The sequence below is a fragment of the Pinus tabuliformis genome, chromosome 9 (genome assembly GCF_031772625.1).
Source record: "Pinus tabuliformis cultivar Carrire ecotype Pingquan chromosome 9, CPIR1, whole genome shotgun sequence".
Lineage (NCBI taxonomy): Eukaryota > Viridiplantae > Streptophyta > Pinopsida > Pinales > Pinaceae > Pinus > Pinus tabuliformis.
This window is the reverse complement of record NC_142307.1, coordinates 1,563,855,064-1,563,999,242: the sequence shown is the minus strand read 5'-3', so window position 1 is coordinate 1,563,999,242 and position 144,179 is coordinate 1,563,855,064. Positions and strand designations below refer to the sequence as shown.

Here is a 144,179-nt window from a genome sequence, read left to right as displayed (position 1 = left end):
TTCCTGCTACTTTAAAAGGAGCAGCCTTGAGATGGTTCATGGGGTTAGGATCTGCTTCTATTCGAACATGGAGTGATATGAAGGAGACATTATTATCAAAGTACCAAGACTATTGCAGAACCAGGGACTTAAGGGAGGAAGTATTCAGGATGACACAGGAGGATGAGAGCCTAGAAGAGTATGTAGAGTGGTTCCACTATAATTTGCAGAGGTCTAAACATAGTGATTTAGATCATGATATCTTGAAGACCATATTTATAAGAGGAATGAGGGATGACTGCCTTGATACCCTGAACCTACTAAGAAAAGGGGACATAACTCAAGAACCATTCGCTGAAATTGTAAAGATCTATCTAAGATTATCTAGAGGATCATCTAAAGGGAGAAGGTCAATTCGAGATGCCTCTGCCTGAATACAAAAATCTGCAAGCAGAGGAGTAACTAGAGCAGATATCAGGAATTTATTCGAAAATTTCAAGACCAATATCCTCAGTACTCTATCTACCCAAATAATGACAACACAGATTAAGAAAACATAAGCAGAAGTTGATACACCTCTAGTTGTGTTCTGCCTGAATTGCCGGAAGAAACATCCCTTGAGGGAGTGTGAAATGAACAGCATCAGCTTGTGCAATATTTGTGAGCTGGAACATTTGACAAGTCAATGTTCAAAGCTTCCTAGACTGAAAGCAGTACTTAGAGAATCGAGCGAAGAAGTGCAGTCCTCTTATTTCATCGCACCTAAGAGACCATGGCAGCCACGACCTCCAGGTATGTCCCAAGATTTTTATTCTTTCAATTCATGGAACAATGCATATAATACTCAACAATATCCATGGCAATATTATGCTCCTTCTTTAGCACAGTTTCCTTCACCCTGGAACCAGTGGTCCCCCTCTCCCTCCATCCAATATCCTCCATCTCAACCATACTCTTGGAACCAGAACTGGAGGGGGAATGCCCAGAATACAGCTCCACCTGGATTACCAATGCAGCAACAGCTACAATTGCCTCCTTTCCAAACTCCTGCTCCTACACCGCTTGTGCGACCCCAACTACCTGTGCAACCTAACCCTAACCCGAACAATAAAGCAGCCCGGGCATAGAGGCTCTGACTACCTTCCAGACCTACCTTATTACCCCCATGGGACTTAATGAAATTCAATTGCAATCGGGTAAGGTAATTAAACCAAATCACTCCCCAATCATTTCCGAGGAGGAATGTGAACATTGCAAAGGAGGTACCATAGATCCTGAGGCAATTTTTACACCTATAAAAACCGATATAGAGAAAATTGTTATGTCTGTAACAGCCAACCCACGAAGGACTGTTACTCCTGTAACAACCAACTCGGGTAAGGTTGATACACATATAACAGCTGACTCGACTGTTATAACTCAAAATCCTCTATATCCTCAGAGGTCAACTGAGTCTAGAATGTCCTCACAGCGCAAATCTGATTTTCTTAGGGAGTTCCAAAATTTGCATGTACGAATTCCTCTGCTGCAAGATCTTAAAGAAGTACCTATTTATGCTAAAACAGTATGATATTTGTGCATTAAGAAACCTGGGAGGAAGCCTAAAGACCCTGCTACTATACACGTGATGGGGAAATTGTCTAAATTAATGTCTGCTTAGCCTCTTCTAACCAAGTATAATGATCTAGGAAACCCTACGGTTACTGTCTACATTAATGACCAACCCATAACTAACACATTGATCGATCTTGGGGCTTCCATTAATGTGATGACAAAGGACCTCTTTACCACCCTAGGGCTACATGGGCTTAGACATACTCCTACTATACTTGAATTAGCAGACAGGTCCCGTGTCAAACCCGAGGGGGTGTTAGAGGACATAGTAATCACAATAGCCTCCTGGAGGTATCCGGCTGACTTTCTTATCTTATAGCCCAAATCCAACTTGGGGGGACATCCTTTGATCTTAGGGAGACCTTGGCTGGCCACTGCAGATGCATTTATAAGATGCAGATATGGATCTATGGTGATCTTGGATGGCTAGGCTACAAAGAATCTTAATCTTTACCCCCCAAAACCAAATGTGGATTTGTATAACCCCTGGTGGGATGAGTTTGAGCCCGAATCGGATCTTTCCCTATCACTCCTCACTCTGGGGAAAGCCCAGTACTTCAAGGATGAGACAGAAGATGATATCATTAATGGTTTTATTAGTAACTCGCTTTTTGTCGCTTCCATTGAAAATTCAAAGGAGGAAGAGGAGGTAGAAGATATAGATTTTGAACAAATGAGAACAACTTTGAATACTGACATCATTCCAATTGAAATAGAACCAGGAAAGTTTCTTAACATTAACCCAACTTGACTGTTGAGAAAAACCAATTGTTGCTACAGTTGTTACAAATATACAAAAAGGAATTTTCATGGGACTATACGGATATGAAAGGGATTCATCCTAACCTATGCACTCATTGTATTTATTTGAAAGATGATTGCAAACCAATTAGACCACCGCAGCACCACATGAACCCTGCACTAAAGGAGGTAGTGAAGGAAGAATTAAAAAAACTCTTGAGTGCTAACTTTATTTATCCGATATCTGACAATCAATGGGTGTCTCTGCTTGTCATCATTCCTAAGAAGAATGGCAAGTGGAGAGTCTGTGTAGATTACAAAGAACTAAATAAGGCCACTCAAAAGGACCATTTTTCTTTACCATTTATAGATCGGGTCCTTGACACCCTTTCTGGAAAAAAGTTTTTTCATTTCTAGACGGGTTTAGTGGCTACAACCAGATACAGATTATCCCAAAGGATCAAGATAAAATGATCTTTACTTGCCCTTGGGAACTTTCGCATACAGAGTACTCCCTTTTGGACTTTGCAATGTGCCAACAACCTTTCAGAGGGCAATACTGGGAATTTTTTTTGATTTGTTGAATGACTGCCTTGAAATCTTCATGGACGATTTTACACCTTATGGTGATGCTTTTGAAACAGCATTAGCTAATTTAGAAAAAGTGTTGGAACGTTGTGTACAGACTAATGTTGCTTTGAGCACTGAAAAAATGTCACATGATGATGACTGAAGGGATCGTGCTAGGACACTACATTTTTGCTGATGGGATCAAGGTAGACCCTGCTAAAATAGAGGTAATTCTGAAAATTCCAACTCCTAAGACGCAAAAATAGGTACGTAGTTTCTTGGGGCATGCAGGGTATTATAGAAGATTTATAGAAAAATTTTCAAAAATTGCATCGCCATTATTTTCTTTGCTCATGAAGGATGTCGACTTTTTGTGGACAGGAAAGTGTGAGCAGGCCTTTTTGAAGCTGAAATGTTGTGTATCAGCAGCTCTGGTTTTACAAGGACCTAATTGGGAACTGTCGTTTCACATAGCTACAAATGCATATGATATTGTTGTAGGTGTTGTTTTGGGCCAATTGGAGGACAGGAAACCTTATGCTATTTACTACATAAACAAAAATTTGACTCTGGCTGAGCTCAATTACACAGTGAGCGAGAAGGAATTCTTAGCAGTAGTACATACCATCAATAAATTTCGACATTATATCACAGAGTATCAAGTATTTGTACACACTGACCACTTTGCTATTCGTTTTTTAATGAATAAGCCAATTACCAATGGTAGAATTACACGTTGGTTACTGTTGTTACAGGAATTTGATATCACAATTATCGATCAACCTGGAAAAGATAATGTAGTAGTTGATTTCCTTTCTAGGTTAACTATTGATGAAAATTGCAGTCCTACTGAGGACTTTTTCCCTGGTGAATATCTCTTTTATATTTCTACTTACTCACCCTGGTATGCAGATATAGCCAATTATCTTGCTGCAGGGAAGTTTCCACAATATTTGTCCTCCAAGGAGAAGAGAAAGATCATACAGTAGAGTGCTACCTATACTTGGATAGATGGGAATCTCTATCACACTAAACCAATTTCTAGATCAGACGTTGTGTTAGAGAAGATGAGATATTTGATATCCTTAAGGCTTGTCATGAGGAACCTTGTGGAGGGCACTTCGCAGAAAAGCAGACAGGATACAAAGTCCTTTCGACAGGGTATTATTGGCCAACAATATTTCAGGATGCCAAGAAGTTCGTGAAAGGATGTGATAGTTGCTAGAGAATGGGCCAACCACTGAAATCAGATGAGATTCGGTTACAACCTCAAATCGTCTTAGAACCTTTTGAGAAACAGGCCTTGGATTTTGTGGGACCAATTAATCCTTCATCCAAACAGAAACCTTACATCTTGGTTTGCACTAACTATATCACAAAATGGGTTGAGGCAAAAGCACTAACTAGAGCCACAGAGCAGGCTATTTCAAACTTCCTGTTTGAAGACATCTTTGTCTGTTTTGGTATACCCATGGAGATAGTCATAGATGGAGGGCCCCATTTTACATCCCATATGATCTAGAAATTGATTGAAAAATACAAAATCCATCATAGAATCACAACACCTTATCATCCACAAGTGAATGGCCAAGTGGAAAGCACCAACAAAGTCATTGAGGGGATTCTTACCAAGACCGTGGCCAGTCACCGAAGGAATTGGGTCGATAAACTTCCAGAAGCGTTGTGGGAATATAGGACTATCTGGAGGAATACCACGGGATTCTCACCATATGAACTTATGTATGGTAAAAATCATTTATTCCCTATTGAGTTCAAAATCAAGACATTGAGAACAACATTGCAGGTAAATTTGGATCTGACTACAACACAAAAGCAGAGGTTGAACCAACTCAATGAATTGGAGGAGAAACAACTAGCGGCTATCCAGCGAACATAGATTTTCCAGCAACATAAAACTAAGTGGCATGATAGGTTCATCAAGAAAAAGAAGTTCCAGAAAGGAGATTGGGCTCTTTTATATGACTCAATATCTAAGGACTTCAAGGGTAAGCTTTGCACCAGATGACTAGGTCCCTATGAGGTAGATGCAGCCTTTAACAATGGAACTGTAAATTTGGTTACCATTGATAGTGCAAGGACACCATTGCTTGCAAATGGGCACGGTCTTCTCTTATATCATAAACCTGCTTCAAAGGATTCATTTGTCAACATTGTCACGAATTTGAATCTCTGTACTACGGGAACACAGGAAAACCCCCCTATGCTGCCAAAATTCTAATTTTTTAATAATTGTGACAGTTGAAAACCAGTCGTTGTTAGCGACTGTTACACCTTCTGCAATAATAACAATAAAAAATAAAAAAACACATAATAAAACAATTTGGCTATGAAAACCCTTTCCGAGCGCAGACAGACAAATTCTGTAGCAGTTGAAAACCACTCTGTGGCGACTGTCACACACTCTGTAACAGCGTTTGTGTTAAAATTGGCAACTAGCGCCAAACTCCATGTGGGTCATCTTATTTATGGCAGCTGATATTTTTCTTGGATCCCTCTCATTGAGAGGTGTAGGATTGATCTAAAGATCATCTGATTCCAATAAGTATTCATGGAGTTATGAATTTATTTGTGTTATATGACAATTCGCCAAGGTCGACCAGAAACCAAATATACCCCAGATGTGCTCAACGTTTTACTATAAAAGGAGATGACTTGATAGTCATTTCTACACACTTATATCTTGATTTATCTCCACTTGTCTCGGGTTTTAGTGGAAGATAAATATAGGAGTGGAAGCCCTAGACGCCGGAGGATTGAGGTTGCCCTAGCCACAGTCAAGAAGAAGAACGTTGACCTAATCTAGAGGACGCAGTCAAGTGAGAAGCCCTAATGCTACAAGGAGGACAGCGTAGTATCTATGTTATCAAGAAGAATCCCTAGCCTATATGTTGGCCTCTACGTAGCCAAGAAAGAGGTTGTCGTAGACAGCGTGGGAAAGATAGGTTGTTTGGGTGCTCTTGTGGGGAGAAAGACCAAAGTTTGAAGCTTAGGCCTGCAACAAGAAGAGACAATTTAGTGTCGGTGAAATAGGGTTCTTATGAAGCCATTTCAAGAAGACTGAAGGGATGAAAGGAGGCCTAGTACCTTACTAGAAGGCCAAGGAGAAAGGGAGATGTTTGAGGGCTAGTAGAGGGTTGAACATTCCTCTAGAAAGGTTGTCGCAGGCCTGTTCTAAGGGTTGTAGGATGCCACTATAATGAGAGGAGGTAAGAGTCATTATTAAGGGCTAGAAGGCTGCCTAGAATTATATCAAAGGGGACAGCCTTCCCTTGGAGGACAACCACATTAATTAAGGGTAAATTTGGGTAGATTTTAGGGGTTGTTTGGTTGGGTGTATAAGGGTTGCCAGATGCCTTGACTAGTCACCACATAAGCAGCAGTGAAGGTAGCATTGGAACAACAGTGTTGTGGACAGCTAGGCAATGGAGGATGGTGGAACCATGATGCATGGACAGCAAGATAGCAAGGCTACCATATGCCCAGAATAGCAGTGTTTTGGGCATGACTGTTAGGTACGGCAGTGTAGCAGTACAACTAGGATAGCTAGGCAATTGTACATACATATTTGGAGCAGCGTAAGTATGTTATGTTGTTGTAGGGACAACAGCAATGATGGGTTGTTGTAAGTATATTGAGATAACAATCCGTGATGGGACAGCAGCATGATGAGACATAACAATGATGGGACTACCATGTCATTGTGCAGCAGTGGCACAATGGGACAGCAAGCATGGATAGCATGGTGCAGTATAGCAAGCATGGACAGCATGGATAGCTGTGGCAAGCACATGAGACATGTTGTATGACAACATGGGACAGCAGTGTAGCATTAGGTGCAACAGTCATGAGGTCCAGCATTTTGATGATGGTTGCAGCATGGTGAGGTGCAGCATGATGACGAGATGCAGCAAGATGATAGGTGGAGTTACCTTGGAGAATCAGTTGAAGCAGCATGTCTTCAACTGATCTCATGTATCATCTTCTTAGTGATGACCTATGCTCTTATGTAGATAAGTCAAAGTGTTGACTTCTATTGTAAATGTATCTCTCTCTCTCTCTCTCTCTCTCTCTCTCTCTCTCTTTGCTGAACTATTGAAGAACATATAAGAATTGATCAAGGGTTTCCACACATTGGGCTTTGTCCCTGGCTAGCGCCACATCTTATGTCCTCTTGTCTTGGCTTGTCTTCTGCAATTTATGTTTATGTTCTATCTGCAGTTTACTTTAATGTTGATGTGATTGCTAATCTGGAAAAGATATTGAGACAACTATGAAAATTGAAATAAATTGCTCTATGCATAGAACATACCTAAAATTAACAATTTGTTATTTCAAGCATACTCTACAATAATGTTGTTACACAATTTTTTCTTTGTTTTTATCTTTTGTGAAAAATAATAATATATAATAGTCGTCTTGCCTGTTACATCTGTAACAACCGATGACTTCTAGAAATAATCCGAGTAAATTATTTATTGTAACACACATCATGCATAATCGTGGTTCGGAAAGTAGTTGCCTTGACCATCAGAATTAAGTTCGCGTGCTTTGCCACCAATGTCTTCTCCCCACGTCACACTAGGTACGTCATACAAAGGTAATATCGTTATCCGCTTTTATTCAATAATTATGGCAATCTAACACGATATCCCTTTTGACGGCCGAGGTCAACTGTCACATTTAAGCCGGGGGGTGAAGGATATGGCGACATGACCTGTGAGTATTTAAAAACTGCAACCAAATCATGATGATCTAGTAATAATTGTCACATAATGATCGATCATACCAAAAAAAGGAATTGTACCTCCAACTAGACGTCCCATAACCTAGCATTAATAAGGAAACATTACTGCGCAGTACGAATCATGATTGAAAATCTTTATTTGAAATTCTCGCCTGCGTCACCCTACCATTTACCCCCTGTTGGAGCATTGCATCCCCATTCATAGTGCTCAGAGAAGTGGAGAAGAATAGTTGCAGGGTTGAAACAGCTGAGTAGTGTGTTGACTGCTCTGGAACTTCTAAAAGAGGGAAAAAGAGAGGAGAACAGCATTGAATTTGTGTAGCGAAGCGTGGAGCAACAATTCAGCATGAACTAAGGGCAACAAAGCCTTTGGAGAACTTCCCTAAAGCATGTCAAATTTTAAAGACACAGGCTAGTTTGAGTTTTTCCAGAGGCTAGAAGATCAGACGAGGGAATTTCCATGGAGTTCGTGAAGAATTTAGAGAGGAATCATACGGAGGTCAGGGGATTAAAGTTGGAGGTTACAGAAGGGGTAATTTCCCGAGTGACAGCATTACCAATAGAAGGATAAATATGGTTTAACAGGAAAGTGAGTGACCCATCCTTGAAGGTGGATTTTCTCCAAGGGCAGGAACAGCTAGTGAAGAAAGGAAGGGGGATTGACAAGTTGTGTTATGAAACCAGCGCAAGAAAAGATAGAAAAGATGGATCAACACCTTAGAATTCAGCCTCTTGGAGGGGGCAACCTCCTTTACATTACATAAATGAACAATTCTTAGATGATTCAAATGAAAAAACCTCCTTTCTATATATAGGAGTCTAAGGAGTCACAATATAACCCAGCCGACCTAACAATAATAATATAAAGCCACAAAAATAACAATAGAGGGATTCTATGGGGCTGAGTAATAACAATATGGGGACAATAGGGGCACAACAATATTAATAAGGGATACAACTACAATAGTAATGGGGTAGTCACTAATATTATAAGGACCCAACATGCCCTTCTCCTTCAAAAAAGTGTTGTCCTCAACGCTTGAGTAGTTCTGGATGCTTCTGTATAAAATTCTCATCCTCCCATGTGGAATCTTTAGCAGATAAGTTCTTCCACTTGATAAGATACTTCGAAATTGATCGATTTCGTAACTGTCGAGTTCTTGTTTCTGTGACTGCTTCTGGTTCCAATATAATTTTTCCTTCCTCGTCAAGTTCTGGCAATATTGTTTGAACTGGGAGCTTGTCACCTATAACCTTCTTTAAACATGAAACATGGAAAACTGGGTGCAATCGAGAAGTTGCAGGAAGCTCCAAATTGTATGCCATAGTACCAATCTTTTGCAACACCTTGTGTGGACCATAATACTTTGGTGATAATTTATTATCCTTCTTAGCTTGCTTGAGGGACATTTGCTTATATGGTTGTAGCCGTAGGAATACCCAATCACCTACATCAAAACTTCTTTCATTGCGATGTTGATCTACTTGTTGTTTCATTCTATTCTGTGCCAACACGAGGTTATCCTTTAAGAGTTGGAGGACTTGTTGTTGATGTTCGATGTGATGTTCCACTACTTGAACCTTAGAATTTTCTCTTAAATATGATGTGATGGATGGTGGCTGATATCCATAAAGTGCCATAAATGGGGTCATTTTTGTTGCTGTATGGAAGGAAGTGTTATACCACCATTCAGCCAGAGGCAACCATTTGACCCATTGTGTATGTTTATCAAATACAAAGCAACGAAGATATCCTTCCAAACATTTGTTTACTATCTCAGTTTGCCCATCATATTGAGGATGATAAGATGAGCTATGAGCTAACTGAGTACCAAGACAAGAAAATAATTCTGTCCAAAAATTTCCAGTGAAAATGGGATCTCTGTCACTTACAATAATCTTGGGTTTCCATGTAGCTTTTGAATTGTTTCCATAAATGCAGTAGAAACTGTACTGGCTTTAAATGGATGTGATAATGCACAAAAGTGTGCATACTTGGTAAGTCTGTCAACTACCACCATGATGACACTCTTTCCCTCAAACTTGGGTAAACCTGTGATAAAATCCATTGAAACCTCCTCCCAACGTTGGCTTGGAATGGATAAAGGTTGTAATAGACCCGGTGTCTTAATTGTTTCAACTTTATTTTGTTTGCAAACCAAACATTCCACCACAAACTTTTGAATATCTGATTTAAGGCCATCCCAAAAAAATTCCTTCTTAACCCTGTGGTAAGTTTTTAAAAATCCTGAGTGCCCTCCTAAGGGAGAAGTGTGCAATTCCATAAGAATCTTTTGTTTTAGCTGTGAATTCTTACAGAGGTATAAGCGATCTTTGTACCATAACGAATCATTTTGCCAGCTAAATGTATCAGACGTACTGGAATCTTGTTGTAACTTTCGAATAAGTGCCCACACTTCTTCATCGTTCTTCCATTCCTCCCTTGCTTCATTTATCCAATCTGGTTGGATAATAGAAATGGCGCACAACAATGCTTCCACATCCTCATCCTTTCTTGAGAGTGCATCTGCCACCACATTTTGCTTCCCTTTTTTGTAGATGATTTCAAAGTCATAACCCAACATCTTTGTGACCCACTTTTGTTGCTCTTCAGAGGATAATATTTGTTCTAAAAAGTATTTAAGGCTATCATGATCCGTTTTTACCTTGAAGTGTCTTCCCATTAGGTAGGGTCACCATTTCTTAAGTGCATGGAGTATTGCCAACATTTCCTTCTCATAAATAGCTTTGTGTAAAAACTTTCCCTTGATTGGACGACTTTCAAAAGCAATGGGTCTTTCATCTTGCATTAAAACAGCACCAATTCCATTTCCTGAAGCATCACATTCCACAATAAAGGTTTTTGTGAAGTCTGGTGTAGCTAAGACCAGTGCTTGGCACATTGCCTCTTTAAGATGCTCGAAGGCCTTTGTTGCTTCTGGAGTCCATGAAAATGCATCTTTCTTCAATAATGTTGTTAGAGGTGCTGCTATTCTCCCATAATTCTTAACAAACTTGCGATAATACCCTGTCAACCCGAGAAATCCTCGCAGATGCTTTATGGATGTGGGGATTTTCCATTCCTTAATGGCTTTAATTTTGCTAGGGTCTACCTTAACTCCTTCATGAGATACAATATGACCCATATATTCCACCTCTTGTACTCCAAAGAAACATTTGGATCTTTTTGCATATAATTGTTTCTCCTCCAATAGTTGTAGCACCCTGTCAACATGTTCAACATGATCCTTCCAAGACTTGCTGTAGATTAGTATATCATCAAAAAATACTAACACAAATTTTCTAAGGAATGGTTTGAAAATGGAATTCATCAAACCTTGAAATGTTGAAGGTGCATTGGTAAGGCCAAAAGGCATGACCAAAAATTCATAATGACCCTCATGAGTTCTAAATGTTGTTTTCGGAATGTCTTCAGTCTTCATTCTGATTTGATGATATCCTGAACGAAGATCCAACTTGGTGAAGTAAATTGATCCATGCAATTCATTCAGTAATTCATCAATGACAGGAATGGGAAACTTATCTTTAATAGTGAGCTTGTTGAGCTCCCTATAATCCGGACACATGCGCCATGATCCATCCTTCTTGTGCACCAATACTACTGGAGCAGAGAAAGAACTTTGACTTGGTTGAATTATACCAGCCTCTAGCATTTCTGCAACCATACGTTCAATTTCACTCTTTTGGGCATAGGGATATCTATACGGCTTGATGTTTGGAGGAACACTTCCTGGAATCAGATGAATAGCATGATCATGATCACGAATAGGTGGGAGACCTTTGGGAGTCTCAAATACCTTGGAATGATTTTCCAAGACTTTTTGGAGATCTGGAGAAATAGATGATTCCAATGTGGAAACATCTAGCGAACATAATTGTGCAATTACACCTCTTTGTTCTTTTTTTAGAAGCTTTTTCATATCGTTAGAGCTGATTATCTTTCCCAGATTCCCTGCAATACCCCTTAATTCAACTTCCTTTCCTTCCACAAAAAATTTCATGAAAAGTTCTTGAAAATTAAAAGCTATTGTACCCAAGGATTGTAGCCATTGGACTCCTAATACAACATCAGCACCTCCCATTGGAATGGAAAGCATTGGGCTAGTCAATACATAATCTCCCATGGATAGCTTGATATTATGGCACTTTCCAGAGCAATTTATTGTTCCTCCATTTGCAACCATCACTTGACACTCTGGTGTTGGATATAAGAAGCAATTCAATTCTTTTGCTACCTTACAATGAATAAAATTGTGGGTACTTCCTGAATCAATCAACACTATTACCTTTTTCTTCTTGATTTGTCCTTCTATCTTGATGGTTTGAGGAGTGGTAATTCCCACCAATGCATTACAAGATATGGTTGGATTCATTTCTTCTTTATCTAGGCTTTGTTCCTGGAGTATATCCTCTTCTTTTGACCTTTCTTGCTCCTTTTCTTCTTCCTCTTCACAATCTATGTAGAATAATTTCTTCTCAGCACACTTATGACCTTTAGTGTATTTGCTATCACAACTGTAACAAAGCCCTTTTGCTCTTTTTTCTTTCAATTGTTGTGGTGTCAACCTTATAGGTTGTGGAAGACTAGGAGCAACAACACTTCCATCTTTATAGTTGTGAGTGGTATGCTTCCTCATTGCCATAATTTTGCTTTCCATTTTTCTTGCTAACCTGAATGCCTTCTCTAATGAATCAGGTTCCCAAAGGCGAACATCATGTTGGATATTATCCTTTAAAGCCCCTATGAACACATCAATCCTATGCTCCTCTGGAATATTTTTTACCCTTATGTTCAATTTTTGGAACTCCTCAATGTGCTCCATTATTGAACCCTTTTGTTTGAGACTTATCAATTGGCTAAAAAAAGTGTTTCTTTTTGTATCCTCATAATATGGTATCAATTCTTCCGTAAAAATTGCCCAAGTGATAATTTGTTTACGAGAGCAAATCCATTGATACCATACAAACTGATTTGGTTCCAAATATAAAGTTGCAATATGTACCTTTTGTGTGTTTTGCACATTATTGAAATCGAAAAATTGCTCCATCCATGTTGCGAGATCCTTACCATCAAACTTCCTCATATCGATTTTTGGAATATGGTGGGTCTTCGATCCAACATTAGAGTCTATGGAATCATGATTAACATTTCTTTTGTTCTCATCATGAGTTTCCTTTACTACCCTTTCACCATTAGTGACCATTTCTTGTAGCAACTTATTCATATTTATCTTCAATTCTTCCATCTTATCATCCATGCCATCAATTTTAGCGTCCATGCCATTCATCTTAGCTTCCATGCCATCCATCTTAGCTTCTACACCTTTCTTTAAACCATCCATCTTAGCTTCTACATCTTTCCTTAAACCATCCATCTTAGATTCTGTTGCTTTTTGTGCAAGTGACACTTGTTGCACTAGGTCTCGTAATTTTGATATATCATGTTGCATTTCTTCCTCTTCCTCATGATTCATGCTAGAGCTTTCAAGTTGCTTACTAGGTGTTTTCATTTTCTTTCCTTGGAGCATCATTTTTCAAACCAAGCTTATGCAAAAATTAAAAAAAAATTACACACCTTTTTTCACTTTGTAGAAGCTTGATATTGAATCTTATGTATCTCTGTAATTTCAAATCATCCAGTTCTGAAATTACGACTTGTAGTACCCTCTGTGTCCTCTTTCCAATGCCACCAGTTTGATCCAAATTGGATTCTCCAAGGAAGAGTTATACACAATCTCCCAAGATGACCTGATTATAGACTAGTTCAGTAGAGCGAACTTGTACGACGTGCCACGAGTCACTGTTTCAACCTTTGGCTCTGAAAAATATATACAAGAAACTACAGTCCGTCCTCTTTCTGTACCTTCTTACGAAATTTCAATCCGATGCTCAGAGAGAAAGTTATGACGATTTTCCCCAGGTCACCTGTTTGGAATGTAATTCAAGAGTCTGCAAAAAGACCAGCTTCCTCAGGTCATATCTTCACAAATATAGCACAAAAAGCTCTGAAATTCGGATCCGAGATTCATCGCGATTTCTTCTAAAATGGGTTTTTTTTAAGCCTCTAAAACATCGCAGGAAAAAAGTTATAGCGAAAATTCCACGATGACCTGTTTGGAGCAGCGAAACCCTAGAATCCAAAGCTCTAATACCAAATGTTATGAAACCAGCTCAAGAAAAGATAGAAAAGATGGATCAACACCTTAGAATTCAGCCTCTTCGAGGGGGAAACCTCCTTTACATTACATAAATGAACAATTCTTAAATGATTCAAATGATAAAACCTCATTTCTATATATAGAAGTCTAAGGAGTCACAATTTAACCCAGCCGACCTAATAATAATAATGTAAAGCCACAAAAATAACAATAGAGGGATTCTATGGGGCACAGTAATAACAATATGGGGACAATAGGGGCACAACAATATTAATAAGGGATACAACTACAATAGTAATGGGGTAATCACTAATATTATAGCGACCCAACAGGTTGTCACTTCCCTAGCCATGGGATGATGTCGCCCTTTACCTCATCAAGTATATCACCTATGAGGGAAGGGAAAAAATTGTATTCAATTACCATTTTCCGTTGCTAAACCACCTTTTCTTCCCTACTTTTTGCTGGAAAACATCAAGAATATGCTGGCGGCCGTAAAAACAGTTGTGCATCCAGAGACATGCGTCACAAACCATGGACTCATTAAGCTTATTGTGTTGGATGCCCTAAGTCGCCAAGGCAGGAGTTGGGAGGAATTCATGAAGAAGGACAGAACTACCCGCAGGAAACAAACTGGGACGTCTGAGGAAGCTCCGGCGGCAACCAAGGAGCAGCCCCAACCCTCGAAAGTAAGGGTTGGAAAGAGGCCAGTTGACAAGCCAATTGGTGATAGGCGGCCAAAATAGAGAATAAGGGTTAGTGGGCACCCAGAGTCCCCATCCATGTCTAAGAAGAACAAGGAGGCAGCAGAGCAGAAGGATGAAGAGCAGGCTTAGCCGGAGGAACCTTCCTCACCTAGTAAGAACGAAAGTCAAACATTTTTGTTAAAAATTGAAAATTTGGAAAAAGAGAATGAAAATATAAGGAAATAGTTATCAGAGAAGCAGGTAGAGGCAAGGGCCCCGGGGTTAGACACTTTGGCCGAGGCTGTAGACAGGGTCGGGAATGGAAATGTCCCGGGTGATATGTGCACGGTCTGTGCTAAGAAGCTAGTGGCAGCGGGGTAAAGAGTTTGTCCAGTGAACACCATCTCGAGGGAAACATAAACCGAATCCTAGGAAGCTGACACACAAAAACCTGTTGAAGACGTTGTTACACAAGAACCAACAACTGAGACGGCGCAGTCCACAGAAAGTAATTTGGTAGCTGATACACATGAACCCTTGGTTGACAATGTTGTTACATAAGAACCAGCAGTGGAGACAGAAGTCAACCAAGGGAAAGAAGAAGAAGCTGATATCCATGAACTTGTGGTTGACACTACTGTTACACAAGAACCAGCAGTGGAGACAAAAGCTTACCAAGGGAAAAATGATACACAAGAACCTATGGATGACACTATTGTTACACAAGAACCAATAGTGGAAATGGAAGTTGATCAGGGAGAGAAAGAAATTGTTACACAAAAATCCATTGATGAAGTTGTTGTTACACAAGAACTAGCAGCCGAAATGGAGCAGTTTCACCCTCAATAGGTTGGTACACCCTCGATTGTTAGTGCATGTGGGAGAACACTAGGTCCTAACAAAGGATGGTGTTCTGAAAGAATGTTGTTGTTACCAGAGTTACACAAATGGAAGCAACAGACACTCTCTCTACAAGAGGGAATGGTCTCACTCAAGGCACATAAAAGGATAATGGATTCACTCTAGGAGAAATGGTTAAAGAGTGGGAGAGAGAATGGGAAGCGTAGAGACATAAAGAAGCCATGAAGAAAAATGATGAATAGTTGAAGTAGTTACAGCGGCAAGTTCTAGATCTGACAAATGACAAGACAAAGCTTTGTGAGCTTTCCTTGAACCTGATAGAATGCAAGCGACCTTCCCCATCATATCTAGTGTTCCTCTCGAAACGTTATTATTTATTCCAGTTAAAATCTGTTTTTGAGAACAGGCCTTATTTTGGTTCTTCTACCCATACTTTTCTTGAAATTTTTTGTACTTGCAATTTTGATGAACAGAACTTACTTTGTGAGCTATTTTTGCATAACATAATGTGTGAGTATGTCAGCACAAAGAAAGTAGCAAGTGTCTTCTCCCATATGGAATATTTGCAGTTGCAGGCTTTTCTTTCGTTTATGAGAAATCAAATCGAATGGCATCTGGCCATGAAATAAGCCGAAACTAATGAACAAAGGGCAGTATTATGGGTTAGGGCAGAACTAGGAATGGTTTATGAACTAAGGTGTGAGTTTAAGTTGTCCTAAGCACCCCGGGGATCACGAAACAGTCAGCCACTTATAGAAAAAGGATTGTGAGGATTTTCCTCAATTTGCATACATAGATGAAAATTGAGTGCTAGCAGGGTGCCTTAAGCGCACAGAGGCCTGTAGCGCTGAATTGCAAGAAGGATATCCTTTTGAAGACAGAAATTTCGTGGCTGTTGTTACATGGGTGCCCAAATATGCTTAGGTAATGCATACTTTGGGGGCATTCTGGATCGGACTCATATTTAAATTTCCTTTGATTTGGTTACCAGTAGAAGAATATCAGTCGGACTACCACCTATGCGACTATGTAGAAGAATCTTGGCCGCGACAGTTGATGACTACTCGGGGGTACAAGGCTCCGGGTGAAGACACTGTTGGTGCCTATAATTTTGCATAATTGCATCGGGGATATAGCAAGAGAAGTTGAGGTTCTGCATGGGGACATGCAATCGCTTCAGTTGGGGGGAGATGTTGGGTGTGACTTTTATACCTGTTTTCCACACTTTCTTTCCCCATTTTTGATCCTCTTTTCCCTCCTGGCCCATGAAACTTCACATGTTAATCAACCTTTTTCTCATTTATACAGCCTATTCTACTGTCATGTTATTTTTCCATGTTTTACTGAACATTATAATGCTATATTCCTTTTTGTGGCTAATTGGGGTGAGCATTGGAGAAGTATTTTGGAACCTCTTCTATTTTTCAGGTGTTTCTTGCGAGGACAAGGTTATGGAGTGAACAGGCCGCACTGATCGGTTTCAGAGCAGGGTAGAGCAGATTGTTGTTACATCATGTACGTCGTTACAGGTTGTTGTTACACACCGTATGCTGTTACAACATGTTGTTATACCACGCGCTAATACGTATGACCGTTGTTACACCAAGGATGTTGTCACCCAGTGATTTTTGTTACATCCTAAACCGTCATTTGACCGCAAGATGTTGTTGCACTGTAGCTGGCAAAGTCGTGGGTACTATTCCACACAACAGTTGTTGGGGGTTATGAATTGTTTATTTAGAAGCAACAAATCCAAGTGGTTGTAATCTTAACCAATGTATCTAAGAAGTATTTATATTTAGAAATAGGTTATAACTACTTCTATTTTATGATCAGCATGAGAATCGTGAGATTCTCATGACTGATCTATTCCTGATTTCGGGCATGTAATAATTATAAAAGAAATTCGATTTCTCATGTACAACGACGGCATATAGAAAAGCATTGTTACTCTAATCTTGTAAATTTTAATTATTTTTAATATTGAAATCACTACGGTGATGTTGTTACTGCTCCTCATATGATTCTTTAACTAATCTTGTGTTTATTCATGCGCCCCTGCTATAAAGGAAGGGCCCTCTTCTTTAGCAAAGACTGCAGTGGTAGAAATAGTTGTATACTATTGTTTCTTTTATTGTCATATGGTTTTCTTGTTGTTGTTGTATAAATTGTAAAATACATTCACTTTAGTTCCAAATTATATTATGTTGTTACACGGGTTTGATTAAACAGAATAATAGTGACCAGATGTTGTAGTCATTAGTTTATTGTGTGGCGCGCCCTTGTTCTGGTAATTGTGAAGTGTGATTTCATTTCTGTGGAGTGTTTTAGTTTCTACATGAATGATTTAATTTATGCAATTGATTCAGCGACATCCTTTACTGTTTCTTTCTATTTTTCATTCTTGGTCGTAGTGTATCGGCACAGAAAGTGCAAACTCCATTGAAATAGCAAGACCTACCCTGAGTTGACAATTAAATGTTGCAGTCTTGGTCAGTTAGGATTGATTAAGACAAGGCTACAACCATTATAAACAAGATCATAATTTCTTTTCTTTTCATATTGTTTCACATCCATTATTCCAAACTTTTGGAGGATCTCGATCACAAGCTTCCTTTGATAAAGGAAAATTTCATCAATTTTCTGCCAAAACCTCAAGCCCCATGTAGTGGAGTATCACTCCAATATCCTTCATGTCAAAATATGCTTTCAAGTTCTTCTGAAGGAAACATCTTTTCCTCTAACTCAAGAGTTTGTCTAAAGTCAGAAAACAAGTTAATAAGATCATTCTTGATCCACCAATCTCTAGTTATGAGATCTACTTCAATCATGAGGTGCTCTCAAAAATCCATGGGTAACTCATCCAACTGAGACAAGCATCTTATCATGATCCTCTCCTTCTTACTTAGAGAACCTTTTTTCTTTCATGTTGCCATCTAGTATATGTTAAATCTTGAATCTTCTTGGATAAGGGATACTTTAGACAGTCAATGCCTCCTTCATTCCAATCTCTTTTCTATGTTCATCTATTGTCGTCATTAGTTTCCAAGACCCTGCTATTCTCATTATATATTAGTCAATGTCTCTATATATTGAGATCATTGATTCACTCTTACATTTGAATCATCTTCACTGGAGTTTGGAGTAGATGTCTCATCAAAAAAAAAAAATCCTCTAGCAATAGGAATCTTCATAAGTCTAGATTTGGGTTTTTGTCTTGCTGCAAGCTAGATCTTGACTATTCTTCAAAGCAAATAGACCATTGATTTAGAGAAACATTCTTTGTTTTGTTCTTGTATTGTCTTTCAAAACCTTGACCACCTTCATTGTATGCTTGTAGCCCTTACATTAGAGAAATTTTGAGGTCTAAAATGGGCCTCAAAAAAATGTACAACCAAAAACCACTTTATAAGAACCAATAGGATTTAAGATGATGTTGTCAACCATGGGGGATGATTCACCATTTTCTAAGTTAAAATATTAAAAAACAAAAAAAAAACAAACAAACAAACAAACTACTTTTTCAACTCATATTTTTAACTTATCTCCCTACGGTTTTACTCAAATTTTGAGAAGGAGAAATTGTTAGATGCATAATTTAATTCCTCATCCAAGGAGTACCCATGTTGCATATTTTTTATAGACCCTGCTACACAAAACAATGAAAAATGTGATTGTTACCACGATTTTTCAAGTAATTCGGATTTTTCGTGTAGTACGGTCCATTGAATGTATACAACATGGGTATTCATTGGATGAGGAAATAAATTTTTCATTCAAAAAGTGCTCCAGCTCGAAATTTGAGTAAAATCGTAGGAAGTTAAGTTGAAAAAAGTAGATTTTTTTATTTTTTTCCCTCTAAAATTTGATGATGTAATCTAATCTTATTTTATTATTTCCACTATTATTTTATAATATCCTTAAGAGGCCCATTTTAGACCTAAAATTTTCTCTAATGCTTCTTTGTAGACAATATTGTCTTCTTACAAAGGTTTTTATCATGTAATTGCTTTCTTTGATATTTTTGCTAAACCTTCTTATATTCAACAAGGTTACTATAAATTATCAGGAGCTCCTTCTTAAATTTTAATCTCCTTGAATCAATATAGACAAACTTCTATTTTTGAATCCCAAATATACTAGCTTTCATAGCTTATCTTGTCACTATTAGATTCTATTTTGACTATCACCTTCTATTCATGAAAGAATGAAAAAGTAAAACTTCTTACCTCAAACTTGGTGCAAGGATGGATGCAAGTTGTATTAGCTATAATCTTCATTATATTCAATAGTAGAGATCCTTGGGATATTCTTCTTTCAGTTTCTTTGGAGCTTCTTCATCTTCAGTTGTTGATGCTTCATGTTTTTCCTTCCTCTTGTTGTTCTTAGGTTTCTTAGGACAATCTTTCTTGTAGTGCCCATATTCATGACAACCATAACATTGGATTTTGGACATGTCTTTATTTCCTTGAGATATATTATCGGTATCTTTGTTTTTCTTCTTTACAAATTTCTTCTTTGATCTAGCTGCAAAAGCTTGAGAGTCTTCATTGAGAGGTTGAGTGTTGCTTCTTGCCTTTAGTCTTGATTCCTCGAGAGTGCAAGATGCCCATAACTCTTCAAAAGTAGGAGTTTTTTTCTAGCATAAATGCCTCTAGCAAAACCATCCCATTCTACAGGCAAAGCATTGATTACATCAGTAATCATCTTTGAATCAGATATATTTTCACCAACCCCTTGAAGTTTGTCTCTAATCCTTGATATCTTCATAAAATATGAACCTACAGTGTCATCTTTGTCATCCTTGTTCCATAGAATTGATTTCATAAGGATATATTATGGCTCGTTGTGTTTATGGAGTACAAGTTCAGCAAAGTATCATAAACTTCTTTAGATGTAGACAATTCTCAAACAAAGGTGATGAGATGATCTTTGATGGATTCAAATAGAATCCTTCGATCTCTGGCTTCTGCCTTATTATACTTGGCTACTTCTTGAGCATTATTTTTATCTGGTGCTAGAACTTTTCCTTCAACAAATTGCATGACCACATTCTCGCTAAGAACTAAATCAATTCTTTTCTTCCAAGCTTTTTAATTGGATGTGCCTTTAAGCTTGTTTCCCTCTTTTCAGAAAGATGTATTTGGTCAGAAGTGTTAGACACAGAGACTTGGAAGAGTACTTGAAAGTGAGAGACAGAGAGTTGCTACAAGAATATCTTCAAGAATGAGAGAGAGCTTCTACTACAATGGTGTCTTAAAGAGTGCGATATTCAATCCTTTCCTTCTTCACCTTAGCTTTGATACCATGTTGGAGAATCAAGTGCAAAGTAAATCAATGATTTATTATTTTCTTGAAAATTACTTATGAATATTATGCATTTTCTTATTATTGTATATAGCTTCTTGATCAAGCAATTATACAAACGTTCAATCTTTCAAGAAAATATAGAGATCACAAGAAGACAAGAGACACCAAAATTAGGTTACTAGCCAGGGCAGAACTCACCAGAGAAAAACCCAACAATCCTTCTCATATAGAATTAGATCAAATGAAATATCCAAGACCAAGACCAAGACAAAAATGCCACCAAGAGACCAAGTCCAAACCCTCCTCCAACTCACTTCCAAGATTCAAAGTCAACGTTGGTCAATCTGCTCCAATTCTGTTCAAACTTTAGAAATTAGGATCTGCAATAGAGGGCCAAAATTCGACCTGTATTCACCACAAAATTTTCGGCCTTCTTCCACAGAAAAAAGGCTTTTCACACGTGTGACTTGCAGAAGTCAAAGTTGGGTCACTGAGGGAATATTCTTTTTTATTGACTTGTTCTTTCTTTGCTTTGACTCAGATTCTTTTACTCCTTCACTTCCTTCAGATGTTCTTATTGGTCGAATGGATGATCTTCAAGAAGGTCGAACTTACCTCTTATATATAGTTGTCTAGCAAATTGAATAGGTGTCATTTGGAAGACTAGGCCGACTTGGTCAACTTGCAGACTTATGACTCAAAAAAAAATCAATTTCCTTCTTTTAAAAAATGTCCAAATGGGACATGACTCAAGTACATTTTCTTTTGACTTATAATAAATTATTTTTTACTATTTTTGACTCATTGAGCATGAAGAACATGGTTTGAAAAAAATATAATAAATACATTAAATTTTCATTATGAAGACTAAAACTAGTCACATTCTCGAACAGCCTCAGCCCTAAGTGATTGGTTAAAGGATTGATTGTGTATATTAGCATTTTACTAGACTTTGTAAAGGGCCATGATCCCTAGTCCGAGAGCCCTTAAATTTTCTTGTCAATAGACAAATAAGAAATGAGTTCGGGCCATAATATCATGTGTATTGTTATTGATCTCGTTGTTGTTATATTTCGTTGTGCAAAGTTGGTTAAAGTTGGGCATCTCTAGTGTGTTTATATCTTAGATAAGACATAGACTAGACTTAGGGTGCATGGATTTAAACATCCTCTAGTTTTTCCATCTTGTTTCCTTCCATACTTGTAGCATCTCCTATTTATGTTGATGAGAATAAATTACTTAACCCTTGAATAGTCTTGGGAATAGAAAGCAATTTTGGGAGGAGTGCGATAAGTTGTATTCTCAATCATATAAGCATGATCTTGTATCACGGTTAATCCTTTGGCAATCTCATTATGAACTTTACATGATGGAACTCTTCCTACCATACCAAGCTGTTGAGAAATCAGTGCTAGTAGGATTAGGGTTAGATTTCTCTTTCTTGATAATTACTTGTGAATTATGTTGGCTTTTTTTACTTATTTTGTTATATTATCTTTCATCAAGCAATTACCAACTTATGTGTGCATGAAGATCACAAAAACACAAGACACAAGATGTAGGCACTATGCCAAGGCAAAACCCTTATCTAGGGGAAACCCCAGCCAAAATCTCTTCCTTCAATAGTTTTCCTTGAGACTCTTCAACCTAGACAAAGACCTCCTCCACACCAAGCCAACCTCTCCTTCTTCGATCTAACCTTCAACCTAGTAGAAACAGCACTTCACCCCTAGCAACTTCGACATGGCAACTTCCAGCATCAACAACAACTTCAACTTGGCAACTTTCGGCATCAACAGCAGCTTCGACTTTGACAAGGAGACTTTGATCTCCTAAACTAGCCCACACGCAAGAGAGAGAGAGAGAGAGAGATACCAAAACTTTCATTTTGTCCTGCCCTTCCTTCTTGACCAAACTCGCACTCCTTTTAGCCTCCTTCGCCTTCGCACTTTTCCCAACTTCCAACTTCCAGCTTCAAATATCAAACTATGTGACAGAGAGTGAGATGTTGCAAATGAAGTCAAACTGCCTTGTAAATATAGCCTTCCAATGACATCGAATTGCCTTTCTTGAGGCCGACTTGGTGTGGAGGTTACATAATTCATTTTCTACTCAAAAATAATTATTTTTACATCGTTCGAAAGCCCAAGAAGGGTCTCACAAAATATACAATGACTCTAACGACTCTTTATTAATCCTAAGAGTCCACAATGGGGACTTTGACTAATAAAATGATGACCCGAGCATGAAACCCGTGTTTTAATAAGTCAATGTAACAATAATCAAATTTCTTTTGACAAATACATTTTTTAAGACCGAACCTAGTTACATTTTTCAACACTCCCTCTTAACTAGGGAGGTATTCATACGGAAGATCTAAAACTATATGAACTATGAAGAGTTTAGGCACCGCAATGCCATGGACTAGATTCCTGACCATGGAAATCTATCCAAGGTCTCTCAACAGTTTAAGCACTACAATGCCATGGACTAGATTCCTCACCAGTGTAATTTATCCAAGTGGGACTAATATAGACTAAAGGTTTCAGCCTCTCTAGGTACCATTAGGGTTACTTACTAACCATCAACCCCAAGATCTAGGTCTGTACCTAAGGTCAGAACTCTACGACCAACACCACCCTCCCTACTTCGGTCAGATGTCCTCCCAAGCAATGTCTCACACACAGCCTCGACTTCCTGATTGTTCCAATCAGTAACAAATCATCCCCGATCAAAGAGATTGGCACCGAATCTCTCCCAACCAAATTGATCGACAACTCTAGACATGTTGTTGGTGAGAGCTTCTAGAGACCTGTGTGAATTCATTGAAGAGCCCAACATTTCGAGTGAACACTTCACCCATATTCACAGGCAAGAAGCAACAGATACCTATAAAACATGCTATCAGACTTCCGAGATATTTACATGTACAAACACAACTCCAATCAATAACAAACTTTAAAATGTACATAAATAGATACAAACCTCCAGGATCTTCCAGACAACTTGATGTTGCTTCTCAACTATTCATAGTAAGACTTAGAGCTTTCCCAATGAATCTTGACAGAAGATTCCTCAACCATACAGCTTCCTTTCCTACTTCTCATGCAGCGACATATTCCACAAATTGATCTGGTTTTCTTATCCAAGCAGCCCTTCAAAATAAATTCTCCAATTTTCTTCTCTCACTCATGGCCTTCACTAAAACTTGCGGTTGTTAGTCCTGGTCTAGTGCATGACACATGAGGTAGAGAACCATATCCATCAATCCATCTTAACCAGGGAGGATCCAAACATTCCAATACAAGGAATATACCCAAGCTCCCTCTTAACCTAGGGAGATTCCTTTCATTCAAGCTCCCTATTAACTTAGGGGGCTCAACTTCTTTTCTATGACATCGAAGAACCTTTCATGGCTTCCATCCTTTTCATCAAAGTTATCATGACGAACATCTTCACCATCTTGAAGATTGTGTACCTGCACAACTTAGATAGCAAGCACAACCAAATCTATAGAAACATGAAGTTAACCATATCAAAATCACGGAAACAATCAACTTTATATATCAGATGCCTAAACTTAATTACAAACAAAAGACACATACTCTTTAACTTCTTGCTAGTGTTTTTATCATAAACCCTAGACTATTTCATCAAGAATTTGAGCATTTCATAATAACTTTCATTACATCTAGGGTTCCAATGTTCTTTCAGAGGTATGACATACCCTACTACATCATTTTTCGAACCCTAGAAACAATTTAGACAAATATAGATCTACATTGTATCTAACAACTTCATAATTCATATGTTAGACTTTTCACTAGGCTTTAGTGCGAGATCCGAGATTTCATACATGATCTTTTAACAACCAAAACCAATCACAACTCAGTTCAAAGTAACAACATGACTAGCTTCCACTAGGGTTTGTTGCAAACCCTAGATTTTCTTAAACAATCAAACATCAATCATAACTAAAACTCAAATTTCAACAATCTTACACAAATCTCAAATTATCACATAGCCATCATATATCAGAGATTTGTACTTCTACTAAGGCTTGTTTACAAAACCCTAGAATTCACAAATACTATCATCCTTGAGAATCAAACTTCGACTAGGGCTTATTTCCAAACCCTGGGACTCATGACCATCAACAATTAGATCAACTCATATATCTAAGATTCCATCATCATGCACAAGCACATCATAACAAGTGTTAGTCAAACCCAACTACACAAATATCAATAAGAGTTAGACATATAACAAACTTGATCAAACTAGGGTTTTCTCGGACAAACACACACATGCCAAGGATTTCGTTTTAAGACATTATAAGGGTCTTGCTTATACACCCTACCAAACCCTAGTGATCTAGGGTTTTAATACAAAACATAGCAAAACCTAAATTATCAATACTTCAAAAGTTCAGGGTTTCGAACATTACCATTCAACCCTAACAAGTTAGAGTTTCCATAACCATACTAAAACCCCAAACATGACTTCATCAAAACATCAAACATTTTCTTTCAACAATAACCCTAAGTAGGTTAGGTTTTCACACATAATCATCGACATACCCTTAAGTTAGGGTTTTCACAATGAACCTTTCTAGGGTTCCGCAAGAGTAATCAAAGATATGAGGAGAGTAGATTTATCTATTGATGAATCACCCTATCAAAAATCTTTAAGATTCAAGAAAGCTAGACAAAAAGATGTTAGTAATAGTTTATCAAGAATGAATATGGAAAGTGAAAAACTTCTAATTCAAAAAATACCTCTTGTTTCTTAACAAACCTTGTAGTTCCAATGCTTTGTCTTGAGAAACCTTCTTCCATGTTCCTTGAGTATTCAACAAGTCTTTTCTAAAAAATATGACTAGAAATGTGATTAGTATTTAATACAAACAAACATAGATAAGGGAAGCCAAATATAAAAGACAATGCAAGGAGTAAGATACTTATCTTTGGAAGTTGGTAAGGGCTCCTTCCAAGATTGATGGATGCAAGGGATAGAGTCCCTAAGAAGACCTAGAAAACAGGTCTTTAACTTTGGGTCCTTCCATCATGTTCTTCTTTGGTGAAACTTCTTTGGCAAAGTTTGTTTGATCCCTATCCCTTCTTTCTTGACCCTTTAGACTTCTTGATTTCTTTGTAGACTTCTTCACTTTTCCTTTTACTAGATCCAAGACTTTATTCTTTTCAAGGATGAGATCTATCCTCTTCTTCCAAGCATTGTAATTGAATGATTCTTCTACTTTGTTCTCTTCCTTTATTGTGTTAGACATTGTCCTTGAAGATAGTAAGCCTCTTTCTTTATAAGGTCTCCTTAAATGATCCTTTAATCAACTTCTTGAGGTTCCTTAGATTACTTTCAATAGATCCTTAAACTGTCTTTTTCCTCCATCTTAGCTCCATTCTCCAACTTTAATGATGTTGATCCCAGGCCTCTAATAGCTTTTGTTATCTCCCAATTCCACTGTATGAGAAGATGATTCCTTTGATAGAGTGTGAGGTTGTTTACTCTTTCTTGTCATATGCCTAGATGCTTCACCGTCAACAATCCATGTATTATCATTATTAAGTGAACATGCAAGTGCAGCCAAGAACCCTTTCCTTTTGACTTTGTTGAATAAGTAGTTGAAGATCTCTTTGATACAGCTTCCTATAGTATGAATCCCACTCTTATCATAGATGGAGTAATCATTTCCTTCAAGCCAACGAAGTGATATTCAATCTTCTTTGACCTTACCTCTGATATCATGTTGAGAAATCAGTGTTAGTAGGATTAGGGTTAGATATCTCTTTCTTAATAACTAGTGAATTATGTTGACTTTTTTTACTTATTTTGTTATATTATCTTTCATCAAGCGATTACCAAATTATGTGTGCATGAAGATCACAAGACACACTATGTAAACACTATGCTAGGGAAAAACCCCTATCTAGGGGAAAACCCAGTCAAAATCTCTTCCTTCAATAGTTTTCCTTGAGACTCTTCAACCTTGACAAAGACCTCCACACCAAACTAGCCTCTCCTTGCCAACCTCTACTTCGATCCAACCTTCAACCTAGTAGCAACAACACTTCAACCCTAGCAACTTCGACTTGGCATCTTCCGACATCAGCAGCAACTTCAACTTGGTAGCTTCCAGCATCAGCGGCAGCTTCGACTTTGACAAGGAGACTTTGATCTCCTAAACTAACCCACATGAGAGAGAGAAAGAGATACCAAAACTTCGATTTTGTCCTTCCCTTCCTTCTTGACCAAACTCGCACTCCTTTTAGCCTCTTTCACCTTCGCATTTTTCCCAGCTTCCAGCTTCTAGCTTCAAATATCGAACTATGTGGGAGAGTGAGATGTTGCAAATGAACTCGAACTGCCTTATATATAGCCTTCCAATGAGGTCGAATTACCTTCCTTGAGGCCGACTTGGTGTGCAGGTTACATAATTCATTTTTGACCTAAAAATAATTATTTTTACATCGTTTGAAAGCCCATGAAGAGTCTCATAAAATATACAATAACTCTAATGACTCTTTATTAATCCTAGAAGTCCACAACGGGGACTTTGACTAATCAAATGATGACCCAAGCATGAAACCCATGCTTTAATAGGTCATCATAACATAATAAAAATTCTTTTGACAAATACATTTTATGAAGACCGAACATAGTTACGTTTTTCAACACAAGCTTCCATACCATAAGTCTTCACAATATCTCAAATAGCTTTTTCTTAAAAAGCTTCTCCATTATATGCGAGTTGATCACTTAAGTGCATAAAAATCTGAAGTTTGTGAGATGATAGTTCCTCCCATGGCGAACCTCTTAAACAAATCCTCAGTCCATAGCAAATGTAACTAAAGCTTTTAGAGAATGCATACCCAAAAACACGCGTACCCGTCTGGCAGGTATCCTCCTCACCCCTCACAACAGGACAAACCAGCAACGCAATTTTGATGTCATGTCTATGTAAAAGATGTTGATAAACGTGATGACTGAATCAGCTGATTCGTATCAAACACAGCAAAGAGAGGAATAAAAACCAATTGGAATGTTAATTGTGACATGATTTTCTCCATATAAAAACCTTTTTAACATGTGCAATTGCTAGTAGCAAGCAGAGTCAGAAGAACTAGTTTAGCTTGTACAACTTGAATAACCCTGAAGTCAATTATATGAAGTTTATCCTGTAATCAACATTTTTGTTCTATATGCATTCTATTTATAACGCCAAATCATAACCCTATATATTTGACAGGATCACTCAAGAAAGTCAATTTTGTCTAATTCGAGCTACTACTAATTTGAATCCAAACAAGATATTGAATCTATTTCCATATGATTATCTGAAATATACTAATTAGAGATGTTGCGAAAATTATCAGTTTTAGCCTCTGATCACGTTCTAGCACGTTTAAAAGCTATGTCAACCTCAATTGCTTGCCTCATGTCTCCAGTTTGCTAAGATACTGTATACTATTCGTAAAGACGCTTATCTACAATGTTCATTTTGTTTTTATAGTCGTAAGACTATCATGCTACCTCTGACAAATCACAAGGGTTTTATTCAAGTTATATGACAAACAACTTGCCAAAAAGATAGTTCAATTAACAAGTCTTAATTACCCCTTCTCTTCTATATTTGTGGTTTCAATTCAATAGTTCCATTAACAAGTCTCAATTACCCCTTTATCCTCTCCTATATTTGTGCTGTCAATACAGTTGTATCAATTGCCCCCTTCGTCACTAGAAAATATGCTAAAGTGCGATTCAATTTGTTGCATATAAGATTGCCACTTCCATTCAAAATAATGCAAGTTCATTAAAATACAATAAATGAATATCAAGATGTGCTTGAGAAGCACATCCTATAGTTGATATCCCCAAACACGCCTTTCATACAAGAATGAAAATGGCCATATTCTTCACGGTAGTAAACATTTTCCAAGTAATAACATGTTTAAGCATGCCGCCGAGCATTTGAAACTCTTCAAAGTAGCAGAGCTGCTAAAGATAGCTTATTGTCATCTTGGAAGGCTATCCCTGGGAAAATGAATCAAAGGATTTCCTTTGAGCAATTCAGTTTCCCTGCATCACGATAAAGAACATGTTAACCACAATCCATCAATCAAAGTGATAGTTAATCCAAATGTTATATAATAAATACGAACCTCTTTATTGCATGAAGGTCTCCACGCCTCAAGTTCAAAGCATGAACATTTGTAGGTTTTTTATTTTGATGGTCCGCGGGTGAGTTCTCCCTGATCGAAAATAGATAATTTGAGATATTAGGCTTTTCTAAGTTTCATTATAAGTCATGCAGAATAGTCAAAAGAGACAAATTACAATAAAGAAAAACTTAAAAAATAGAAATTTAGTTGAATTACTAAACTAGATAAATAGTATAATAAGTTATCTTTACCGTGGATCTATTAAGCATCAAAAAAGATTGAAAACCCCGTGTAAACCTCTCACCGTTTTAAAGACCTGGGTTGAGACAAATTATGCTAGTTTAAAAAGAAATAATAAGCTCCTTCCTCTCTCCTTTCCCTTTTTTGACATTAGACATCAGACATCAATTATTTCGTTATTCTATTTTACTAGTGTTACATGTGGCATGACACACACAGATCTCCCACGCCCCAGATTGTAAGTGCAACTTGCTTCTCTTGATACGGTGAACTGAAGAAAACTAACACTCAACTTCATTGCCCAAATAGTCTTCTGTGTCAGACAGAACCCTCAATAAATTAACAGTGTTCTATTATGTAAAAGAAATTTTTTGGTGTATTTAGCAGCTTGCTTTTGCAACTACAACCACTTGTTAAATTTGCAGCTGTTAAATCTGTAATTGAGCAGTGTTCCAAGAAATACATTATGATCACAGACACCATTTATTATCTTTGACATACATTGCATTTAGCATGTCGAAACAAGTCTATTCCTATTCCCCTTCTCAGTAACACTTTTCCTCCTGTACAGTTCACACATTGATTGAACAATTGTCGCTGATGTTGCAAGGCTTGTAAGGCTTTTGGCAAGTTTTATCTCGACAAATGCCCCCAAGAGAGGCACGCTAGTCTACATTAATGGCTTTAATGGGGATGCCATCCTCGAATACAGGGAGGCATTGCCTCAAACTCCCCACAAAAGTTTCCTTATAATTACATGAACATTTGATCAATTTTATTTCATTGATTCTTAGGCATGTAATAGTTTTTTGGTTTCTTGCATGTGTTACTTTCTCTTAGACATCTCTCGTATATGAAAACTTACTCGTACAAATGGGTTTTGAAAATAAACAATATCAATATATATAGACTAAGGGATTTCTCAACTGGTAGTCGCCAATGTTGCTGGGCATCTGGCTAGTTCTATGCTAGTAGGTGCTTGGTGCAAATTCCCCTGTGTAAGGTACACTAGTTTACATCAACAGACTAGGGATGTCATCCACAAATGCATAGAAGGATCCTAATCCAGATTGGCTAACTGTATAATTTTTTATCCATTTCAATGCTTTTACACTAGAAAAATTGAAGGGATCGGCTTACAGCAGCAACTTTAAAGGCAGGACCTAATTTGGAGAATTGGGGTCTAACACCTTCTAGGGCCAATGTAAGGCCTTAAATGACGTTTTTTGGGGTAAAACATTCCGCTTAAGCATCAGGCCCCTTGACGCTATTCTACACCTCGAGACCTTTCCAACAGCACAAGAAAGACGTCACTCAGAGAAAAGATGCAAAAGTTATGCCTCCAAAAAGTTGAACTATCATAATTGACCACCACAATTTGAGAGAATGTCACGTCAACACCCATTATTCATGGAGAAGGGGCTAGCAACATAAAGACTATGAAGAAGTATCTAGAAGGGTCAAAGTTATAACTCTAGTTGAGAATTGAAGTAGTCAACATTACCCCTAATTGGTTATGGGGATGTGTTATAATTGTTAATGATGATAGCTCAAACAAGTGCTTCTACATAAGCTAGGTGTCCAGCAGATGTCAAAAATCCTCTTTAGGTACTTTCTCATGTTAAGCAAGTGACCTTTATGATCTCTTTCCCAAGTCTAACTTAGGAAAAACACATTGATTAATTTATTAATTAATGTTGGCTATAGGGTTAAGGTTTCTAATGAAAAGTAAATTATTTTACTTGAGTGAGTTAGATCTAATATTTATCGTTGATCTCAAGTGAGGCTTAGCATCTAATCCTAGTCATTCATCACTTGAGAGATCTAGCTCAATGAGAAATTATAAAACAATCCTAAGGGAGAGGTGAAAGACATCGATTTCTTTAGGAGAGTGAATTTATCAAGAATGAGAGACTCACTAAATAGGAAGAAGGTTGCCCAATAAGGAGATTTGAATGAGAAAAATTTGATGGGATCGAGATCTCGGGGAGAGAAGGTCGAGGCTTATGAGGAGGCTGAGACTTCCAACTAGAGGCTTGTGCAAGGTCATACCTATTGAAAATGTAACTAGGTTAGGTCCTTATAATTATCATTGTACTTGTATCAATATGTATTTCATGTTTAAAAAAAAAAAAAAAAAATCATCATTATTATTTTCTAGTCAAAGCATGTTATTCATGCTTCTAGGGTTTATTCAGTCAATAAGAAAATTTGTCATGAGTCAAAGTCCCATTTGGACTGTTTGTAAGAAAAGAAAATTATTTTTATTTGAGTCAAAAGAGTCAATTTGTCCTCCACAAGACCAAGTCAGCCCTCCTGGACAAGTCTGCCTAGAAAGGCACCTATTCAACCTCCTGCATGTGTATATATAGAGAGTAGTTCAACCTCATTGGAGCACTCACTCACCACTTCGATTTTTGTGCTAGAAAAGAGAAGAATTTCAGCAAAAGTCAAAGGACAGAGAGCAAAGCCAAAGGAGAGAATGTTATGTTTTGTGCCCTAATTTGTCCACACATGTGAGATTTTATGTGGTATTTCGGAGCCGGTACAAGGCCGAAATTGCAAGGGCCTGAAATTTCAGGAAGAGGATGAAAGTTTAGTTAGAGAGCGAAATTTAGGAAGTGACTAGAATTCAGAAGTGTGACTAGCATTGACTTTTGTTGACTTTGACTTATCGAAAAGGCATGAAGAAGAGATGACTTAGGATTTTTGTAGAAGTCTTGGTCTTCGTCATGGGTCTTGGATTTCTTACTTTGATTTGATTCTATGAGAAGAGTTGTTTGGGTTTTCCCCCCTGTGGGGTTTTGCCCTGGCTTGGATCCTACATCTTTGTGTTTTTTGTCTCTTGTGATCTTCATGTTCTATGTTTTGGTAATTGTTTAATTAAGAGAACATAATAAAAGAACTAAGAAGCCAACAAACATTCACAAGCAATTATCAACTAAGAGAAATCAACCCTAATTTGCTAGCCTATCGGTTTCTCAACAATTAGGCCTACGTAAAGGGCGAGTTTCTTCCACTCTGAAGGGGACCATAAAGGGCGAGGAAAAAAAAGACGATTTACAAGTTGGAGAAGCCGAATTTCCAAGGGTCAAAAATTTCCAACAAGCCGCATTTTTCAAGTGGCCAAAATTTCCAATGGGCCAAAAAATCCAAGTTCTATTTTATTGTATTTTCTATGTATTCTCTAAGGATCATTTTCCCTATTAAGGGAGCCCTTACTTTTCTTGAGAAATAAAAGTGAAGGAAAATTTGGAGGCACGAAAAATCTGTTGTGTTTGTGAATAATTTTCTAAGTTTTTCAAAAAAAAAAATACTCTGTCAATATATTTTATGAGCATAAAATAAATTGCTAGGAATTTAAATAAAATATGGCATTGGAAAATTTAACAATAGCAAGGCCACTATGCCGAAGAGGGGATCCATTCATCTTGATTATATCTTGTTCATCAGTAGATAGAACAACTTGGGAGTGGGAGTGGGAGTGAGAGAGCATAACAAAGGGGGTTTGTGTTCTATCGCAACACACGGGCCACAGGTCTCAAATAACTTCATAGATAATGTCTTCTCCTTTGTACTTGCAATATTTCCATTTTAGAAAAACGAGAGAGTAGAGCACCTCACCTTCCAACTAGGTTTTCTCTCGAAAGGGTTTCCCGAAACATATCTTGGTGTTCATTGTGAGTGGTGTGTGTTTGTATTTTATTGTCCTTTATTTTACGTAATTTATCTATTGCATCCATAAACAACAAAATCGTGTTTGTATTTTATTGTCCTTTATTTTACGTAATTTATCTATTGCATCCATAAACAACAAAATCATTAATAATGAATATGGAATCTAAAGCAATTAACCATTCATAGCATACATAAAGTCACACTAAAAAGGTGGGTTCACTTGTTTTCCTAGGTTTAGAAAAGAAGCACTAGGAAACACCTCATTGCTACTTTTTTCAACGCTCCCTCTTACAGAGGAAGGTGTTTCTCACCACTCCCATCTTATCCCTGAAGTAGATATTTTTTCCCCTTGGAAAGGACTTGGTGAGAATGTCTGCAACCTATTCATCAATAGGTATATACTCTAGTTTCATTGCCCGCTCTAAACATAATCCTAGATGAAGTGGTATTTGATCTCAATATGCTTTGACCTATCATGAAATATTGGATTCTCTGTGAGTACAATACAACTCTAATTATCACAGTAAATCATAGTTGGTCTCAGCCCTCTGGAACTGCGTCACCCACTCCCAGCTAATCTGCTCTCAATCTGCCCCACAGAACCTACTCAGTGCAGCCTCTTCAGCCCAGCGTCAGCCTCTACAACCCTATGCATTGTCTGCATCAACCTCTGCGGCTTTCTGCCTCCTTTGCGGCTTTTGCATCCTCTGTGCTGGCCGCCTTAGCCTCTACGTCAACCCTCCTAGGCTCTATGCTGCCTCTCTCGGCACTTCGTTGCCTCTCTATTATGTATTCTTCAGCCTCTTGTTGAACTGCCCCACTGCAATTGATCACTTGCTCGATTTCCTCAGCAGACCTCGCCCCAGAAAATCGAACTGACTAATCTCTCTTGGTGTGTCTCCAACTAACCATCAAGCCTCCAATTATACTTTTCCTATTGACGACTCAACGGACAAGATTAAGTCCCTAATAAATAGCTAAGATTAGATCTGGCTTGATCCTCGTTATTTAGAATTTTCTCACCCATTTATATTAATACACATTAATATTTTAATTCTCCTAAGTTTACACTTAGAGTCTCATTAAAAATATTAATTATTTTAATATCTCTTCATCAGGGTGGAATTTCTCCAAACGATTTCTGGGACTTGGAAATCTCATGTGCCTTAGCCTCTCCACCAATTTTCATGGCTAGAGCACATCTAATGCTACCAAAAATCAACACTCCCTTTTAGCGAGGAATGTGCTCTAGTAATCCTTCACCATAGAAACATCACACTGATCTTCCGCATCGGTACCTGTGCTGATTCTTGGCCTGCTGCCTCAAATCCTCTACACTGTTGCTTCCTGTACTGTTGCCTATGACACTACCACTACCACTGCTACATTCGTACTACAGCTCCCTCTCAACCTGTTGCATCATGCTACCCATAGCACTGCTCACTGTTGTACTGCAACTCAGTTACTGAGAAGTAAGTACCTGACTTCACCCACATACTGACATCTCAGTCAGTTTGGAGACCTCATCATGTTGAAGCTACCTCAGTTGGTATCATGTGCTCCCTCTGTTGCCACTGTGTTGCTGCAAACACCTTTGTGCCTCTCGCACCGCTACAACCTCCACTGCACTGCTACAGACTTTTGCACTCTAGCACTACCTTCTCACTCCATCACACCCTGCTCCACCCAACACCTGTCATCATGGTACTGTCGCTAAGGGCTCCTGTAGCCGGATGTGATCCATGAGTTTGAGTACCTCAAGGATCCTACCCCTGCATGTAGTCTTCCTGACTACAACTCTATGTCTCCCCACCTCTTCTCTAGAGGCGCATGAGCACTCATGGCACAATCGTCATCAGTGTCGACATCCTTTCCGCCTTTGCTGGAGCTGCCTTCGAATCAGAAGCTTCTCCCTTGCCTTTCTTCCTAGGGTACTGACATGCATAATGTCCCAACTCCCAACAGTTGAAGCACTTGACCTTGGAGATGTCCTTCTTCCTCTTCTGAACCCCTTGTCCCGCAGATGCTAGAGTCGCATCCTTGTTAAAATTGGAAACTAGGGCCAAACTCCATGTGGGTCATCTCATTTATGGCAGCTGATATTTTTCTTGGATTCCTCTCATCGAGAGGTGTAGGATTGATCTAACAATCATCCGATTCTGACAAGTATTTATGGAGATATGAATTTATTTGTATTTACTTGACAAATTGTCAAGGTTAGCCAGCAGCTAAACATGTGGCACACATGCTCAACATTTCATATAAATACAAGATAGGTTGAGGCATTATTCACTCATCTCATCTCTCACATTCTTCACTCTCCTTTGTTGATTGGGTTTACACACAAGGAGCAGCTCACACGTGGGAAGGAGGATGTAGAGGGACGCAAAAGCTGTAGATGGTATCTTTGACCAGTGTTGACCAGCGTGGACTTTCTAGGGCTGCAGTTTTGGTGTGGTTGTCTCTCCTAGGCAGGCCGCAAATTTTGGCACGCAAATCGAGGCATTCTGACCTCAGGTTTGACCAGCGTTGACTACCCTAATTGCTGGCAACAGGTTGACTTCAGTTGACTGCATTTGACTGAGTTTTTCGGACTATTTTTGGGCTGCCTCTTCTTGCTGTTGGAGGCCGAGTTGACTGGGATATTGACCAAGCAAATTGGAGGTCAATTCTATCTTGTTTGACCAGCTTTGACTTTGCTGGTTAGGGTTTGCTGCTGCTGTCATAAAATTACAGATTTATGTATTTGTACTATTTCTCTCTTTGTTGAACTATTGAAGATTATAGAAGAATTGATCAAAGGGTTTCCCCACATTGGGGTTTGTCCCTGGCTAGCCGCTACATCTGGTGTCTCTTGTCTTGGCTTGTTTTTGTCAATCTATTAATGTTCTATCAACATTTTACTTTATGTTAATGTGATTGCTAAATAATGGTTAATAAGAAGAATTTGAAGTAAACTGCTCTAAGCATAGAACATACCATAAATTAACATGGTATTAAAGTTGAGGTGAAGACAAAGCCCAAGCAAGAGCAAGAGCAAGAGCAATCACCGAAGACTGTTGGAAAAAGTCTATAGACTCCATGGGTTCCTCATCACACTTCCCCGCCGAAGATAAGCTCTGTGAGAAGTCTGACTATCACAGATGGAAGATGTCTCTCGATCTGACATTGGAAGAGCAGGAAGTGTTGGACCATGTGAGAGGCAGAATCATTGAGCCTCCATCAAATGCATCAGTTGCTGCAAGGAACAAGTGGACCAAGGGAGAAGTCAAAGCAAAGAAGATCATTCAGGACTCTATCGACAAGCGCCTAGTGGCCTACATTTCCGAGTTGAACACCTCCAAGGAAATCTACGATAGACTAGTAAGCCTGTTTAAAGTTAGTGATGCAAATCAAGTTTTGACCCTTGAGAATACGCTGAAGGAAATTAAGAAGGGCAAAGATGAAAATATGCAAGCCTACTTCTTAAGGATCACCGAGATCAAGAATGATCTCCTATCGATTGGGGAAGTCATTCCTGACAAGGAACTGACCATCACAACTCCTGGAGGGCTCCCATCCAAATGGTATGTATTCGGAACCACTCTTCTCAACAATAATGTAATTCCAGGATTTGAGGAACTGATGGCGAGATGCATTCAAGAAGAGACAAGGATGGAAGAGCAGGAAATGCCTGCATTTAGAGGCAATCCCGCTACTTTCTCCTCCCATGCTAAAAGGAGAAACAATTATGGGTCAAAATCTAAGGGAAAAGTCGGACCAAAAGGTGGAAGGAAAGGAAGATGTTTCATTTGCAACAAAATTGGCCACTATGCGAGGGAGTGTCCTGATAGAAAAGACACATCTCATGACGATGATCAAAATCACTACCGAGGCAATTCCAACAACAATCAAAGTAAGGGCAAGTTCAATGGCAAAGGAAAGAGTAATGTCGGAAATCAAGGAAGTGGTCAACCCTCCAAGAAGGCAAAAAACTCCAGGTATGAACCTAACGTTGTTAACAATAAGCAAGATTAATATTATTTGATATCGGCCCTCTCTACTACTCCTCTGGACTCATTGGGCAATTGGCTTATTGATGGTGGTGCCTCAAGGCACTTCACCAGAAGCTCTCTCTAATCTGACAGAAAAGGAGACCAACCTGGAAATAATTATCGAAGACAACTCTAAATATCCCGTGAAAGGCATAGGGAATGTTTCCCTTCAATTGAATCAGAGTAACACAATTCATTTGCAAGAAGTTCTATATGTACCTGATCTCAAGAAGAACCTGGTGTCCATTTCGGCAATGGAAGACAAAGGCTACAAGGTGGCCTTCATGGATGGCAAGGTACGTGTATGGAAAAAGAATTTTAAAGATGTTTTCACTCTTGGGTTTCGAGTTGACTCTTTGTATCAAGTCGGAGGAAGTCTGTTGGGTGTCATGTCTTGTGACACATCTCTTCAGTCCGAACTATGGCACCAGAAGTTTGCTCACCTTCATTATAAAGCTCTACCCGATGTGAGACAAATGCTGACAGGGATCCCCGAGTTTAAAGTAGAGCAAGAAGGTGTATGTTCGAGGTGTGTCGAAGGAAAAGTCAAAAGGGGACCATTCCCCTCAAGCCATAGCAAGAACTTGGGTATATTACAATTGATTCACTCCGACATATCTACTATGACACCTGTGAACTCCTTGGGAGGATATTTATATTACCTCGCTTCTACAAATGATTATTCTCGCAAGACTTGGATATACTTCTTGAAAAAGAAGGATGAAGTGTTCTCCTGGTTCCGTCACTTCAAAGCCTTGATCGAGAATCAAACTGAGAAGAAGATCAAGATCTTAAGGACTGATAATGGGACCGAGTATGAATCCAATCAGTTCCATGACTTTTGTAAGGAAGTTGGCATTAAGAGGGAGACCACAACACCATACACACCTGAGCATAATTGTGTGGCGGAAAGGAAGAATCGTACGATTATGCAAGTTGTTTGTTCCATGCTCCATGATCAAAGGCTTCCGAAGTTTCTATGGGCCGAAGCTGCAAATACCACCGTATATGTTCAAAATCGATGCCCTCATCAAGCATTGGATTCCAAGACTCCCGAAGAGATGTTCACTAGTAAGAAACCTAATGTATCTCATTTTAGAATTTTTGGAAGTCCTGTTTATTTTCATATGTCAAAAGAGAAAAGGAATAAATTGGGTGCATCTGGAAAGAAGGGAATCTTTGTGGGCTATAGTGAAATTACTAAGGGCTATAGAATCTATGTCGCTGGTCAAAGGGAAGTCGAAATTAGCCATGATGTCACCATTGACAAAAATATGGCTCTTAGCAAAGTTGACAATCTTCCTATACTAAAGAAATTTGGAGAAGCTGACACCAGCAAACTGGAGGAAAAGCAAGATGAAACAATGCCCGAAGTGGAAGAACCTATGGACCCTGTTGATCCCCCATCGCAAGAGCCTTCCTCTTCTAGGAAGAGGCCCTCATGGCTTGGGGGTGTTGAAATTTGGTACCGGAGGACAGGTGGTTCCCTAAGGCTTTGATCTTTGGCCTAGGGAAAAGTGTCCAAAAGAATTTAATTTTTCTCCTAAAGTAACTTTATAATTTTTTTATAAAGTTAAATCTAATTTGAAAGTGACTTTAAGTGATAAAGTTACTAAGTCTAATTTTAAAGTGACTTTATAAAGTCAATGAAAAATTAGAAAGGAAAAGTGACTTTGGAAATAAATGACTAAGTGGGTCTTTATTAAAGTGGGGTGAATTAAAAAATAGAAAGTGAGATTTAAATGAGCATTTAATCTCAGCCATTGATCTAAATCTATTTCAGCCATTGGATTTAGGGATCACCCAAAAGTCATTTAGGGTTGGGTTAAGGGAGGAAAAGGAGGAAAAGATCATTCATTCTTTCATGAGCAGATTGGGAGAAGGAGAGCAAGAGAGCAAGGGAGATTTCTGGACAAGGAGGAGAAAGAGGCAGCAGTTTGGCACATACACCAAGGCAGCACTTCAGCAAATCCGAACAGCATAAAGAACAAGCAGAAAAAGGCAGTTTTTGTGAGCAAAATAGTGGAAAAATTTATTTTTCAGCACGAATATCGAGGAGGCGATTTTCTGCACTTTTTCCGAGGGCTGTCCGTACAAGTCTGTACGGTCGTCCGTACAGTCCGTACAGTCCGTACGGTCCGTACATCTGTACGTCCGTACAGTCCGTACATCCGTACGGTCCGTACAGCTCTTACAGCATTTTTCAGATTGTCGTTTGGGCTGAAAACAGATAAGTTTTGCTTGCTGGAAAATTTCTGTTTTGCTGATTTTTTGCTGAAAAATTTTCTCTGTAAAAGGCATTTTCCAGAAATAAAGAAGAGCTCTCAAACTGGTTTTCCCCAAGAGTTGTAGGGGGTTTTTCCAGGGTCAAGTTGACCAAAAATCACTGAGTTTAAATGTGTTTTAATGGCTGTTTTAATTGCTGATTTTTTATTTCTGCAATTTCCAGCACTCTGAAAAATTTCCAGAATTTGTGTTTTCAGCAATATTTATTTTTTTCAGTCTGTTAAATGTATGGCTATGGGAATGGGCATTTAACTATATGGGAGAAATAAGGTGAAACTGAAAACCGGGGTGGGAAACAGAAAATTTTACATGGTATCAGAGCTTGAGTGCTGAAGGGCAGTTTGGGACAGCAAAAGAGAAAAAATACAGCTGCTGATTTTTCACTCAGAAAATTCCAGCAAGCTGATTTTTCATAAACAGCAGGTTTATCTTTACCACAGCAGTGCTATTTTTCAGTTTTAGGACAGCAAGATGTCATTGGGATTGAGGGTGGAGGATAGGTTGGATGGGCATACAAATTACAGCGTTTGGAAGGAGAGAATGCAGAGTATCTTTGAGGAGGCAGAAGTCTGGGATATCATGGTGCATACAGCACAGCACCCTGTTGTTGTGCCTACTGATGCTACTCAGTTGGCAGCTTATAATAGAAAGAACAACAAGGGTAAGAGGCTGATTTTAGACGGAATCAAAGACCATTGCATTCCTCATGTGAGAGGAAAGAGCAATGCCCATGAGATGTGGACAGCATTGTCCAATCTCTACCAGAGTACCAATGAGAACCGGAAGATGGTCCTGAAGGAGAAGCTGAAGAACATTAAGATGGGGAATGATAGTGCAGTTGGATATCTCACAAAGATTACCAATGTGAGAGATGAGTTGGCAGCGATTGGAGAGGCCATTCCATCCACTGAGTTGGTGCGTATTGCAGTGAATGGCCTCCCCCGTTCATGGTTGAACTTTGCTGATGGGGTTTGTGCACGTGAGACCCTTCCCACATGGGAGAGGTTTTGGGATGATTGTATTCAGACAGAGATCAGGAAAGTACAGCTTGGGGCAGCCAAGCCAGTTGAGCAGGATGAGGACGTAGCACTGGTGGCAGGAGGCAAGAAAGGCAAAGGGAAGAAGCAGGCTTCCACAAGCGGTGGTGGAGGCAAAGGCAAAGGTAAAAGTAAACAGGGTAACTCACAAAAGGACTATTCCAAAGTGAAGTGTTGGAATTGTCAGAAGATGGGACACTATGCAGTTGTGTGTCCGGAGAAGAAGAAGAAGAAGGGGAAGAACCAGGATGTGGCAGCTTCAGCTGAGATTGAGGACTTTGCAGGTCGTTTTGACCGGGAGTTTGCGTTCACTACATGTGAGTCCTCTAGTGCAGGATCACCTGCCACACAGGTTCAGAGGGAGCATGCTTTTCCCTCGATTAGCGGAGCATCTACAGGTATCTGGTATGTGGACAGTGGGGCTTCACGTCACATGACAGGAGTCCGGGAGTACTTCTCAGAGCTTTCAGAGAGTGGCACTGATATTGAGGTAGTACTCGGTGATGACAGAGTTGTTAGAGCAGTCGGGGTGGGGACAGTGACATTTCAGAGGGAGTCCAAACCTCCCTTGAAGGTGTCAGAGGTTCTTTATGTGCCAGGGATGAGGAAGAACCTCATATCCGTCTCAGCTTTGGAGGACAGAGGATATGAGGTACTGTTCAGGGAAGGACAGGTGTTGATGTATCCCAGGGGCTCTCCAGCTGATTCAGCTAGAGTGATAGGTGTACGCCATGCAAAGGTGTACAAGTTTGCATTCCAGCCCCCTTTGGCATTGAGCTGTAGTACCGACAGCAGAGCTAGCAGTTCTGAGCTGTGTGAGATTTGGCACCGCAGGATGGGACACATGTATCATGGAGCCTTGAGGACATTGCGGGAGATCACCACAGGTGTGCCAGATTTCAGTACTGATCACTTCGATACTTGCAGAGGTTGTGCGATGGGCAAGTTTGCCAAATCCCCTTTTCCCAGCAGTGACAGCAGAGCGACGGGGATACTTGATTTGATTCATTCCGATGTGAGCGGTCGGATGTCTCATGTTTCCTTGAGTGGATATGAGTACTATGTCTTATTCATTGATGATCACTCCAGGAGGACCTGGATTTATTTCTTGAAGACCAAGAGTGAGGTCTTCAAGCGATTTCAGGAGTTCAGAGCTCTTGTGGAGACTCAGACAGGTCGAAAGATCAAGTCCCTGAGGTCGGACAATGGAGGAGAGTACACCCTTGGAGAGTTTGTTGACTATTGTGCGGAGGCAGGCATTAGGAGGGAGTTCACTGTTCCTTACAACCCCCAGCAGAACGGGGTTGCGGAGAGGAAGAACAGATCCATCATAGGGGCTGCCAAAGCCATGTTACATGATCAGGGGTTGCCATTGTTCTTGTGGGCAGAGGCCTGCAACACAGCTGTTTACTTGCAGAACAGGAGTCCGCATCGTGCCTTGGGGCACATGACTCCGGAGGAGGCTTTCTCTGGGAAGAAGCCTGATCTTGGTCATCTTCATATCTTTGGATGCATTACATACTCCTATATACCCAAGGAGGAGAGGACCAAACTAGAGCCCACCGCAGAGAAGGGTATCTTTGTGGGCTACAGTGAGACCTCAAAGGCCTTTCGGATTTACATTCCTGCACAGAGGAAAGTTGTTGTCAGACGGGATGTGAAGTTCGAGGAGGACAGGGCCTTTAGGAGGTCACGGGAGTTAGAGTATCTGGATCAGCCAGACCCTCAGCAGCAGTTGAGTCAGTCGCAGGGATCCAGTGGGCAGGGATCAGGAGGATCCGGAGGTACATCTATGAGGATGTCAGGTCCATCAGTGAGCAGTGGCTCGCCGAGCCAGAGGGGTGGTGCTCCGGGCAGCATGCAGAGCAGTTCACAGAGCAGTTCACTAGGGAGTCCACTGATGGACAGTTCACACGGTACCTCAGCTTCTACAGGTTCAGGTGCAGGCAGGAGGACAGCAGACAGACAGTCAGGAGTTCAGGCTACTGATGATGATGAGGAGGAGGAGTTTCATTCTCCAGTGGAAGAAGTGCGCTCAGGGAAGAGGAAGCCCAAGTGGCTTCAGGACACCTTGAGAGATGCCACATCTGTTGCTGAGCCGAAGAGGCCGGTCAGAGAGAGTAGACCACCTGAGAGGTTTTGTAGTTATATGGCGATGGTTACCAGCATCCTTGACTCTGAGCCTTCTAGCTATGAGGAGGCAGCTAGCCAGCAGGTCTGGAGAGAGGCCATGCAGGAGGAGTATTCTTCTATCATGAAGAATGATGTTTGGGAGGTGGTGCCGAGGCCTGAGGGCAAATCCGTGGTTACTTCCAGATGGCTTTACAAGGTAAAGCATGCTGCAGATGGCAGCATTGAGAAATTCAAAGCAAGGTTTGTGGCTAGAGGGTTCTCCCAGGTAGAGGGAGTTGATTATGAGGAGACCTTCGCTCCCGTGGCTCGATATACTTCGATCCGCTCCATTATATCGATAGCAGCAGAGATGGGTTGGAAGATCCACCAGATGGATGTGAAGACCGCATTTCTCAATGGCTTCATACAGGAGGAGGTGTACATTGAGCAGCCACAGGGCTTTGAGGTGCATGGGAAGGAGTCCCATGTGTGCAGATTGAAGAAGGCCCTTTATGGCCTGAAGCAAGCTCCCAGAGCTTGGTACTCCAGGATAGATGCATACTTGCAGGGGATGGGTTTCACAAAGAGTGAGGCAGATCCGAACCTTTACTTTATTGTGATTGGTGAGGAGCCCCTCATTCTGGTGCTGTATGTGGATGACTTGATCATTACAGGTGCAGAGAGACTCATAGAGCACTGCAAGAGAGATCTTGCGGCGGAGTTTGAGATGAAGGACATCGGCTTGATGCATTACTTTTTGGGTTTGGAGGTGTGGCAGGAGGAGGGGCATTTCTTCCTGGGGCAGGGGAAGTATATTGTGGACATCCTTAGCAGATTCCACATGGAGGATTGTAGACCCATGTCGACACCGATGATCACCAACTGGAAGAAGCTTCATGCTTCGGATTCCGAGTTGGTGGATCCCACATTGTACAGGCAGCTGATTGGTTCCTTGATGTATTTGGTCAACACCAGACCAGATATCTGTTTTGCAGTCAACACGATGAGTCAGTTTATGTGTGAGCCTAGGAAGGTTCACTGGGTGGCTGCAAAACACATTTTGCGGTACTTGCAGGGGACAGTGGATTATGGTCTGGACTACAGGCAGGGAGATGGAGTGAGATTGGCAGGATACACTGATTCTGATTGGGCAGGTTGTGCTTCTGATAGGAAGAGCACTTCAGGGTGTTGTTTTGGGTTGGGTTCAGCAGTAGTGTCATGGTTCAGCCGGAAGCAGCAGTCAGTAGCACTGAGTTCAGCGGAAGCAGAGTATATGGCAGCCAGTCTAGCTAGTTGTGAGGCCATCTGGCTTCGCAAGATGTTGTTTGGCTTATTTGGTCAGCCTTTGAGACCTTCAGTGATTTACTGTGATAATCAGAGTTGCATTAAACTCACGGAGAATCCAGTATTTCATGACAGGTCAAAGCATATCGGGATCAGATATCATTTCATCAGAGACTATGTTCAGAAGGGAGCTGTGAAGCTTGAGTATATTTCCACTGATGAGCAGGTTGCAGATATTCTTACCAAAGCCTTACCACGGGGCAAGCATGTCTACTTCAGAGACAAGATGGGTGTGGTGAGGAACACCTTCCTCGGTAAGAGGGAGTGTTGAAATTTGGTACCGGAGGACAGGTGGTTCCCTAAGGCTTTGATCTTTGGCCTAGGGAAAAGTGTCCAAAAGAATTTAATTTTTCTCCTAAAGTAACTTTATAATTTTTTTATAAAGTTAAATCTAATTTGAAAGTGACTTTAAGTGATAAAGTTACTAAGTCTAATTTTAAAGTGACTTTATAAAGTCAATGAAAAATTAGAAAGGAAAAGTGACTTTGGAAATAAATGACTAAGTGGGTCTTTATTAAAGTGGGGTGAATTAAAAAATAGAAAGTGAGATTTAAATGAGCATTTAATCTCAGCCATTGATCTAAATCTATTTCAGCCATTGGATTTAGGGATCACCCAAAAGTCATTTAGGGTTGGGTTAAGGGAGGAAAAGGAGGAAAAGATCATTCATTCTTTCATGAGCAGATTGGGAGAAGGAGAGCAAGAGAGCAAGGGAGATTTCTGGACAAGGAGGAGAAAGAGGCAGCAGTTTGGCACACACACCAAGGCAGCACTTCAGCAAATCCGAACAGCATAAAGAACAAGCAGAAAAAGGCAGTTTTTGTGAGCAAAATAGTGGAAAAATTTATTTTTCAGCACGAATATCGAGGAGGCGATTTTCTGCACTTTTTCCGAGGGCTGTCCGTACAAGTCCGTACGGCCGTCCGTACAGTCCGTACGGTCCGTACATCCGTACGTCCGTACAGTCCGTACATCCGTACGGTCCGTACAGCTCTTACAGCATTTTTCAGATTGTCGTTTGGGCTGAAAACAGATAAGTTTTGCTTGCTGGAAAATTTCTGTTTTGCTGATTTTTTGCTGAAAAATTTTCTCTGTAAAAGGCATTTTCCAGAAATAAAGAAGAGCTCTCAAACTGGTTTTCCCCAAGAGTTGTAGGGGGTTTTTCCAGGGTCAAGTTGACCAAAAATCACTGAGTTTAAATGTGTTTTAATGGCTGTTTTAATTGCTGATTTTTTATTTCTGCAATTTCCAGCACTCTGAAAAATTTCCAGAATTTGTGTTTTCAGCAATATTTATTTTTTTCAGTCTGTTAAATGTATGGCTATGGGAATGGGCATTTAACTATATGGGAGAAATAAGGTGAAACTGAAAACCGGGGTGGGAAACAGAAAATTTTACAGGGGGGACACTTGATGATGCTAAAGGACACATTGCACCCAAAGAGACTTCCGGGAAAGTAAGAAGCCGACCAAGTATCATAGATACTTGACCATTATGAGCACAATCATTCAAAATGAACCCTCATCATTCACAGAAGCTGTGAAGCATCAAGTATGGAAGGATGCTATGATTGAGGAATACGAGTCCATCATGAAGAATGATGTCTGGGATGTGGTCCCCAGACCCCAAGACAAAACAGTTGTCACTTCGAAATGGCTTTACGAGATAAAGCATGGAGCTGATGGAAGTGCTGAAAAGTATAAAGCTTGTTTTGTCGCTCGTGGCTTCTCTCAAAAGGAAGGTATAGACTATGACGAGATATTTGCACCGGTTGCCCAATATACCACCATCCGCTCAATCATAGCCCTTGCTGCTTCACAAGGATGGAACCTACATCAGATGGATGTCAAGACCGCGTTCTTGCATGGTTCGATCAAAGAGGAAGTCTATGTGGAACAACCAGAAGGATTTGAGATTCATGATCGAGAATCTCACGTGTGCAGGTTGAAGAAAGCCCTCTATGCATTGAAGCAAGCACTCTGAGCTTGGTGTGAGAGGATCGATAGCTACTTGATGAAGTTGGGATTCATTAGGAGTGAAGCTGACCCTAACCTTTACTTTAAGGTTGAAGATGATAAACCTCTCATACTGGTGTTGTACATTGACAACCTCTTTCTGAGAGATGTAGACCCTCTCATTCAGAAATGAGAGAGGGAGTTGGCTTCCGAGTTTGAGATGAAAGACCTAGGACTGATGCACTATTTCCTAGGACTGGAAGTCTGGCAGAAGCCAGGGGAGATTTTCCTATCTGAAGGAAAATATGTGGTGAAGATATTGGAGAGATTCGGCATGGTGGACTGCAAGCCCGTGACTAACCCGGTGGAGCTTGACTTCAAGAAGTTAAGCGGTAGTGTTGTCGGACCTGTTTTGCAAAATGCTACCGAGTATCATCAACTCATCGGAGCATTGATGTTCTTGGTGAACTCCCTTCCAAATATATGTTTTGCAGTCAACATATGGTTGAACCTCACCACTCACATTGGATTGGTGCCAAGAATCTGTTGAGATATCTTCGTGGCACAATCACTCATTGGTTGAGATACACTGCTGGACATGTGAGACTACATGGATATACTGATGTTGATTGGGCAGGCAGTGTGGTGGACCGAAAGGGCACTTCCAAGCGATGTTTCTCTTTGGGATTTGCCTCGATATCCTGGATGAGCAGGAAGCGGAAGTCGGTGGCTTTGAGCACTGCGAGGCAGAGTACATTGTTGCGAGTATGGCCTCTTGTGAGGCTGTCTGGTTGCGGAAGCGCTTCATTGAGTTGTTTGGATTTACATTGGATACTACTGTGATCCTGTGTGACAACCAGAGTGGGATTCGTTTATTAGAGAATTTCGTATTTCATGATCGCTCCAAACATATCGATATTACCACTTTATCTGGGATATGGTACAGCGGGGAGAAATAAGGCTCCAACATATTGATACAGATGAGCAGGTCGCTGACATTCTGACGAAGCCCCTGGGAAAGGTCAAATTCTTGACTTTCCAAGTACAACTTGGAGTCGTTGAGAGACCCTCTTATGAGGGTCCTGCATGATGCATGCATTGAGCTTTGGGAGCTCCGGGGGGCATGGGGTACTTCTTGGAGCGACAAGCGACCATAGGGTGACTCACCCTCCCCTAGTGGTGCACTGTGCAGTGTGTACAGGGTGAAAGGTTCAGCCTTCCCCTGTGATACCCCATGGCAACTTTGGGAAAGGATGAGTGGTTCTCCTGTCGAGGCATCCTACCCATGCAGTCTAGGACTCATGGGAAGTACCCCTCTCATCTGGCCAATGAGCAAGGAAATGGAGTTAGGGACCATAATAGTAATATCGATGGACACATCGTTGTATCTACCATACTCCTTATGCTAGGATGACCTCCATTGGTCTGGGATCAATGAAACTGATCTGGGATCAGTATGAGTGGTTTGAGACACTCTCTTCTGGGACTGATATGGGATCAATAAGAGTGGTATGACACACTCTCTAGGACTGACTTTGGGTCAGTGGAGGATGGTATGATACATCCTCGATCATTTCTTCTTCTTCATAGTTCAGCAAAGCCGAGCAGTGCAGGGCAGTGCATTTGATGGCAGAGATAGTACCGACGGTCAGATGGATTAGCAAATGGAGTTCTCCCTAGTTGAGAGGAAGTGTTAAAATTGGCAACTAAGGCCAAACTCCATGTGGGTCATCTTATTTATGGCAGCTGATATTTTTCTTGGATTCCTCTCGTCGAGAGGTGTAGGATTGATCTAACGATCATTTGATTCCGACAACTATTTATGGAGATATGAATTTACTTGTATTTACTTGACAATTTATCAAGGTCGGCCAACAACTAAACATGTGGCACACATGCTCAACGTTTCATATAAATACAAAATAGGTTGAGGCATTATTCACTCATCTCATCTCTCACATTCTTCACTCTCCTTTGTTGATTGGGTTTACACACAAGGAGCAGCTCACACATGGGAAGGAAGACGCAGAAGGACAAGGAACGGGGACGCAGAAGGACGCAAAAAAGAGGACGCAGAAGCTGCAGATAGTATCTTTAATCAGCGTGGACTTTCTAGGGCTACGGTTTTGGTGTGGTTGTCTCTCCTAGGCAGGCCGCAAATTCTGGCACGCAAACCGAGGCATTCTGACCTCAGGTTTGACCAGCGTTGACTGCCCTAATTACTGGCAACAAGTTGACTTCAGTTGACTGCATTTGACTAAGTTTTTCAGAGTGCTTTTGGGCTGCCTCTTCTTGTTGTTGGAGGTCGAGTTGACTGGGATATTGACCAAGCAAATTGGGGGTCAATTCTATCTTGTTTGACCAGCTTTGACTTTGCTGGTTAGGGTTTGTTGTTGCTGTCATAAAATTACAGATTTATGTATTTGTACTATTTCTCTCTCTATTGAACCATTGAAGATCATAGAAGAATTGATCAAAGGGTTTCCCCACATTGGGGTTTGTCCCTGGCTAGCAACTACATCTAATAATGTCTCTTGTCTTGTTTTGTATCGATCTATTAATGTTCTATCAACATTTACTTTATGTTAATGTGATTGCTAAGCAGTGGCTAATAAGAAGAATTTGAAGTACACTACTATAAGCATAGAACATATCATAAATTAACAATCCTCCTCCTCTTTCTTGACTCGAACTCCCTTACCACTACTCCCCGCCTTGGTCAACCCCTTGATCTCTTCCTGTCGAAGAGTTGCCCACATCGCCTCCTAACTGGGGAGAGTCGCTCTGCCCAAAGATGATTTGGACAAACGTCTCCAAGTCCTCAGACACTGCATTCAGAGCAGTCCTAACCATAAACTTTGGATTCGGTGTAGACCCCACGGAAGTAAGTTGGTCGTGAATTCCTTGCAACCTGAGAAGGAAGTGATCTATCTCTTCTCCTTTCTACATTTGATATGACCTTAGTTGATTTTCCAATAACATATTCTGCTGCACGGAAGAGCCTTGGTACAAGGTGGTCAAGGTCTCCCACATTTCCCTTGATGTGTTCTCAGCAATATGTGGTATGACATGATCTTTGACCCCATCTAGGATCATGCATTACGCCTTCGCTTGGGCCTCCTCATACTTCACGTTTGCAATTGGGTCAATTGGGACAACAACTGTTTTCAAGGCATAGTCCTAGATACGATGTTTATGTAGGATTACTAGGATCCTAGCCTTCCAGATGAGAAAATTGGAAGCCCCATCCAATCTATCTGAATCCCTCAATCCGTTTATTGCCATCTCTGCTCCCCTTCTACACTCCCTCTGAGTCTTCACTTCCCTCCTGGAAATCCTTCTGCTAACTGCCGAATCACTCCTCTCCAATCCCCCTTTTCTGCATCCTCCTCCTCTTTCTTGAACTCCCTTACCTCTACTCCTTGCTTTAGTCAATCTCTTGATCTCTTCCTGTCGAAGAGTTGCCCACATCTCCTCCCAACTAGGGAGAGTCGCTTTGCCCAAGATGCTTTGGACAAACGTCTTCCAGTCCTCGGAGACTACATTCAGAGCAATCCTGACCATAAACACTGGATCCAGTGTAGACCCCAAGGAAGCAAGTTGGTTGTGAATTCCTTGCAACCTGAGAAGGGAATGATCTATCTCTTCTCATTTTTGTATCTGATATGACCTCAGTTGATTTTCCAATAACATGTTCCGCTTCACGAAAGAGCCCTGGTACAAGGTGGTCAGGGTCTCCCACATTTTCCTTGTGTTCTTCTCAGCAATATGTGGTATGACATGATCTTTGACCCCGTCTAGGATCATGCATTCCGCCTTCGCCTGGGCCTCCTCATACTTCTCATTTGCAGTCGGGTCAACTGGGACAAAAAATGATTTCAAGGCATAGTCCTTTATACGATGTTTATCCAGGATTATCAGGATCTTGGCCTTCTAGATGACAAAATTGGAAGCCCTGTCCAATCTGACCTGATCCCTCAATCCGTTTATTGCCATATCTGCTCCTCTTCTACACTCCCTCTGGGTCTTGACTTCCCTCCTAGAAATCCTTTTGCCAAATGTTGAATCACTCCTCTCCAATCCCCCTTTGCTAATGCAAATCGGATCTCGATTTCTTAGCTAGAAATCCGTTGAGGTAGTGCTTCCCTCTACCTTGGTTCCGTCTCCTTAGACACTTTTCTATACTGACAAAACCAGCGTCCCACCAGCTCCTCAAATCACAATCTGCATGGCTCCCTTAACCCCAGCAACTGAAGAACCTGAGCCCTTCAGGCTCTGCGCAATCACAGTGTAGGTTGAATCTGCTCCTCTCAGCCAACTGCGTCAATCCTTCCTGGCTAAGAACGATGACATGGCTCTGCATGAGCCTGTTCTACCCCTCTTTGCCTCTGTGCTGGCCCTAACCCTGACTCAGAATGCTGACGCAACCTCTGCACGAGCCTCTACGCACCCTCTTCTTGCCTCTTCAGCTCTGGAACAGCATTGTCTCTCAGGACACCTGCTTCTCTGCTACAAATTCTCAAATTTCTTCGGTTGGTGTCTTCAGTACTCTTTGATCTGCAATCACTTTGATATCATGTGAAAATTCCTGAATCTAACACATCAGAAACCCCTACTGCAATTTCTGGATTACTATCTCCTACTTTTTCTTTACATTAACAAGTTATTTAATTGCATAAATATTGAAGCAAACATAAATGCAACCTTCACGAATATACAGATCAACAACTGAAATAAATTGAGACAACACAAGGGACGCCATTATTTTTGGACAATCTGTTGGCATTATGATACAGGTGTTGTCCTTGATGGCAACTCACTCAAAGGTATGACACAAGTGTTGTCCTTGGTGGCAACTCACTCAGATGACAGATCATAGTGCAGTAGGTCAAGAGAGAGTTATACACAGGTTAACCTTGATGAAAGTGCATATACACGCAGATGAGCAGAACAAAAGGCGCATATACGTACACACGCAAGTTCACAGAAGGAAAGGCGCATACATGTTGGAAAACTAAGTTTTGGTCCGTGGTATTTGGTCCATGGTATTTTGGTCTTGATCCATGGTATTTGGTCCGAAGTGTTGACCCTAGGTATTGGATCCAAGGTATTGGTTCTACATGGTTTTGGACCATGGTATAGAGAAAGGCCTAAACCTATATAAGGAGAAGATCATTAGGCCAAGGGGTGTGCAAGTGTGCAAGGATGGAATATCTGATGAAGTGTGAGATCTAGTATGTTGGTTATGGGTTTGTGATGCTTAGCTTGATCTGAATCAAGGATGCACATATGCGGTTGATGATAGATGATGGATCGGGATCATGAGGCTTGGAATGAATTATCATTATGAGGTTTGATCATGGATAGACTAGATCTGAATTATTGACGCATGTTTTATTGTATGAATGTTATGATCTAGGTATGAGTGATGTCTGGAACAACTGCAAAGTTATGAGTAAATATTTGCAGATCTGTACGCGGGTTGTCTTTGGTAAAGGCACGTGTGTACGTCGGTTTGGTTCATCATAGTAGCGTATACATTATGAGATATGATATTTGAAGTTGCAGTTGGATCTGGTTATTGTTGCAGAGTTCTGTTGTCTATTCTGGTGACTGTGTTGTTGACAGGGTTTCAGTGTTTCAGTATTGGGTGATTCAGAGTTCAGTGATGCAGGTGTAGTTGATAGGTGTTTTGCAGTGGTGATTGATTTTGTGCTTCAATGTTGTTGATGGGTCCAGTATGAAAATTGGATGAAATGTGGCCTTTAGATTATTGTGTTGTGCTTCAGGAGAATCCAGTATGAAAATTTATGAAACGTGGTCCCTGGAGGAAGAAAGAAGGTTGTAGCCTTCAGTAGGCCGGCGCCTACGTACTGGTAAACATATCGGCCGGTACAAGAGCCAGGGGGTTGGAGCTCCCTTCCAGTAGCAGCTGGAAAACGAGTGAAGGTTGGAGCCTTCAGTAGGCCGATGCCTATGTACTAGTAAATGGATCAGCTAGTACAAGAGCTAAGGGGGTTGTAGCTCCCTTCCAATAGAAACTGGAAAACGAGAAAAGGTTGTAGCCTTTTGCAGGTAGAAGCCTGCGTACTGGTATAAGACTGCTCCAGTACAAAAATATTGTAAAAAGAAGTTTCTTATTAAAAGAAGATAGAGACGAATTGCAGCAGGTGGTTTTCACCCACATTGGGTTTCCACCTTATATCATGGTGTTCATGTGTGCTTCTTATGTGTGATGATCTGTTTTGTTTTACTGCACCTGTTTACTGTCTACATGGTTAATAATGTTCTGATGTACTCATCAGAGATCAACTAACTGAATCATAAATTTACTGGATATACGCTAGTTGCATTAAACACAGTTGCGTACACACGCAGGTTTCCTTAACTGAAGTAGCGTATATTAATCAGAGTATGAAAATGAAAAAGTGTTGGATTTGATAATACTGATTCACCCCCGCTCTCAGTATTATCTCCAACACAATCGTCTCTAGAAAAACCCAATTCGGGAAAACCAGTGCAGCATATATGAGGGTTTTATTATTAAGCAGATTTCTTAATACAACTAAGGTGCCAGAAATGGCTCACCCTTCAGAGAATATCTTTGACATAGTACCTCTTTCTGGAGACAGATATTCCAGCAAATCAGCAACCAGATGAACAATCCCACAATGACTCCGGTTATTCCTTGTGCTGGACAGTGAAAGCTGCTCCAAGCACTCCTCTGGAACTGTGTCACCCTCTCTGGGACTGCATCACCCTCTCCCGGCTAATCTACTCTCAGTCTGCCCCACAGAACCTCCTCAACACAGCCTCTTCATCCCAGTGTCAACCTCTACAGCCCTTTGCGCTGTCTGCGTCAACCTCTGTGACTTTCTACGACAGCCTCTGCATCATCTGTGGCTTCTGCATCCTCTACCCTGGCCTCCTTAGCCTCTGCGTCAGCCCTCCTAGGCTCTGTGCTGCCTCTCTGCTATGTATCCTTCATCCTCTTGTTGAACTGCCCCTCACTACAATTGATCACTTGCTCGATTTCCTCAGTAAACTTCACCCCAGAAAATCGAACTGACTAATCTCTCTTGGTGTGTCTCCAACTGACCCTCAACCCTCCTCTTATACTTTTCCTGTTGACAATTCAATGGATGAGATTAAGTCCCTAATCAACAGCTAAGATTAGATCTGGCTTGATCCTCGTTATTTAGAACTTTCTCACCCATTTATATTAATACACATTAATTTTTTAATTTTCCTAAGTTTACACTTAGGGTCTCATTAAAAATATTAATTATTTTAACACCTCCTCATCCAGGTGGAATTTCTCCAAACAATTTCTAGGTCTTGGAGATCTCATGTGCCTTAGCCTCTCCACCAATTTTCATGGCTAGAGCACATCCGATGCTACCAAAAATCAACATTGTGCATGTTCAGATCTGAAACTTGTCAAAAAAATTTGGGGTTTTGAGGCAGATCTAGGCATTGGAGGACAAGAGATAGCCTCAATCTTTTGTGTGCAAGGATCAAGCAACTAAATCAATTGTTTAAAGGTTCAAATCTGAGGTTTTCATATTAATTTCTAGGAACAATTCGAAGTAGAAATATGTTTAGTTTGAAACAGAAATTTATGGGCAAAAAAAAAATATTTAAAAAAAAAATGTGGGCTCCTTAGCTCTCTCAGCTTCTTCTCATGCTTGCCTACTGCAGCTCCATTCTCTTTCGTTTTTTTTCTTGATGCTCAGCCCTATCTCTTCCCTCTTCCCTCTACGTTTTTTTCCTTTATCCCTCATTCATTTGCTCTGCCTCTCGATCCTTGCTTTCTATATACCCTCGTTGCCTTGCTTCTCCCTCTCTTCCACATAACCTTTCTTCCTCAAATCCTCGCTCTCCATTGCCCTTGCTTTGCTTGCGAGTTGCTATTCCTTCGCGGCCTCCTCTCTATGCGTGAGCTCCTCTTCCGCAGCCATAATCTTTCCCTACACGTCCCTCATTCCTCCTCTTCCCTCTGCCTTGCAGCACCTTCTCCCTTTGCGCGTTGCCATTCCTCTGCAGCTTTTCCTCAGCTCGTGGCTCCTTCAACCTGCAAGCAACACTATACCACGCTCCCCGTCTGTCAACCTGCAAGCAACGCTATACCACACTCCTTGTTTGTCGACCTGCAAGCAACGCTATACCACACTCTCACTTTAACTCATTTAACCTAAAACGTATTTCGATTTAAATTTCCTTTAAAGTGGCATTTGGCCCTTTAAAAAATTTAAAATTGATTTCTTCATTAAACATTTGCAACATTAAATTTTTCTTTTAATGATTGCCCTTTTAAAAAACATTTTATTTTTTCACGAGATCATTTATCACATTAAATTTAATAAAGGTGTGACTAAATTCTTTTTTGGGGGTTTTTTGTGATAAGGGTTTTGGTGCTTTTAGTCTTCAAAAATAATTTGTGGTAAATTAAATTTTAAATTATCTCTAACTTTCACTATCAGAGGAAAAATAAATATTTTCTGGGTTGGATTTATTTAAGAAACCCGTTTAACTCCAGAATTTGTTTGAAGTGTTTATTCGGTTAGCATCTAAATTTCATGGTTTTTCTTCGTAATTAATTAGTGAAATTTAAGTGCTTATGCATTCATATTTATGTGTTTCAGGCTTCAGCTAAGTTTTATGAACATTGGCATTGGATTTTAAATATTTTAGCGCTTGATATCTATTGAGATAGCTCATTGTTTAATTAATTCTAAGTGTGGATTATTTACTTGAATTATTGGATATTTCTTGCATACTTAGTTTTGAGAATTTTCAAGTATTTGTGATCAAAAATTTTATTGAATACTCTATCGTGGACTTGTGGAAAATTGTATATCTTTTGTTTCCTAAATTGAGTATGTTGAGCATCTGCATAATTGGGATTTTCATTGAAACTTTCGTTTGAGTACTTAGTGTTTAGCTTAGAGTAAATTGTAACCTAAGTGCTCAAGTCTTTAACATCTTGTTTCATCTTGCATTTCATATAAGTTAGTCGATCATCCATCTAAAGCAGCATTTGTCATCTTAATTTTTGGTGAATCATTTATCTTGCAAGTCTTTTCTTTCTGAGCATTGTATTTAAAGGCACTGGTCTCATAACTTTAAATCTGGTTTGTCCAAATTTAATTGAATATCTTAAACATTCCTCAATTAATCTTGCTTGCATCTAATTTAGGTCAAGTTAATAAGATAGCTTTCAATTCAATGCATCTCCTAGAACTTGTTGGTTCCCAACAGGTTTTCCTTCATCGTCCATCTTTCACCTCTTAGGCACTAGCCCCCTTAGCTTGCCTAGGAGATAGCTAGAATCGAGTGGACAAAGTTTACAGTGACAGCCTTTGTCCTGAGCGTTGTGGCCCTTGGTGTACACTTCGGACGACAACAAGGCTATTTTTCCCTCCTCAGCCAATCAATTAGGAGAGGACATTACAGTTAACATGAAAAATGTTTGTCAAGATCTCAAAGGAAATATAAGGATTTTGCATGTTGAATTGGCTATCCTTGATAGGGGATATTACACATTAAGATGGCATCTCCCATCTAAGATCGCAGAAAAACATGCTTAAATCATAAGAAATTTCCAGGTCAATAGTGGGAAAGTATAAATTACAAATACAAAGGAGACAGGAATTAGAAAGCAAAACCATACAATTACCTGTTACAATCCTCATCAACAAATACTTCAAGAGTTGGGGCAGCATCTCTTACAGCACTTCTCTGTGGAATCTGCAAAAATAGTACACATTCATTCAGATTCTTAGAATACCATATTACAAACAAATCCACAAACTATTAAGGTTCAAATCCAAAAAAATTTAAACAGAGAAAATTAAATTTCGCACCTTGTTTGTATTCCACTTTGTCGGAATAGAGGTATTTTCTTTATTTCTCTCAGCTCGAGTACCAAGGGTCAGCCATGCCTGTTGTGAACCGTCTCTGGTCTCTGCCAGATTTCCTAAGGAAGTCGAAGGTCTTGAATGTAATTCAGTTGGATCACAATAGATACTGAGTTGCTTATTTTCGTCTCTGAAGATTCAAGCAATGAACTATTAAAGATCATTGCTTTGTAAAAGATACTATGAAACACTTGAATAGTTGTTTCTGAAATATCTTGAATGAGTAACATGCCAGGTTCCAAATTCCAACATCTATGAATATTTGTGAGATCATCAAAATGTATACAATAATACCTTAGGGATAAACTTCACCAAACTCTCAGATCCATGTACCGGACTTTAGAAGGTCAAAACGATTTCTAGATATATGGAGAATTAAAAACTCAGCAATGAGAAGTAACAACACACTCTAAAGTGAGGAGAAAAAAAGGACACTCTCTCAGAGCTCAAAGATTAAGGATGCTCAGTCCAGGCATACAAAAAGCTAAATCAAAAACAGAGACCGTCATTTCAGATGTTTGTTCAATAAACTACTGTCAAGCTATGAGTGTTGATAGTTATGAGTGTTAAGTTATACATGACCCTTAACTGTAGCTTTTATAGTTGAAAACACAAATCCACAATTCAATACACTTTTCAGATCAAACACTTGCCTCTTTGCCAATGGTTTCAATTTTCTCCTAGCATCTTGGACAGATTGCAGAGCCTGCCTTGCAGCTCCATCTTCAACATAAAATCCAATGTCAAACTCATCATCAAACAATATTCACAGACATTAATTGGCATATACAAATTTTCACATGAATATGTGACATCCCGATGCAAATATAGACACCTAATAATTCCGACAATAAATCACATCAAAAGGAGCACCATGACAACATAAAATCTGAGACATCAATGACCTGATGCTACGTTCATAATGGTCCCAAAGCTTCTCCATGACTCATGTTCTTCTCTGGGCTTTAAACTATCATCCTGCAAGTAAATAATTAACCAATTAAATCCTCATTCATTCAATTATTTGTGTGTTTGGTGTACAGAAATCCCAGTTATAGTGGCAAATACACATACTTCCTCTTTTTTTATGGCATTGATTGCACGTGCTTTAAAATTCCTGTGAGCATCTTTCAACTTCTCCAATGGCTGTGCCCTCCTAAAAAAGCAACGGCATATATTCTTAAAATAATGAACAAATGTAATCCCCCTAAAGAATTCTTGATCCGTACACTGAGAATGCATGATTGCCAATTCCAACTGTATTAATATTCATAAAAAAGCTCCTCAATACCCATATTACTTTAGGAAGAATGTCATTTGACAGGTGGCCATTTCGGAAATGCAAGGAAGAAGAATACACTTATTTAGCATTCTTGGATATTCAGAATATTTAAAATTAAAAGCAGACATCATTATTCATCTAAATTTATGGGCTATACAACCGAAAAATTCTATTGGAATACAGCATTAATAATTATGAAACTCTAACAGAAAAACTACCAGCATTATTCAAAAGAAATTTAAAAAGAAGTCTCAAACAAATACATGAGACAATAAGGAATGCCATGACGACAGAAACATGGTTTACAAAGAAACAAAGAAAAGAGGAATAATGCACAACAACCTCCCTAATCACCTTTCCCTATTATAGTTTATAAGTACATATTAGTATATTAATTCTCCTGCAAACATAGCACCCGGAAAACCACTAACCTAGCAGATTACAGATCTACTAAACGAATCCACAGCTATGTTCTTAACATGTACTACAACAACAACAACTAGATCCGATCCATTTGATCAAACCCTGCTTGGCTGAATGGGATCTCCTTCATGCCCCCTTCCTCGGACCCAAAGCACTAGAGTATCACTCTCCTCACTTAGATGCCTCCCTCAATCTTGTGTTGTTGTATAGTTTGTCTCCTCCCTCTCCTTATCCTTGCCTTTATAACTTTTCATTGAGCTAAATCCCTAAACCTAATCGCCAAAGTGATGGATGGTCGAGATTAGATCTTGCCTCACTTGAGATGAAGATCTTAGATTAAAATATAAATACTAAAGTAAATACATTACATTTTCTAAAGCTTATTTAGCTCAATTAGCAAACATAATAATTAGTTGTTTTTCCTAGGTTAAGCTTACGCTAAGTTACAAATGCAAGTAACTCACACTACAAGTGTCTAAAGTGATCATTGGCAATTTTTGCACGCCTAGACACTTATGCTTGTGCAGAAGTACTTGCCTGACCCACAAACAGCAACACTCCCTCTTAGTAATGGAGTTACTTCTACCCCCTGGAACTGCATTTGTTGCCATTGTTGCTCCCTCTAATTGAAATCCTTCCCCGCCACCTAGTCTGGAAACATCCTCCGAGTCTTGCTACCCTTGGCCTAGTCCCTAGAAGCCTCATGCTCCTAAACATCCTGTAATGTCATCACATACCAAGACACCTTGACAAATTTGAAGGAATCTTTCAACTGCTACTCCCCTACGGCACTTGAAGATTGACTCCCTCTAAGTTGCTCAAACTTTGGAGCTTTCCACTCCTTGTCCTCCATCATTAATATTCTTCTTATCGTTGCTCGAATAGGTTGGACCTTTAGCCTATGGTTGCTCTCTCTAACTTCAATGGCATTCCCCTCATCAAAGCTAGACCCATAGGCTTGATCAGGGACTTTACATCCTGTAATGCCACACAAAACCCCTTCTTCTCCATCATAGAGTCTAAGAGCAAACTCCACCTAGTTGAGGGATGGAGAAGCGAGGGATACTCCTAACTCAAGAGGTCAAAAGAAGGAAACTTCGAATGGATCTTTGGTTGCTCCTTTGAATCTGAGAGGTAGTTTTACGGGAAAAGTGTTCTCTACCCTAGATCTATTTCGAGTTGATCTCTCTAATGCTTTGAAAACGTGTGGCCTAATGTATGAACTAGTTTCAATAACATTAGGTCTTCTCCTAGAGGGGGAGGCTAAGGAGAAACCCGGGGTCACACCACCCTATTGTCTGGTGTGCTCTGGAACTCAACATGTCATTTGTTGCTCAAACATGATGGATCAATATGAAAGTATGAGGTAATCGGCAATCCTAAGGTGGGGCATGGTGTGCAAGAGCTGAGATCTGTGGTTGAGAGAGAGCTCCATCTTTGCAGATTATTCTATGATGAGCTAACCCTCACAATGATTACACATTCATGCGGTGTGATGACATATGGCTCCTGTGGTGGAATGCCCAAGAATTTATGGGCATATATAACATTGGGTTTCTATCTTGGCAATGTTGACATTGTACTCTAGAAGAGTGCTTCTCGTTTGAATACTCTTCTAGGTGGATTTAGCCCTTTGAATGAATAATGTTTGTGTTTTTCCTTAAGGAGAGCCTTATAAGAAGAACATATTTTTTTGGCAAATCAATCAAGTTTATAATCACTTCATGTAGCACTTCATTGATGCCCTCCTACTAGCACGTATTGAGGCATGGTTGCTTATTTTATTAATCGTATTACGGTTGTCCCCTTCTTTAAGGAGCTAGTGGATTACTTTTATAACTTGGCACATGGATTAATAATTGATTAAGTGGATTGAATTCTCATTCCATGGATCTAGTCATCAACACTTTATTTGAGGTTTGTTACACCTTCGAAGATGAGTTATGTGAACCCTTGGAGATGACACCCTAGCGAATTCTATTCTTTAGGGAATTTGTTTGGTCTCCCATGGACGTTGACCCTTTAATGAGTGGGAGCATTTTATTTTTTGAGGTTCTTTGGCACATATTCATGCATATGAGAGGGACATCTCACGTGGAGAGGTCGCACAAGCCACTTCTAGGAGTTTCGGTGTTTCACATGATTCACAACCTAGATAACACCCTAGATAGCGGAGATGTCCAGCTTGGGGAGGAAACATGTGGCATCACCAATACTTATTGCTCATTGTTTTATGCATTCTTTGACTTGACATTTGATTTAGCTCTAAATCTTCCTTGGAGAAAAGCATAAATCTAGAAGTCTCCAAGTTATTTATTGATTTGTCTAGGACGAAAAAGTGGATCTAGATTCCACAAATATTATTTTATTGTAAGGAGATCTTGAACCAAACTCTATTCAAAGACTACCTCTCCCTATTCTTTCTCATGGTTGGATTGATAAAAGGAGGAAGTGGAAGTGAAGGTACAAGCAAATATATGTGAGACCATGTTTTCATTTCTCTCATTTCATTGGATAATCATGGTACTATTTTAGAGTAGTTAGTGATTTTATTGCTGGAAATTATCTTTCGAAGGAAAATCTTTGCACATGAGAAAGTGCTAAGTGTGAGGATTTGATCTCTTCTTAGCCCTTGATGTAATTTTGGATATTGGAGAAGATTTGTTGTGGCACATGTTAATGGCTTTTTTAATCCTATCACATTTTTGTTGAGGATGTAGGTTGTTGCTTGGGCCATCCATTTCTTTGAAGGTTGTCTTTATTGTTCCTTCTCTTTATAATCTCATGTTATGGTTCTCCCTTTACTATTTGGGTAGTGCACATTATTGTTGGCTTTAAACACATTGGTTATGATGATGCATCTATTCTAGGGCTCTCACTCACTCTCATATAACCTAAGAATCCATTTTTACTAGCCATGGCAGAATACTGGATGACTTGACAACATCTTCTCATATAAATACAAGCCCTATTTGTTTGTTTTCCTTAACTTCATGACCCTTGTATTGGCACTTATCTTAGCAATCCACCATCCACATAAATATAAAGTATATCTCACATCCTTGTTTTGCTAAGTCGAATTCTCCATCAATAGTTGAGCCTTCATTGCATTGACTTAGTAATCTTATCTTAGGTAAATTCCCCTTGTGCTAGAGGAGAGCCAACCTAAAGTGAGGGAGGAGGTTATGTCGTGACAATAGGTAACACCTTTATGGTCCCCAAGCATTGCACTAATGTTTTAAGGCTTTACCACTTGAAGTGTGGGTCTGGAATGTAACAGGATCGACCACCTGCAATGGGAATAACTAAAAAATCCCATCCTCTCATGGAATACAAGAATACAACTGAACTTAAAGTCAATGAGAACAAACCATATATTTGTTGATTGGAAATTAGAGCCCATGTGGCCAATGGCCCAAAGTTAACTCATGGCAAACAACAATTCTATCCCTCAACTGCAAAAATGCTCCAAGTAGAAGCCAAATTAGGATGAAGAAGTTGGGGAGGGAAGATCAAAGTGAAGAAGAAATAAATCTTCTAGAAACCAACATTGTCTTCATTTTTAGGGAGTAGGCAACCCCCTTTAAAATTTAAGAAGAAAAGAGCAAAGCAAGGTATTTATCATGCTTAATAGTCTAATCTACCATCCAATGTATATTGTAAAGAAATAGGACAAGTCCAAAGATGTTCACAAGGTGCGAGGGATGGGCACCAAAATTGGCCTACACAATGGCCTACAAGACGATCAGGTTGTTGTAGATAATATATTGTGAGATAAGGATTGTACCCTCACTTCATGAGTCAAATTTACCAATGGCAAGTGAGAACACCATTTTTCATCCCCGTAGATAACCGTTGATTTATGATCATGATTGAGAGATGCATCTTTATTAGTAATGTTTTGATAGAATCATTGACGTTAAAGCATGAAAAGAGACACATAGCCCTTACTAATTTAAGTGTTAGAGAAAGTCTCTAATTAAATCAAAGTATAGGTTGTAAAAATATCTATCTCAATACCTCTAAAGACAAAGTGGAATTCTGATTAGATGTTCTTAGACACATTGAAAATCATAACCCTATTCTTGATAATCCTTCACCACCATCTACCCAATGTCACAAAAACTAGAAAAGGAGTAGATATAGCTTTCTAGGTCACAAGGAGAGGAAGCTAACAGCTTCAATTATCTACAAACAAGAGAAGGGTGCAGGAATATGAACTCAAGGTTAGTCTAGCAAGTCATTAAGGGCAAAGATCAAATGCAGGGCATTCTTTGACCAAGCAACTTACTCCATGTGATCAGCATGTAGAATGTCACAAAGTGGTCTAAAGATATCAACCACCATAAGGGATATTGTCACATGAGCATCCAACTCAAGTCAGGCAACCACTAAGTGTTAATTTTAGATAACAATGGTATGTTCTATGCTATAGAGCATTTTACTTCCATTTTCTTATTAGCACAATATCAATTTCCACATTAGCAATAACATTAACATTGATAGTAAATGCAGATAGAACATAAACAATAAGCATAAGACAAGCCAAGACAAGAGGACACAATATTTGGCGGATGCCAGGAAAAAACCCCAATGTGGGGAAAACCCTTTGATCAAATCTTCTTATTATTCTTCAAAAGTTTCGCAGAGAGAGAGTACAATATACAAAATTTAATTGCCTGATCATTGTGAAACGGTCCAGTCAAGCTGTAGTCAATAGGATACCCTAATCAAAAAGTCAACGCTGGTCAAACCAACTGTAAATCTCCTCCAAAATAGCTCGGTCAAATCCAGTCAACTCGGCATCCAAAGACAGTCTGAATCAACCCAAAACAGTCTTGAAATTCTCAGTCAAAGTCAGTCAATGCAGGTCAACATTGTGGTCAAAGTTGTTGCAGTCAACACTGGTCAACCTGCCCAGAAAATCTCGGTATTTGTGCCAGAATATGCAGCCTGACAAAACAAATATTCTCCCACAAAAAACGCAGTCAAATGAATTCAAACAATGCTCGAACAATGCTGGTCAAAGTTGGTTGCAACTCGATCAACGCAGAGAACAGAAATGCCCAGTCAAACCTCTGCACATGTCGAGAAGAACAGGTTGCCTGTGATTTGTACGAACCATTCAGATGAAGAGAGAGAATGGAATGTTGAGTTGTGAATATCCAAATGAGCAGAAGGGTTAAGAGACACATCTTTCGGGCTTCATGAGCCTACATTAGATTTCTGGCCGACCTTGACAATTTGTCCATAGAAGAAATATAATTCCATTTCTACTTGTCAGAATGAGATGATCTTTAGATCGATCCTGCACCTCTCAGAAAGAGGAATCCAATAAAAATATCATCTCCATCATATGAGCTTTCCAAGGTGGAGTTTGGCCCTAGTTGCCAATTTTAACAGTTAGTCATCTAACATGTTCAATCATGGACATCTAGGGGCTAATTATACCCCGTGTACCCAAATCTCATGAAACACCCCCAAATATGGTGTAATCACTTTGAAAGTAACCCTGAAAGCTAACACTTTTTCACCCACCATTATCATATTTAGAACCAATGACATGTATTAGTTGTATGGTTTATAATCATTGATTCCCTCTTTTGATGTGTCAAACCAAGAGCTACAGGAGGACATCTCGGATTGATGCACAGCAATAGTACAAAACAACTAGATATATCAAACGATGGCATATAGGGAATCTCATTCTTTCCAACCAAAGAAAAAAGCCAAAGATGCAGTGAAAACTATTCTAGATGAAGTGTTATGATACATTTTCAAAATCTTGTTTCTTCCTTTTGGAGTCTAGTGAACATTTCATATAATTTTCTCTTTCTTTGTTTCTTTCTTTCTACATAGTGAATGCAATGATACATACTTTTAGTCCAGCACAAAAGCAATATAGAAATAGGAATATATTCACAAAAGAATATACTTGCAAACATAAACATAGACACTAAACGATGCCTATTACAATAATCAGATATCTTGAACCATATAATTTTTGTGTGTTGAAATATGTGTGCAACTGTTGAAACATTAGTTTACACTTGCTGTGTTCCCATGCATATCGAGTTTGGAATTTACAAAGCAATCAATAGCAAGGATTCACATAACAAACATATACTCAAGATAACATATAGTCGGTTAAAGCTGCTATTGGCATGCTTTGATCGAGACAACATCATATGGAATTTGATAGTAGGCATCAACAGGAAGAATATGTCCAGCCAATAACTGAAAGTTACAAGGGACATCATTTCAAGTTTACTTGGAGCATTTATCTAACTTACCTTGCAATGCCAAGAGAATATATTTCATCTGCTCTCTTCATCTTATTTTTTTGCTCCAAGCATGTTGCATATCTCATATAAAACAAGGAGTGATCTTGCCCAACACCATTTACATCCAGAAAATTATAAATTACTTCAGGATCAGTACATTGGTCTGCCTGTAAAACAAGTGACATAAAGTTCATGGTCATGATCAGAATACTACATGCCTACAATCAAAATCTTGTAGATATTAATATATTATTCACCGGATGAACTTTCCTACAATAATTACTTTTACAAAATAGAAATCACTTTCAGATCATCGTAATAATCAATCTCGAAAATCATTATCATTGAATGCCCGAATATCATAGCCAAAATACAGTGAGAAAACACCCCCAGAGAGACTTGATTAACAACTTACATATTCTAACCATGTTTTCAAGTATCGAATGTCATCATGATAGCGGTTATCATTCCAAAAACTACGTACACATTGTTCACATATTGATAACAATCCTGACTGATCTCCACCTGAAGGAAAAGATTCTCGAACCCATTTGATACACCTGACATGTGAAACAGAAATTTGAATGTTCAATCAGCAGTTAACTGTGTGTAGATCAGAAAGCACTAATAGCTTCAATCATGGCTCTAACCAGCACTTGCAGAAAATAAAATATACCCAAGAACATTGTACAGATTAAGGTGCTACCAAACGCAAAGGAAGGTAAGAGATTCAAGTTTTAAATTTAGCTTCAAACAAAATATTTCTTGGACCTCAGGGTCCATAAAACAACCATGCAATCTATCCTGTAAACAAATGTTTTGGACATTTTTGGGATCCTTCCTAGAGAAAAACACATGCTCAGCAGTCGATGCATCTCTACAAGTTTCAAGCCAACCCAGGTTAAAAAATTATTTTATGATTAGTGTTTGGCGTCTTTTGTCATTTCATAGTACTTGAAGTATTGTGAGTCAGTTTTGCATCCTTTTACTTCCACTTTGTACAACTCCTTCCTCCGCCAACTAACTTCTACATAACCATCTGCAACACAACATATAGCAAAAGAAAAATGGACCGTATAGACTGCCTTTTCTAACTTGCCATTTGCTTTCCTTTGAAATATAGCAAAAATTAAATCAAATACTCTTGACACTGTCAGAACTTAGTAAACAATATTTATGACCATCTGACAGAACCAAAACTCTTTCTCATTGTAGAAAGTTTAAATTTTGTTGACAAAAATGAAGAACGCTCTTGACAACTTGCATAGACTTTGAGTAAACTGTACAAATTAAAATCGGGGACATTTTGAACAGGCAGTAAAGCCAAATAATTTATATGTAAAATAATGTCTTGAAATATAAGTTTTATAGCAAACATGCATACTCAGACCTGAGAATCTTGTTGTTTTAATTAAAAATAAATCAATTTAATTTTTTCTTAAATCAAATCAAATATGTCACTTGCTCAATGTCATGTCCCCATTTTTTTCCTCTATAGTACAGCCATGATGGGTTTCCAAAGTATGTGATACAAAAGCGCAGGATAATATCATCAAGGGTCTCAGAGGAGTTTTGTGGGATTTTTATGGGATCCTATGGCATTCGCTTCGCATATACCATCATTGCACAGTTTGTCTTTCGTTCCGTTGCATTCCGACAACTTTCAAAAAATGGAGTTATTAATGGGTCTGACTTCATTAATTAAGCTTGAGGTGGCATTCTGAGAGGAATATTTGATGGAACACCTCAATGTGATAGCTCTTTGAAACTAGAACGAGAAGATCTTTAGGATTGGATGCTTAGAAGTGACTTCCAGAGGCCGGAGAGAGTATGGTGGGTGGCTGACCATTTTCCTAGATTTAAAGTGACTTTAATTAGTCAATTAAATTAAAAGAGGGAAAAACTTGATTGAAAGAAAAATTGCCAAAATTGATAGTGTGAAATAAAATAAAATTAATAGTCACTTAGATAGAGTCAAAAAGGAATTTCTAGAAAAATATTAAAATAATCAAAATAAGATGCTTCTAGAGACTTGGAGATCTATCTATTGAGTCTTTAAAAGGAGGAGGAGGAGATCATTTGGGACATCCTTGAGTTGTGATATTTTGTCGTGGAGAGGTTTGGAGAACAGAGAGTTCCCAGCTTCAGCAGTAGCCCCGGGATGGAAACCCTTGAATGAGTGAGTGAGAATGAGCAAGAACCCATCTCTCCCCTTGGTGAATTCATCCAGAATTCACAGATGTTTTCAGCAGATCAGTTTATCTTTGGAGGCCAGCTGCAGCATTATTGTATATCTTTGGAGGCCATCACCTCAACCATTCTCAGTTTCTTGTATGGCCTTATTTCATATTAATAAAATAAGGCTGAGTTCTTCCGCAAGTCTTCTTGTCTGTTCTCAAGTTGCAGATTTAATTTCCTATTTTTGTCATTAATTTTGTGGTTCAATGAGTGTGAATTGTTTGTAAAATTAGCGGTGTGAATTTTGGGAGCAAATTTATAGGTTTTGAAGCATTATCCAACTGAATTTTTATTTCGGTGATTACAGTGGTATCAGAGTTGAGTTGCAGAATGTATTTTCCAGTTGTGTCGCTAAATTGATGGTTGAATTTGTGCAGATTGTGTTGGGTGTGTGTTATATTCTTTCCACGACAAGCAAACCTACCTATGGTTTTGTGCATGGATTTCGCACATGGTTTTGGGCATGATGGTTTTCTGCCCATGGTATTTTGTAGATCCAATCAAGCGAACTACGATTATGTTCTAATCCAGGGTTAATGGATTGGGGTTTATGGATGCTTCGGCATGTATATATATGTATTGTAAAATTGAAATGAAAATAATGAAAAATCAATATGGTAGTCCCGGTTTTGGGGTCGAGGGGAAATCTCTGTGTATTTGTTTTGTGTTTCTCGCCATTGTATATTTTCTATTTTTTAAGAATTTGTTTGCAAGTAATTTTTGTACAAGGTTAAAACCTACAGAATGTTATTTAAATTTGACGGCATAATTTTCAAAAGCAAGTTTCAACAAAATTTATATTTGGGAAATTACAGTGGTATTAGAGTTGGCTTTTCCTGCCATACTTGAGGGTTTCAATTTCAATTACAGATTGTTCAAGGGTTTATTTTGAAGGTGTCAAATTCTATTTGCTGGAGTTTATTATTCTGTTGGTTAATTTTGAAGAAACCAGTGTTATGACAATCTGTTGCAGAAGGAAATTCTTATAAATTTGGAACATGAATTTTGGCCAGTGGTGGGTTAAAATCAAAGTTGTCGTATTGCCATATGGTTCCTGTAAAATAAGTTTGTGGATTAGAATTTTCAATCTATTTGCCATTGAATAATTATTGCAGGTGTTGGAGATAGAAAATTTTGGGAAAGCTAAAAAAAAAATGTTGGGCCAAAATCCATTTGTTTACAGGGCCAAAACTCGAATTTATCTATTGGGTTGAGATTATCTATTGGGGTCAAGTTTAATCATCAATTCTTGAAGGCCGAATTAATTATTACTAAAAAGAGGTTTGGATTATCATTTTAGAGGCTAAATTAGAATTGATTTATTTATTGTTGGGGTCAGAATTTTATGTGTTGAGGAGCCACTAGTTGCTAGGTAATCTTCAGGAGGATATCAAGGTTCTTTGTTTAATATATTGCTTGTATTGTTTTTTATCAGATTAATATTTCCCTTGAAGTTTATAATCTTGTTCTAAAAGTGTTTGAAGAAATGTTTGCTCATAAACTATTTGACAAATGCATCAAAGAAAAATTTAAATTTTCTTAGGACTAAGAAACCCACACTAAATTGGAACTTTTTCTATCTGCTGGAATCTACCCAATATTTTCCTGGGTTTTGTGAGAGTCTGTGGTTAAAATCTCAGAGTTTTCTAGGCAGTATTCAGGTTGTCAATTAAAAAACCTTTAGTAGTGCATTTATTGGCAAACTAGATAATGCATACCACTTAGTGGGCTTGATCTTGGCTTGGAGTTAAGCCAAACCATTTCTTGGTTTTTATGGGTTTGGTGTGAGGAGCCTCTCATTAACTTCTTAGAATTTTTGTAGTATTGAGGGCAGAAACACTAGTTCATCTTTAGCAGCAGCAACATAATTTATGGGCAGTGCGAATTAATTATTTGGGCTATTTTGCTAGGCCAAAATTATTTTGTTGGGCCAAATTTGTCTTGTGTTGAATTTCTCTTGCAGGGCCGAAATTATTTTGTCGGATGAATTCATCTTGTTGTGCTGAAATTATTTTGTTGGAGCCCAATTTATTTTTTGGAGCCTAGTTTATTTACTGCAACCCAATTTATTTGTCGAAGCCTAATTTATTTGCCAGAGCCAGATTTATCTATTGGGGCAAAGTATTGTTGTGAGCAGTGTGAGGTTGCATGTGTTGGTTGAATGATTATATTGGTATGTTGTAGCAACCCTACACTGCTATGTGTGTTGCATAGTCATAGTCTAGGTATGTTGATTATTGATGCCATGTAAAGTTGAGTAGAGTTTGAGTCAGATTTTGTACAACATTGTCACCCTTGTCGCAAAATGATAGGATTTGAAGAGACTTTTGAAAATCTCATAAAAACTTTAATGACTTTGAAAGAATACAGTACCAGCAACAATTCGAGAAATCACTTACAATTGGTGTTTAATGCTTCCTTGGATCAAAGAGAAACCAATAGGCCCTTTTCAAAGGAGGTGCATGATATTATACAACTAGAGAAAATAAGGGGTTTGCAAAAGGAGGGAGAGGTAGGGAATTGGTTCTTTGCACTTGGATCTGAATTCAAGAACCTAAAGATGATCGCAAAAACTTTCCTTAATATGAAGCTAGATTCACACCTTCATAAAGTAAGCCAATCAAATTTGAGGGTCCTCAATTGGGCACTCAAACCGCCAATCAGATTTGAGGGTCCTGAATTGGGCACTCAAACCAACAATGCTTGCTTTGATTCAGTCAAGATTCTTGGAGCACAACTTGTGAAGGGGTCAGACTTATAGTAGCCGCCTGCCTCAGTGAGATTATTAGAATAACTTCACCTATGCTATAATGATGACATTATGAGAAAAAAAAATCAGCTAATAGCAGATAATCTTCAGGATCTACGTAACATCTTGGGTCTTGCCATTGAGAACATGCTCAAGATCTTAGAAATCATGGTTGGAGTCATGGGTAACCATGATGACATTTGCAGGATGTTGCAGTCTAGGTCGTTAGCTATTTGGAGGAAGGAACATTCAGTTTCACTGGTTGCTTACGGACTAGCTGAAAGGTTGGTTAAGCAAAATTTAAAACAGTTCAGGAGACGATTGACCCAAGAGGAATTGAAAAGGACTAGTAGTGACCAACCATGCAACAAGAATCAGTTGAGGAGGACAGGTCTTTGCTTCATCTGCAAGAGACCTTAGGGGCCTAATCACTCCTATTTGAGTGACACAAAGATGACAAGGGTAGATTAGGAGGAGAATCCTCCTGACTTTTAGGATGAGGATTCTTCTTTTATAGTTGAGTCCATGGGTTTTTACAAGGATACCTCTGAGGAGCATGAGAAGTCATCTAGAGTTGTTGACAATAGCGCCAATATGCATTCATGTGAGATGGAGGAGTATGATCAGCAACAGATTGTTCCCATGGGGGAAGACAATCAGGCAACAGACTAGCGAGATGAGGGATTGGTGATTCAACATAGAGAGCACATGGAGGAGCACAAGTCAGTTGAGGAGGATGATAGTCATAATGTGCATGATGAGTCGTTTGTGGAGAGTGATCTAGTAGATCATGTTGAGCCCGTGTTGGAGGAGGATGAGCAGTCGTCCTTTGGGCCAGCCATTGGTGTGGAGTAGACAGATGTACTTGCAGACACTTGTCATCAAGAGGTGTTGGAGCCTGACAAGATTGTTTTGCAGGAGGATGGTAGCCTGGAGGAGTGTGGAGATTCCAGACAGACAAGGGAGAATCTTTTGGAGATGGTCGTCCATCCATCTTTGGGCCTACCAAGTAATGAGGTGCAGATAGGTGCACTGACAGCTAGCGAAGCTATAGTGTTTCGAGGAAGCAACCCTCTCCAAGAGTACATAGACAGGTTGTGCAACACAGTTTGGCCACCTGTACCCACTGTCGGGAGAGAGACAGGGTTCTCTCATTAGATATTGTCGATTGACCATACAAAGCAGCATGAGTTGAGCATGGACCAGCATCAACATAGCAGACTTCTTTATTACACCGATGTCCATGCCTTAGATTAGCGAGAGATCATGAGTTGGTATCCTATTAATGGAGTATAATTCATAGTGAGGGGCACAGTACAACAAAAGCTCTTAGATGAGCAATTTACAGCGTGTTTCAGCAGGCAATGGGATGTGGACCGACAGTTCATCACTATTCCAATAGCACTAGCCCAGCGTCTGCATAGTGGGGTTGATCTCAGTCAGTGACAAAGGTTGGATTGGAGAGGTGATGAGTTGGTATTCTACTGGTGGAGCAACATCTACAGAGAGAGACAGAGCACATCTCGAGCCATGGGGGATGGACGAGGATGATTGGTTATGGTGGTTTTGGGATCCAGGTGGATCCATGGATGGCGGATTGAGTGAGCGGTTCATTTGGGATCAAGGTATCGGGGGACAAATTCATGTTTGGTTCGTTTGGAGAAGTGTTGTTAAAATCGCGATATTATCGTATAATCACGATATTTTCAACAAAAAGATAAAATCACGCTTAATACTCGCATATATTAAAAAAAAAAAAAAAAAAATTGCCCCATTTTTTCGAAAAAAAATCGAGAGTTTTTGAAAAAATCGCGATTTTTTGGGAAAAAAACATGGGACAAAAAAAAAAATCGAGGAGGTGACCCAAGCTACCCCTGTCACAAGTAGAGGACGTGGTCTACCTCATGTAGCTCCTAGTTCTTCAGCTTCTAGAGCACAACAGACTCCATAGTCTACTGCGGCCTGCCAACTCCACCGACATCTACATCTAGAGGGAAAAAGGAAATCAGTAGTATTAGAATTTAGTTATTTGGTTCATTTCATTGTATATGACATTATGACTCGTGATATGAGATACATTATTATATTTTTTGTTGATATTTTGAGGTTGAGTTGGGACTCAAGAATCAGGACTTACTATTCATGACATGTGTTAAGTTATGGTATGTTCTATGCTTATAACAGTTTACTTCTTTTTCTTATTATATTCCACCGATTAGCAATCACATGTACATAAAGTAAAGTGCAGATAGAACATTAAACGATCGACAGAAAACAAGCCAAGACAAGAGACACAAGATTTGGCGGCTAGCCAGGGACAAACCCCACAATGTGTGGGGAAACCCTTTGATCAAATCTTCTTTTATCTTCAATAATTCAGCAGAGAGAAATAGTACAATAAATCTGATTCATATCAGCAGTAGCAAACCCTAGATCAGTAGCATCAGCATTAGCGGCTTCATTATCAAACTAGGGCAGACCATATCTCACAAACCGATAGTCGGATTGACTTCATTCCACCACCAAAAGTTTCGGCTTCCAGAGGAGGTTCAGATGAACCTACAGCGCAGTTCAGATGAGGAGATCTTCTAGGCCACGCAAGTCAATCTTTACTTCTGCAGTTGCAGCTTCAGTTTCAGCAGTTTCCGGCTTCAAACTAAGGCAGTCGATATCTTGCAAACCGTTCGTCGGATTGACTTCATTCCACCACCAAAAGTTGTGGCTTTCAAAGGAGGTTCAGATGAACCTACAGCACAGTTCCAAAGAGGAGATCTTCTAGGCCATGCAAGTCAATCTTTACTTCTGCAATTGCAGCTTCAGTTTCAACAGTTTCCGGCTTCAAACTAGGGCAGTCGATATCTTGCAAACCGTTCGTCGGATTGACTTCATTCCACCACCAAAAGTTGCGGCTTTCAAAGGAGGTTCAGATGAACCTACAGCATAGTTCCAAAGAGGAGATCTTCTAGGGCACGCAAGTCAATCTTTACTTCTGCAATTGCAGCTTCAGTTTCAGCAATTTTCGGCTTCAAACTAGGGCAGTCGATATCTTGCAAACCGTTCGTCGGATTGACTTCATTCCACCACCAAAAGTTGCGGCTTTCAAAGGAGGTTCAGATGAACCTACAGCACAGTTCCAAAGAGGAGATCTTCTAGGCCACGCAAGTCAATCTTTACTTCTGCAGTTGCAGCTTCAAATTCAACAACTTCCAGCTTCACATGTGTGAGAGAGAGAGACCCATTTCAGCGCAGTAGAGAAGAGACTCATATCTGCGTAGTAGAGAGAGAGAGATGTGATGAGATGAGTGAGTCCAAATGTGGAAAAGTCCTCTTATATTTATACACAACGTTGGTGGGTGAATAGATGCGACTGTTGGGCTTCTCAGCCTACATGAGTTGTAGGTCGGCTTGATAATAATTCCATAATCAAAATAAATTCATATCTTCATGAATACTTATCGGAATTGGATGATCTTTATATCAATCCTACACCTCTCGACGAGAGGAATCTAATAAAAATATTATCAACCATGAATAAGATGACCCACATGAAGTTTTGCCCTGGTTGCCAATTTTAACACTCCCTCTCAACCATGGAGAACTTCATCTGCAATCTGTCTATCGGTCGTTACTATTCATCCATCAAATGCACTGCCTTGTACAGCCTGACCCTTGCCCTGCTCTGCTTTATTTTGCCTGTTCTGCTTTGTCTTGTTCTGCCCTGCACTGATCTGTACTGTTTTGTTCTGTTCTGCTCTGCTCTTGCATTGTTCTGTTCTACTCTGCTTTTGTCCGAATTATGAAGAAGAAGAAATGATCGAGGATGTATCATACTGACTCAAAGTCAGTCTCAGAGTATGTACCACTGGTCCCAGACCAGTCTCAACCAACCCATAGTCAGCGTCATAGTGAGTACAATTCCAATGGTCCCAGACCAATATCATCCTCCAGTGACTCAAAGTCAGTCTCAGAGTATGTACCACTGATCCCAGACCAGTCTCAACCGACCCAAAGTCAGCGTCATAGTATGGTACAACTCCTACCACTGGTCCCAGACCAGTATCATTGATCCCAGATCAATGGAGGTCATCCTAGCGTAGGGAGTACGGTAGTTACAACGATGCGTCCATCGGTACTACTATGGTCCCTAACTTCATTTCCCTGCTCATTGATCAGATGAGAGGTACTTCCCATGAGTCCCAGACTGCATGGGTAGGATGCCTCGACAAGAGAACTAATCAATCCTGTCCTCACAGGAGAACACATCAATCCTGCTACAATTGCCATGGAGAACACATCAATCCAGGCCTCACAGGAGAACACATCAATCCAGGCCTCACAGGAGAACACATCAATCCTGCTACAATTTCCATGGAGAACACATCAATCCAGGCCTCACAGGAGAACACATCAATCCTGCTACAATTGCCATGGAGAACACATCAATCCAGGCTGCCATGGAGAACACATCAATCCAGGCCTCACAGGAGAACACATCAATCCTGCTACACAGGAGAGCGAATCATCCTGTTCCATAAGAGAGCGAATCATCTTGTCCCACAAGAGAGCGAATCATCTTGTTCCAGTGTGTACCACCAGGGGAGGGTGAGTCACCCTGTGGTCATATGTTGCTCCAGTAGGAACCGCAAGCCCTCAGAGCTCCCAGAGCTCAATGTATGCAACATGCAGGACCCTTGTACAAGGGTTTCTTGCCGACTCCAAGTCGTTTGGGAAAATCACAGATTAGATCTTTCCTCGGGGCTTTGATAAGGTGTATCAACCTGTACATCATCTTAATGTGATGGAGCTTCCTTGCTCATCGACTTACCATATCCCAGATGATGTCTATCTGCTGGAGCAATTGACGAATACGGGATTCCTCAATAATCGAATCCCACCTCTGGTTGTTACAAAGAATCACAGTGGTACCCAATGTAAATCCAAACAGCTCACTGAAGAGCTTTCGCAACCAGACTGCCTCACACGAGGTTATGCTAGCAACAATATATCCTGCTTCGGCGGTGCTCAAAGCTACTGACTTCTGCTTCCTGCTCATCCAGGATACCGAAACAAATCCCAAGGTGAAACGGTACCCGGAAGTGCTCTTACGGTCCACCACACTGCCTGCCTAATCAACATCAGTATATCCAAGTAGTCTCACATCTCCGACAGTGTATCTTAATCCATGAGAGAATGTGTCCGGAAGACATCTCAGAAGATTCCTGGCATCAATCCAGTGAGGCTCAACCAAACATGAGCTCACAATGCTAACTGCAAAACATATGTTCGGACAGAGGTTCACCAAGAACATCAATGTGGATGAGTTTTTGAAACTCAGAGGTATTTCCCAAGTCTGGTCTGACATCACTACCATATAACTTCTAAAAGTTAAGATCCTCGAGGTAGTCACAGGCTTGCAGTCCATCATACCGAATCTTTCCAATGTATTTACCACATATTTTCCTTGAGATAGGAAAATTTCCCTTGGCTTCTGCCACACTTCAAGTCCTTGGTCCTTCATTTCAAATTCAGAAGCCATCTCCCTCTTACATTTGTGAATGAGAGGGTTTGCACTTGTTAGAAAGAGGTCATCCACATACAACACCAGTATGAGAGGCTTGTCATCTTCAACCTTAAAGTAAAGGTTAGGATCAGCTTCCTCCTAGTGAATCCCAGCTTCATCAAGTAGCTATCAATCCTCTCATACCATGCTCGAGGTGCTTGCTTCAACCCATAGAGACCCTTCTTCAACCTGCATACATGAGATTTTCAATCATAAATCTCAAATCCTTCAGGTTGCTCCACATAGACCTCTTCTTTGATAGAACCATGCGAGAACGCGGTCTTAACATCCATCTGATGTAGGTTCCATCCTTGTGAAGCCACAAGGGCTATGATCAAGCGGATGGTCGTATATCTGGCAAAAGGTGCAAATATCATAGTCTATACCTCCCTTCTGGGATAAACCACGAGCAACAAAAAGAACCTTATACTTTTCCATACTTCCATTTGCTGCATGCTTTATCTTGTAAAGCCATTTTGAAGTAACAATTGTCAGGGTCTGGGAACTACTTCCCAGACATCATTCTCCATAATAGACTCATATTCTATGGTCATAGCATCCTTCCATAGTTAATGCTTGATGACATCTGAGAATGATGAAGGTTCATTTTGTATGATCGTGCTCATGATGGTCAGGTATCCCTGATACCTGTTAAGTTTCATACTTTGATGGAAGGTTCCTCAGGGTGCAGCATGTCCTTCAGCATCATCAAGTATCCCCCTAAGCCATGAAGGCCTCTTCCTAGAAGAGGAAGGCTCATGTGGATGAGGATCAATCGGATCCATGGCTTCTTCTACATCAGGCATTGATTCATCATCCTTTTCTTTCAGTTCCCTGGTGTCAGCTTCTTGAAAGCTACTCAAAGTCAACAGATTGTCCACCTTGTTGAGAGCCATATCTTTGTCAAAGATGACATCATGACTAATCACGACTTCCCTTTGACCGATGGTAAACATTTCTTCAGGAGTTTAGGAACCCAATGCTTGATGAGGGCATCGATTTTGTACATATACGGCGGTGATTGTAGTTTCAGCCCATAGAAACTTTGGAAGTCTTTGATCATGTAGCATGGCCCGGACAACTTCCATCATCGTGTGGTTCTTCCTTCCCACCACACCATTCTGCTCAAGAGTATGTGGTGTAGTAGTCTCCCTCTTAATTCCAACGTCAGGTATGCCTGAGTAAACCAATTGAAATATATCGGAGGTCTTGCTTTGACTTGAAGGGAATGGTTCCCTTTTGAGCTTTCCTTTGGCACATCCTGGACATACACCTTCTTTCTCTACTTGGAATTCGGGCATCCATGTTACCATCTGTCTTACATCGGGTAGAGCTTTGTAATGAAGGTGGGCAAACCTCCGATGCCAAGGTTCGGACTAAAGAGTTGTGTCACAAGACATGACACCTAGCGGACTTCCATCGACCTGATATAATGAATCAACACTAAACCCAAGAGTAAAGGCATCTTTAACATTATTTTTCCATATACATACCTTGCCATTGCTGAAGGTTACCTTATAGCCTTTGTCTTCCATTGCCGAGATGGATACCAGGTTCTTTTTGAGATCAGGTACATATAATACCTCTTGTAAGTGAATCATATTACCTTGATTCAGTTTAAGAGAAACATTGCCTACACCTTTCACTGGGTATTTCATGTCATCTCCAAAGACAATTTCCAGGTTAGTTTCTTTCTCTACCAGATTATAGAGTACTTCTTTGTAACCAGTGAAGTGTCTTGAGGCACCACTATCAATGAGCCAAATTCCCATTGAGTCTGAAGGAGCGGAGGTAGATAGAGCAGCTGGTAGATAATATTCAGCCTACTTATCGTCAACAGTGTTAGATTCATACCTAGAATTTCTAGCCTTCTTGAATGGTTGCCCTCTTCCTTGATTTCCCACATTCCTTTTTCCTTTGTTGTTGAATTTTCCATTCCTTCGATTACCATGAGAGGGATTTTGATCATCGTCACGGTGAGAGTCCTTTCTATCAGGGCATTCCCTTGCATAGTGACCTGCTTTATTGCAAATGAAACATCGTCCTTTTCTTCCACCTTTAAATCCAGCCTTTCTTTTCGATTTAGACCCAGACTTATTTCTTTTCTTAGCATGAGAAGAAAAAGCAGCAGGAGGACCTTTAGGCAAGGGCATTTCCTGCTCTTCTACCCTTGTTTGTTCTTGAATGCATCTAGCCATTAACTCCTCGAAACTAGGAATTACATTATTGTTCAGAAGAGTAGTCCTGAACACATACCATTCAGATGGTAATCCTCCGAGAGTTGTGAGTGTCATTTCTCTGTCAGTAATGGTTTCCCCAATAGATAGGAGATCGTTCTTGATCTCGGTGATTCTTAAGAAGTATGCTTGCATACTTTCATCTTTACCCTTCTTGATTTCCCTCAACTTATTTCTAAGAAACAGAACTTGATTTGCATCATTAACTTTAAATAAACTCACCAGTCTGTCATAGATTTCCTTGGAGGTGTCTAGATCAGAGATGTAGGCCACCAAGCGCTTGTCGATAGAGTCCCGGATGATCTTCTTTGTTTTGACTTCTCCATTTTTCCATTTGTTCCAGGCAGCAGCAGATGCATTTGATGAAGGCTCAACAATTATGCCTCTTACATGGTCCAGCACTCCTTGATCTTCAAGGGTTAGATCGATAGACATCTTCCATCCGTGATAGTCAGCTTTCTCACAGAGCTTGTCTTCGGCAGGAAAGTGTGTTGAGGACCCCATAGTTCTTTTAGGATAGCCTTGCCAATTTTCTTTTCAATGATTGCTCTTGCTTTTGCTCGGGCTTTATTTTCACCTCAGCTCTGATACCATGTTAAGTTATGGTATGTTCTATGCTTATAACAGTTTACTTCTTTTTCTTATTATATTCCACCGATTAGCAATCACATGTACATAAAGTAAAGTGCAGATAGAACATTAACCGATCGACAGAAAACAAGCCAAGACAAGAGACACAAGATTTGGCGGCTAGCCAGGGACAAACCCCACAATGTGTGGGGAAACCCTTTGATCAAATCTTCTTTTATCTTCAATAATTCAGCAGAGAGAAACAGTACAATAAATCTGATTCATATCAGCAGTAGCAAACCCTAGATCAGTAGCATCAGCATTAGCGGCTTCATTATCAAACTAGGGCAGACCATATCTCACAAACCGATAGTCGGATTGACTTCATTCCACCACCAAAAGTTTCGGCTTCCAGAGGAGGTTCAGATGAACCTACAGCGCAGTTCAGATGAGGAGATCTTCTAGGCCACGCAAGTCAATCTTTACTTCTGCAGTTGCAGCTTCAGTTTCAGCAGTTTCTAGCTTCAAACTAGGGCAGTCGATATCTTGCAAACTGTTCGTCGGATTGACTTCATTCCACCACCAAAAGTTGTGGCTTTCAAAGGAGGTTCAGATGAACCTACAGCACAGTTCCAAAGAGGAGATCTTCTAGGCCACGCAAGTCAATCTTTACTTCTGCAGTTGCAGCTTCAGTTTCAGCAGTTTCCGGCTTCAAACTAGGGCAGTCGATATCTTGCAAACCGTTCGTCGGATTGACTTTATTCCACCACCAAAAGTTGCGGCTTTCAAAGGAGGTTCAGATGAACCTACAGCACAGTTCCAAAGAGGAGATCTTCTAGGCCACGCAAGTCAATCTTTACTTCTGCAGTTGCAGCTTCAGTTTCAGCAGTTTCCGGCTTCAAACTAGGGCAGTCGATATCTTGCAAACCGTTCGTCGGATTGACTTCATTCCACCACCAAAAGTTGCGGCTTTCAAAGGAGGTTCAGATGAACCTACAGCACAGTTCCAAAGAGGAGATCTTCTAGGCCACGCAAGTCAATCTTTACTTCTGCAGTTGCAGCTTCAAATTCAACAGCTTCCAGCTTCACATGTGTGAGAGAGAGAGACCCATTTCAGCGCAGTAGAGAAGAGACTCATATCTGCGTAGTAGAGAGAGAGAGATGTGATGAGATGAGTGAGTCCAAAAGAGGAAAAGTCCTCTTATATTTATACACAATGTTGGTGGGTGAATAGATGCGACTGTTGGGCTTCTGAGCTTACATGAGTTGTAGGTCGACTTGATAATAATTCCATAATCAAAATAGATTCATATCTTCATGAATACTTATCGAAATTGGATGATCTTTATATCAATCCTACACCTCTCGACGAGAGGAATCTAATAAAAATATTATCAACCATGAATAAGATGACCCACATGAAGTTTTGCCCTGGTTGCCAATTTTAACAACATGATTCACTGTTATGTGTGATTTTAGCACTAGAAATGATATTAAACATCTTATATATTAGTTCTTTTATCATATTTATGTGTCAATGTATTTATTTTATGTTGTAGATGGTTTAGATATTAAAAAAATTGAAAAAAAATGAATATTTCTGTACCAAACGATTTTTTCCCGATTATTACGATTTTTTCCTGGCACCGATATTATCCCGATAATGATTAGTGCAACATTGGTTTGGAGTCATGGTGTGGTACAGTGGTTCATTTGGGATCCTAGTATTAGTTTACAGATGCCTCTGTAGTGGACAGATAAGGATTTCTTGAGGGAAAGAAATCTTGGGACGGGAGGATTTGTCATGTCCCCATTTTTATTTTCCTATATGGTACAGCCAGGATGGATTTCCAAGGTATGTGATGGTCAAGTCGCAGGCGCGAGATTATGTCGTCGAAGGTCTCAGAGGAGTTTTGAGAGAATTTTATGGGATCCAATGGCATTCGCTTGGCATATACTATCATTCACATAATTTGTATTTCGTTCTGTTGCATTGCAGCTACTTTCAAAAAATAGAATAATTAATGGACCTGACTTTAATTAATTACACTTGACGTGGCATTCCGAGACGAATATTTGATGGAATACCTCAGTGTAATAGCTTGTTGGAACCAGAACGAGAAGATCTACAGAATGGGGTGCTTCAAAGTGACTTCTAGTGGTTGGAGAGATTATGGTGGGTGGTTAACCATTTTCCCAAATTAAAAGTGGCTTTAATTAGTCACTTAATTAAATTAAAAGAATGGAAATTAATTAATTGAAGGAAAAATGGCCAAAAGTTATTGAAATAAAATAAAATTAAAAATCACTTAGATGGAGTCAAAAAGAAGTTTCTAGAGACTTGGAGATATATCTACAAAGACTTCAAAAGGAGGAGTTGGTGATAATTTGTGACATTCTTGAGTTGTGAGATTTTCTTGTGGAAAGGTTTAGAGAACCGGGAATTCCCAGTTTCAGAAGTAGCCCAGGACGGAAACCCTCGAATGATTGAGTGAGAGTAGCCAAGAACCCATCTCTCTCCTTGGTGAATTCACAGGTGTTTTCAACAGTTCAACCTATCTTTGGAGGCTATTTGAGGCATTATTGTATATCTTTGGAGGCCATCACCTTAACCATTCTTAGATTCTTGTACCAGCTTATTTCATATTAATAAAATAAGGTTGAGTTCTTCCATGTGTCTTTCTTGTATATTCTCAACTTGCAGATTTAATTTCCGTTTTTTGTGTTTCAATGTGTGCAAATTGTTTGGAAGATTAACAGTGTGAATTTTGGGAGCAAATTTATATTTTCTGAAGCATTATTTAGCTGAATTTAAATATGGGTCATTACAGTGGTATTAGAGTTGAGTTGTAGATTGTATTTTCCAGTTTTATCGTTAAATTAATGGTTGAATTTATGCAGATTGTTATTTAAATTGGCAGCATAATTTTCAGAAGCAATTTTCAGCCAAATTTATATTTTGGACATTATACTCAATCAAAGTGATTTTGGCTGGGCCATGCTGATTGGGCCAAGGGTTGAATGGTCTAGGGGAAAATCCTCTCCTAACAAGCCATGAAGGAATTTGGTTGGGTCACGCTGATTTGACTAGAGGAGACTGATATATTTACCTGAGAAGCCATAAAGGACTTTGGCTGGGCCATGTTGATTTGTCAAGGGTTAAATGGCGCAGGATACTCACACTGCTTACTCCAGGATGGAATGAAGTATAGACATGCATGTGAGGACACTCACATTGCCTACTCCAGGATGGAGTGATCTATAGACGTCCATGTGAAAAAACACTACATCAACATAGCAAGCTCATGAACTTTCCTTGTGGAGGAGAAATTTGTTTGCAGCCAAGAAGAATACCTCCCTCGCTAAAAGGGAGTGTTGATTTTTTTGTGTAGCAACAAGAGGTATTCCCACATGCCTAAGTCGGCCTAGAAGAGTTATGAAAAATTAAAATAAAATTTGGTTTTTGGAGCATCAAGTCAACCCAAGAAGACAAGTTGGCCTAGCTGATGAAGGGGTTTGATACTTAAGTTATTTCACCCCCATTCGACAAGTATAAATATATGATGTGATGCCTCATTTTCTAATCAATGAAAAGCAATTCTAAGATCTATTTTCAGAGGTTATCTTTTCTACTTTTATCTCTCTCTCTCTTGGCCACACGTGTGGAGAAAGAGGATTGAGTTTATCAGCTGATTTACCAAGTGATTTGATTGGGCGTTGATTGCAAGACACGGAAAAGTTGACCGTAGGTGTTGAGCACAAGCCATTAAACATAGTGCCAAATTTGACCAACTATAGATTTGATTTTTGCAAGTTTGACCAGCATTGACTTGCTAAAGTGTTGACCAGGTTTGACTAGTATTTGACTTGGATTAATGGCAAAAATGTGTAAACCTTCTTGAAGAATAATTTCTCCTAAAGAAAAGTTGTTGGGTTTTCTCCCAAAAATGGGTTTCGAGGGGTAAAAATATCACCTCTATTGTGCATGATTGTCTTTCTATGATCTTTACTATTTTTGCTACAGTTACTGTTAATATTTTTTTAAGCATAATTGCTCAATGATATCAGTGTCATAAGAATAATGTGTGAAAATCGTTAGAAATTAATTATCTCGCAGAAAATAGCATTCTATTGGGCATCCTGTAGAAAAATCAACACCCCGCACCTTGCACACCTAAGTATCACACTCCGCACTTGAAAGAATCTATCTCAATGGCTCATGATGTTGTATGGTGTGTCTTTCACATCTCCTTAGCATTTCTTTTATAACTTTACATCGAGTTAAATCCCTAACCCCAATCTCCAAAGTGATTGACGACCAAGATTAGATCTCGCCTCACTTAAGAACAACAATTGAGATTAAAATATAATCACTAAAGTGGATACTTTATTTTTCCCAAGTTTTTTCACTCAAAAGCTAACATAATTAATTATGTGTTTTAAATAACAACTTACTAAATACTTGAGCAATTGTCATAAGGAGACTTTGGAAAACTTCTTGCATGCTTAAGCATTTGGGCATGTGCAAAAGTACCTACCCAAGCTATAATTATGAGAACTCCCTCTTAGAGAGCGAGGTAATTTTTCCAACTGGAACTAGCTCTGATCTTGGAACTGCATTTATTGCCATGGTTGCTCCCTCTGAACAGGAAGTTTGCCATGCCACCTAGTTCAAAATCATCCTCAAAAACCTGCTCCATTTGGATTTGTTCCTAGAAGCCTCTTGTTCCCGGACATCCTGTAAGGTCATCTCATACCAAGCAACCTTCATGACAGACTCGAAATAATCTGTTAAGTGTTCCTCCCCACTTCAACCTAACGGATAACTCGCTCTAAACTGCTCAACCTTGGAATGTTCCCACTCCCTATTCTCTGTCACTGTTCTACTTTTTGCCATTGCTCGAATAGGATGACACTTTAGCCTAGACAAGTTATCCTTTCTAACTCCAATAACGTGGCCATCATCTAAGCTAGATCCCATGGTCTGATGAATGCCTCCTCGTACTAGAACGCTACACCAAACAACTTCTTCTCTATCATAGAGACTGAGAACAAACTTACCTGAGTTTCGCCTCCCATAGTGTTGAAGATTATGGTAGCTTCTAAAGGTCTTTTGCATCGGCTTGGTATCTTAGCATGTAGAAGATGATTTATTGCCTCTTTAGGTGCCTGCTTGATGGAGTAAGTGATTTAAGTCTTCTTTCCTAAGTCCAACTTAGGAAAAGTACAATAATTAAAGTAAATTAATTATTGTGGACTATTACATCAAATTTTAACGATAAATAATTAAAGTATTTAAGTGACTTAGAAATTATCTCCTAGATCATCTAGAAGGGAGATTAGGGTTAGAGATTTGGGCTTTGATGAAGATTATAAATGAAATCTTAGGGGAGAGGTGAAGACACAACAAGAGATAGGTAGTTATTGCATTTTTCGAAAAGCAATTTTCGCTCAGAGGGAGAGCAATTTCTTTAGAGCAAGAGGATAAGTTAGACTGTAGTGTAGAGGAAGAGTGCGGGCAAATTTGAGAGCATTTCCAGGAGGCCGAATTGTTGCAAAATGTGGAGTCGAATTGTCGAAGTGAGAAGGAGGTTGAATATTTGGAGTGGCTGATTTGCCAAGGCCAAATTTATTGAGGCGCAGAGGCTGTTCAAGGGTAAGGCACAAGGCCGAGTTGTTGGTGAGAGATGGGACAAAATTCCTAGTGCCAAATTCTTCCAGTGGGGTTGAGCTACAAGTTCCAGTCAGTGCATATTTCCTTCTAATTTCTCTGTTGGTCAAAACCCTAATTTTCCTTAGATTAATTAATGAAGGAGAATTATTGTTGGTGTTTATCTGTTATAATGTATGATTGATCTCTCTCTGATTTTATTTATGCTGCATATAAATTTTTAGAAGTTAAAATACCAATGATTTTATTTTTTCAACACTTCAGAATTTATTTGGATAATAATATAAATTTATGGGAATAAATAATTATTGCGAGAAGATAAATTTGGGCTAGTATTAGTAAATTTAACACATAGCACGTCCTTCACTTTCAACACACCTCCCAACTTAGGTTGTAATATCACAATCCTAGCTTCCTTTACTACATGTATGGTATCAACATCAAACTCCACATGCATCTCTAAGTCCCACATTGTCAGAATGTCAAACAACTCACATGATCCTCTCCTTGTGGCCCCTATGTTAAGTCCTTTGAGCACCCACAAGAAAACTATTGGTTTATAGATCTAAAAAGGTCTTCCTTATGGATATGTCTCAATCCTTTGAAACTCCCATTGAAATTAGTCTGTTGCAAATCCCCGAACAAGTACAACATCCCTCTCTCCCTCTAAGAGTTAGCATCCATTAATCTTATTGGCAGCAATAGCACTTTACTTCGTACAGTTTCCATGACATTGTGCTACTGTTGCCCTAGCTGCACTCTATGTTATACCTTTTGCGTGTAAAACCCTCGTACAACTGCTCCTTACCTTTCTGGCAACATTCGGTTGCTCCTATCGACTATTACCAACTCTGTCAGCCACTACCGGCTTGTGTCAATCTTCGTAGATCTCCTTCCACCGACTTTGCAGCATCTTTGATAACTCCACACACAACCCCTTTTTGGCCCTTTGCTCGCGACATGATCCTATTTGGCAACCCTTAACAAGGCTCTCTACAGTCTTTCTATTGTTCTCGGTTGCTCGTGGTTACACACTCTCAATCTGCAACCACGTGGCTTGTTCCTAATTTCTCGAGGTTACACACGTGATATGCAACCACTGGATTGTCCTTGCTGCCGATGACTTATTTGCACCCTTCCTACACCCATGACGACTCAGCTTGCCCATTGTTTTAGCCATGGTCGGCCCTTCTGGTTGGACACATTTACAACTAGTGGCTAGACTTTTCCACACCATGCATAGTTTCTACTGCCAACAAATCAATCCCACGACTAGCGGCTCCTATAGTTGGTGATTGGGTGCATTTTGACAGCCCACTCACAATTGTCGTCAACTTTTTATTTTTCTTATTTTTTTAAATCTTAACTTTAAACAAAGCCACCATACGATTGATCTTCAACCCATACAGATTTTTCACCTTATTCGTCATACAACGTATAACCTTCAGCCATCTGGTTTTCAACCCTCAAAAAAAAATTGTGTTGCATCATGCGATCGGGGTTGAACCCAGCCCCAACAATGCCTCTACAAACTTGGAACCTTGAGATCAACTTCTTAGAGTTTTCGCTCTTATACCAATTTAATTTCCTGAACCTAGCACCCAACAATTAGTGCTTAAAAAATTTATCAGAAATCTACTGAATAAAAGCACAACTAGGTTGTTAACGCAATTATTTAGCAGAAGCATAATTATATAGACAATTTCAATCACGTGTGCCACATACAAATTCTTCCCACTCAAATCAGTTATTCATTAAATCTTAAACCAAACCTACTTGGACTCTCTTCCTAGGATAATGGCCCAACTGAGAAATTTATTGTTACAACATGCCATAGATCCATCCTTGACCTCCTTCACTAATCTGGATCTCCCATGTTGCAACTTGCACCCCTGCACCTGGCTCAAACTGATAGCTTGTAGTCTTGAATGTAAAAATACACGAGGTATTTTGTAATAATAATTTATTATATATAAAAATGTATAAGTGATGAATGCTACAATGAGGACCCACATATATATACCTAAGTAGGTGTCATTTTGTGAAGACATGCCTTTTCACTTAACTAATGACTTTTTAATATAATCACTACTTGATTACTTAGTATTTTTATTATTTTTATTTATTTATTTTGTTATGAATTATATTCATAACATAGCCCCTTCCTTCAGAGGCTTTGTCCTCAAAGCTTCTTGATGAAAGGACTTGATCTCTTATCTGCCACAAATGTCTTCTTTTCACTTGACCGCTAATACTTTCTTCATTTGACTACGTCATTGGTAGCTCATCTTCTATGATTCGCTGGTAACTCTGATTTGAGTCCAGATTTCGATTCTTTTTGTAACTCTAAATTTTTTTATAACTCTAATAAAAAAAAATTATATATATATAGATATATAATTTTTCCCCTTTTTTTAATTAATTAAACTATATAATCAAATAAATTAAATTAATTATCTTATATAAATTTATTAATTAATCTGTAATTATATAATATAGTCCTATGCTATATTGAACTAATATATATATATATTTATCAACATTGTGAAGTAGGTGTGTGATACGTATATTTATATACCCTCGTTCCAAAGGGTGTGATGTATCACCCGAAGGCATGACGTAACACACAAGAAACCGCAAGAATTTGAATGGGATACTGGAATTGGACGACAGCGTGTAGGTGGATTGGTAGTCGAGTAGGCACAATGGGTTTGCAGTAAGCACGAGCATGTGGAAACCATGTCTTTGCAAAGCGTCTGAATTGTGGCAGTGGTCCTTGACGACGGACAGGGGTTGCAGGTAGCGGGAGTTAATTTTTTTTTTTTTGTAACAGATGGGTCACAGATTGGATGGCGGACTGGCTGGTGAGACACGCGGCTTGGCAGAACAAGGGAGTGATTTGCGAAACCTGTTGAGGCAGGCACAACGGAAATGTTTGGCACATCGATACGTCGGTTCCTGCGAACATTGGATGACGCTTTTCATTTGTCACTGCCAGAATTCTAAGATACAATAAAAGGCCACCTTCATCCATAGGTGGTGGGTTTGCAAGTGAGGGTTTTGGTAAAAACATATCCAACACTGCAGAAACCCTCTGCTCCAAAACTCGCTACACAAGGATCAACATAACTGCATCTGGAGAAATAAAGACAGCCATAATAGTTGCAACTTCCTTTCGGACAATTTCTATGATTTCTTTGTACAACGTTGAAAGGCCATGTGCCACATTATTGGGGCCTAACTGTATGCCCTGATCTCCAAGAACCATCTTTGCATCTGCGTTCATAATATCGACATCAATAAACATCGGGCATGAAGCTACATACCGCTGCATGGCACTTGTCCCTCTATTAAACTAAGACAATATCTTAGCACACTCTGCCATTGTTGACAATTCCCGTCATTGAGAAGCAACATCAAAGCCAGACAAGAATTTGTTCTCTAATTCATTACAATAATCTTGTAAGTTAGCCACAGAAACTTTTAGGCCCCTGCTAGCATTTGAAGTGCCCCTGATAGATGCAGCAGCCATTCCTGCAATCACCAGAACACAAGGAGCTTTCTTGATCGAGATATCTAACTTGCATTTACTGCAGCACTTTGAAACTGTATTTTTCTTCTCTTGTGATCCTATGAATGGCAGGAGATCCTCTAATTTCAGCCACTTTAATTCGTCACCCCCTAACTTCTGCAACCACTTACCACTCAATTGTGGACATCCGAAGACTTGATCATCAGTCAGATTCACATCTAACATTCCTTCATTTTCCACGGGAAAAGAGAATTTCAGTCCACAGCTGGAGCAAGTTAATTTTGTTTCAAAACTTATCGTAAAATCTTCCATAAGCGGCCTAATTTCTGAACCTTCCTGCACCTTTGATCTCTCATTTTCTTCATCTAACCCATTAACAATTTTCAATATAGTTACACCAGCATGGTTCTTCTCTTGACCAGGATATAACTTATTTTGAAGCTCAGAGGGTGCCTCAGAGGGATTGTGCTCTAGTAATTGAAATATCATGGAACATCTCTGAGAAAGAAGCTTACAAATTTGGTAAGTGATAAAATTCGAATCTGAGATTTGATCCCAGGGCTTCACATATCTCTCCCTTATGTTATTCATGGCTAACAAACATTGCAGAGCTACGTTTATGAAACATGTCCTACTGACATTTTTAATTCCCCTCGGGATGAACAACATTTTCTCTATGACTGGACTTACATTTGAATCTCTAGCTTGTCTCTCTTCTTCAATGATATATAGTTTTTGTTTCCTACTAGTTTCGCCCACATCTTCTTCAATATTTTGCTTCCTTTTCCTAGTGTTTTCTTCTAAATTTTCAACGCTTTGTTTCTCTTCTTCTCGATCCCTTTCCGTTGTTTTTTCTTCTAAATCTCCAGCGCTTTGTTTGACCTTCGCCACAGTTGCAACATCTTCGACCTTACCTCCTAAAATTTCGGCTTGAGAATCTTCTGCAACATTCTCATCTTCAACATTATAATCATCTTGATCTATATCAGCTTCATCGAAATCATTATCTTGATTTAGATCATCATCATTCACATCAAGATCAGCTTTATTTGAATCCTCATCTTGATCTTTATAAGCTTCATCGGAATCATCATCTAGATCATTTTCCTTTCGAACTTCTTTAACTTCTGCAAATGATTTTTCTAAACGCTGAAATGCTTCTTGAATTTTACTAAACTGTTCAACGCGTTTAGGATGTGAACGTAATGGCACATTGTGCGGCGAACAACGTTCAAAAACTCGCATGATTATATTGTGTGCCATGGCTCTGATACCACTAAAGCATAAAAACTGATAGCTTGTAGGCTTGAATGTAAAAATACACGAGGTATTTTGTAATAATAATTTATTATATATAAAAATGTATAAGTGATGAATGTTACAATGAGGACCCGCATATATATACCTAAGCAGGTGTCCTTTTGTGACCGGGCATGTTTTTTAGACATGCCTTTTGACTTAACTAATGACTTCTTAACATAATCACTACTTGATTACTTAGTATTTATATTATTTATATTTATTTATTTTGTAACACAGACCTAGCACACCTGAGTATCACACTCCTCACTTGAGAAAATCTCTCTCTCAATGGCTTGTGTCATTGTATGTAATGTTCCAAATAGAAATTTACAGTGATAACAAAGACATGCAATAATTTCAACACAAAAATTTACTCAGTAAACACACATAAACAGAAATTCTGCCTGGAACACCAAATTGGCCAATTTTTATTAAATATAATTGTTGGAGTACAATAGAAGATGGAAGGAGTGCACCTAGGCTTGCACAAGGCAAGCTACAAGCCTCAAGTGATCAGTACAAAAGTGCCCAACTGCTGTAGAAGTGTTGCTCTCCAGAAAATTGCGTTGGCCCTATGTTTCTGCACTGCTGGTTGTGTTGAGACCCTGATTTGACTCCTCAAATCTACCCAGAAAATTCTGCAAAATTCTCTAGTTTTGATGCTCCAAAATTGACCCCAAATTCTCAGCACTTCTCCACTACTAGTGAATTTCTGTCTACAGGAAATTCCATCTTCACAGCCCTCCAAAATAGTGGAAAGTCCCCCCTTGGCTCACTTCTAACTCCCGCACAACAGCCCAGCTCCAAATACCTCTAACCAAGACCACTCACAACAACTCCCTCTCAATTACTATGCAGGCCTAGGTAGTAACTGCATAGGCTCACTAAGTTAAATTTGTGCTGGTGAGATGGGAACACTTCTGCTCTGCAATTCTCTCCTCTCCTCCAACAATTTCTTCAAGTAGTGTCTAGCGAATGGTGTGGCTTCTAATTCCCGACACCAACTCCCAAAAGGACAGTGCAGCTTTGATTCTGCATTCCCAGTTTAGCTCAGAAAATGTGTGGCACCTACGTTATGCCTCTCCCTGCCTCCACAAGACAATGGTGAAACTTCCCTAGGGTGGCACTCGTAGTCCACCGAAGAGAAGGGTGAGTTTCCTCCTTGGGAAATTGTGGTGCTCAACAGCACTTGTGACTCAGCTGAACAGCTAGAGCAACAACAAAGTTTGTCAAATGATCAAAAAGCCCCTAAAAAGAGAGCCTCACCTCCAATTTATAGCTAGCCATCCCTCATGCTCCTTGTGGGCTCCACACATCAAATTCCCTCTCTCACCTAGTTCGAATTCCTCCAAGGGGTGCGTATTCCCTTGGAGTGGCCCCCACTCTCCACTTCCCATCGAATTTCTTGGCTTTTCTAATGTTTGGGGGTGGCACCTTTATAAATTTTCCTTTTTCACCCACTTTTCCTAAGTTTATATGCTAAATATTTATTAACTGCCAAAAATTGCAAAATTGAGAATTCCCTTAGCAATTTTATTAATTGGGGACATGACATTGTATGGGGTTTACCTCTTCCTAGCCTTGCTTTTATAACATTACATTGAGCTAAATCCCTAACCCTAATCTCCAAAGTGATTCCTGATCGAGATTAGATCTCGCCTCACTTGCAATCAACAATAGATATTAAAACCAATGTGGAAAAAGTCGAAGTCGAGATTAAATCGGGAAGGGTCCAGAAGTTGAAAAAGTCGTTAAAGTCGGGAGTTTTTTGAAAAAGTCAGCCAAAAAAAAAATACAAAAATATTCATTTTTTAAAAAATCCCGACTTTTTCAATAAAATCCCGATTTTTTCAAAAAATAAAAATAAAAAATCGTTAAAGAAACTACCTCATTCACAATTTTTTGGAAAAAGTCCCGATTTAATCCCGACTTTTTCGATTTAATCTCGACTTTTTCAACTGGGAAAAAATCGGCAAAAAATCGGCCGATTTAATCGGCCAGCCAAAAAAATTGCATTTTGGGGATTTATTCCCGACTTTTTCCACACTGATAAAACATAATAACTAAAGTAAATATTTTACTTTTCCTACGTCTATTTAGTTGAATAGCCAATATAATTAATTATGTGTTTTTCCTAAGTTAACTTAGGCTAAGTTATAATAGCAATTAACTCAATACCTGAGCAAGTGTTATAAGGATACTTTGGGCAACTTCTTGCACACTTGGACACTTCGGCCCGTGCAAAAATATCTTCTTGAGCTACAATCATCAACGAAGAAAACTCTACTATATATCATCTCATCTCTTATGTTTGAACAAAATAATCAACAGATATCCAACACACCAAAGACGACACGCTGAGGAAGAGTTGTTGTGATGATAATGGGGAACCTTCCTAAGTTCCCCTATGCTTGCAATTGGCTAAGCAACTTTATAAGTAAATTTGAGAAGTAACATGGTACAATAATTGCATGCAATCCATGGGTATCTTAGAAACACTTTCATCATTTTTCTAGTTGGTTCTAGTATTTATCAATTGAGAAAACCACCAAAAATCTATCGCCCTTTTTTAATGGAATTTCAAACTTCCCATTTAGTGTTGGTCATTCCTCAAATTAATTTTAAAGTCATTACACAACTGCATACACCATAAACTAAAAAGGGTTGTTTATCACTCACTTGAAAAGAGACTTTATCTCATAGTCAACATGTCCAAGCAGTAATGGGTTTTGTCGGGATCTAGGTTGGGCATAAAATTATTCAAGAGAGAGTTTGATATATCAATTTGCACCTACTTTCAATGCCAAAACCCAAACCATAAGATCCATGACTATCCAATTATGGCTAATCCTAACCCACATCATGTCCTAACTAATTAAGCTCCTCAGGCTCAAGCCTATCAACTATTCAAGCCATCAATGACTTTAATGATGCATGGGTTTGAATTTTTATAAAATTTCCAAAGGTAGTAAAACCACCACAACCCAAAAGTATGAAACAAGCAAGTCAACAACCTCTACACCATTGGCTCCCAATTAGCCCAAGGCTTCAACCATTTGGGATGAGGTGATGCACCACTCTCAAAACACCTCACTTCAAGGTGGTAACAATAATTCATGCTCCCCACCCTCTATATGGAACTCCCAGGAGTCCTCAAACCCCAAGGAGACCTAGTGAAAATGCAAAATTCATATACTTGAGTAATCATATCCTAATGTGCCCATTGACCTCAAACTCATACAAGGTCCTATCTAGACTAGGCAATGATGTTGGCGATAATATTCATATGGATAAAACATTGAGCCCAAATTTTCCCTTTCTCAACAAAGCTACCATCATGTATACCAAAAGCCACGCGGACCCATGTAGAAAGGTTATGGTTTGTAAAATTAGGACCATGTTTTAGAATCTAAAAATATTGTGCTTGCAAGAAGTGAAAAATTATATGTTTATGTCCAAAAATTATTTGATTTATATTTTGCCCAGCGTCATGATGTTTTATCTTCATTCATGAAGGGTGTAAGGGTGGGGAGGTGACCCTAGTGTCTCCTTAGCTTGCTCCTTCTGTCACAAATAAGGGAATAGATAGACCCTAAGGCTAGTATGGATTATGTTGAATATGGATTTATGCATGTTGGGCCTTACCAATATATATGTGTTTAATCATAATGACAAGATATCCCTTTTATGGCAATGATTGGTGGTCGACAAAACCTTTGAAGCCAGCTAGCTTGTTTCTCAGAACTTCAATATCGAGGATGCTTAGGAAGAGAAAGAAGACACATTGTTTATATTAGCTTTTTGGGGTTACTACAAAAGTGTTTACATTGTGCTTGGGACTATTTCATGCAATGTGGCGAGCACAGTGTGATGCCTACCCTTCATAGTATCTTAGTCAACATACAAATTGGAGATAGCTTACTCATGGAGTTAACTTGATGCATATATATAGCAGAAATTTCTCACTATAACACAATTAATGCAACTTCCCAAATTTCACCTCTTTACTAGAGGTTTCATAAATCTTGTCCTTGTGAATTTACAACATTATGATTGAACTAAAATATAATAAAATAGTAGTGGCCATCAAGCACTATTTCACTTCTAAACAACCCTAATCCACTAGGTAATTCAAGAGGAACAATACCAAAACTTATGCCACAAGTTTCAGCCCTCTAAGGTAATCTATATCATGCATAAACCAAATATGAAAATCACTTTATGACACCAACAATTGTAGCAGGAAATTATGTCCTATTTGTTCCCTTCAATATCAATACTAAACCCTTGACAGTTCAATTACAAATTTGTGACATGGGCAAAGTGCCCTTCAACACATAAGGGTGCCCCCCAATATGAAGTCCCAATTAAACCTCACATTGTTTGGGATAGGAGACCTCACACTGTTTGGAATAGGAGACCCACCAAGATTCTAGCCCTGCAACCATTACTAACAATGAGTGGAGTTAGTGTTGGAAATGCACTATGCAGTGAATAGTTTGAAATTACTATAAATGCAAAAAGTAAACTCTCCTATCTTATCCCAGCTAGAAGCAAAACTAATTAAACAAAAGGAAAACTAATTACAAATTCTTGCTTGTACTTCCAAAAGAGGCAGCTATTAGGGAAAAGCAAAAACACATAAACAAGAATGATAAATTCAAGCAAAGCAATATGAAACAACAAAACATCTGTAATCATCTATCTACCATTTCATAATGATAAATAGCAAAAACGTAAAAAAAAAGTAGAGCCATAAAAATTCAATGAAGAACGGTTAACGCATGAACACCATAACCTCACAATGGTGTAAATAAAAGTACTTACGCTGAAAATAATAAACAAGGCATCCATCATACAACACCATTTGCTCCTCCCTAAAAATGGCTATGAGGAATTCTTGATCCGTAAATTGTCATGGATATCCCACGAGACAGTTCATCACAACAGATATGATAAAATTATAATTACAAATCCAAAATCTACACTATGAGGGTTTATTTCTATTTCGATTTTTGGATCTGTAAATTATTGTTTTTGCATCTGAATGCAAATCATAGTTATGTAGAAAACAGAGCAACGAAATAAAAACTCACAAACCACAATTGGCACAAGATATAACCTCAGAAACCCTTTTGAGAGAAAACCCGGCTAGAAGGTTAGGGCAGTCTGCTCTCTTTCTCTAAATAGAAAAGGGTTGCAAGTACAAAGAAGTAAGTCATGTAGCCTGTGCACTACTACAATGCACAAATCCTCTTTGTGTGCTCTCCCCCTATCCCTCTCAGCTACTTTACTCCTCTGAGGAGCAAAATGCCCTCGAAAAGAATGGAACCCCTTTGCCACCTAGTGGCCCATTTATAACACAACCCAATAGCCTACTAGTGGTTAGGTTTGACTCCTTCAACTCTTAACTAGAGTTGCAACATTGACTCTTTTAGAGTCCTCTTCATCATGATCACGTGGCCAGCCCATTTTCGATAAGTAATTGGCGCTGATGTGGCATCCTCTCGAATTATGGTGGTCAAAACAAGAAGGTCAACTTCCGAATGGCATAAATTTTGCATATGAATTGTGATTGAGCCAATTCTTGCGTCATTGGAAAGGTTTGTGTGTAGAATAGGGAAAAAAATGTGTCGCGCTAAAGCAGCAAAACTTTTACAGCAAAAAATATCGTTTAATGCCTCAAATTATTGCCAGAAGTTTTCAAACCCTTATTTTCCAAACTAAGACCCACAAGTAAAAATGGTCATGTGAGCTAATTCCTCCACTTTTTTCACTCTAAAAGCATTGAGACAGATAACAAACAATATTATGCTAAGTTACCGGAAACGGCTAGATAATTTGCCTGAAACCTCGTTCCATGTTTCCAAAACAGAAACGAGTACGATCCATGCACGATTCGTCTTGAAATGTCGGCAAAACGTATTTGAGTTGTATCAACATTTCGAAAACCTTGGATACAGTTTTGGAAACTGTTATGAATGATGTAAATATTTTTGGATATGGATCCACCCAAAAAAATGCAAAATGTCAAGAACAGAGCGCCATTTTTTTCATTGGAGAAATCGAGAAATGTTTGCTTTGAGGGCCCCAACCCCCTTTAACCTACATAACCCTAAATTACATGTGATTCATGCCCTTTTTTGTTGGAGACAGTAGACCCTGACAACTGCACATGGAGACTTGGAGTTGGAGGCAACGTTGTTGGAGAAGGCCACATGTGACTTGTCGTTGTTGGAGTTAAATTTTGTATGTTCTATGCTTAAGAGCAATTTACTTCAATTTTTCTTAAAACGCAGATAGAACATAAACATAAACAGTAGAAGACAAGCCGAGACAAGAGGACACAAGATGTGGCTCTAGCCAGGGACAAACCCTAATGTGGGGAAACCCTTGATCAAATCTTCTTTAGTCTTCAATAGTTCAACAAAGAGAAAGAGATAGAGTACAATGATTTGAAGTCAATACTTGACTTGTCAAAATAGGAGATCTGACATCAAAAATCTTCACCATGAAAGTGTCACAATGAAGTTGCAATTCTGGCACCAAGGACTGCAGTTCTGAATACTAGTGAGGGCATACTTATCAGTCCTCATTCTTTAACTGATTTCTAGAGCTATGGTTCTCCAAGGTGATTACACCACCACGCTACTCCTTGCTAGCTTACTAATCCTCAACACAGTACTTCTAGCCCTTAACAATGGCTCTACCCACCTCTCATTATAGTGGCATCATACAGCCCTTAGAACAGGCCTGAGGCAGCCTTTCTGGAGGATTGTTCCATCCTCTATGAGCCCTCAAACAACTCCCTCTATCCTCTGCCTTCTAGCAAGATACACAGCCTTCTCTCAGCCCTTCAGTCTTCCTAGAATAGCTTTATAACAGCCCCATTTCACCCATGCTGCACACCTCTTCTTGTTGTGACCCTAGGCTTCAAATTTTGGTTTTTCTCCCTCTAAGAACATCACTCAAAATAGCCTCTCTTTCACACGTTGTACCTACAACAAAACATGTTGCTTCTAGGGCTTCTCTCTTGCTGTCTTATGGCTCCTTCTTGCAGCGGCTAGGGTCTCCCTTTGACTGCGGCTAGGGCCTTTCTGTCTGCGTCTTTAGGCCTTCCTTGACTACGGCTTGGGCTTTCCTTGACTGCAGGTTAGTGCTCCTCTTAACAGCGAGTTGGAGTCTTCTTCTTGACAGCAGATTGGATCCTCCTTTGACTGCGCATAGAAGCCTCCCTTTCACTGCGGCTAGCTGCGGATAGGAGCCTCTTTGAACAGCGGATTAGGGCTTGTTCTTCACTACTGATTAGCCCTCCTTTTGCCGCGGATTAGGCCTCCAGTTAGGGAACTAAGGCACCTTCAAGACTACGGTTATGGCTTCTTTATGACAGCGATTAGGGCATGGCTAGATCTCCTTCCTTTAGGACTACAGCTAGGGCTTCTCCCTTTGTCTCCTCTTCACCTACGGCTAGGGCTTCTTCATGAGGACTGCGGCTAGGGCTTCTCCCTCTTGAGCTCTCTTGCCACCAAAACCAAACACTCCCTCCTAACTAGGGAGGTATTCATGATCCATACAAGGTACTTGGACATTCTCAATCTAAAGAATTCTCATAAGAAGAGTCGGATTGGTAACCCATCTATATAGCATCATATCATCCAGCATTGTCACATAGCAAGGCCTTGACTAACAGCTCTATCTCTCCACAAGATCAGAGCACAATGTTGGCAAGACCAATGATTTATAGACACCTTCATCATTGTCTCTCCAGTAGCATACCCCACCTGGGTGTTCACAGGGTATGTCCTTCCAGGACTATTCTTACTTTGGATTCCTTGTCCTCAAATAAAATTGATCCTCTACAACTACTCTTATCTTGGATGCCCTACCACATCCTCAAAGAGTATCAGATGCCAAATGTTTACCCAATCCTCCATTCTTTTCTTCCCAAGTGAAGACAAGAATGATGTTTCCATCTCTCCCCCTCAACTAGGGAGGATCTACCCATTTCAATGAAGGAATGTACCGAAGCTCCCTCTTAACCGGGGACTTGTCCAAGCTCCCTCTTAGCTAGGGACTTGCTTCCAAGTTTCTTCTTAATTAGAAATGTGTTTCCAGGCTCCCTCTTAATTAGGGACCCGTTTCCAACAACAAGTCTTTCTTCATTGATGGAGATCATAGGACCTTCAGCTCCTTGTAGTGCTCCTTCATTTGATGTCATGAATTTCATTTTTAACATTATGGAGCCTTCATCTTTGGGACTTCTTCGTAGGGCATCGACCATCCATCACTTTCCTTCTCAAATCAGGGTAGTCATGTCTTTCTTCCTTTTATCAGAGAGTGATCCATTAGACCATATCTGGCTTTTCCTCATACAACTACCTTTTCCACATCATGTATCCTTCAAGATCTTCCATCCCACCACATGAGTACCAATTGTAGATGACATCCACGCCTTTCTTTTGGTAGCCTTGTATTAGCCCATCGAGATATTGTTCAAAAATAAAAAATGAACATCAAATCAAAAATTACCTTTTGTGATGGCCCTTCATCATGACATCTACTTGCTGCAACATCAACATCCTGCATTCATATTGACACATCTCCAAGATATTCATTTGTCAAGGGTCTTCTTTCTTTTCAGACTTTTCCAAGGTCTTCATATCTTTCCCATGGAGATATCATAGTCAATTCTTCTAGTCTTAGGATGCTGATTGCCTTCTCCATAGTTGCATTTTTCACAATCTCTTCCTCTCTCTTTGCTCACATATTACTTCCCAGGAACTCCCAATCATAATTCCTTCATTTAGTCAACCACCTCATATTCCATATGAGGACATATTATGTTGATTTCATCTAGTTAATATGTGACCCATGCCTTTATGCATCCTTTTTAATGAAAGAGATCCTTTTCCCTTGATCATGCTCATGCATTCTTATTATCTGCAACTATATAATGACATGAGTTGGCCTATTGAACATATGCATACATAAGTCTCTTTTTTTCTTGGTCATCTAGACTTCCTTCAGCAACTTCCTATCCTTGATTGAGTGTACTTTAATCATCTTTGTCCTGCTGCATTCCTTTGTCATCACACCATCATTCTTCTAAACAATGAATCTCGTCCCAAGTGGAATTCTTAGCGAGGCATCTTTCAAGAGATGAACCTTCTAATGAAGATTCCAGCAGAGGATCTCGATTGTCCTCATCTTACAGATGCTCCTTCCCAATGATGTATGATGAGTTGTATACTAGATGACTTACTTCTACCCATGAGTGTTACTTATGCTTCTGATGAGGTTACCAAGAGCTACTTCCTTCTAATAATGACTATCATAGAATCCTACTTTAGCGATCTTGCAAGCTTCTTATGATGATGTCTTGGGCTCTTACTTCAATCGTATGCTCCTATGATGTCATCTCCTAAAATGATGCATCCTATCATGCTTCTAATGATTCTTACCATGATAGCCATTTTTTTACAAGAACAAGGTGGAGAAGACTTATCTCAATCATAGTAGAGATCTTTTACTTCTTCCTTCTTGGATTTCTTCTTTTTAGCTTCTTCCACTTCTTCAGTGATATGGGCTTCTTCCCTTCCTCTTTTGTTGTTGTCCTTCTTGAGCTTAGGACAATCTCTCTTGTAGTGCCCATATTCTTGACATCCATAGCATTGAACCTTCGCCATATTCTTCTTCCTTTTCTGAGGACCAAATTTTCCCAAACTTTCCTATTCTCTTCACCATGCAACATATGCTTGAGTTTGCTCAATTGATCCTACATCACTTTTTGCCCTCAACTTGGTTTCTTCAAGTTTTCCTAGTGACCATAGATCATTGAATGGAGTAACTTCCTTCTTCCCATAAATGTTTGATGTAAAATTACCCCATTCCTGCGGTAGTGCATTGAGTACTATAGTAGTCATTTCCTTATCAAACATTGTCTCTCCCAACTCTTGTAGTTGGTCCCTTATTTCAAGCACCCTCGTAAAGTATGAGGTTATTCCTTCTTCTTTTGATATTTTCATCTTGTAGAGTTCTTGTCTTAACGAGATCACTTCTCCTGCAATGCTTACAAGAAAAATTCTACAAGTTTGTCATATATTTCTTTTGATGTTTCCAATTTTCATACATAGGGGAATGAGGGGATCCTTAATCCTTGATGATGAAGACAACGCCTTTGATCTTGATTTCCTTGGATGAGTAGACTTCTAGATGCTTTGGAGATGATAGGATCTTCTTGAGGATTTGATGCCTTTGATAATCTTCTAGAACTTTCGTCCTTTAATGAGCTGCCCTTGACTTGTCACCTTAGCTGCGATACCATGTTGAGAAATCTAGGGCAGCAAGATGTAGGAGATTTCTCTTCCAATGATAACTGCTTGTGAAGACTTTTTACCTTTCTTGATTATATTGTTCTTTAGCTTAATTATTATTGATTTCTTTTCATCAAACAGTTACCAAAACATAATGAACAAGGAGACAAAGGACACCAGATGTAGACTATTAGCCAGGGCCAAAACCTCTCCAATATTAAGAGGAAAACCCAATAAATTCTTCTTCTTATAGAATCTTCAATTGATAAATTCCAAGACTAAGACCCTTGACCCAAGAACCTCTCCAAGACCAAGTCATAAGGCTTCCTTGAACAGCTCTTCTTTTGCAAGTCAACACAGGTCAAACTAACTTCTGCAACTTTGTTTTCGGCTTCAATGGAATTTTGGCCTCTTGTTACAAGCCTGCAAATTTTCAGCCTCTACAAAAACCCTAGTTTCAGCTCATGTGAGAGATAGAAAAATATTTATTCCTTGATTCCTCTTTGCATGGATAGTGGCTCCTTTTCCAATTTGGCTTGAAAGGTGTCTTGACTTCCTCCTTGTTGAGCCCTCTTAGATAATTGTAATGACTCCACTTCTGCAGCAACAAATAATACCCAATTTTCCTCGCACGTGTGAGAGATTTTCACCCTAAAACAAACCTAAACAATTCAGTTCTTCCTTCTTCTTCCTTCGCTAGGATAGGAGGCTTCTTCTTGTCCCTTGATCGAATTTTCTTGTGCTTGAATGAGTGCCCTTCAAATGAGGTCGATGGCTCTATATATAGGCTTCTTGACACATCTTTTTAGGCCGACTTGTTGCTTCATGAGGCCGACTTGATGCTTGCACATTTGACATGGTCTTGGAGGGTCTTTTGACCCTAATTTGACTCAAATAATTTTTCTTACAATATGTAACATGCCCAAATGGGTCATTCATACATGACAATGACTCAATGAATTTATAACAAACCTAGAAGCACTCAATGGATGCTTTGACCTATAAAAATAAATTCTCTAGGGCATGAAACCCATGCCTCAATACTCACAATAATAAATTTATTTTTCTCTTTCCATTAAATACATAAAATCATGATTACATTTGTCATTATGAAGACCAAACCTAGTTACATATTTCAACATGAAGATGTCATGTGCCAAATCATCTTCCACTTGTCCTTTGACTTAACTCTTGCTCTAAGATAATTTCCATGTCATTTTCTCACATGGAGTTACTTAATTCTCTCCATTTATTTAATTTCTGAGTTAATTTACTCCCACATTTTCCACTAAACTTAGGAAAAGTGGGTTTTGAGGGTCTAGAACTTATTTTTTACCCCTCAAAGTGTGTCATAGTAGAAATTTGAGGGTGAGAGGTCTAATTTTGAGCACACATACCCCATACAACTTCTCTAGGCATCACTTATTACATTTTACATTCAAAATTTATTCAAATTTCTGCCCTGCAGGAAATTTAAAAAATTAAAATACTAACACCTAGACCTATTCAAATTCCACGAAATTTTACAAGTGATCTACTACAATAATATACAATGACTCTAGACACTAAGACTCACCCAAGGCCTCGTCATCAAGCCGCACTCCAACTTTGGGGTTATGCTTGGAGGAAAAATCTCAATTAATTATTAAGTCCTCGAAAGTACCTAATAATTAACCGAGTAAAAAAACCTCCCAAAATAAACTCACTTGAAAACAATGTCCCAAGTTATCTAGGCCTGTTACATGACTCAACTCATCACACTAGCATCACTTTACATCATCCCCAAAGGGCTTGTGGAATCTGAATACAACATGAGAAGAAGAAATAGAGTTAAAAAACTTTGATGATACAGTGAACTATGATGGTCCATGAAGCGTCTGGCACATTCTCGAGCATGGAGTCTTTTAAAAAAATTTAGGTACTCTTCAGTGGTCAATGGGTATAATATCTGCAATACATCTTTTATTATGGTAAGAAGTTTTTATACTCAATTTGTGGCATTTTCAAGCTTATTTCCTTGACATGAAGTATTTCCCATTATTGGTCTACAATATAAGTTTGTTGTTATATCGCTAATCAAGCCAAAATTTCATTATCATATTAACTCCTACCTCCTCCATATACCTCATATAGGCACTAGTCTATTATTTCTTTGGTTGAGTTGTTGTGTGTAAGGATACCGCCCATGGTATTTTGTGGGAGTTGGCCTAAAGCGAGAGGAATACGTTGATGTGACATCGGGCATACTCCTAATAGTGCTTACCGCATAGTAGTCTTGGTTGAATGTTGCCAACCTAGCTAGTTTAAGCGGTAAGAGGTACCTAATGTCGATATTTGCAACACAATCAATTGCGAGATAGAGAGGTATCGAGATGGTACTAGACTATTTGGGTTTGATGATGTTGTTCGTTAAAGGACCACTTTGATATGGGTAAGTGATTAAAATTTAAAACTTTAGGTTTTTTAAATTCAGTTATGTGTTTTATTTGAAAGCTTAATTATGTTTTCTTTATTTTCTATTTTCCACTGTAATGAAATATATTTTAGTTCTATTTCTTTCTTATCTGTTGTAGATATTTGGCGATAAAACTATGGTGGAAGGGCACCAAATTTACATAAATTTGCCATAAAAATATCAGTCAAACCTGTGGCACTTCAGGATGTGAACACAATTGGTGTATTCGAAAAAATACATTCAAAGAAACACAATAGGTAAGAACTTAGAACTTCGACAAACCAATTACGACGAACCAATTACATTTATTGCAATTTACGAACCTCTAATATACTATGACCCTCAAGACTCGTTAAATTTTTTATGACCCTCTTACATGTTGGAGTTCTGATGTCTCGACTCTCAATGGCTTGGTGTATGTCCATTACCATCTCCGACTATAGATGAGGCAAATGGAGAGAACATCAGATGTGGATGCCATTTCCTTAGACAATATTGAATTATTTTCTAACTAGAAGGTGGAGTCTGAGGTGCCTATCATGGAGGAGGCACCCGCATGGTTAGAGGAGAAACAACAGTAGGAGAGGCAAGAGGTGCAAAAGGAGCAAGAGGATGATGTGCCAAGCATCAACACCACTTTCAACACGGATTGATGAACATAGTTCTACCCCCACCAATCACAGTTAGACATTGGGTGCAAGGCTAGGGCCTTCTACTATTAGCAGCAAGCCTAGCAAACAGCCCATGACCTTTTCCCGTAAAAGGGGGAGAGGGCATTGATATCAAATAGCTAGCTGCTAGTTTGTTTCTTTTGCCATTGTATATCTACCTCATTATGATGAGATACATTTATATATGTGATCTCATTTTGTATGCACTTTTGAGTCCTTGATTGGACAACTATCAGGGTTCGAGATTCAGTATCAACTTTGATGTATCATTATTTATTTAGCATCCACTACATATATATTAATGTTTTCTACATATTTATGTGCCAACATGTTTATTTGATATAGTTGTTGCTTTATATGCTTAAAATTTCGAAAAAAATGATTATATTTTGTATTTTTTAATATTTGCCACAATTTGTCGATTTTTACACCAATGTTTCCGAGAAGATCTTTTCTAGACCCTTGTGATTTTTTTTGCCAATCTTGATGTTATCAACACTGCTTTTAAGTAACCCAAAAAGGAAATTTATAAAATTTATCTCTAGATTGTCTAGCTATATGTGCTTCTAATACAATCTAGAGTGACTTGAGTGAACATTCCAATTACAGTGCTGCAAAGTGATGTGATATTCTAACTCTACCAAAATTTTGTCTATGGGCCTTAGTGCACCCACATCTTTGAGCTTGGGTAACTAACATTGTTAAATCATCTTTACAGTAATTGTGTGTAGGCATGTGAAATTGCTAATTGATGCAAACATATCCATTTCAAGCATTGTGCCTACTTTCTAACAATTGTCTAGTGTTGCATAATAGAGTCGATTCTCCTTTTCTGTCATCTGAGGTTTGAGAAAACACTACTCCAACAAAGGCCATGGCTATAATATCCCTTCTAGTATCTACTACAAGTGTGATTTTTGTAGCTACCTTGAGTGTTCACGCTCCCACTTTTGGGTTTGTTTTATGATCCCCCCCCCTTGCCTTGTCAAAAACAAACACATTCAACCTAACAACTTTATCTAATTTGGAAGGCATGAATTCACCCAATCCAAGTTCTCCAAGTGAGAAATGGCCTCCTACAAGAGCGATTATTGGAGTGCTAATTGAAGTCTTTGAAGGGCCAATGTCCTTCAAGTCTATGCCTTGTGCTTCCTTTTTTTTTCTTCTTTTCTCTCTCTTCTTTCCTAAGCCTTTCTTCTTCTTCTTCTTGTTTCTTCTTTCCTGCTTCTTCCTATTAAAGCCTTAGTGCTTCAAACTTCTATTTCTTTTTCTCCTACTCTTGTGCCTACTAAAGCCTCGATGCTTTAGTCTCATTCTCTAATCTTCCTTTTTCTATTGCTACCTTGGTTGCAAATTCCTTTTCTAACCTTTCTCTTTCTAGGTGTTCCTTCTCTAATTTGTCTCTTTTAGGCTTAGAACCACTCGCCACTTTGAAAAGAACTTCATCATCTAATATAGCTCTATTATAGAGCTCTTCTTCTTGCCATACCTAATTCTAGTATGGCCACCTATATTTGCAAGCCCTACAATGTTGACTGACAACATCTAACAAGTTGTGCCAATGCAATCTCTCCTCGCCAAAATGGAAGGTTTCCAAGGTATCTACTTATGTTGTCACTTCCTTAATGTTTTTGAAGTTGTATGACGCCACATACAAGGGTAGTGAGGGTCAAGGGGCTTTCTTGTCTTGAATCATAGATGCTCCAACTCCATGGGCGAGTGTATGATAGGCACTTTCTTCCTTTTTCTGAAAGGTTGGTCAGAGCAAGTACAAAGCTAAGAGGAGGAGATAATAGAGTCATATTCAACATGACATGGAAACCATAAGAGGAGCACTAATTGTTAAATTTCCATGAAACTTTGCAACTACTTAGATGAATATCTGAAAACTGAAATCTAGTTAACTTTCTCCAAGATACAAAGTCTCTTAACAATTCATAAGCAGCAGGATATAGACACAGAGATAAAAACACGCACATAAATTGACACACTTATTTTTCCCAGGAAACCCATGAGGGAAAACTTGCTTGTTTGATGTGGTATTTTATTGATTGTCTTGGAGCAGTTGACTCTATTACAAAGCAATATGTCTCTCTTTGAGAAAGTATTTTACTTCTCTCTCAAATCTCAACTGATACAATTAATCTTGGTTGGCCTTGATCTTACTTGATATCAGATCTCTAGCACACAATTGTTCCTCTGCCTCCTTGACTTGCTCTACAAAACCTACTCTCTTTTGCTTGATTTTTGCGCACTAGAGGCTCCTTAATCCTTGCACACTAGGTCCCTATTTCCTAACGCACATGAGCCCCTATTCTCTAGCGCAGATCAGCTCCTATTTTATAGGGAAAATCCCTATTTTTGTGCACACTTGGTAGCCCTATTTCTTAGGAACCAACTCCTCTTCTCTACGCACAACAAACTCCTAAATCCTAGCGCACTTGTTCCTCCTATTTCTTAGGACACAATTCATGTGCTCTCCACAATCAAGGCTCTCTCACAAACTCGTGAGCTTTGTCTTGTCACACTGACATTTGTGCGCAAAACAATAATAATTCTTTGTGCCTTCGTCCTCCTCTTTATAGCCCCAATTCAAACATGTAAGAAGACCCACTTCAAATTTAGAACTCGAGTTCTCACTGACGAGTTAACTAAGAGTATTACTCTTTCTCTCTCCAATCAACATGTTGATTGGAGTTCTTAACTCGTTCTTCTCCAACTCTACGCATGCTAACTTGATTATTATTCCAATAAACTGGAAATAACTCATCCTAACTGAAGTCTAACTCATGAGGACAATTCGAGGTCTGCACTGGCTAACGCACAAGCCAAAAGACCGTGCTCACTATATTTTCAACACTAATGGCATATCATGCCAATGCAAGAGAGATGATGATGAAATATTTGCTTAACAAGTTCAAAGGCTTGATGAAGAGATATAGTTCAATGTGGAATGATGGCAAGAACACCTAGGATCTCATGATCAAAAATTCAAGTGTTTGGAGAAAGGGACTCTCATGATAAGAAGTGGAGTAATCATTATTCATGACTGTAGAACTCTATAGGATCATAAGGACTCATAAGGAAGAACTTAGAAGTTAGAAGTAATAATGCATTGTTTCCTCTCTCTTTATTGCATGCCATCATGAAATTTCTACCCTACTAAGGGTGGCAAGCTAATATGACTATCCAAATGAAGCCTAATTCCTTTGTGTTCAAGTTGAAGATTCTCCAAAGTCTTTGGGAGATAACCAACAATCCAAAGGATAACACCTATTGCCCAACACAACCTAATAGGATGAAGATTAATGACACCAATTACAATTCTTGGGGGAGGGATATTCGAGTTCCAAGAAAGGGCAACCTACTCAGGCTTGTAACAAGCAAACTAGAGCAAGAAAACAAGAGAATAATGTTGAGTCTTGCAACCCTCCTTCAAACCAAAGGAGAAGAAGGGGCTATAACTATCCCAAGTTTGCAGCCAACTATGTAATGACATTTAAGGCTACACAACCTACGCATGTAAGAAACTAGGTTGAGGTGCAGCAACACCTAGGAGCTGCTGTGAGAGTAGAAGTGAGGGCGGAAAGACAGACCGGGCCATCTGTTTATTCAACTAAATCAAGGAGAAAGGTTTCCAAAGCCACTATCGACTATTAATGGGCCATTAAAGATGCCATGGTTAACTTTGTGGGGAGAGCACTAGTAATATGGAGGACGTGAGCAAAAGAATCTCAATGTTGGGTATGATTTTCCATGACAAAATTGAAGAAGACAAAAGAACTGGGAGATATATTCACAAGGACGTACAAAATCCATTCTTCTATCCAAGAGATGCATGGCCATGGCAACCTCACTACTTGCCCCAAGGAAACAGAGAAAGGAACCAATCCTCCTCTAGCTTAGTCAAAGATGATGACAAAAGCTTAACTCAATCCAAGATATCAGTGCTGAAATAAGAGTGATCGCAGAACACGTCCTTCTGAATTATGGCATCCACGAGCTCACAGTCATGGGGAAAGATTAGAGGCACCCAGTCAGTTCATTGAGCGGTCCCCAGGGAAGTCTGCCCCCTCTGATTAACTCATCCAGGATGGTTTTAAACAATCTGTTATTTTCATGGTTATCTCACAATAGCGGTGTATTGATTTGATAGGAGATATTACAAAACTGTTATGTACTCTATATTTTTTGGACATATCAGATTATGCTATGGTAGAAATAGTACAAAAATTCTGAATCCGTAGAGGCTTATCATATGGCATATTAATCATAAGGAAAGTCAAGGTCCTGGGTCCATGTAATGCCGAGGATTATTGGACGGCTGCTGGGAAAGCAAAAATCAGGTTGCAGACTCACACCCTTTTGTATATGTGAAAGGTCTTCAATCTTCCATAAAATAATTTAAAAACAAAAAAACAAAACAAAACAAGAGAACCTTCTATCTATCTCAAATCAGAAATACCATTCTAAAGCCAAGAGATTCTGGGATTCTAATGATAAATATTCAATACAGGCATTTCCTACAAATATTAAAACAGAGAAACAGGATAGGAAATTTCTACAAAATGAAAACTAATTATTAATAATAAGGAAATACATACTCGATCCATGGCTTCAGAGGATCGTCGCCACAGTATTCGTCAATAGCCTGGATCAGCTTCCTGATAGGAAAAAAGTAAAACCCTAAATTAGTAAAAGCAAAGCCTAGATCAAGTCTAAGGCCAGGTAAAACTTCTAAAAGGAATACAGGGGATGGCGGATTTCGAACCTGCGCTCGTCGCGGAAAGAATTTTTGAAGGAGCTGCGTTGCTGAGCTTTGAGGGCCTGGTTGAGCAGTTTGACCTTTCGGCCTTCCTTAAGAGGCTTAACGTTCTCTTTGTATACCTCCCATTCGTGTCCACCGTCCTGCTTCGACAGGGAATTTTCTGCCTCTCTGTTTAGAACTTCGAATTCGTCCATAGCTCAAATTTCCTCCTGCGTGACTTTCAATTCGGATCTGCGATACGATGAAGGACTTTCTGTGCTGCTCCTCGCTGCTCCTCCTCCTCCTGTTCGCCTCTTGGTCTGCGCGAGCTCTGTACCTAAGCGTGGGAACTGATATTCAAAATTTGAACTACATGGATCCAGAATATAAATTATTATTTTTTACCTTTTTCAATACAAAACTTCTTTAAATATCAACCGACAGATTTAATTTTAAATGAATTATTATTTTTGGTTTAATGATACAAGTGTTTTTTAAGTGTTTGAGCTTCATTTAACAATTCTCCATTATGTTTGTGTATTTGGTTGCCTTTTTGTTGTTTTTTTCACTTGATACCTAAATATGGTTAGTTGTCTTAATTAGTATTAATCGATTTACACGGTATTGTATTTTATGTGAAATGTGAAGAAATATTTAAGATTTTCTCACATGATTTTTTTGAAAAATAAAAAATAAAAATATGTTAAGTAATTTTGGATCATAGTCTCCCGGATGCGGGTGCTTGCGGTGAATATTAAAATGACGGGACAGGGTTTGGGCGAGGCAGATCGCCACCTGCCTGACCAGTACAAGAAGTTTAAAAGGGATACGGCATCTGGCGCATGGCATGAGCGCAAAGATTGGTATATGGGATTTCATTACAAACGGTTCGGCTCGCACATCAGGTTCAGAGTTATGGACACCACCTCCACACGCACCAGCCTGCATCAGAAGGCGAGATCCATCAATGCGGAAGTAATGGGAGGAGCCTCCCGAGGCGTGACAAAGAATGATAAGGTCAGGGGAGGTCCTGGGGAGGCGGCAACTTCACTGATTTATCTGCTCTTCTCGCTCGCCTCCGGTCTCGCTTCGAATTCCAGGTCGCCTGAGGGGAAACGGGTTCCTCTGTCGCTTGGCTCGGCCCTCTCGGCGAAGCAAAATATGCACCTCTCAGTGTTTCTTTTCGGCGTTCTATGATGTTGTTTTCATTTCCATTGCCCAGTAACTCATCTCTTTTTCTGGTTGTTGGTTTCGGATACAAGCAGGGATTTCTCTGAACCATGTTTAGCTCACCTCATCTGGACCTCGGCTGTTGTTATTTTCAAGATGCCTCGTCTGCGACCAAGGATGGGCTGCCGTAGAGGACAGCCGAGGCGCGCACCAACTGAATCGTCATCCAGTGAATTGTCAGGGGGGCGTCGCCCTTTAACCCGAAGCAGAAGAGGGAGATCCCGCGCCACCAGCTCTCGCCCCGGGCCTGTCCCAACCTCTGGTTCCACCATCTTTACCTTTGATAGCGCACTGAACAGACCCAGGATCACTGCCTATTTCACGGTGGTTTTTCAGGAAGAAAGCCAAGCCGAAGATACAAGGACTCAGTCAAGGGGTTCGAGGGCAATCCCGGCTCCCTCTTCTTCCTTCCAGTTGAATGTTGAAAATGCTCCTCAGCAGGCGGCAAATGAACAGACATGCAGAGCTCAGGATGCGATGATGGTTGACCCGGGTCCCTCTGCTCAGAACGCGGCACAAGCAGAGGATTTTCCAGACATTGGTTGGTGTCGTATCATAGAAGAGCCCCCTGATGAATAGCTCGTCCACCCAAGCCTCTTCTTCTGGTAGTGTGCCCCTCACCACTGGGCATGATTGTAAGGCAAATAGTTTCTGGGATCTTTGGTGTTTCTTAGTTTTTTGGAGATTTTTGCACTGTCATATGTATCTTAGATCGGTCCCCTGCGTGGGTCATAAAATTAGACAGTTTTCACATATGTTTTTTTGGATAGTTCTGCCTCCTACCGGAGCAGAGTTCTTGACTTCGGTCATGATGTAAATTTACCTTTACTCTGTTAATAGAAATAGTCTTATGTAGGAAAAAAAAAATTGGATCATAGTCTTTTTAACTAAAACAATCAAATGATATAAACATTTAACTAACATTTGCATTAAAGTAAGATCATTGTATTTTAATAATGAGTAATATTAAATTTTATTATGCTTCGAAAAAGGAAAATATGAATCAAAATCTACATTAATACTCATTTTCTACTTATTTCTTTGAGAAAATTAAAGAGTTTTATTTAACCACAAATACATCCATGTGAGTGCCTTCCATAAGCTCTATGTGATATGCTTCCAGTAACAAAATTAAGATGTTGTTAGTCAACATTATAGAGATTTGTAATGGGAAGTTATGAGTGTTGTGTACTAGTGGTGCCAAAGAGTTTGATTTAGGTTATAGCATGGTCATTTATCATGTTATCATCTATGTTAAATATTGAACATAGTAAGCTCTTGTCGCACCAAACAACATATGCAGCTAGATGAATCTTGCATAGCCATGAGTCGAATAACGTCATTATTAGAAAAAATTGTGAAAAAAATACTACAAAGTGTAAAGACACAACTCCTACCACACAAATTGACATGGCCAATGCACATGTTATTTGGAATGGATCAAGGAGGCTCGTCATCATCATTAGAAATATTGTACACGTAGTTGGTGTAATACCCCAATTTTGACAATTGTGGAAGGCATGCGATCAGTTTGTGTATAGAGTTTAAACTTGTGGTTACTATAATGGGTGTCAACCCATGGGAGCTTAAATGCATGATCTTGTAATGTAAATTTGTAAATATGTTTCATATGGATCACTCACATGGAGCTTAAGGTCAAGGCCCAACTACAAAGTGGCTAAACATATAAATGTTGTAAATATATATTATATTAACCATGTGGCAAAGTTACCATGGTGCAATTTGTGTTATGTAAAGAAGCAATGTTGGAACATAATATATATTGGTCTAAGATGGTTATCGACCGCACATGGGGGATTTTGAGTCCATGAAAGGGGAAGATGAAAGAGGTATCCATGTTGATAAATGTAGCTCAAGTAGGATCTTCTTGCATAGTTTGAAAGTGAACGTGCAAGAAGTGGTTTGACACATTTCTTTGGTGACCACCTTGGAAAGGCAAGCAGTGATTCTATCTTGTAATTTCACTTGAAAAAAAAATCACAGTCTAATGTTTGAAGTCAATTAGTCTTAGGAATTCTATATGACATGTTTTAAAGTTCTAAAACATTAGTTACTTATATTAGGATTTAATCCTAGTTGCACATCTTATGATTGAAATAGGTAGTTGATAGGATTGAGAAGAGTAGTTATCCTTTCTCAAAGCATAAACAGGACAAAAAAGGAGAGATCTTGCACACATGAGAAGAGATAAAGAGAGCTAGAGGAAGAAAGAGTGCTTCCAGAAGAGGAGAGAAAATATATTAAAGAGACTAGCAAGTGTAGTAGGTCGTATAGTCTATACCACCAGCATAGCCATTTTTCATCATGCACATGCCATACATCTTTAGATCTAGATGTTCACCTTCAAATCTGGCCTTACAATGTAGTGCTACGGTGTGCTTCAATGATTGAGAGGGGGGGAGTGATTTGTTATCCAGCAAAGGCAAAAAATAGAGTAGGATATATTGTTTTAGATGTACCCTCTTTTTACAAGTCATGCAATGTTGCTTGAGGTGATTTTAATCGACATGCAACTAATAGTTTAAGTAGGCTTCAAATGTCACTTGTAAGCTTTGATAAAAGAAATAAAAAGTTGATTTAAAGGAGAAATCAATTTCAATGTGTTTTATTTATTCCGTTGTGCATTTTTTAGCTAGTTTGTGATTGATGTAATGTTTAAAATTTAACTTTTGGTTGTTGAATATTCTATTTTTTGAGTTATTTAATGAGAGATCATAAGGATAATAGTCACTTGGGTTGGAGAAATTTACATGATATTGGAGTTATTTCTCTTATTGAGATTCTTAAAGATTTGCAAAAATAAATCAATTGTTGACAAGAAGGAGCATCAATCGATGGGTTTCATTATTTATTTTTAAGAACTAATTTTTAAATCAGGGAGTTTGTGCATTAGATCTCGGAAATGGCCTTAGCAAGCCTTAGATTTGATGATATATTAGATGATGCCTCAAATTTCATGTCATGCAAAGTGAGGGTTACTCTCGTAGTGGAAAAGAATTATCTCTAGAATATTGTCAAGGATGATGTGCCTTTACCCGAATATTTGTAGTAATTGGAAACTTGCAAGAAGAAGGAAGTGAAGTCCAAGCAAATGATCACAGATGCCATAGAGGATATTTTGAGAAGGTTCCGGGTGCAAAATTATTAAACATGACACTAAATGGATTTCTAGTTTCATAAGAACCATTTGTCAAAGGTATTTGTGATCTAGAGAAACTTCTTAACTTTAAAGGGATGTGGGATGACTATATCTAGGACGAGACTCAAAAAAAGTCAAACGAAAACAAGAAGGGTGGTGACAAGAGCCTAGTCCTATTTTGTTAAAGAAATATATATAAATACCCAACAAGTGTAAGGGAAAGAGTGAGGAGTCGACCTCACAAGTAGGAAGTAAGGACTTGAGTAAATCATGTTCTTCATTTGTCATAAGCATGGTCATTATGCATCGCAGTGTCCAAATAAGAAGAAGGGTAAAGGGAATAACAACAAAAGCAAGTGGAAACCTTTGTAAGCACTCAAATGAACTAGTTTGATCCGAAGTTCAAAAAGGATTTATCAATGGTATCCTGCCTTTCTACCTACACAATTCTTAGGAATGCATGATAAGTGGATAGTGTGGAATCTTGTCCTATGGCATCAACTCGAAATTATTTTCTAATCTAAATATGTGGGACTTCAGTATACAAGTTGAGGTTGGCGATGATGCCAAGTACGTAGTAGTAAGAGTCAATACTATTCCTTTCTAGCTTGAGTTAACTAACACTTTGTATTTTGACTATTTCTTGTTTATTCTAGGTGTAAAATGGAATTGTCTTTTTGTTTCAATCATGGAGGATAAGGAATATGAAGTTAAATTTAAGAACTAACAAATTCCCATCCTGCCAAAGAGATCTAGCCTAGATATAACTCAAGTAATGTTATGAAACCAGCTCACAAAAAGATAGAAAAGATAGATCAACGCCTTAGAATTCAGCCTCTTCGAGGGGGCAACCTCCTCTACATTACATAAATGAACAATTCTTGGATGATAGAAATGAAAATACCTCCTTTCTATATATAGGAGTTTAAGGGGTCCTAATATAATCAGAGCCGACATAACAATAATAATGTAAGGGCATAATAATAACAATAGTGGGCTTCTATGGGGCACAATAGTAACAATATGGGGACTATATGGGTACAAGAATATAATAATGGGGTTGTACTAATAACAATAAGGGGTTACACTAGTAGTATAGGGGCCTAACATGCCCCTCTCCTTCAAAAAGTGTTGTCCTCAACGCTTGAGTAGTTCTTGATGCTTCTGTATAAAATTCTTGTCCTCCCATGTGGAATATTCGGCGGGTAAGTTCTTCCACTTGATGAGATACTCTGAAATTGATCGATTTCGTAGTTGTCAGGTTCTTGTTTCTGTGACTGCTCTAGGTTCCAATTTGATTTTTCCTTCCTCTTCAAGTTCTGGCAATATTGTTTGAATTGGAATATTCTTCAATTTTTGAATGAGTGGCCACACTTCTTTGTCCTTCTTCCATTCATCCCTTGCTTTGTTTATCTAATCTAGTTGGATAATAGAAATAACACAAAACAATGCTTCCACATCCTCATTCTTTCTTGAGAGTGCATCTACAACAAAAATTTCCTTCCCTTTTCTGTAGATGATGTCAAATTCATAACCCAACATATTTGTGACCCATTTTTTATGTTCTTATAAAGATAATATTTGTTCTAAAAAGTATTTAAGACTATCATGATCCGTTTTTACCTTGAAGTGTCTTCCCATTAGGTAGGGTCGTCATTTCTTAAGTGCATGTAGTATTGCCAACATTTCCTTCTTATAAATAGCTTTGTGTAAAAGTTTTCCCTTGATTGGACGACTTTCAAAAGCAATGGGTCTTTCATCTTGCATTAAAACAACACCAATTCCATTTCTTGAAGCATCACATTCCACAATAAAGGTTTTTGTGAAGTCCGGTGTAGCTAAGACTGGTGCTTGGCACATTGCCTCTTTAAGATGTTCGAAGTCCTTTGTTGCTTCTGGAGTCCATGAAAATACATCTTTCTTCAATAATGTTGTTAGAGGTGCTGCTATTCTCCCATAATTCTTAACAAACTTGCGATAATACCCTGTCAACCCGAGAAATCCTCGGAGATGCTTTATGGATGTGAGGATTTTCCATTCCTTAATGGCTTTAATTTTGCTAGGGTCTACCTTAACTCCTTCATGAGATACAATATGACCCAGATATTCCACCTCTTGTACTCCAAAGAAACAATTGGATCTTTTTGCATATAATTGTTTCTCCTCCAATAGTTGTAGCACCCTGTCAACATGTTCAACATGATCCTTCCAAGACTTGTTGTAGATTAGTATATCATTAGAAAATACTAACACAACTTTTCTAAGGAAGGGTTTGAAAATGGAATTTATCAAACCTTGAAATGTAGAAGGTGCATTGGTAAGGCCAAAAGGCATGACCAAAAATTCATAATGACCCTCATGAGTTCTAAATGCTGTTTTCAGAATGTCTTCAATCTTCATTCTGATTTGATGATATCCTGAACGAAGATCCAACTTGGTGAAGTAAATTGATCCATGCAATTCATCCAGTAAATCATCAATGACAGGAATGGGAAACTTATCTTTAATAGTGAGCTTGTTGAGCTCCCTATAATCCGAACACATGCGCCATGATCCATCCTTCTTGTGCACCAATACTACTGGAGCAGAGAAGAACTTTGACTAGGTTGAATTATACCCGCCTCTAGCATTTCTGCAACCATACGTTCAATTTCACTCTTTTGGGCATAGGGATATATGTACGGCCTGATGTTTGGAGGAACACTTCCTGGAATCAGATGAATAGCATGATCATGATCACGAATAGGTGGGAGACCTTTGGGAGTCTCAAATACCTTGGAATGATTGTCCAAGACTTTTTGGAGATCTAGAGAAATAGATGATTTCGATTTGGAAACATCTAGCGAACATAATTGTGCAATTACACCTCTTTGTTCCTTTTTTAGAAGCTTTGCCATACCGTTAGAGTTGATTATCTTTCCCGGTTTCCCTGCAATACCCCTTAATTCAACTTCCTTTCCTTCCGCAGAAAATTTCATGAAAAGTTCTTGAAAATTAAAAGCTATTGTACCCAAGGATTGTAGCCATTGGACTCCTGGTACAACATCAGCACCTCCCATTGGAATGGAAAGCATTGGGCTAGTCAATACATATTCTCCCATGGATAGCTTGATATTATGGCACTTTCTAGAGCAATTTATCGTTCCTCCATTTGCAACCATCACTTGACACTCTGGTGCTGGATATAGGAAGCAATTCAATTCTTTTGCTATCTTACAATGAAGAAAATTGTGGGAACATCCTGAATCAATCAACACTATTACCTTTTTCTTCTTGATTTGTCCTTCTATCTTGATGGTTTGAGGAGTGGTAATTCCAGCCAATGCATTACAAGATATGGTCGGATTCATTTCTTCTTTATCTAGGCTTTGTTCCCGGAGTATATCCTCTTCTTTTGACCTTTCTTGCTCCTTTTCTTCTCCCTCTTCACAATCTATGTAGAATAATTTCTTCTTGGCACACTTATGACCTTTAGTGTATTTGCTATCACAACTGTAACAAAGCCCTTTTGCTCTTTTTTCTTCCAATTGTTGTGGTGTCAATCTTATAGGTTGTGGAAGGCTAGGGGCAACAACACTTCCATCTTTATAGTTGTGAGTGGTATTCTTCCTAGTTGCCATAATTTTGCTTTCCATTTTTCTTGCTAACTTGAATGCCTTCTCTAATGAATCAGGTTCCCAAAGGTGAACATCATGTTGAATGCTATCCTTTAAAGTACCTATGAAGACACCAATCCTTTGCTACTCTGGAATATCATTTACCCTTATATTCAATTTTTGTAACTCCTCAATGTGCTCCATTATTGAACCCTTTTGTTTGAGACTTATCAGTTGGCTCAAAAAAGTGTTTCTTTTTGTATCCTCATAATGTGCTGTTAATTCTTCCGTAAAAATTGCCCAAGTGATAATTTATTTACAAGAGCAAAGCCATTGATACCATACAAACTGATTTGGTTCCAAATATAAAGTTGCAATACGTACCTTTTGTGTGTTTTGCACATTATTGAGATCGAAAAATTGCTCCATCTGTAATATCCATGTTGCGGGATCCTTGCCATCAAACTTCCTCATATCGATTTCTGGAATATGGTGGGTCTTTGATCCAACATTAGAGTCTATGAAATCATGATTAAAATTTCTTTTGTTCTCATCATGAGTTTCCTTTACTACCCTTTCACCATTAGTAAGTATTTCTTGTAGAAAATTTGTCAAATCTGTCTTCAAATCTGCCATGTCTGTCTTCAAATCTGTCTTCAAATCATCCATCTTAGCTTCCACGTCATTCATCTTAGCTTCTACATCTTTCTTTAAACCATCCATCTTATATTTTGTTACTTTTTCTGCGAGTGACATTTGTTGCACTTGGTCTCGTAGTTTTGATATATCATGTTGCATTTCTTCCTCTTCTTCATAAGTCATGCTAGAGCTTTCAGGTTGCTTACTAAGTGTTTGCATTTTCTTTCCTCAGCGCATCAGTTACCGATAATAATGCTCTATTATGCCCTTTGAATTCCTTCAAAATAAATTTTCAAACCAAGCTTAAGCAAAAATTTAAAAAAATCTACACACCTTTTTTCACTTTGTAGGAGCTCGATATTGCCTCTGATGTATCTCTGTAATTTCGGATCATCCAGTTCTGAAATTGCGACCTGCAGTAGCCCTCTGTGTCCTCTTTCCAATTCCACTAGTCTAATCAAATTTAGATTCTCCAAGGCAGAGTTATGCACAATCTCCCAAGATGACCTGATTATAAACCTTTTAAGAAGAGCGAACTTGTAGGAAGTGCCACGTGTCACTATTTCGACCTTAGGATCTGAAAAATATATACAGGAAACTACAGTCCGTCCTATTTCTATAACTTCTTACGAAATTTCAATTTGATGCTCAAAACAAAAGTTATGACTATTTTCCCCAGGTCACCTGTTTGGAATGTAATTCGGGAGTCTGCAAAAATGCCAACTTCCTCAGATCATATCTCCACAAATATAGCGCAAAAAGCTCTGAAATTTGGACCTGCGGTTCAGAACGATTTCAGCCCAAATGGTTTTTTTTTTAGCGTCTGAAACGTCGCAGAAAAAAAGTTATAGCTCAAATGCCACGATGACCTGTTTGGAGCAGCAAAACCCTAAAGTTCAAAGCTCTAATACCAAATGTTATGAAACCAACTCACAAAAAGATAGAAGAGATAGATCAACGCCTTAGAATTCAGCCTCTTCGAGGGGGAAACCTCCTTTACATTACATAAATGAACAATTCTTGGATGATACAAATGAAAATACCTCCTTTCTATATATAGGAGTCTAAGGGGTCATAATATAATTAGAGCTGACATAACAATAATAATGTAAGGGCATAATAATAACAATAGTGGGCTTCTATGGGGAACGGTAGTAACAATATGGAGATTACATGGGTGCAACAATATAATAAGGGGGTTGTACTAATAACAATAAGGAGTTACACTAGTAGTATAGGGGCCTAACAAGTAATAAGGGTTAGAGAAGGTAATATTCATAGCTTGTAGGGTGAACCTATTCGAGCCCTAGTTCATACTAGTGACAAGTTGTGACACAAGAGAATGGGGCACCTACATCATAGGGTGTTATGTATTATGAGGGATACAGTCACAAGTCTTCCAAAGTTCACTATCAAGTAGCAAGGAGTATGCAAAGGGTGCATGCTTGGAAAGCATGCCAAGACAACTTTCTCTACTAATGACCATAGGCCTATGGATATTCCAGACCTAGTACATTCAAATTTTTTTGGACAAATGTTTATGGCATCAATTATAAGAAGTAGTATTATTTTTACTTCATTGATGAATTTTCTCACAAAACTTATATCTACTTCCTAAAGACCAAGGATGAGGTCTTTCACAAGTTTCAATAATTCAACGGTCCTAGTTGAAAAGTAGGCAAGGAAGAAGATCAAAGTCTTGAGATCACACAATGAGGGTGAGTATATTGATAAGGAGTTTGAGGATTTATGCAAGGAGGCAAAAATCAAGGAGCAAACTATTTTGTACAATCCATAAGAAAATGGGGTTATACTTGAAAGAATCAATCCATCACATGGGATGCCTATCCCATGATTCGTGACTAGGTTTGCCAATGTTTATTTGGGTAGAAGCTTGAAACAAAGTAGCCTACATCTAGAACTAGTGTCCTCAAAAGATCTCAGAGAACATGACACCAAAGGAGGCATTTACCAATGTATAACAAGAGGTGAATCATTTCCACATATTTGGTGGTCTAGTATATATCTATGTGTTGGTAGAAAATAATACTAAGTTGGGACCCTCTAGGATGAAGGGTTTATTTGTGGGTTATACTAAAACTTCAATGGTTTATAGGGTCTATATTCTATAGTAGAGGAAGACAATCATGAGAAGGGATTTAAAGTTTGAGGGAGACTTTGCATTCATGAAGTCCCATGAGACTATTTAAATAATAAAGGATGATAAGTTGGAAGCTTCGAAGGCTAATACAGTGTCACCGGTGACTTTGAAGTAGTACAACAACATCAAGAGAAGAGGAGGAGATAATAGGTATTTCCACTTATGTCGGGAGACCTTGATGATTCACTCAAACATTAGGAGATGATCAGGAGTATCTTGAGGCTCACAACAACACGTTTAGAGAGAGAAAAACTTTGAAGAAGTTTATAGACTACATGGCATTAATGAGCATCATCATAGATTTTTAAGTCTTCCATCTTTCAAAAAGCAAAAAACTAATACATATAGTGGGATGCCATGGTAGAGGAGTACACATCCACCATGAAGATAGATGTTTGGGACCTAGCATCAAGACCAAAGGGGAAGTTAGTAGTACATTCAAGAAGTCCCACAAGCCTATTCTAGTGATGGAGGATGAGGAGCTAGAAGCTTCAAAGTTTATTTATGGTTACTAGTGACTTCAAGAGTATCATGACAACCTTTAGGTGAAGAGGAGGAGATAGTAGGCCGTTCCACCTATGTCAGAGACCTCAATGGTTCAATCAAATGTTGGGAGATGCTCAAGAGTATGTTGAGGCTCTTAGGAGCACATTTAGAGAGAGCAGACCTCTAAATAAATTTCCTGACTACATGGCATGGGTGAGTAGCATCATAGATTTTGAGCCTTGTAGCTTTCAATAGGTGGAATACTAGGAAGTCTAGAACATTGTGTCAGGACCAAAGGGAAAGTTTGTGGCAATTTTCAAGTGGCTCTACAATATTAGGCATGTAGTAGATGGCAAATTTGAAAAGTTTAAAGCAAGGTTCATGGTGAGAGGGTTCTACCAAAAATGGGGCGTGGACTATGAGGAGAAATTTGCCCCAGTCGCTAAGTACACTTCATTAGAGTAGTTATGTCCCCAGTTTCATTTATGGGATGGAGGATACATTAGATAGATGCAAAAGGTAACTTCCCTTGATTAGATCATCAAGGAAGAAACATACTTGGAGTAGCCTTGAGGCTTTGAGGTAAGTGAGAAGAAGTCCCATGCTTACAAGCTTAAGATAGTCATATATGGACTCAAGTAGGCATCAAAAGCATGGTATTCCAAGACAAATGAATACCTTCAAAGTATGGCCTTCACCAAAGGTGAAGTAGATCATGACTTATATTATATATTTGATGAATTTTATCTACTTCTTTTGGTGTTGTATGTAGATTTCTTGTTTCTTACAAGTGAAGAGAATCTCATAGTAGGTGCAAAGCAACATGGCAACTGAATTGGAAAATGAAGTGCATTGACATGATGCAATAATTCTTAGATTTGGAGGTTTGGTAGATGTAACACCCTCATCCCACATCTACATAAGTAACCGACCAACTGGGGTAAATATGTGACGAGAGGCCACTATAATGGGATTCAACCTCCTAGGTGACCTTAAGAAAGTGGAATCAATGGAAACCCACAACACAGACCTTATATACATGCTGCAGGAATCCCAGAAGCCTTCCCAGTCATCCCCATGACCAGTCCCTAGGTCACATTGAATTTTAAAACATTAAACCCTCAGACACTCCCTTGATATGGACAAGGGCGCGTCTGCGAGGCTCCAATCGCTCCCATAGCAAGGCATGGGTGCATCTGGGGAATTTTCTCCTCAATATTGTACCTGCAACTCTGGGTTTTGTGCCACTTTTTCAGGCCTAGAGCCTAGGTCACTGCCCAAAACTCAATTACAGGTTAACAAATGAAATTTCACAGCGAAACAAAGATACATTTGCAAAAACATCAATCAAGACTAGACTGGAACCCTACTAGCCATGACAAGGATTTCTTCAAACATATCACAAATATGAAATCTACAAGTCTTAACAACATAGCTGAGCATAAGGGTCTCATGATTATCTTAGATTCGCTATGAGGCATTGTTTCCTTATCACATTAGTTGCATTATCATCTATTAGGCCATATATACATTGTTCATTCATTTACAAGTAAAAACATGATAAGAGTCATACATCACCACTGTCATAATACATAGTCATAACCAGCATAATAACAACAAAAAATACCAAGGAAACAACAACCATACAATCCACACATAAACCAATATAATACTCATGAAATAACAAGGAGAAATAACCTCATATTAATGATGCAATGGCCAACCAGGTATGGGACTACCGCGTTCCACTCGACAATAGATTGGTTGAGCCAAATCTCTCTTTAGCCAATCACCCCCGTGCCAGATTCCAAGCATGAATGTGGCACTCAAACCAAAAGATCCAACCAAGGCATCCCAAGGCTAAACCACCTCACCCTCATTAATAGAAACCAGGCTTTACCGCAATCCACACCAGATCACTAGGCCAAAATAGTAAACATGTAATAACATGCTTTACCATGATCTCCACCAAATCACTAGGCCAAAACAAGCATGGATGCCACCATATTTCTCCACCTACACCATGAGGAATTTTCATGTCCCCTAGTTTTTAGGCTTTACTGCAATCCACACAGGATCACTAGGACCTAACTGAGACTCCACTCTCCAAGCTTTACCGTATATCCCATCTCGAGATTACTAGGCCTGATGGAGATCACCCACCTCTAGGCTTTACCGTATATCCCACCATTGACTGGTCGAGGATTCCTAGGTCCACCGAGGCAACACAAAATCTGCCTTTACTGCAACCCATAGTTCAGTTCAGGGGTTACTAGGCCATGTGTTTTTTATTCAAAGATCCACCTCACTCAAATTCGAATCCATCCGACAATCCATCTCAACCAAAACATGAGAACCCCATCACACCATTTTCAGCCGGATAAGTCATTCTTGCGGACAAGACCGACCTCCCTAGTATCTAAATATATCTAGCGACAAGCAAACTAAACAAATTCTATCTTTCTCTAAATATGCAATTTATAGATAAAGGCAAACAAGTGTTTTAGGCCTACCTTGGGTCCAGTGCAAGTTTGTGGAAGCCACGCTCCGTTGATCCAGACGAGCTCCCTTGTAAAGAATCTGCAAACACAAACAAGCACACACATTAAATAGCACTTGAAAAGCCAATATAATAAAGCATATTTATCATGATGATCAAGGAATTCATGAAACAAACCATATAAGACAATTTGTTGAGAAAAATGAATCTGATTGTATTAACTTTAATCAAAGAAGAACTTTACAACCTTGGTGCCTTGATGTTGTACAAGCTCCTCCCAGGGTCCAGCAAGAATCTCCTCTACTTTGACAAGTTTCACTCTCTTCCCAATGAAGCCAAAAGGTATGTAATCTCTCCTCTCAAGCTTAACTAGGAAGTCTCAATTCCAACAACATTTACCCTCAAAAATATTCAGCTTCTAACCTCCCTAGCAACCAGCCCAATGCCTTAATTTATAGTGCAATGGAGGGAAGTTACTAGGTCCACCTTCAAAGGGATAAAGCCCTCCTTCAAAGGGATAAGCTCCTCTCATCAAGGGATTAGCTCCTTTAGTTTTAGGATGCATGAACCACCTAGGAGCGAACCATCCACGTCAAGATTCCTTCTAGAATCATCCAAAATTAACCACAAGTGAGTTTTTAAGAATAAACTTGTGCCTTTTTTACTTTCATAGGGGTCCGCACCCACTCCTTTAGAGATAGAGCGGGCAGGTCCGCAGGTAACATGACCATGGGGTGCGGGACCGCAGGTAACAGTAAGAGAAAGTGCGGAACCAGAGCTTTATTGATTTTTAAGGACTTCCTCTCATTTTCAAAGCTTGACATGAAGAGCTGAGGTTTGAGACTTGCTAAGGAGGACAATATGAATGATGATAGACCCATACCGACTGCAAATAGTCATGGTGACAATATTTTGTGTAACAGATTGCCCCCTAAAGTGCGAAGTCTGTAATAGATGAGGATTTCATTTATCATCTAAGAAGAGTGAAGTACTTTAGCATTTCGAGGATAATCTTGTGGAGAGCCCAGTTGGAACCTGTAAAAACATTCAATACAAAATATATATATGAGATCATATCATCGTTGAGGTAGGATCGGGCCATCTATAAGTTAGAATATTTGATTGCCATTCTCACGGACGAACAGGGCATCACTCCATAGATACCAAATTGCAGCTAGTGGAGATTGAAGCTCAAAGAGATAAGATTCTTTTGGCTCGGGAGGAGTCTTGGAGACTCAGAAGCAGAGCCATATGACTACAAGCGAGGGACAGGAACACAAAATTCTTCCATAAATTTGCAAATGGAAGAAAGGCCAGCAACACGATCTGGCAGCTCCCATCGGAGGATGGTGGGTTGGCCATCTCTCATGCTCGACTCTCTAACTTAGGTATCCTACACTTCAAACAGCTGTTCAAATCCCCTCCTGGAGCTATGCTACCTGATATCATCCGTCTTGCTGAGCATTTCCCTCGATTCGTCGAGCCTGATATCTTGGAGGACCTCACTAAACCTGTGAGTTTGGGGGAGTTGGAAAGCACCCTCAAATGGTTCAAAAGAGATAGGAGCCCGGGTTCAGACGGCTAGTCGGTGGAATTTTACCTTACCTTTTTCGACACTCTTGGACATGACCTTCTTGCTGTGGTTGAAGAATGCCGAGTCCAGGGCAGATTACATGATCCCATCAACTCCACATTCATTGCCCTTATCCCCAAATCGGACTCCCCCTCATCTTTTAATGACTTCAGGCCTATATCCCTCTGCAATTGTCTCTACAAGATCATCGCCAAGATCATAGCCAACCACATTAAACCCATCCTATCGGAGCATATCTCCCTAGAGTAGTTTGCCTTCCTACAAAACCGGCAAATTCATGAGGCCATTGGCACTACACAAGAGGCTCTACACTCCATCAAGATGAAAATTCCTAAAGGATTGATGCTCAAAATTGACCTCTTCAAGGCATTTGATAAGGTTAGCTGCCCATATATCAAAATGATACTCATCCACTTGGGCTTCCCTCCGACCTTCATCCAATGGATCATGTGTTGCATTAATTCAGTCTCCTTTGCCATACTTTTCAACGGCTCTGCCGCCCAGTCCTTCCAGGCTGAGAGGGGACTGAGACAAGGTTGCCCTCTTTCCCCCCTCCTTTTCCTCCTGGTTATGGAAGGACTCAGCAGAAGGATCATCGCAGAGAAGGATGTTGGGAACATCAAAGGACTAAAAATCACAGACCAATGCTCTCTGACCCATCTACTATTTGTAGACGACATCCTCATATTCTTAGATGGAGGGATTCGAGACATCACCACCTTCTCAGGGACTCTGAGCCTCTTTAGCTCTGCCATTGGGATGGATTGTAACCAGATCAAATCTACCATATCCTTTACTAAATGTTCTCAACAAGAAATCAACCTCGCACTAAGAAATTTCCCATTCTAAAATTTGGCCATTAAGGATGGGTTGAAGTATCTGGGCTTCAGGATAAAACCAGATGGATACAAGATAGCGGACTGGACCTGGTTGATCACTAAGATCGAAAGAAGACTCAATCTATGGAGCCACCGACTACTCTCCAGAGCTGGTCGGTTGGTACTCATTAAATTGGTCCTTGAAGCAACATCAATATACTGGATGTCCCTGGCCTCGATCCTACAAGGAATCATCCATAGGATTCAAAGAATCTACTACAATTTCTTATGGAAAGGAAATAAAGAGGGTAGGCTATTTTCTTGGGTAAAATGGAGCAGAATTGCCCTGCCAAAAAAGTGGGGCAGGTGGGGTCTAAAAAATCTATCTGCCTTCGCCCAGGCGCTTGCCACAAAGCTGGGATGGATGCTCCTGAAGCATAGGAGCTTGTGGACCGATGTGATTTTCTACATACATCTAGTCGACTCCACTATCGAACTGGATTAGACCTCCTATCCGGAACCGAAAGAACATTTAGGTCATCTGGAGAGTTGTTCTGAACACCCTCCACACAATCAGAGAAGGACTCACTTGGCGGATAGGTAATGGTGAGGAGGCCCGCATCGGTGTCGATCCTTGGATTGGATGTGGGAATGCGCATCTACTTCCACAGGCCCTTATAGAAATTCTAAATCAGAGAGAAATCGTTTTCTTTGCACAGATTGGTGACCGAAAAAACACATCTATTTTCAAGCAAGCTTGGTTAACAGGGGAGAATTTAGACATCCCGGATAGATGGCTCGAGGATTGGGGGACATACTTGCGAGCATTATCCGAATCTCACGTCAGATTAAGGGATGAGCCTGATGAGTTGATTTGGGGGCTGGCACAGAATGGGAAAGATTCCCCAAAAGCGTGGTACATAATCATACAAGCAAGGCACAAACCTCATGTCTTAGAAAACTGGTGGAGGGACCTATGGAAACTTCAGAGTCCCCCCCCCCAAACTAGACTGCTAATGTGGAACATTATAGTGAACAAAATTTCGACGGGAAACAACCTCAAAAAACATGGTGCGTTCTTTGCAAGAATGAGGAGGAATCCACCAATCACCTCTTTCTTACCTGTATGACAACTCAAAATGTCTGGACACATGTACTCCAAATTCTTAATATAACACATACATGGTCTAGGGGAAACATCTCCACTGCTTGGAACAATTGGTGGAACAATGGCTTGCCCCTGAAATCTAGGTATCTGTCGCTGATTGTGTCCTAGCACATTTGGATCAACAGAAATAGCATTATTTTCCATGGGAAATACATCAACTGGGACTTGATCATCCCAAAAATCTGCACGAACTACCTTGAGATCCCGGAGGAGCCATCGAATAACAGGACACGACACATTACACCAGAAATCATAGATCGAAGGAACCCCTGGGCATATTTTGATGGCGTAGCACAAGACCGGGGGTGTGGTGGTGGCATCATCCTACACATATCGGATTCTCACTACTTCCATGTCAGTTTGGGGCTGGGAAATGGCACCAACAACTATGCAGAGCTTATGACCTTGCGCCGTTTACTATACTTTTCCATTGCCAAAAACTGCCGACAACTAAAGATTTATGGGGACTCAAAGATGGTCATAAATTGGTTCAATTGCACATACACATGCCATACTTACTCTCTCAGAACAATTTTGGGTGATATTTTATATTTAAAATCACTTTTTGACTTGGTTACTTGCTCTCATATATACAGGGAATGCAATGTAGCCGTGGATAGTTTGTCGAAAGAGGCAACAAATCATCCTCGAGGAGAATGGTTAATCAGAGAACATACTCAAGCACAGGTCTATCAGTACTACCACCGACCATATATAGACCAAGTTTTGCAAAGGGCAGATGAGCCCTAGTTACAGTCATTTTGTTATTATAGTGCACAGCTATCCGAATATGTAAATATATAAGCATTTGAACAATTAGACTACCCAACAGGGGTTTTATGTAAATTTTGTTACAGGTTTTACAACTCTATTGTTGACCACAGTCATCTTACTGCATATGCCATGGGCATTTACAACATGTAATTTTCTTGATAATGGAAATTATGATTTTTCTTTCCGGGAAAAAATTAATACAATACATGAATTAAACATATATATATATATATATATATATATATATAAGAATAATAATAAATGTAACAAGAAATACATATTAAAACAACAATAACCAATAAGAGTTCAATGTCAAAAATAAAAATAGAATGGAAACCGAATCTCACACATGTGGACATGACATTTTTTTCAATTAAATTGAAATGTGAAAATGCATAATTACCTTTGAGATAAATCTCAATCCTATATCCTTGAGTACTACTAAACATGTTCAATGGATATTCTTTGGAGGTTAAATCCACCTAATAATTATTAATAACTAGCATTTGCATCAAAAGGTGCAAAGGGCAAGCCCATTGTGATTCGGGGTTTTTTTAACCTCTCGACGCAAAATCTCTACCAAACGGCTCTGCTAATAGATATTAAATTGAAAATCAGTGTTGAGAATAAGATTTGTATTTACTAACTTCAAATCCATCAAAATATGCATTGTTAATCTCTTTGCATGCAAATTAAGAAAGTGAAAATTTCTGACAACCACCTTGGTTTTATGCCCAACAAACCTTAACACCATTTTGAGTGGTAATAAACCTTAAACAAGTTTAACCAATTAGAGTAACATGTATAGCAACAACACATTTTTCTATGAGAGCAAGAATTGTAACTTTTAAAGAGGACACAAAAGATTGCTAGTTGTTACAAAATATTCAATTTATTGTAAAGTAGGCTAATGATTAGCCTTTTTAATGATGCATGTCAAAATGTTTATTTAATATAATTGTTTGGTTGTTTAACCTGATTTACAAGCACCTGAATATACAATTGATAATTCATGGTTCTCCGCTAGTTTTATATGTGGTTATTAGACGAGGAAATGTTTTCTAACAAACATAGGGGATTTGAGCCTATCATATAACTTCAAATGGAGTTATATCTATAACACTAGATTGACATCATGCAAATCCTGCTCTTTTTGGTAATTAAATTTGAATTCTTTATATAATATAATATATTTTCGCCAGTCAAAAGCAAAATGAGTATCACAAAGGTGATCAAGAAAAAAAATGATGTAATCCACATAACATTAAAAATTAAACCAATGAGGCCATCCCTGTAGAGTTAAAAAATTTAAGTAATGGTTCCATCCATGGAACATACAAATTATTAAACATGCACTATCTTGAAAACTCCTCTACTCCTTTTGTTGCTATAATTACACAAATTTATTAAAAAATTAGAAATAATGGCTTGAATTCTTTTCTCTTGTGCATCAATAAATAAGACAACTAAAATTCGTACACATTTTTTTATTGCCATTTTCCTACTTCTATGTTATCACAATATGAATGGTTAGTGCTCATATTCTAAAGAAATGAAAAAACATTGAACATTCTAGTTAAGTTCTTCAAGTAATTTTACTTTAAGAGAATAGGTCCTCGCAGGCCTGGAATTTGACGTCCCACAGGACGTATTTAGCGTTCCAGAACGTATTTGACTGTCACCAGAAATTTTCTCCCGTCAAATCTGACATGTGTTAGAAATCGATAACCTGTCAAAATGACGGCCCATTTCAAATTGAACCTGTCAAAATCTATAATACCTGTCTTAACCTACAAGTGCCTCTAAATTGGCAAGCAATATTTCCAACAGTCTAGTGTTTAATACAGCTCCAGACAGTGCCCTATCAGTACCAGGCTATCTTGACAGCACCCTGCCAACCTATGCGTATGGTTATTCCTAAAACATGGTCATCCTGCCATCATATGTTTTGACATGTATTCCAGTTCACAACCACTGGTGAGTCACTTGACGTTCCAAATTCCAATGCGCCTAACCCAATTTCGTTAACTCACGGTTATGGTATCGTGATTCCAACGTAAGTTGCCTTTGTCCTGGACGAAAGAATTTAATGAAGTTGGTGAATTCAAAATTTGAAAATTGAAATGGGGAAAGGATATTCGCGCCATTCCCAGCATAAATCATCTAAAGTAGCAAGCATGGTCCATCTGAAGTAAGAAGCATGATTGTGGGGTTAGTCCAACATTGTGCAGGAGTCTATGGAAGCAGGATTAGAGATGGAACCATTTGCACATCAGCGAAATCCCAATCTCTCCCAGAATTCGAATGAATGGACGAGCTTGCTGTTGCAGAGCAGGTATCGAGACAATGGTTTAGTATCCCGATTGCACGCTGCAAGTAAGTCCACGTACAGAAGGCACAAGCTATATTGTGAATGTGGGTTTTAGGAAGCCTGCAAAGCATAACATCCTGGTGGTTTTTGATACCTCGTCGGACATGTCATGGATAAAGTGCGATTACAGACATGGGTTCTCCTCTTACAAGAAACTGGATTGGAGCTCATGCGATAGAAACTTGGAAGGTGACGGCGTATCTTGTAGCGGAAAGAAGTGCTTCTTGCAAACCCAAACCAATGGTGGAAGCCATATCACGGCGGAGATGAGTCAGGAGACACTGTGGTTGGATTCTCAGGGCATTGAAAAGTTTGGATTTGGATTCGGAACCGATTTCTCAAAATACAAAGGCAATTCTTCTATTGGGCTGCTGGCGTTTGGCAGAGGCTCCCTCTCATTTCCTTCTCGGGCCAAAAGCAAAAGTCTCTCTTACTACCTGCCCAACTTCTTTGAACCCCAAAGCTAAAGGAAAATTGAGTCTCGGCCAGAATGTGTCCATTCCCTTTGACTCCAAGTTCACCGCTTCAGTGTCGAATCGTAAAGCTACATCGCTTTGATATTTTGTTGAACATAAGATTATTATAGTGGGAGACACCACCCTCAATGTCTCCTCTAGCGCTTTCCAATTCACTTCAACCAGAGGAGGGACGATGTTGGAAACCGGAACTGTTATCAGCCAACTAGTGAAACGGCCCTATGATGCTTTAAAAGCAGCGTTTGTGAGTCAATTCCATCAAGCTCCTCATGTGCAGAAGTCAAAATTCCCATTAGACACTTGTTTCAACTTTCAAGTACTTCGGAGACCTTTTGAAGCTAAGCCCTTTATCTATAACATACCATTTTCAGGATGGTTTCAATTGGCCTATTTGTAAAGAAGCAATTTTAGCATCATAGGAAGTCTTCAGCAACAAGGTTACACTATTTCTGTTGAACTAAACAGCAAAAAGATCAGTTTTGCTCCAGGTACTAGCTGTTGCTCTTAACCTAACCTACTGCTTATTACTTTATTTTCTGTTCTCTTTGTTTATTGGGTCGAAAGGCAGACATTTTTGATATATAATTTTAATAATACTTTTTACAGAAGTGAATTCATATGAGATAAAGATAAATACTATTTACACATTGTTGTTAAATTTTGATTTGCGTTGTCTAAATTGGTGTTTTTGATTATTTATATAGATTCAACACACCTAAAAATCTCTAGGGCACTTTAATTGTGAAGAGTTCACTGGTCAAACTTGTGATTTCAATGAATCTCTATTGAATCATAGACAACTTAGATAAGAAAATAAATAGGAAAACTTTCAAAATTTGACACTAGTCTTATATTCATCCAGCCATGAAAAATTATAAAAAAATTGAACTTCTATTACAAAGTGTATGTTAAATAAATTATTCATTTAAAAAATGCCAAAATAAAAATGATAAAAAAAGATAGACACTCACAAATTTGAATAAAACGTAAAATGAAAGGCATGAAAAATACAAAAACGTCATCAAATTTTCATTTGACTGGCAGAAAAAATTTGAAATTCCAGCCCTGGGTCCTCGAGGAAGCTCTCTAACACAACAGTCACGTGGACAATTCCTCTCTCTTTTAGAAACCACAAACTTGAATAATAAGTCCTCCACGTGTTTTTCATTTCTCACTTCCATGCTCAATAAATCCCTTTCAGGCACTCTTTCTCTTTATAAAAGGATTTAAGACCAAACTCCCATTTGGAGTAGCTATGCACAGTTCTTGAGGTTTGTCGAGAATCTGGACTCCTGGGCGGGGCGGGCGCGAGACTTGCTCTGATTGCAACGTCGCCCAACTATCCTAATGTTGCACAAGTCAGAGGGGTCGGGGTTGGGCCTCTCTACTATTCACCAAACTTTTATGACGACAACCGACTACCGATGGGACCCACAGACAAAGTTAGGATTAGTCTTAAATTGTAAGTTATGTGGAATGAAAGGGGTTGGGGGCTGCCCTACGACCATCGGCCTACCAATCCAAACTTCAATGAATAACCAAAGAATTGTGCATTAATTGGGTCCATCTCCTTTGCAACGATTTTATATTTCCATTTAGATTACACCTGTGATTCCACGTCAAGCAAAGGAGAAAATATTTCCTGTATAAATAATCAAATAACTCTTATCCTCACTATGTGTGGAATAAGACCGATGTTCCCTGCGGCCTGGAGTATGCCGTAAAACTGCTTCTGCTTGGCTAAGAGCTCGTCTTCCTCGGACGTAAGGAAACAGGTTAACGGCCCAAGACCCAGAGGCATCTGGCAGGAGTGAAAGCCTGCTCCCTTACGGACCACCAACGGGTTATTACAGGTGGCGTGGTTTTCCTTGATAACAGTGATGAGTCAAACTGACATTCGCGGATAGCAGCCAGAGATGGCTGTCCTCACTGTTGGTTTGACACCTGAGTTTGATAGGTTTTGCCACCTTCGGAAAAAAAAAAAAAAAAGACCGATGTTCCCTTTGGACCAACAACAGAGTCAAAGCAACATAAACTAGGAAATGCAATTTGACTTGAAGGCATATTTACAACGGTTGAGGAGTTTTCCAACTATGAATCCTAGACAATGGAGTGTGCTCCCAGAGTTGGAGGATTTCCATCAAACTTACAAATTCTAATCAAGCAATCGATTGGCTAATTTCCTTTTCGGGCCACAAGATGAAATCTGAGTGGCTTATAAAAAGTAAGATGGCAATTGTTTTTCCTATTTCCACCCTCTCCATACAATTCATTCCATTCCTTGAGTTCATTCATTCCAATGCCTTCAGATGCAAATATTAGTGAAATCTATTGAAAATATAGTTTTCACATTATGAAATAAATTCTTTTCATAGGTAGTAACTCCACAATGGACATGTAATATTTAAACAAGGTCTTATACCTCACTTAACTATTTTCTTGTTTCAAATCCTCCATGGTTAAAGGTGTGAGGCTAATTACAATTTCCTTGACCTTTTCCCTTTTGCCTTCCTTTATTTCTACCCCATCCTTGCTAAGTTTTTCATAAATATAGTTTTCACATTCTGAAATAAATTCTTTTTGTAGGTAGTAGAACCAGCTCCACAATGGACATGTAATATTTAAACAAGGTCTTATGCCTCACCTGATTTTTTGATTGTTTCAAATCCTCCATTGTTAAAGGTCTGAGGGTAATTACAGTTTCCTTGACCTCTTCCCTTTTGCCTTCCTTTATTTCTGCCCCATCCTTGCTAGGTTGTTCAGAGTTCTTTGACTCCCTTCCATCTTCTTTTTTCTCCTCTTATTTCTTCTTGGCCTGGAGAAAGAGAATATTAATAAAAGATGTACAATATCTCGAGGGGTTCCTGAGAATCTCCATACTGAATATGAGAGATAAATGGAGAAATGTCAGTGACGAGAGATTTGATGTTCTATCTTTTACTCATGTTTTCTAGAAGTTCGATTCTTTATTTAATTTTTTTTTTAACAAGGTCGGGTAGTTGATATATTATCAAAAGCTTTGTTGGAGCAAGCTCCTATTACAAACGACTGCAAAAAGAAAAGCATCTAAGCCAGGAGTTAGGAATGTAGTCTCTTCTCCTAAGCTAGTGTTCAAGACTTCATGTATTTTTATGGGTATTCTAGTGTACTTCCTAACAAACTGACCTATTAGAAAGAGAAATTTACAAGCCATGGGTTCTCTGACAGTTTTTCAAGGCTTATAGACTCTTTGCTCTTGAGTTGGCTGTTTCTTCTTTTCATATTTGATCGAGTTCTCTCCTTCATTACTTGTGCTGCTGATTTTGTAATGTGCCATTGTGGTTCCATTTGAGTTGATTTCCTGTTCTTCCTTTGGCTTTGCATTATGCTCCTTGTTTGTTGTGCTTCCTTGGATTTGTAATGCCTGAGGTGCTTTTTCTTCTTCTGGTGTTGACCGCTTTCCTTTTGTCGGGCCATTGGAATCGACGAACGGGGTTTTCAGTTTAATAACTACCCAGATTAAGTCGCAAAGATCAGAATCATGGGAAGGACGGTAGAGATTATCCAGAGGTGCTGCAGTCTGGAGGAACCATCGCTGTCGTCGATGAATCAAATCAACGGTCATCGGGCGTGAAAAGGTTCGAAAGATAATCAATGAGAAAGGCGGGATTAAAGGCGAAGGTGATATTTCGGGCGGATAAGAAACCATGGGTGGTAAAAAGGGAAGGGCTCCCTATTCCATTGACCGGGCGACACGTAGCAGCGGAGGAGAGAGAGAAAACCGCTTTTCGGGTGGGTAATCTCCGAGCATGTTGTCGGCCCGAAATCGATAAGAACCGTCAGATCTGATGGGGACAGATCGACGGTGGGAGAAAGTCGCACAAGTTTGGAAGGGCGGGCTGATCGCCAACCGTCGGATCAGGCGCCAGATCAACGATCCAGCTTTGATCGGAGAGAGGAGGGAGAAGCGGTGCGATGAAGGCTTGGGGGGGCGGACCCGACGATATATTTAGGTGCAAATGAAAGCTTATTTGAAGTCCGAATTAAGCTCTCAGTCCTGATTTTCCATTGTATTTCGGTAATAATGAGGTCCCAGAGAGAGGACCGAAATCTGGACATAACAGAGGCTTTACGCTGCAATGGGGTGCTGGGTGGAGGGAGCGGAGGGGATGGGGGGATATGGGGTGAACGAGCTGGGTAAGAAGAGGGGAGAGGGCTTAATGTGAAGTCTGCTCGCTTAGTAGAGGTAACACTGAGGGCTATTATATAAGGTAGGAAGGGGCTTTGAAGCCAAAGAAGCACTATACTGACCTGGAAGGTGAAGATTTCTTCACTGATATTGCTTTTGTGATGATTGCACCCTCTGTTCTTATAGTGCTTTAATGCCACCCGATCCCTGCCTTTGATGAAATAGTTTGCAACATGGTTCTTGTGGCCATGATTGCGATCTTCCTTCCTGTTGTTTCTCATGCTAGAGTCTAAAGTTTCATGGATTTTCTTATGCATTTCCATGACTTCCTAGCTGTTACTGCAGTGATGAGTCCTTTGTTGCTTTTTGACTGTTGTTTTTTGATTTATTGCTTTTATCCTTGTGGTTTTTCCTTGATTTTGGTGATCTTTATACTTGTGCTTTTTGCTGCTCATTAAGGAACAGAGTTATGGTATTCTTCCTGGTTTTCACGAACATGCCCTTCATTTCTTTCCACTACTTGGTTTGCAAAATAGTATGCCTGTTGATTGTGAATTCTCAAGACATGTCTGAAGATTACATTGCCAGAGCCTTCCAAGTTCTTCCTTATTCTTCTAAGAATTCTGTTCATGAACTCATTGCTTGGGTTTTTGTTTCTTGCCATTGCCTCTATTATTATGGTTGAATCGCCTATTATGATAGGATTTTCAATTTATCTTTTTTTGATAATTCTTGTTCCAATTAACACGCTGTATGCTTCTGCCTCATTATTTGAGATTTGTCCCAATCCCCATTCATATGTGACATTTTCTTTCCCATCAGGATCTAGGATTATTCCCCCTTCCCCTGCCTTTCCCAGGAAATGCTTTGAGGCCCCATCAAAGTATAGACAATATTTGTTCTAATTTTTCCTCCAGTTTGTCATTCCTCTTCACTCATTCTTATTTTCCAAATATTTCCTGAGTTTATCTTCCTATTTCCTTTTTGTCCATTATTGTTTATTATGGCTTTGCTAAGCCAATCTCGCTCTTCCTGCTGAAGAGTGCTATGATCTGTTGGTGTTGTTCCTTTGACATTGAGGATTTCAGAAGTTAAACCCCGCGTTTTTGAGAGGGTCTTCCCTATCCTTGGAATTTGATTTTTGAAAATGCACTTATTTTGAGTCAACCAAATTTGCCAACATAGAACAACTGGGATGCACTTCCATATCCTCTGAATTGTGACTTTCTTCTTTGTTGTGTATGGATAGGCCTTCTCGAGGGTCTGAAGAAAGTCCGGCAAGGGTTATTCAAAATTTATTCTTATTTCCAAAGGACTTATCAGCTGTTGCCAACATTCTTTGGCAAAGGTGCAATCTTGGAATAAGTGCTGAATGTTTTCTTCAGCTTGCATGCATAATGGGCATCATGTTGGGCCTTGAAAGCCCTTTTCTCTTAGGTTGTCACTGGTCAATATTCTCCCTTTTAGTAGAGTCCAGATGAACATTTTGATCTTAGGCAGACTTTCTAATTTCCAAGCCGTTTTCCAAAAATCCCAGTCTTGTTGATTTGGTTATTCCTGAAGGATTTTATATCCAGTCCTAAATGTGTAGTGTCCACCACTTGGGTCCCAAAGATAAGCATCTTCCTCATCAAAGTGGATTGGTGCTGCCCCTTTTAAGAGCTGACTGATTTTGGTCCATTGCCCTTCCAGATCTGTCGGGATTGCTAAGCTTTTCCAATCTTGCCACTCCTTTTGATCCCAAAGAGATATAGAGTGTAAGGTGTTGAAACCTTTATCTTTCATCCACTCTTGTATGTCTTCAGTTTCTGGATGAGTCTGTAATGGTTCTTTTCCCATAATTCTGTCCTCCCAAATTGAAGTTGTTTTTCCATTGCCTAGGATTTTAGAAATATATCTACTCATTAATGGAATTGTTTTTTTAACCAGCTTCCATACTTGGGTACATGGTCTTATTGGGATATTTCCATTGAGCAGTCTTTTCCTGGTGCCATCCATATATTTTGTTATAAGAGTCTTTTTCCACCAGCTTTCTTTTCCTGTAATTAGTCTCCATACTATTTTCATTCCCAGTGCTGCATTCATGAGCCCAGGTTTCCTTATTGATAGACCTCCTTGTTCATAAGGTAGTACTACTTGCTCCCACTTGACCAGGCTAAATTTTTTGTTTTCTTGCTTCCCCCCTTGCCATAGAAAGCTTCTTAAAATAAGCTCCATTTGTTTGTGGGCACTTGCTGGGGCCATGATTATGGCATATTGATAGATAGGTAGTGCTGCAAGGAGTGCTTTTATTAGAATTACCCTTCCTGCCATATTCAGCCACGTCATACCCCAACTTTGTATTTTGTTTTTCATCTTTTCAATTTGTTTAGTCCATATTTCTGTCTTCATGTTCTCTTTTGAAATTGGAAGTCCCAGGTAAAAGAAGTGTGTCCATTTTTCCTGTACAAGGATGTCTAAGATTTGTGAGATCCTTTGCATAATTCTGGGAGGGGTGTTCCATCCATATATCCTGCATTTTGTATTGTTTAATAGCCCACCTGAAACCTGTAAAAAGTCATCCATAACTTTTTGAACCTCCTTGCTATTATTGTTGATGCCCCTCCCAACAGCAGTGTGTCATCAACAAAGAGTGAGTGGTTTATTGTTTTTACTCCTTTTTCTATTCTGATCCCTGTGATATTTCTTTCCTTTCTTTGATTTTCCAGAGCCCTGCTTAATGTTTCCGCCATTATAATGTATAGGAAGGGGGAGAGAGGACAACCTTGCCTAAGGCCTCTTGTGCTTTGAAAGAAGTCACTGGGCCTTCCATTTATGAGGGGGGCAATCCATGGAGTAGAGATGCATGCCTGTATGACTTCCACTATTTCTCTAGAGAATCCAAGTTTCTAGAGGACAACCATTAGATATGGATGACTGACCCTGTCAAATGCATTTGCCATATCTAGTTTGATTATGAGGCCTTTTTCTTGCTTTAGTATACTGGAGTGAACCGCTTCCTGTACGATAATTACATTATCTATGATTTGTCTGTTGGACACGAATCCTCCCTGATTTTCAGATATGATTATTGGAAGTACTTCCTTGATTCTATTTGCAATTATTTTTGTTATTATCTTATACGATGAATTGCAGAGAGAGATAGGGCGAAACCTGTTGAAAGTTGAGGGGTTTGCTTCTTTTGGGATAAGAGCAAGATAGGAGGATTTGGTGTTGCCTCCTATTTTTTTTTTTGAAAACATTCTTCACCATTCTTAAGAAATCCTTTCTGATGGTATACCAATGAAATCTATAGAATGCTATTGTGAAGCCATCTGGCCCTGGGGCTTTGTCCGGGTGCAGGCTCCATATGGCTGTCACTACCTCTTCTTCTGTGGGATCCTTGCACATTGCTGCATTTTGTTCTTTTTTTATTTTTATTTTTGTGTGCTTTAAGAAGTCTTCACTTTCAACCATTTCTTCGTTGGCTGAAAGTAAGTTTTTAAAGTGCTTATAGGCTGCTTTTTTTAGTTCCTCCGCTCCTTTGACCTCTTGGCTTTCAACTTGAATTTTTTCTATTTGGTTTCTTGCTCTTCTTATCTTCATTGTGTTATGGAAAAATGATGTGTTTTTGTCCCCTGCCTTGAGCCACAAACTTCTTGATTTCAATCTTGCCTCCTCTTCTTCTTTCCTATTTTCCCTATATATTTCCCAAAATATTTCCTTCTCTCTTAGATAATCTTACTTGCTTTCTTTTTTAGCTTGCATGCTATCCATTTTTTGCTGTATTTTTTTTTTTTTGCCCATTCCTTTAATTTGTTCTTGCATTTTTTAATTTTGTTTCCCAAATATATTGTGGTGATCCTGTTACTCTTGTCTCCCATGCTTCCTTTACTAAGTCGTTGATTTCTCCGTTGCTGTCCCAAATTGAGCTGTATCTAAATGGAGTGAACCCTGATTTTCTATTTTGCCCATGACTATTATCACCGGTTTATGATCAAATGCTGTGGTATGTAAATTTTTTTATTTTATGGAGCTGTGCACTACTGCTATATTTTCTTGTATCAGAATTCTATCCAGCCTTTCTTTTATGTTACTTTTTCCCACTCTTTTATTGCTCCAAGTGTATTTGCCATTGTTTGACAGGATATCTATCAAGTTGTGTTGTTCCATTAATTCTTCTAAAGTATCCCTAGATGGGTCTGTGTGATATGTTCCTCCAAACTTTTCTTCTATGCTTCTTACCAAATTTAAATCTCCTCCTAGTATTATTTTCCCATCTTGCACTTATTTTAGTGCTTCTTTTAAGGTGTCCCAATATTTCTCTTTTTCCTTGTAATGATTTGGGGCATATATATTTATGACATTGTACTTCTCTTTTGTACTGATTTGCATTAGATCCGTTTGGATCTGGTGCTGATCCTTTTTGTATTTTATTAATTCCCAAGTTCCTTTTTTCCATATTGTGCATATGCCTCCTGATGCTCATGTTCCCTGTATTGCTTCCCCTTCATAATTTCTGATTTTTTTGTTGTTGATATTTTCAGTTTCTTGGTTGTTTGTTTTTGTCTCCTGAATCATAAGGATGTATGGGTTTTCTTTTGCCAGAATGTCTCTTGTGGCATTTTCCTTGATGGGCGATCCCATTCCTCTACAATTCCAGGAGACCACTATCATTATTTACTTGTTGGGTGGTGCATGGCTCCTTTCCCTCTTGGCTGAATTTTTTTTGTTGTTTCCTGAATTCCTTCCTAAGAAGGTTTCCATAGGTTACTGTGTTCCTAATGCCATTTCCTTTGCTGCTGCTTCATCCCTGATTTCTTTGTTTGTCTTTCTTCCTGATTTTTTTTGGTATTCTACATTTGGGGGTACTTCCTTTGACTGCTTTCTGGTGAGGATTCTGTCTACTGGAGGGGGTGGGTGGGGGGTATGAGTGTTTGAAACCAGAGGGGATGAGGGGGGATTGGGGGTATGTTGTGGGGATTTGGATCTTGGTCTAGGGGATGGGGGGGCTAAAGGATCCAGAGGTTCAAAAGGTTTAGGGCTAGCAAGAAGGTTATTAACATTTGGTGATGGAGGATGGAGGTCAGAGGATGTGGAGGGCTGCGAGGAAGAGAGATTTGGTTGTTTGTAGACTGTCTTCTTTCTTTTAATGATGGCAAGCTCGGAGGCCGCCGCGTGGCCCCAAGGTGGACGAATTGGGCATATGTTAAATTTTTTTTGGGCGGATCGTGAATTGAACCCCCAACCTTCCATTTAATAGCGCGGAGTCTTACCGTAACACTAATGGGGCAGAACTTGAAAGGGCTTCGGGGAAAGTTCTATTTAAGGTTTAACATGATTATATGGCGGGCCCAAAGGGGGCCAGCCCCCGTTCCATGAGACCATAACCCAAGAACCGGCGGCCAACAACTAACCCGGCGGTCAATGCTCCAACAGTTAGTGCAGTGGTCACATGCGGCAGGGATCCCGGTCCACTGCCAGTCAACTGACAGTTCACTAACAGTTCTGGAGCGAAATCCGAGGATAACCCAAAACCTCCGAAACATGGTCACATGCAGAGTTAACGGGTGGTTAACTGACAGTTCAGTTGGCGGAATTCTTGGCGGTGGCACCAAAATTGGCGGTCTGTCCATTTTGGCGGACCTAACTGCCCGCTAACTTTAGTTAACTGGAGTCAATTCAGGGACAGACAGGCAGTGGAGTAAATGAGCCATAACTTTGGCTAGGAAAGGCCTTTTGAGACGATTTTTTTTTTGATTTTGACTAATCAGATGATTCTGAAGCCATTGGCACAGGTTAGAGAGCAATCAGAGGTCGTTTGCAGGTGTTTTTACTCCGTGGAAGTTCTAGGAGCCACTAGGGCCCAGTATTGTGGGAGCTGTATAGGGTTGCAGGTACCCATTGGATGAGAACCAGTAGTCATTCCTGACTGATTTGAGCATTCTGAATCCATTTTTACAGTCCATTTCACCTGTTAAGGCTTGTATTTAGTTGTACAATCATTTTGAGCTTTTAATCAAATCAAGGACATGCCCATTTGGGAGCCTTGGACCCAGCAGATGTAGCCCAGGAGGGGTGAACTGCTTCATCATATGCTATTGCATCTGTGGTTGAGTTTTCTTTCAGAACAAATCTATTTTTGTAGACTGTCTTCTTTCTTTTTACCCAGTTGAGACTAGAATGCAGGGACAATGTACTATCAATTGTATGATTTACTGAGTTGTATAGATCATGCATGCAATCAAGAACTTAACCTAGAAGAGATTGCACAATTTTGGATGCACTGGATTCCCATTAATATGGGCTATTCAACCATAGGAATTGCACAAGGAAATAGAGGATTGCAGTGCTACAGAATTGGCTAAGTGTTGGCAAAGAGCTTGTTTATGAGCTAAGGATTGAATATACTGAGTGCTGGGATTGTTGTTGTGCGAACAGGCATTGTATTATCATCGTGGATTTCTGATATATGCAATACAAATAATGGGGTTTTGAGCTGTGGCTTTCCACATATATTTATTGTGTTATGTGTTATTGATTTGTCTTCCTTTTGTCGCTTATTGTTTTCATCGATTTATTGGCTTCCGCTGGTTGAAAGTAGAAGTAGATTCTTGTCTTTTGCTTTAGTACATTGCATGAGCTTGCGAATCTACAATATTTTCTACAAAAATTAACCATCTAATTGACACATAATGAAGGCAAATTTGATCCATTGTAACGAAAACTTAAAAATCAACTATCAAATTGACACATAGAAAGGTTGGATTGCTAGTCCAGCATAGACACAAACCCTGAAATCCAAAAAAAAGTAAACAAATTAATAGATAAATAAATAAAAAATAAAAAAACAAAACAAAACACAAAGTAAAAAAAAAAAAAAAGAAAGAAAGATAAAAAAATTAAAATGACAAAAAAAAAAAATTCAAACATCAAAAACATAAAAAAACAAAGAAGACCCAAAAAAAGAAAATAAGCAATTTTTTAAAGAACCAAAAATAAACCGATAAAAGGAAAAAGTTCAAATATAATTTACGGAAAAAAGAAAAAAAAGAAAATGAGAAACCATTTAAAAAAAATATATTAAACATAAATTAAAAAAATAAAATAATAAATACTTGCAAAATGAAATAAAATATAAAATAAACAAACAAACATAATTTAATAGAAAAAATAAAAATAAAACATAATTAAAAAAATTTAACAAAGGCATATTAAAAACAAATAAAACAAGGGCTACATAGCAGCTAGTACCTACCACTTTGCTTAAATATAACTTAATTAAATTAAAAAACAATAAATACAAAAATAAAACAACTAATTAAATATTGTATTGTTGAATGTCGTTATTAAAAATTAAGAAATATGATTAACTAATATTGCTTATATTACATATATAAACTTTAATATATGTATTTTTATATATGTGTATGTGTGTTTTATTTTTTATTAATATATATAGTTTTTTATAATTAAATTTATTAAAATAGGTTTTTAATATAACAATAAGTCAAGTTAAATTGAAAACACTGAAAAAAATTCTTGTAAGTCATGAAAATTGAAATAATAGAAAAAAGAAAAAAGAAAAAAGAAAGGAAAAATAAATCAAGAAAGTTAAACAAAAAAGTGAAACTAAAAACTAAAAATTAGTAACTAATACGAAGTTACTAATAGTCCATGATAAGACCTCAATGAATCATCTTACAAATAAATAAATTTAAATAATAATAAAAAATAACAAAAGTTGAATTCTCAATGTTAAACTATGGATAAGTGACATAAATTTTTGGTAGAAGACAAACTAACACAGTCAGAGGTAAAACTGAATGCAAAAACAAATTATATGCAGTTAGAGGTAAAACTGAATGCAGAAACAAATTATATATATATAAACAAACCAAATTAAAAAAAAAAATATATAGAAAAAAACAAATTAAAAAAAAAAACTTAAAAAAAATAATTTTGTGGTTGGGGCCGAATTAACCACCTGCTCGCTTGTGCGGTGCCAAGGGGCTGTGGGCTAGGCAGACAGCTGGTTGTTTCTAAGAATTGACCTTGCTCGCACAGAGCTTGTGTGGTCGATTCTCGGAATTAACCCATTGCCTGGGTAAGGGGATATGGGCTGCGCGGCAGGAGCAGGCTGCCTGTGCAGGTGAGGTCGATTCTCGAAATTGACCTACTCAGGCAAGGGGTAGCTCCAGCCGCCCATGTCACGGCCTCTTGGCACCATCTGGGCTAACAGGTGTTGATTCGGCTCCCAACCACAATTTTTTTAATTGTCTATATATATCAGCCACATCTCCAATCTTCTTGACTTGCTAAGCCAACCCAACTATAACGATCTTGGAACGCTTCTTTCCCTGCTCTTGGATCAGAGAAACAAGATTTTGAAGAATGATAATTAAACTCTCTTTTCTTGAGGTTTGATAGACCACATTGGTCTTAGTGGACATTAATCTTCATCTTCATCATATATATATATGTATATATCTATTTTTTTTTCAATTTTTTTAATAGTTTTTTTTTTTTTATTTAACTTATTATTATTACTTTTTAATTCTTATTTTCAATTTTTAATTTTAATTTTTTAATGGTTTCTTTTTTAATTTTAAACCTTTTATTATTATTATTAATGGTTTCTTTTATTTCTAATTTTGAATAAGTATTATTTTTTAAATTTTAAACTTATTTAATTTTTGAATTATTATTATTTTTAAATTTTAAACTTATTTAATTTTTGAATTATTATTATTTTTAAATTTTAAACTTATTTAATGTTTTATTTATTTTTAAAATTTTTGTATTATTATTATAATTATTATTATTTATTTTTAGTTGGTTAAAAAAAATGTTTTGATTTTTTGGGCTATTTTTTTTTGTTTGTTTTTTGTTGTTGTTGTCGTTTTAAATAAAATATTTTTGCTTAAACTTTTTATGTGAATTATTAATTTTCACAAAAAAAACTTTAAATATTATCATTTTGGACATAAAATTCATAAAAATTTCATAAAATTTGCTATATTTTCAACTTTTTCTATTCAAAAATTTCTATAAAAATCCTATATTTGACATGTCATTTTTAATGAAAAGGTCCATAAATGTGCATTTTTTTAATTATATCTATATGTAAAAAGTGTTTTTTTGCAAGTGTTTAAAATGATTATTTTTTTAGTGGCAATTATTTTGTGTATTGAAGTATTTTTTTTTTAAATGAAATGGACACATTTTTTTATAAAGCCTATATTACATGGCGAGAACCATTTACATCAGGAAAAAAAAGAAAAAAGAAAAAAAGAAGAAGAAGCTTCAGTTATCTCAATTGCTTCCATATTCCAGTTGATCCATAACAAAGTATGTTTTCTCCTACAAGCTTTTTGAACTATAGCTCTACATTAATATCTATCATATATTCTAACAAACTGACCCAACAACAAAATATACTTGTAGTACATAAACTAGAGAAATTTAAACATACTTAGAGGGTCTGGGTGCATCTGCTCCATTTCAGCATACTTATTTTTATTTTGCTCGTGCCTATAATGGCCGCCATCTCTGGAGTGGTCCTGATGCTTCATATCCTCAACATCTGTCTCAACATTCATGAAATCCTGATTTCCTGCCAAGAAATCAAAGCTTGACACCTCTACACTACTAGCCATTACCTTTGCTTCCGGCTTAGAAAATTTCTGATCCACTTTTGCTTCCAATCCTTCTAATTTAACCTCAACTAGTCTTTCACTCGCTTCCCTTCGATTCTATATCACATCCAATCTCCTAGAGAGAAGATCAATCTTCCCCATTAACAATTTAAATGAAATTTCCATCATTTTCTTCTGCCTCTCCAATTTGGGCTCCATAAACTTCACTTCTGCTGATGCCAAAGAAAAATAGTCCAATTGCATGCAAATGCGAACGGAACAATAGGGAAACTGAAATGTCAATGGTTGAGAGACTACATTCCCCCTCCATTCCCCCATAAAATTTCACCTCTATCTCCTTTAAGACCCGATCTTCACCAGAATATATATCAGTTGCATAATTTCCTTTCACGAGGGGAGGGGCCGACATTCTCCTCAATGAATCTATGATCAAGAATGAGATGGTTTGTGATCTTCCTAGATTCATTAACGCAATTGGGAGGAATCTCCATACTACCAACATCCAAATCGTCCAACTGTCTAGAGCCAACATCATGACATGATTGAGGGAGGTCACAATGTACAAGAGAAAACATTGTAACGATATATTTTTATAAGATCAACAAGTAGTTTATCCCTAATAATCGTGCTCAAACCTTTGATCATGCGAGCATTAAACTCCTTTAATAGGGATTTTAAAAAGACATCAGCTTGGCTAACACTTTGGTCAATATATATTCACATTGCTATGGCATGAAAACAAAACCTATGCCATACCCACTAATTTCAACGACTCCACACTTGATCTCCGCTCCTCGATTGGCCAAACTGTCTGCCTCTTCATTGAGGAGTCTCAATACATGAATAATGGAGACATCTTCGAAAATTTTCAATTAGAGCACAATTCTTTTTACAATGGGAGGATTTGGAGTTTTATCATATAATAGATACTTGGTTATAGTTCTGACAACAATCATCGAGTCCTCTAATTTCTTTTATCTTTCTTATGCCTCTTTTAATTGCAATATCTAGAACTTTCCACAACACTAAGTTTTTTTGTTTGTAGTTGTACCTAGTCCCCAAGTGTAACTTTTCTCCTTATTTTCCTTGAGGCTAAAAATCACCCCTCCCACTCGTGCTGCCTTTTTTTTTTACAGGAAAGACCCATTCCTTGAGCCTAATCAAGCCAGGCTAGAGCATGCCTCTAGAGACTTGAACCTCGGTGGATGGGATGGCAAGCCACAATGCCAACCACTCAAGCCAAGAAATTTTGGCTTGTATTGATGTATTAATTAATGATACATAAATATATAAAAAATCTCAACTTCAAAATATTGAACTTATAATTATTATTTGTTAATTTTGCAAAAAAATTGTAATTTTTATTACAAAATAATATTGCAAAGAAAAACAAAAACACAACTTTGAAAAACACTTTAAAAACAAACATCTTAGGAAGGGAAAAAAAGAAAAAGAAAAAGAAAATGACAACTAGAAAAATGGTTAAATGGCAAACATTTTTAAAAAATGCGCATACTTAAGACATAAGAAAATTTAAAGTGTCAAAAATATGCCCCGCTTCCCCCCTAGAAAAAAAAGGTTGATGTTGCATTGATAACGCTTTTTAAAATCAACATGAAAATCACCAACATTTAAACAAAATTGTCCATAATACATAAAAAAAAATTAAGTGTCAAAAATATGCCCCCCCACCCGCCACCGAAAAAAAAAAGATCGATGTTGCATCAACACTTCTCAAAATTGCCATGAAAATTACCAACATTTAGAAAAAAAGTCCATACTTAATACATGAGAAAATTTAAAGTGTTAAAAATATGTTTCTAAAAAAACTTGATGCTACATCGACTTTTTTGAAAATTGACATGAAAATAATTATTTGATGTGACCTCTAAAAAAATGAGAACTCGGTACGGTCTCCCCGTGGACAAAAACAAGGATGACTCCAAAAGCTAACATAGGCCTTAAAAAGTAAAAAAAATACAAGATATCGAATAAGAAAAGATTAGACAATATACCTAACCTAGTTGATGCCTAGAAAAACCTGTCACTACCCAATTCCATGGGCATCATAGAGAAATTACATCCATCAAAACCAACGACATTCCCGTGTTATCGATGCCATACCAAGAGTTTATAGGTAAGGGGAGTGTTAATGGGAGGGAGAGAAAACTAGGAGAGAGGTCTCAAGAATAACCATCACACTTAACATCTCCTTGTAATGTCTTCTTAGCTAGAGGGAAGGAGGATCCATCCCACGAGGGCTTGGTCCTTCTCCCACGAAAAAGATGGTATAACTACGCACATACTCGAGAACCCACATGGATAACAAATGCAAAATTTCTGTAAAATCAACCAAACAACTTGTGGAGATGAAAAATCTTAGAAATAACAAAGTCAATAAATTCAGGCATAATACTGGAGTACGTGCAATTGTCATGAGCCCAACCTTGAAAAGTCGTAAACATTCAAGATGCTAACCCTTCAACCACCAACCTGTCATCCGTGTAGTTAGCACGGTATGAACTCACATGAGTATGATAATTAAATTGGATATCATATATTTTTCCCCTGGGGAAGGGTGACAACCACTTCGCTCTCCTTTACTACGTAACGTGACAGGGGCTTCCCCCACTGCCCCCTTCTACTCCCTTCTCACCAAATCTGGGGGTTTCTATTTCTATTCTTTTTCATTAAATAAAATGCATATTTACTAGATATATTTCTTCTTATACAAGAGCGGATGTAACATCTTCTAATACAATTAACATTATCTTTCAAAGTGTAACAACAACTTTTAATACACTTGGAAGGCAGACCTTCTAAAAGCACTAATGCATTTGCACATTCTTCTATCTCAACCCTAATGTTACTTAAATTCTTCTATCTCAACCCTAGTGTTACTGAAATCTAACCTTAGTGATTTAAGATTGTTAATATAAACTATTAATCTACCTCTATTTTAATCCTTTTTTTCCCAAAATTATCCAACTATTTTTAGTAAGTTTTGTAAAATCTAAATGAAAAATTTAAACACTAGCTTTCCCAACAAAAGCTTTTACCTCATCCTTCATAATTTTCCACTCTACTTTTACTCCGTTTGAAAGTAATTTCTCACTCTACTTTTACTCGTTTCCGTTTACATACTTTCAAAGATTATTTTTCATTAAAAATAACATTAATATCAAAACTTTTCCATTACTTTTTCTTATTCTGTTAAAATTTTTCAGAAATAAACTTTATATGATTTCAAATAAAAAACAATTTATAAAAATATTTATAGTAATGTTGAATGTTAAAATTGAATTAACAAACATTTTTAATATAAGATGTAAGATGCTAAAGAGTTGGAAGGTAAATTGAAGTTAAGGTATTATAAGGAGGTGATCAACCTCACCCTCGAAGGTGGAAGGTGAAAAATAGTTCCTTTCCTTTTAGATTTCTCGACTCCCACATCCTCTTTAAATTCCCTATCATCAACCACACCTCCAATCTTCTTGAATTATTAAGCCAACCCACTATAACGATCTTGGAGTGCTTCTTTCCCTCTTTATTCACACAAACAAGATCTTGAAAAATGACAATTAGACTCTCTTTTTTTGAAGTCCTATAAACCGCATCGATCTTAATAAACGTTAATCATCATCATTATCATATATATATAACCACATTATATTATATAATTATTATACACTTATATTATATTTAAGGATCATAATAAATAAAATTATTTTAAAAATATGTTTTAACAACACTAACCATACATTTATTTAAATAGTATAATTTAAGTATATTAAATACATTTTAATATTTTACTTTTACAATTAATTTATAATTTAAAAATAAAAATGTTAATGCTACTTTTTATAAAACATTCCTTA

The 144,179-nt window shown here is 38.8% G+C and overlaps 1 protein-coding gene across 1 annotated transcript; it reads right to left on the bottom strand.

Moving 5' to 3' along the window:
* Positions 1-28,333: 28,333 nt before the first annotated feature.
* BUBR1 (BUB1-related (BUB1: budding uninhibited by benzymidazol 1)) lies at positions 28,334-105,898 on the bottom strand. Its single transcript, XM_089439096.1, has 11 exons — positions 105,547-105,898; positions 105,380-105,439; positions 63,893-64,037; positions 63,487-63,644; positions 56,563-56,644; positions 56,394-56,466; positions 56,142-56,211; positions 55,435-55,618; positions 55,248-55,318; positions 28,883-28,972; positions 28,334-28,799 (listed from the first exon to the last, which is right to left on the bottom strand). Exons 1-11 carry the CDS (start codon positions 105,735-105,737, stop codon positions 28,736-28,738), a joined length of 1,188 nt encoding a protein of 395 aa, XP_089295222.1. The 5' UTR covers positions 105,738-105,898; the 3' UTR covers positions 28,334-28,735.
* Between the last annotated feature and the right edge of the window lie 38,281 nt (positions 105,899-144,179).

Excerpts from the sequence above, each read along its gene's own strand:
- BUBR1 (XM_089439096.1), bottom strand. The coding sequence starts at position 105,737 with ATGGACGAATTCGAAGTTCTAAACAGAGAGGCAGAAAATTCCCTGTCG. Across the intron at positions 55,619-56,141 it reads TTGAAACCATTGGCAAAGAG|AGACGAAAATAAGCAACTCA; the intron begins GCAAGTGTTTGA and ends TTGAATCTTCAG. Across the intron at positions 28,973-55,247 it reads GTTGATGAGGATTGTAACAG|GGAGAACTCACCCGCGGACC; the intron begins GTAATTGTATGG and ends ATTTTCGATCAG.